Raw genomic sequence first — 144179 nt, forward strand, 5'->3', positions numbered from 1 at the left:
GTCCCGCTCCCACTTACTATGAACATTCTCTCCATTCACTTTAGTATTGACCTACCCAAACACCATCCTTTAGGGGGACACTCCCAGGGTGCCACGATGGCAAAGATAGATCTCATGATGTGAATATAAAGAGAGAAATGCGAAAAGGTTTAAGTGAAGTATCATATACCCCAAGTACATCCTGCTGAATGTTCTACCTAAGGTTTCATTAACTTAGATGATCCGACTACTGATTTTATCTAAGTAAGTTTAATTTTCTCAAAAACAACTTTTGTCTTTGAATAGAGAGAGTGTCGATTCAAAGACAAGAGTGTTTATCTGGCTACTAATGATTCGGCTCTGCCTTAAGACACATTTTCTTGTGTCACCCTACGGATGGTGTTTGTGTAGGTAAATATAAAGGTGAATGGAGAGAGTGTTTATAGTAAGTGAGAGTGGGATGTGTGTCAACATATCCCATGGTCTCTCTCATTAATTGGTAGTAAAATTTCATGCTCGGCCTCGAGACACCTTGGCTTGTGTCCTCCTACGGATGCCATTTGCATGATTCTTTTCCTCAAACTTCAGAAATGGATAGGATTATTTTAATTTTTACCCCTATCGGATTTTCCCTACAGTTGGCTCATTAGGCGGAACTCTAGAATCTAAAATGAGGGGTTACAAGAAATGTTAAGCGAGTTTAACAATTTCTGGATCAAACAATATGACTGATAGTTACAGTAACTAGAAGTTGTTCTGTCTATTAGTTGAATAGTCTCATTTCAGTGAAGGGGCACTTGATCACCCTATGGTAGCTTTTGTCCCGTCTCACTGAAACATCATTGCATAATAGATATTACTTAGGGTGCGTTAGATTATTTTGTTAAATTTGATTGGTTTTTCCAAACGGGTTAATGCATAGATTACTAATATAAATAATTTGTATGGCTTCAGCAATTTATTAATTATAACATCAACGACACTTAATTTGCTTGCCACCGATAAACTTATAGGTGAAAACTGTACAACCTAGAAAAACATAATCTGTTAGAGTAAACATGCAAAACACAGAAGCTAACAGAATCATTAAACACTTTAATTACATTAACTTGAGTAACAAGCATGCAAACTCATAGTTTCAAAGACAGGGTTTCAGTTTTCCTATCGTTGTAGATTTTCAGTAAATCCTTGCAAGCTCCACGAAATTGGATTTCAATCTCTTTAGTAGACTATCAATAGTATCTTCTCTACTAATGAGTGATGGAACTCCAATTGAGAGGGAATTTTAAGTGGTTTTGGAGGGTTTGATAGGAAAACAATTTTTAGTAGAATTTTCTCTAAAATTCAATTGCATGTCCTATTATTATACTGAAATCTGAAGTATATATTCAAACTAATCATGAAAAATTGATTAATTAACCACTTGACACTTCAAAAAGCATTAGCCAAGTGAGTTAGGTGTTAATTTATGGAAAAAAAACACTAAAACTAAGAGTTTGGGATAAATCCACTAACAAATCAATTTTTCAAATTTAATTTAATTTAATATTTAACATAATTACATTAAACACAAATTCAATTTATGAAAATTGAACTTTTCGATTTGAAATTGATTTAAATTAGATAATTAATTAAACAAATTTTAATTAATTAAATAATAATAATTTAATATAAAAAATTAAATTGATAAAACACCTAATTCAAACATGTATCCCTATTCATGTAATCAATATTTAAATAAATAATTAAATATAATGAACTCTCCAAAATTCATTTAATTTCAATAAATTTAAACATTAATTATATCAAATATAATTATCCAAACCCTAAATTGAATTTGAAAATTTCAAATTCACTCAATATTCTATTCCAAGGTTTAATCTTTTTCAACCTAGTAGAGGGACCTTATGGACCTACTGCTCATGAGCTCCAACGATTAAATATTAATTGGCTAAACTCTTTAAATCGAATGAATCAATATTCGTTAACTATCGAGACATACCACTATAGCTCAGTAGTTGCACTCTTCTCACTGTAGTTATATTTCTGTTCACTTGATTTAACTATAATTAGTAAGTCGATCCTTCACAAGTTGTTCGTATTTACAACTAGGTCAAAATTATCGTTTTACCCGTAAATATATCTTGCTACTTAAGTCTTCACTGATCCTTTATTGAACAATTAGTTTATAGTCCAACTAATAAACTATATCCCTCTCTGTCATGAGAGGGCGGGGCCTCTTTGTTCAAGTCCAAGAATCAGTACTTAAGGGAATAACCTATCTGTTAACCTTAAGACGAATAGGAGTGAAATTCTTCCTGCAGGACTATGCCCCAACTATCTATTTGATTTTATCCCCAAATTGGGAGGCTTATTAAGTGGTGATGTTGAACCACTCTCAACTATACAGATCAAAGGATAATCCCGAATAAACAGAAGTTCATAGTTAGCTCAGGATTAAGATTGAGTTACCTTAGTTCATCATTTGAAATATTCAGTTTTAACAGTAAACGGTTATTATAAAGAAAAATGACTATTTTGTGGTCCGGTCTTATGCAAATATCTTTTGCATAGGATGCCCTTACTCGCATGTTTTCACATGAATGATTTAAAGATCACATCCTTTGTATCAATATACAAAGTGGACCACATTTATAGTATCTCAGGGATGAGGTGGTGCCCAACCTCATCCATATACTTATAGACCTTTTTGGCTATATACTAAAACTTGATTCTCTTTTATGTCTCTACATAAAGTTTAAATTTTCATACTATAGTCGTGGGTTTGTTTATTGGATTTTATAACATAATTCAATTTCAATAACACCTTTATTGAATGAAGTCTCAATAATACTTTTATTATAAAATAGAATATGTTTTACAAAAAATATGAACTGCGAGTTTTAAGACATTCCCAACACAATCAACACGATTATAATCATCGATGACCTTCGTTTTGTCCTTATGATGCATTATCCTCATATTCTTGCTCTAAATGCTGCTCGAAACGTTCCAGAAACATACGGGTGATGGACACAGGTAAACGAGAAAGCCTGAGCGTATATCTTGGTAAGCCTTTTAGAATTCCTAGCATGAGCCCATTATCACTGCCTGTCAGATTATGGAGTCCATACAGTGGATGTTTGGACAACCGGTCGCACAACTCAGGCATGACGCTCTAAAACACATCTTCAATGCCCATATGCAAGAAGGGACATATGTTAGAAAACACGTTCTCAACATGATGGTCCACTTTAACATCGCGAAGATGAATGGGTCTGTCATTGATGAAGCCAGTTAGATAGCTTCATCTTGAAATCGTTACCTAAAAGTTTCCTATAATTCCGTGGCAATGCTGACATGAACAAGATTGACAACAACCTGACCACCTTGCTCAATGAGCTTCAGACTTTTTAGTCCTTGATTAAAAGCAAGGAACAAAAGGGAGAGGAAAATGTTGCCTATCCTAAAAAAGTTCTATAGAGGATCATTCTCTAGAATTAAGTTTGCACCTTCTTCTTCCGACACCAAAAAGTGGACGAAGAAGAAAGGTGAAAAGGGGAAAGCTAACCCACCAGCTGCTGCCCAGAAGGGAAAGAAGGCCAAGATTGTAAAGGAAATTTGTTTCCATTGTAACCACGAGGGACATTGGAAGAGGAACTGTCCTAAATACTTGGTAAAAAAGAAAAAGGCCAAGCAAGGTAAATATGATTTACTTGTATTGGAGTCCTATTTAATGGAGAATGATAATTTAGCCTGGATAATTGATTGAGGCGCCACTAACCATGTTTGTTCTTCATTTTGGAGAATTAGTTCCTGGCAACAATTGGAAGCTTGGGAGATGACGATGCGTGTTGGAACTGGGCATGTCGTCTTAACTTTGAGAGTGGGAGGGCTTAGACACTACTTATAGAAATCTTATCTTTTTTATTAGATAATATATATGTGGTTCCAGGTTTGAAAAGGAACCCGATTTCTATAAAATGTCTTCTTGAACAACATTATTCTCTTAATTTTCAAGTAAATGAAGTGTTTATTTACAAGAATGGAGTATTAATTTGTTGTGCTAATCTTGAAGATAATTTGTATGTGCTAAGAACGTTAGCAACTAAAGCCCTTTTTAACACTGAAATGTTTAAAACTGTGGCAACACAAAATAAAAGACTTAAAATTTCTCCTAAAGAAAATGTCCGTCTTTGGCACCTAAAATTAAGACACATCAATCGAAATAGGATTGAGAGATTGGTTAAGAATGGACTTCTAAGCGAGTTAGAAGAAAATTCTTTACCTGTGTGTAAGTCATGTCTTGAAGGCAAAAATACTAAATGATCTTTCACTGGAAAAGATAATAGAGCCAAAGAACCCTTAGAGCTTGTATATTCAAACCTTTGTGGATCAATGAATGTTAAAGCAAAAGGAGGATTGGAAAATTTCATCACTTTTACTGATGATTATTCTAGATATGGGTATATTTATTTAATGCAATAGAAGTCTGAAGCCTTTGAAAAGTTCAAAGAGTTTAACATTGAAGTTGAAAATTTATTAAATAAAATGATTAAAAAATTTTGATCTCATTGAGGTAGAGAGTTTTTGGATCTTACACTCTATAACTATTTGATAGAGCATGGAATAATATCCCAACTTTCAGCACCTAGTACACCTTAGTAGAATGGTGCATTAGAAAGGAGAAATCGAACCCTGGTTGACATGGTTCGATCTATGATGAGTAATGCTTTCTTACCTGACTCTTTTTGGGGTTATGCAATATAGATTGCAACATATATTTCAAACTATGTTCCATCCAAGAGTGTTACTAGAATACCTTTGGAATTATGGAATGGTCGAAAATATAGTTTACGCTATTTCAAGATCTTGGGTTGCCCAACATATATGTTTGAGGCAAATCCTAAGAAACTGAAACTTCGTTCAAAATTGTGCCTAATTGTAGGTTACACTACAAGAACGAGAGGTGGTTACTTTTACGATCCTAAAGAAAATAAAGTATTTGTATTGACAAACACACATTTCTAGAGGAGGACCACATTAGGGAGCATAAATGCTACAGTAAGATTCTGTTGAATGAAATTTCCAAGAAAACTAATAAACCTTCAACAAGAGTTGTTGAAGAACCAAACATCTCAACAAGAGTTGTTAAAGTTGGTTCATCTAATAGGTCACGTCCATCTCAAATATTGAGGGAACTTCGACGTAGTGGGAGGGTTGCAAAAATGAGTGGATCGAAGCTATGAATGTTGAAATTGAGTCTCTGTACTTCAATTCCATTTGAGATCTTGTAGATCAACCTGATGAGGTAAAACCTATAGGTTGTTATGGATTTACAAGAGAAAACGAGGTGCTGATGGGAAGGTGCAAACCTCCAAGGCTAGACTTGTGGCAAAGGGTTATACCCAAGTTGAGGGAGTCGACTATGAGGAGACTTTCTCACCTATTTTCATGTTGAAGTCTATTCAGATCCTTTTGTCCATTGCCTCATGTTATGACTATGAGATCTGGCAGATGGATGTCAAGACTATCTTTCTGAATGGCAACCTTGAGGAGGCCATTTATATTGAGCAACCAGAGGGATTTATAACCAAAGATCAAGAGCAAAAGGTTGAAGGAATTCTACTGGGAGAGAATTTGAGCAGAAATGGATTGACCAAATTCCATTTTCATTGAATACAAAGTTTACAGTAAAGAAATAAACAAGACATGCATTTAATTCTAAATTACAGAAGGCTTTAGAAAGAGTTTCAAGAAACCTCACCTTTGAAGACCTTTTCTTCACGTTTCCCTCGAGAAAATCACGAACACTACCATGAATGTTATCTTGGTATTCTCAGGGTGAGAACTCAGGAATGGTAGGCTCTAGCTATTTTGGTTATGAGGGAAAACTTAATGTAAAGAAGGAAGATTGAGAACTCTCTCAAAGACTCAAAACCAGTTCGATTGTTTTCTCACACTGTCAAAAGTCGATTAACCACCCTTAGCAAGAAGAAGAAGAAACTTTTTCTTTTCTACTTGCAAAAAATAACCACCACCCACTTACGTGGGTGGAGTGAAAAGAAGGGGAAGGGAGTTGTAACTCCCTTCCTTATTATTAAAATAATAATAATATAAATATAAATATAATAACTAACTTATCATATTATATATATATTAAATTATATGTTATATCAAATATAACATATAACATATAGTTTTAATATTCTATCACATACAACATAAACTATGTTTCTTTTTTCTATAATATGACATTAAATATAAATCATATTTATATTAAATTTAACAACTATGAATCCAATTCATAGAAACTATATTTGAATTTCATTCAAATATTTATTTCCTCCCATTAAGCTATAATGTATCAAATACATTATAACAATTATATCACACATAAGTATAACAACTTAAATATATCATATATAATTAAATCCCTCCATTAATTTGAACAACGAAAATTAATCTAAAAACTGATTCTCAATTAATCCTATTGAGCTATTAAGGGGACCTCATGGACCTGTAGCTTGAAGCTCCAACAATATATGAATAATTAATGAAACTCTTTAATTACATTATTCATCACCCGTTAATTGACGACACTCTACTAAAGACCGATAGCTACACTCTTCGCACTAAGATATATTTTTGTGTCCATTAGATATAACCAATCAACAGTACAATGACCCTTAACAAATTGCTCGTATGTACAACTAGGCCAAATTACCATTTTGCCCCTATAGTTACATCTAACTCTTTAAGTATTGATCCCTTGAATAAACAATAGATCATAATCCTACGAGATTTAGGACATCAACCCCAACAAAGGTTTGCAAGCTTAATCGATCAATTTATGGATTGAAGCAAGCTTCCCAATCTTGGAATATAATATGATTCTATGATCAAATTTTATGGCTTTGATCAAAATGTTGATGAGCCTTGTGTTTACAATAGAATCATCAACTGTTTAGTAGCTTTTCTAGTGTTGTATGTAGACAATATCCAACTCATTGAGAATGATGTAGGTCTACTAAATGAAATTAAGAATTTGCTAGTGACCCAATTCCAAATGAAAGATTTAGGAGAGGCACAGTTTATTTTGGGCTTTTAGATCTTTAGAGTTTGTAAGAACAAAACGCTAGCCCTTTCTCAGGCATCGTACATTGACAAAATGCTTGTCAAGTTTTCGATGCAGAATTCCAAAAGAAGTTTACTGCCTTTCAGGCATGGAATTATATTGTCTAAGGAATAGTGTCCTAAAACACCTCAAGAAGTTGAGAAAATGAGATGGATCCCCATTAAGAACATGTGATGTTATGTATTAGACCTGACATCTACTATATAGTGGGGATAATCAATAGATATTAGTCTAATCTAGGATATGATCACTGAACAGTCGTTAAGAACATCTTCAAGTATCTATGGAGAACGAGGGACTACATTCTCGTGTATGGTTCTAAGGATTTGATCCTTACAGGATACACGAGCTTTGATTTCCAGACTGATAAAGATTCTAGGAAATCTACATTAAGATCATTGTTTACTCTTAACGAAGGAGCAGTAGTCTGGAGGAGCACCAAACAGTGATGCATTGCTAACTCCACCATAGAGGTTGAGTACGTAGCGGCTTGTGAAGCTGCTTAGGAAGTTGTGTGGCTAAGAAAATTTATGACTGATCTGGAAGTGGTTTCAGATATGTCAAAGCCCATCACCCTTTATTGTGATAATAGTGGTGATGTGGCCAATTCCCGAGAGCCTCGAAGGCACAAGTGCGGGAAGCACATAGAGCGGAAGTATCATTTCATCCGAGATATTGTGCATCGAGGGGACGTGATCGACATGTAGATAGCTTTAGAGCACAATGTTGCTGGTCAATTTACAAAGGCCCTCACGGCTAAGGTGTTTGAGGGTCACCTATAGAGTGTGGGTCTATGGGACAGGCCACATATAGTCTAGGGCAAGTGGGAGAATTTGTGTTGGGCGGGTTTTATGCTCTAGTTTATTAATTTGTGTACTTGTATATTAGTATGACTTGTATATTGTACACCAATTTAGCTTTAGGAAAAGTGGGAGGTTGTTGGGGTTGGTGCCCAAAATCTCATAGGGTCCTATAGTTTGTAATTGTATTGTACAAACATCTTATTTATTAATAAAATATGAGACATTTTATTTGACACTTAGCAACATTAAACCCACAAACTAACAAATTAACATCCAAGGTTATCTTCTATAGCTTAAACATATATGTAGAGACATACAAGTGGATCAAGTTTAAATAATAACCTAAATGGTTTGTAGTAGATGGATAAGGCTGGATACCCTATCCTAGTGATAGTACGACTACGACCTGCTTTGTAGATGTTACAATTGTTGTAAAGTGTTACAAATGATCTGATCTGATCCTGATCATTCATGTGAAGACATGCGAACGGGGGTATTCTATATAAAGGAGTTTGTGTAAGACCAGACCACGAAATGACTAGTCTCGTTATATAACACTGTTCATAATAGAGACTTACATTTCACTAGGATGACCATATGTGACATGGCCTAAATCCTGATTGAGTTGTGAACTCCTACAAATGAGGGCGGTCCTTTGATTTGTATGGGTGAGAATGACAAGATGGCTGACTCAACAAGCCTACCATTTTAGGGATTTGTCTGATTGGGGAGCTAGGAATACAACTACACAAGACAGAATTCACTCATTCCTCAAGGGCTTGAATAATGTGGTGCCACACCCTCTCTTGGCCCGAGAGGGGTTTAGTCATAGTTGGATTATGATTTCTTGTTCATTAGAGAGCTTAATGGTACTTAAAAAGTTAGATGTAACTACATGGGCGAAATGGTAATTTTGGCCTAGTTGTACTTACGAGCAATTTATAAAGGGTCATCTCACTGTTGACTACTTTTATCCAATGGATATAGAAAATTTGTAGTGTGAAGAGTGCAACTGTCAGTCTTTAGTGGAATGTCTGACAGTTAATGGATGTTGAATAATATAATCAAAAGAAATTTAATTAATTATTCAAGTATCATTGGAGCTTCAAGCTACAAGTTTATGAGGTCTTCTCTATAGCTCAACAGGGATTAAATGAGATTCATTTTAGAGTTAATTTGAATTGTTCAATGAAGGAATTAACTATATGTGATATAATTAATTTAATTTAATTATATATGATGTAATTACTATAATATTTTTGATACATTATAAAGTTTATTTGAGAGAAAATAAATATTTGAATATGATTCAAATATTAATTATATGAATTGGATTCATATAATTAAATTTAATATAAATGAGATTTATCTTAAATGTCATTGGTGAGAGAATTGAAACTATAGGTTATATATTATATTGAATATAACATATAGTTATGTATATATGTATAATGTTGTTATATATATATATATATTATTCATTTATTTAGTTTTCTTTAATTTAAATTAATGGGAAGGAAATAACTTCCCTGCCCTATTTTCTCTCAACTCATGACATGTGAGTGAGGAGTGATTAGGATTGGCTTCATCTTCTTCATTCATTTTGACAGAGAGGAAGTATAAAAAAAAGTTCTGAGAAAAAATATTTTCCCAATTCTCTTCTCCTCTCTCAATTTTATTTCCCTCTTCAAAAGATCATAGAGCCCACAAACTCCTGTAATTCTCATCCTAGAGAATACAGAGGTAATTTTCGTGGTGGTGGCCATTTGAAGATCGTTTTGTTCATGACAATTCTTGGAGAGGAAAAATGTGAAAAGGTTCTTCAAAGGTAAAGGTTTCTTGAAACCTTAATTCACTTCTTTTTTTCTCTTTTAGCATGCTATTTAAATGCATAATGTTCTGTTCATTTCTGTAAAATTCTTGATTCTGTAAAATTGGGATTTAGGTTCGATCCCTATTTCCGCTCATAAACCTTAACCAGTTCCTTCACCAGGTGCATTGCATAGCTCAAAGTGCATGCGTCGGAACGCGAACGTTCCAAAAGGACAAGTAAAAGTAGTTTTCTCTTGGTCCTCAGGGGCGATAAAGATTTGATTATAAATGGAGTACCCATCTAAGAAGCAACAAAACTCTTTTATGGCTAATCTATCAAGCATTCAGTCAGTGAAGGGAAGTGGGAAGTGGTCTTTCTTTGTTGACACGTTCAACTTTCTGTAGTCCATGCAAATACACCTCCCAATAACAGTTCTGGATGAGATTAACTCATTGTTGTATTTGACTACTACAGTTGTTCCACCTTTCTTTGGCACGTATTGAACGGGGCTTACCCATGTGCTACCAGAAATAGGGTAGATTACCCATGCATAGAGCCATTTAATAATTTCTTATTCACCACTTCTTTAATTATAGGATTGAGCCTGCATTGAGGCTCTATTGATCCAGTCTTCCCTTCCTTCAATCTAGTTTTATGCATATGGTAAAATGTGTTGATTCCTCTAATATCAGCCAGCATCCATTCGATTGCACGTGTATGCTTTTTCAGAATCTGCATTAATAGCTGTTGGATAGATTGAGAAAGTGTAGTTGAAATTATGACTGGTAAAGTATTATTGTTTCCAAGAAAAGCACATTTCTAGTGATCTGGGAGAGGTCTGAGTTCAAGCGTTGGTGGCTCCTCCAGAGATGGGAGCGTTGGTTTTGATTGTTGCTCATTCAAACTTAGTGGCTTGAACCTCCTTGCGTTTTCACTCAATGCATGGACCTCACAGACTTGGTCCACTTCTTGACCTTTTTCCTCAAGTGGTTGAATTGTATAAGGTTCTGGGTCGTCTGGGAACTTTAATGTGTTTAATACATTGACTTTTACTACTTGGTTATCCACACGCATCATGAATTTCCCTTTGTGCACATCAATCAAAACTTTTCCAATGGCTAGAAACGGGCGTCCAAGAATGATTAGAACATCCCTATCAGCTTCATAATCTAAAATAATAAAATCTGCTAGAAATATGAACTTGTCAACCTTCACTAGAACATCTTAAATCTTTCCTTCTAGATAAGTGATTGATCTGTTAGTGAGTTGAAGCTTTATCGTGGTAGGCCTAGCTTCACCAATTCCAAGTTTCTTAAAATTTGAGAGGGGTATGAGATTGATACTGGCTCCTAAATCACACAACGCATACCCTATGTCTATTCCTTCTATTGAATAAGGGATAGTGAAACTGCCCTAATCTCTCTGTTTTTCAAGAATTTTACTGTTGATCAATGCATTGCATTGCTATGTTAACGCCAAGGCTTCAAGCTCGCTAATCTTTCTTTTACTCGACAGAATATCCTTCAAGAACTTTACATAACTAGGCATTTGGTCCAAAGCTTCAATGAGAGGGATGTTGATATGTAATTGTTTAAAAACCTCAAGGAAGCGTCTAAACTACTTCTTGTCATTCTTTTCCTGCAAGTGTCGGGCAAATGGTGCATTCAAATGCACCTTAGGTTCCTTTATGTTTGATGACTAACAGAGCCAGGTGCTCTTTCTAGTTGCTCTTTCTCAAATACCATAGTTGCTTGCGTTGTATCCTTAGGTGTTGAAAAATGAAGATTTTTTCTTGGGTTTCTCTTCTCTTCTACCAACGGTCTACCATTGCACAATGTCACCACGTGACATTGCTTTTTGCCATTATTATTCCCTGGTGTTTCAGTATTACTATGCAATACTCCCTTCAGCTCGCTAGTAATTTTCCAAACTTGCATCTCTAAATTCCTAAACAATGACGCTTGGCTTTTCAATAACGCATCATTCTGGGCTATATATTCTTTTAACAGGTTTTCAAGCGGAGATGATGAGCTTGACACGTTGCCCCCTCTGTTAAAAGTTTGATGCTCAGGTTAATGTTGCGTAGACTGGAATCCAGGCAGCGGCCTTTTCCTATGTCGCTGATGCGTTCTAGGATGATATTGATCTTGCTGGTGAATTCCCCAAGAAAAGTTATGATGGGCTTTCCATCCAGGGTTATAAGTGTTTGAGAATGGGTTGTTCTTTATGAAACAGATTGACGTCTGTGGGTAGTCATTATAGGTGTATGGATTTACATAGCTTACCATGGGTTACATGAATGCGTCTACCTACTGCACACTCTGTGTTTGTGCTGCATTACTCATCGTCATATTCTTCAACATATTTTTCATCGCAGCTACTTGTGCAGAAAGAGTGGTCACTGCGTTGGTGTAAATCACATTTTTTCATCGCCTTCTAATGTTTGTTCTAGAGTTGTAAGCGTCATTAACCCATTCCATGTTATGCTTGACAATCCGATCTAAAATTTCTTTGACCTCATTATACAATTTATCCATAATGCCACATGCATTGGCTGTATTTGGTGCCATTTGGGAAGGTCTATTTGATCCTCCATAGAAAGTTTCCATTTATAAAGTCAAAGGTAGTCTATGATTGGGACAATTTTTGGCCAACCCTTTAAAACTCTCCCATGCAGTGCTAAGTGTTTCAAACTCTCCTTGTTCGAAATTCATAATCTCACGATGCCTCCTTGCGTTGAATGTGGGAGGCAAGTATTTCTCCACTAACTTATCCCATGTTGTTATCTCACCCAACTCTAAAGAGCTCGCCCATTGCTTGGCATTATCACGAAGTGAATAAGGAAACCAAGATAGTTTGGTTGCTTCTGGCGTGATTCCAGGAATCACAAATGAATAATAAGTTTCCAAGAAGCGTTTCATGTGAGCATGGGGATCCTTACCGCGGGCACCTCCAAACTACCCTGTTGTCTGTAGCATTTGAAGCATGATTGATTTCATTTCGAACCATGTCCCGTCAAGCACTGGGTAGATGATCTTAGGCGAGAAGTCATATAACACTGGTGACACATACTCATGCATTGGATGCATGCTGTTGTTTGCAATTAGAATCGGGTTTAGTGCAGCATTAGCTAGCTATTTAGCCAAGTTCTGATTAATTTGGTCATCTACCATTTGTTGTTGTTGGTTTTGTTGCCTTAACGTTCGACATCAATTTGATCTTTTTCTTTGTTTAAAGGTTATTTCAATTTCAGGGTCGTCTGAGAGTTTAAGAGTGTTCTCTCTGCTCATAAAACGTTCACAAGTTCAAGCTCAACTTGTAATACTCCTTTGATTGAAAGTTTCTGCAATATGATAAAAAAGTTTCTGCAATATGATACAAAAGTCGAACTCCGGTTAGCTACATTGCTAGAATCCTTGACAATGGCGCCAAAAACTTGTTCGCCTCATATTTTGATACTAAATGTTCTTATGATGATGAAGGAAAATGGTAATGAACGAGTATGATGAGTGAAGATGGATGAAGGATTGATCCATCTCTTGATATAAAAATATGGCAATGCGTTGAGGATAGATGCATGTACACCTTGTTAATGCGTATAAGTTCTCTTAAGTTAAGCCTAAGTATAAATCTAACCTAAGTTTTCTGGCAAGTCCAGGGTCGAACGTAAGGATTCTAGAATGTACTAATGTAGGGTTTGTTTTCAAATCTAATGCAGAGATTTCTTAATTAATTGAGAGACGTTGGTTATTTACATTAAACTAATGGCACACATGTAAGAAAAAATAGAAGTTCAGAGGGAGAAAGAGATTTATGGATGAATGATTTTAAGTGTAAGTGGTATGCGTTGATTTCTTAGCAGGAATAACAAGCCTATATGAGCACAGTGTAGATGGAATGAAGATGGTGCAAATGTTTATTTACAATCTAAGTGTTCGTGCTATGCGTTGGAAATTTTGTTCTTTAGTTCGTGCTAAGTTCAACATCTCTCGATGCGAATTCCACACGTAATCCTATCTCTAAGGTGCATGCATTAGTTACAAAGAACAGACAAAAGACATGAGCAATTCTATCTCTAAAAGTACTTCATGCCCTGACTTGATGTGTTCAGAAGTTAAACTACTCTTTCGAATGACTTAACTACTTTATCACTTTAATCAACTGATCAGGAAGACTTACGCAACAAATTTTATGCTCTAATCAAGTCAGAAAGTTCACAAACACAAATAACTTTAAAAGTAAACAGATGAAGAAGTGATGAATGGTAGAAGATAAGATTGAATTAAAGATAATAAGTGCCTATACATACAATCTTAACTCGATGAAATAAAATGGTGAATGAAAATGTAAGATGAAAAGGAAGAAGTCAAGTCATAGAGTTCAATCTCTTGTCCTCTTTAGGTTGTTTTTAATGCTTATTATGACCAATTTGGTGGAGGAGTTAAGAAGGTATCTCTCTCGAGCTTCTTTTTGGCAGTTCCTCTTGATCAACGGTGGAATGGTGGTCTTCCCTCCTACTTCTTGCTAGCAGATGGTAGAGAACTCTAACTATTAGCTTCTTATGAAAATTCTAGCTGTCTAAGCTCAAAATGTCTAACTTCTGATTCTGCAGGTGTCTTCCCCTTTTATAGGCAAAATCTCAACAACTTGGTGATTTGACTACATTAATTTCCATACCCTAGGATAGTCGCCTGCCATTTCTGAATTACTCAGACGTTGTCAGTCAGATGCCTATACTTGGAAGTGGTGATTTGATATGAAATGCACGAGCCAAATGTATCTTTCATGCATTGAACAATCTTGGATGCATACCCCTTGCCTTGGCTTTGACTGCAACACTTTTGTATATTTCTCTGATTCCTGCCTAAAAGTGCATTAGTGAAGCATCTTTTTACTTGAAAGGATACTTTTGTATGAGTCAACTATGTGTATGGAATTTCAGTGTCTTCCTTCATAATGAGTGCATTTACATCACTAAAGATCCTAATTCTTCTAACTTTGAGATAAGGATAACTTGTATTTCTACAAATTATGAGTTAACAATATTTAAAAAAAAAAAAAAAAAAAAAAAACACCATATAAATAACCTGCTTGGTGGTTTCCTGGTTTCCTCGTTTCAATGTGGTTGTCCAATCCCCAATAAAAACAACAACAATCATTTTAGAACTCAACTCAATACATCAATAATGTCAACAATTATAAAAATATTCATAAATTATACCTTTTTAATGTTCAATCTTCCCAACTTATTAAACATCAATCTTGCTCAAAATATTGATATCAAAACCTACTTCCACAAAGTAGGAATACCACACCACTCTATTGGAAAGAATATAGTAAAATGAGGTAAATGTTCAAAAATATTGATGTCATTACATTTTTCATCTACTAACAACCCAACCAAAGTCCCACTCATGTCGCATAGTCAAAATATAACATTCATAATACATAGTACAAAACATTCGTCATACTTAAAGAAGATGTTCTTGCCTTCACAAGAACCTTAAAACTTAGATCGAACATGCTGAAATAATCTGAAACTACAAAAAGTTTAAGACTTAATTAAAAATTGTGATCTACAATCAAACTTAATTAGAAGTAAAAAAAAAAACAAGTTTCATGTGGTTGTAATAGTAAATACACAATATGATGAGCGTTATAACTGCTGCATAGAGCAGGATTTAAATTAATTAATTCAACAAGCAAAACATAGGGAAGTCAACACATGATCATCTAATGATCCAAATTTGTTGTTAACAGGAAAAATGAAATAATGCAGAAAAGCACTAGTTATTACCCAGGCTGTGATCCGACTAAGGCATATAAACAGGAAGATTTAGAGTACGCCACCAAGAATAGCAGCGACACGAACAACTCGAAGCTAAAATATAGCATTGGGCATAACAAATGTATTGTGAGTTTATAAATATCTATGAATGACTTCAATAGAAATAAGGTTGATCTTAGCTGTTGAAAAATCGAAACCCAATGCAAAAAGAAGAAAAATTACACCAAATTGAGCTACCGTTTCAACCTAATCACATGAATCAATAAGAAGGAACATGAGAATAAAAGAAAGGATATGGTTGTTGGTAAATTTACACAGTAATAAAAGGCTACCCATTCATATTTCAAAAACCAGACAAGAAAGCACCTTGGTTATTTCAAAAGCAATTCTTGAAAATTCACAATCTCTCTCTTTCTCTGTTGTTAACCTTGTTACTCTCAACATTAAGCTTAGAAACATATTTTATGCTCCTCATCTTTCAATAATTTTAATTTTGGCATTTTTTAGAAGAACAAATTGACTCAGAGGAAAAAAAGATTTTACATAAAGTAGAATCATAACCAAATAGAAAAAGAAAATTAAAACCCTAGAAAAGGAAAATAACTATTAAATGCTGGAAGAAATAAATCAATAGAGTCAACCCAGTTCATAAATCCAAAAACCTACATAACAAATGAATTGAAAAGCGTAAAATCAATTGTTGAATATCAATCAATAAGACGACAACTATAACAAATCATACCCCATCAAGAAGCACCATAAACAAATAATCAAACAAAAAATCTAATAGATCAAACTCATGGAAAATGAGTAAAGATAAAAACACAAAAAACTAAACAATGTGAACCCATCAACATGCAAAACAAAGAACAATAACAAATGAATCAGATTCACAAAACGAAAATCACTCATAAAATTTTCAAAAGCCTGCAAATCATGTCTTGAGAGATAGAACTCACAAATTAAAAAGAAAAAGAAGTCAGAGGAAAATCACGATCCTAATAGAGAGAAGAAAGTAAAGAACAAACCCAAGAGCAGTTTTTAATTTTTAGTCCCCAACATTTCGTGGGCTTCGGTTCCCCCATTGAGGCTTTCTTACTCGGTGTTAATTCATCTTCAAGTCAGCCAACCTCAAAGAAGAGTAACTGTAACCTAATGCATGGTGGAAAATTTTCGGAATGTACTGTAGGGGAGACATGGTGTTGGCTCTCCACCACCTCTGGGCCTCAGTGCCTAAGTGAACTATCACAAGTGTGTCATGTCTGGGCGAGTGTCACAGGATGAGTGTCACGGAAAACTTCCTAAGAGAAGTAGTACCTCAAGGACAATGTCGGGTGACAGGGGTGTGTCGACATTGCGCCTTCTCGGAAAGGTTGGAGGTTGGTATATTTGCCCAGGATCCCGCACGGTATCCTCAAACGACATGGTAAGGTCGCAAGTGTCGTCATACCGTGATGATGTTCGGATTGATGATTGTCTGGTTGGTCCCAATAAAAGCAAACGACTCGAGAGTCGGTTCTCGATAAACATGTCTATAACCGAAATGAAGCTTTACACCATTCTATGGTTTGAGATGGCATTGTTGAATACCGGTGTGCACCCGGTGGGTGTTGGAAAGTCAATCTTGGCCCGTTTAGAAGCAAGACTTATCCCGGTTGTCAAGTTAAGTGAGTTCCCGACTCGATATGGAGCAGGAAGTTTAAAGAAAGTTTGACAAAGTAGTACTAACCCCACGATGTGTTAGGACTTGTCCTGGTAAAGTCCTGACTTTATGTGAGAAGTGGGATGATTGAATGGTTGAGAATTAAGATGAAAGAAAGGTGTTGAAATGTACGAAGGGGCGACGTACATTGCCAAGATAAGCTAAGTTGCTAGTGTCAAGTTGAGAACACTTACTTATGGTGACATCATCGATGAGCGAAAGGATGCTCACGGGTACAACTACTCGAACGGATATTGGATGCAAGTCGTGAAGCAAAAGATTAAGGAAGCTCGATTGAGGATGAAAGAACCTCGCCTATAGATCCGACAAAGTAAATATGACTCGAGAAAAAGAAGGTATTGACTAGAGTTAGCCTTTAGGCTGGCCATGTTCGAGAAAAAAAATCATGGCATCGTACGGTTGGAGAAATACAACCATGACACACGGTTGGTGGGACAGCGAATGATGGAATGGATTTTGGGTAGTGGTTGGAAAAGCTGAAACTGAAAGAGAAAGAGAGTGATATAAGGAGAGAGAGACTAAGCACGACGCTTACCGATGGTACTCGATGCTGCGGATGGAAGCAAGCAATGGACAGTGGCAAAAGGCAATCATGCAGTTGAGGGATGACAATAGTGGTTGGGCAATGGAGGCTGGTGGGCAAGTGTAAGAGATGAGTTGAAGAGAGAATTTTTTTCCTTAACTAATGGGGTTGACGACTGCAACTTAAAAGGGAAAGGGGAAAAAACCTTAATTGAAAATATATAATATTTATATATTTCTCTTCTTAAAATTAAATCCTCAATTTTTCATAGATTTAGCTCCAAAATTCCAAATCTTTTATTAATTAAAGTCAAATTAACCCATAAATATTTTCAATTATCTCAATTTGACTCAAAATTCCAAAATCAACGGAGAAACTAAAACTCATTCATTTGAGATAATTAACTTAAGTTTACTTGAAACTTGTTTTGTTACATACGTACAAAGAGGAGGAGAAACCAATGGAGAAAGAGACCAAATGGAGATGGAGGTTGTAGTTGCTTTTTCACCGAAAGAGGAAGACAAAAAGGATCGGGTCGAGTAGCTGCACATTCACAAAGGTTAGAGAGAGATGGAATGAACCTAAACTAAGACTTACTGTATCAATTATTTTCATAGTCATAATTAATTTATAATTTATTAGAATATACTTATTTTAAATTTATATGATTAATTGGAATTTCAACTAATTTCCTTTAATTTTAATTATTTGATAAAAGTATAAGGAAAATAATTGTTGTAAAAAAATTGAATCATCAATTGGTGACACGAAAAAACTGTCATAGTCGAAAAATATGAGTTTTCGTCTTTTCCTGCCAAAATCGCACATTTTTTATTTTTCTATATTTAATGACTGTTTTTTAAGTCATTAATTAATGATGTTGGAATGCCTTGAATTTTTTTATTGGCGCTTTGAACAACAAAGTACGGGAGTCTCACTATATTCAGAAATTGATTTTTCATTTTCCTATATTTAATGACCGTTAGGAATCTCTTGACAAAAATCGGACTTAGAAATTAGTTAAACGGCCTAAGGAGAGAAAAATTGTCACTTGTAAATGGGTCTTCAAGAAAAAGGAGTGAATATCACCTTCAGAGGGCATTAAATATAAAACTCGAGTCATTGTTAGAGGATTCATACAGAGGAAAGAAGTTGGTTATAATGAAATCTTCTCACCAATAGTCAGACATACTTCTATAAGGATGTTACTAGTTATAATAGCACATCAAAATTTGGAACTTGAGCAACTAGATGTGAAGACAACTTTCTTATATGGAGAGTTGAAGGAAGAGATTTATATGACCCAACTAGATGGATTCCAATGTCCAGTAAAGAAGATTATGTTTGCAAGTTGAAGAATTTTTTGTATGAGTTAAAGCAGTCTCCAAGGCAATGGTACAAATGATTTGACAGCTATATGGTTGGACTTGACTATAACAGGAGTTCGTATGATTGTTGTGTATATCACAACAAAGCTGATGATAGTTCGAATATCTACTTTTATATGTAGATATGCTCATAGCTACAAAATCCAAGTCTGACATTTTGAAATTGAAGAATCTTCTCAGTGCTGAGTTTGATATGAAGGATTTGGGTGTTGCTCAGAAAATTTTGGGTATAGAGATTTATATGGACAAAGATAAGAATAAGCTCTTCTTATCACAAAAAGGCTATATTCTGAAAATATTGTCCAGGTTTGGTATGTCATCAACTAAGCCTATAGATATTCCTAGTGCTGCAAATACTCGTTTGTCATCTGTGCTTTCACCACAGTCTGAAGCTGAGAAAGAGTACATGTCTCGAGTTCCTTATGCTAGTGTAGTGGGAAGTTTGATATATACTATGGTCTGTATTAGGCCTGATTTTGTCCATGTTGTTAGTGTTGTCAGTAAGTTAATTGGTTAACCTGGGAAGGAGCATTGACAAGCTGTTAAGAGGATTTTTTGTTACCTTAGAGGTACGTCTGATGTCGGTCTCATTTATAGGAATAACATAAAGTGTTTGGTGACCAATTATTCTGATTTTTACTATGCTGGAGATGTTGACAGTGTTGGAAATGTCCTAAACTCGCAGTTCGTAAATGTTGTTAGAATATTTTATTTATCAATAAAAATATTGTTGAGTATTTTATTCAATAAATTATTATTGATATTGCATTCTTTTATGAAAATCCAATAAACAAATCCCATGGCTATAATATGAATACTTTAACTTTATGTGGCGACATAAAAGATGATCAAGCTTTATTATGTAGCCAAAAATGATCTATAAGTATATGGATGAGATTAGATACCTCATCCTGATGACATTATTGGATACGACCCATTTTGGATACTCATACAAATGATGTGATCCAAAAATCATTCATGTGGAAACATGTGAATGGAGGATCCTGTGCGATGAGTTTGCATAAGACCGGACCTCGAAATAGTCAATTTTCTTTATAACAATCGTTTACTGATAAAACTGACTATTTCAAACTCAATGACATAGGGTAACTCGATCTTAATCCTAAGCTAACTATGAACTCTTATTTATTCGAAATTATTCTTTGATCTGCATAGGTGAGAGTAGTCCAACAACACTGCTCAATAAGCCTCTATTTTGGGGATAATACTAGATAGATAGCTGGAGACATAGCCTTGCAATATAAAATTCACTCCTACCCAACTTAGGGTTAGCAGATAGGTTGTTCTCTTAAGCGCGGATGCCTAGTCTTGAACAACGGCCCCTGCCCTCTCTTGAAAGATAGGGTTATGGTTTATAAGTTGAGCTATAAATCATTGTTCAATGGAGGATCAGTGGGAGCTTAAGGAACAAGATGTATTTACAGGGGTAAAATGGTAACTTTTGACCCAGCTGTAAATACGAACGACCCGTGAAGGATTGACTTACCGATTATGGTTAAAATGGACATAAATATATCTACAGTGAGAAGAGTGCAACTATCGAGCTATAGTGGAATGTCTTGGTAGTTAACAAATAGTGATTAATTCAGTTTAAAGAGTTTAACCTAATTAATTGCAAAGCGTTGGAGCTCATGATTTGTAGGTCCATAAGGTTCCTCTACTGGCTCGTAATTTGAATTAGTAAATTGAGTAAATTTGATCAGACTCGAAATTAGGGTATGGAATTTGAAATGTCCAAATTCGATTAGGTCTATTAATTGTATTCGATACAATTGAAATGTTTGATTTTATCAAAATTAAACAAAATGGAAGAATGGATTAATGTTTAAATCATGATTTAAATATTAATTATTTGAAATTAAATTCATTATAGTGAAATTGGTGTTTTATTAATTTAATATTAGATATTAAATTAACAAAATTAATTTAAAGTTTTAATTAATTAGTTTTATCTAAAAATTAATTAATTGACTTAATTTTATAAGACTAATAAACAAATAAATTAGTTTATTTATTAAATTTATTTTAGTAACCAATTTTGAAAATATTTTTTGAAAAAAAAAAATTCAAAAGTTGGAAATCTCCACTATGGGTGCAAGCATCTTATTCATCCAATTCCACTCAATTCATGAAGAAGAAGCTGGCCTTCATGCAAGCTTTGAGATTGCATGATGAAAGCTTTATAAATTAAAGTATTAGGCTCATCATTAGCCATGCATTCGGAATTTCTACAAGAATTCTGCAGAATTTGAAACCCTTAACAAACTATCTTCAGTCCTATCAAAACTAGCTCAATTTAATGTTACCACCACACAATCCTTGTAAGAGAATAGTAGAGAAGATCTTTGTGGTGATCTACTTGTAGATTGAAGCATTTTTTCATGGAGCTCTGCTAGTTTTGAAGAAGATTCATCAAAGGTATTATGTTCAGCAAACCCTCTTATGAAATAGTTTCTCTAAAGTATGTTTCAAACTCAAATTAAGTGTAATTAGAGTGCTTATTGATTCTGATTCTCCACTGCATGTTAGTTTACTCCATCAGACAGTATGAAGTCTATGACTGGCTATGTGTTCACTCTGGGTGGTTCTGTTGTTAGCTGGAAGGCAACCTTACAGCCTACAGTTACTTTGTCTATTAATGAAGCAGAGTACGTGACTTTGATAGAAGCTGCTAAAGAGGGAATATGGCTGAGGGGGTTAGCTGGTGATCTTGGTTTACATCATGGCCAAGCTATAGTATATTGTGATAGTTTGAGTGCAATATGCCTAGCCAAGGATCATGTTCATCATGAGAGAACTAAGCAAATCGATATAAGATATCACTTATTAAGAGGTGAATAGAGAGTTAAAATGATGAAAATTGGTACTGCTGATAACCCTGCTGATATGTTCACCAAACCGATTCCATAAGGTAAGTTCCAACATTGTTTGGACTTGCTAAATGTTTTGAATTGTTAGTGGTCCCCTTTGTGGGACACTTTGAGACATGAGGGAGAAGTCTAGGTACGTCTGGCAATGTTGATTTATGTTACATCTGGTATATCTTTTATCTGGAAGAGAATTCAAGTCAAAGTGGAGATTTGTTCAAATTCCTTGAATTTGTTTGTTGGTGCTTCGAACAATCAAATACAGGGGTCTCGTTAGACGTAGCTAACACACTGTTAGTGAACCACGTATATCTGTGTGTTGATTTTTTTTACGTTTTTTGTATTCTTTAATTGCCAATTACGTAACAAATGACACGAAAAAAACTTTTATAAATTTTGGAAAATCCAAAAAAACTCCATTTTCCCCTGCCAAAAATGCATATTTTTTGCTTTAATGGCTTGTTTTTCAGTCATAAATTTGTGACACAAAAAATTGTAAGAAATTTCGAAAAAACCAAAAACTCTGTTTTTTCCACCAAATGTTGGGTTGTATGTCCTAAAACTCGTAGTTTTGTAAATAGTAAACATATAGAAAGTTTATTCAGACAAGTGTTGTTGGTTTTTTAATAACTCTAAATCCAATAAACTACGAATCCTTGACTATTGTCATGAATACTTGGACTTTATGTGGAGACATAAACTTGATCAAGTTTGAGTAAAATAGCCTAAATCGTCTATAGTACTTGGATTAGGTTGGGTACCTATTTCTGGAGATATTATTGAATACGACCCGTTTTATAATTGTTACAAATGTTGTAAAGTGTCATAAATGATGTGATCGGTCCGTTCATGTAGAGACATGTGAGCGGGAGTGGTCTACATGATGAGATTGTGTAAGACAGACCACAAAATAATCACTGTTACGTATTAACACCGTTTACTGTTAACACTGATTAATTTCACTTTTTGATGACCTAGATAACTTGATCTGAATCCTGAACTGTCTATGAACTCCTATTTATTTGCGATTGTCCCTTGATCTGCATAGGTGAGGGTAAGCCCAATGTCACTGCTCAATATGCCTCCCATTTCAAGGATAAGACCGAGTAGATGGTTGGAGACATAGAATTTGCAAGATGGAATTCACTCCTACCCATTTTAGGGATAGTAGAAAGGTTGTTCCCTTAAGAGCTGATCCCGGGTCTTGAACAAGGGGCCCTATCCTCTCGTTGGCCTGAGATGGAATGGATTTAGTGATTATGATCCTAAATCAATTGTTCATTTGAGGGATAGTGGTACTTAACGAGAAAAGATGTAACTCAGAGGTATTTCGGTATTTGATCTAGCTGAGGTTATGAACAACCTGTGAAGGATCAACTTATTGATGACGGTTATATCAAATGGACACATAATATCTACAGTGAGCGGAGTGCAATTATAGGCTATAGTAGACAGTCCTGTTAGTTAATCAATGTTGATTAATTAGGTTAAAGAGTTTGACCGGTTAGTTTCGAATCGTTAGAGCCCATGATTTGTAGGTCCATCGGGTCTCCTTGCTAGCTCAATACGGACAAAATTGAAGAATTAGGTGAAGTAAGAATTTGAAATGTTCAAATTCGGGTTTTAGGGAAAATTGTATTTTATATGAGATATAATTTAGGGTTATTTTTAAATATAGAAAAATAAACCAAAATATTTACAAAATATGACAAAATTTTAGAACTATCAATGATAGACACTGATAGACTTTTATCAGTGTCTATCAGCGTCTATCATTGATAATTTGAAATGTTTACTATATCTTGTAAATATTTTCAACAGTTTTACCATTTGAAATAATTTTTCTATAGTTTACAATTAAATAATTAATTTATTAGATATTTATTTTTTAGAGTATACTTGATCATTAGCATGAAAGTGTTTTCTAAAACTTGATTAATGTGATTAATCAAAGCTAGGTGTCAAAAATAATTTAATATGTGATATTAAATTTGTTTATTTTATTTAATTGAAAATTTTTAATTAAATAATTTCCAAAATTTGAAAATTGTATTTCATTTTTTAATAAAAAATTAGTTAGTGGAAAAATCCAATTGTTGGATTTTTTTGGATTTTTCCACTAACTAAGTGGACTTTGAAGTGACATTTCCCAAGCTTGACACCTAGAGATCACATGCTAGTGGAGTTTGAGGAGGAAGACATGCAAAATGAGATTTTGCATGTGTTTTCTCTACAAAAGGCTTTGTTTTTTAAATTTGCAAGACTAATGCTTCCTTTAGTTCTAATTTTTTTCTTCCACCATAAATTTTCTTTACTCTCATTCTTTCTATAGTGAAATTCCCTTATTTTCACTAACATAACGGTCCCACAGCCATATTCTTCAATCGGAGAATACTGGGATTTACCGTTGGTGGTGTCAATCGAGCTCGGGAGAGGAAGATTGTGTTGGGTTGGAGTCTTCAAAGGTTATATTTTCTATCCCTTTTGCATGTTTATTCTTGTTTTTATTGCAATTAGAATGTTGTCGATTTCATCGCTTTTGTTGTGCATGCGTTCTTTATGTTCCATCATAAAAAAACATGTGAAATGTGCTTTTATGATTGTTTTTTCACTCTCCCCTCTATATGTGCTACTATTCATGTGTCATGGATTGTATATCTTGTTGTAGTGCTTAGAGATAGACGATTTTTCCTCTTTTAACTTATTTTGTTTCTACTAAAGAGAAACCATTGTGTTTTTTGGATTATATGTAAGTACTCAATTCATATAATATTGTGGGAGGTTTATAAAATGATTTTGATGGCCTTTTCTTATGCGACTAAAAGTACTGTTAAAGAGAAACCATAGTGTTTTCCATTATTGCTATGAAATGTTTCCCTGGTATAATAATCACACAATAAAAAATAACTTTCTATAGCATTTTTATAGTGTTGGAAAAATACTATGAAAAATTTGGGATTTCCAATAACATCACCTATAACAATATTTAAAACGCAATATAGAAAGTCAATGATAGTGTCCTTTTAACGCTATCATAAAGGATATTTGTTGTAGCCGTTCCCTCACCTTCAAAATACATATCTATTATATGAACCATTTCCCTTTATCATTTCTCTTTCAATTTTTTTTAGTAGTTCACCACAGTGATGAAGGCCAACTTTGTGAAACCAAATTTCAAGACAAGACCCCTATGAGGAAGTTAACTAGGTGGTTTACATTACTTCTATATTAGGGTCATGTTTATTCTACCGAAAAACGTAATAAATCAATGACAATGTGAAAAGTGGGCTCCATTTAATTACTTTTAATGTTGTTTACTTATGTTCTACATCCGTACTGACACATGAGACCAACTTCCAAATTTGTAACTAAAAAATACAAATTGATTGATAAGCGGAGCGTGCTAAATCTAATTACGTCTGGAAATTATACGTCGTATCGTTATCATTATGGTTACCATTATTGTTACTATTCCAAAGGAAAAGTTATGAATTTTAACACCTTTATTATTACCATTATCATTACTGTTAATATTTGACCCTTAGAGGTAGCGCTAACGGTCACGATAACACTAAATGTGACATAATTCATAATTTTAAATAAACATGATCAAAAGCAATCAATTATATTTGCAATTTGGACTCATTATAATTGATCCACCAATGGAATTCCATTATGATTACACCAATTCTCATTCCAATTTAGTAAACGTGGCCTAGATGTAATAACAACTGTGAATATTGATCGATAATAACGAAGTTATGGAAGTATCTAGAACATGTTTCTCTAGATTTTTGTTGTAACTGTTCACTTAGGGCTTTCCTTGATTCTATTTATTACAATAGACTTAGTTTGCATGTTGATTTTTACTAACTTCCAAATTGAATCTTTAAAAATTGTTGTTCCTCTTTACATCCCAAAATTCTACATGAACATAACCCTCAAAATTTAAGTCGAAAAAACCCTAAATTCATTTAATATGAGTAAATGTATATATTGACAACATGTAGTTGGCAGTGACGGATAGTATATTTTATTAATGGATAATGAATGGTAATCAAATTTGGAAAATCATCGAAAAAAGTTTGATTTTTCTTAAGTTAAAGAGGTGCTTTTAGACTACCAACACAAGAGGACATAAACAATAATAACCCAAAGAGAACGATGTTAAAAATAAAACAAAGACAAAGTGTTAGAAGAAGGGGAAGAGCACACACACTCTTTAGAAGCTTTCGTAATATAATGCACGAATACTACCTAACAAAATGGCTCATTGAAATGGTATGAACCATAACAACACCAACTGTTTGAGACCTAAACAAAACTTCATCTTCTTTGGTAACTTCATCCCTTACCATTTTGCACCCATTTCCCTCCTTTGAAATATTCCCTTGTATATATATATATAGACTGATGAAACAGCCTACCAAGTTCAAGATTTTTTTTTTAAATTTATTTTTAAACAAATACTTGAATCGTCAAACACATGGAGAGGTTCAAAATTGCATTCTCATTAGCCACTTTGTGTGTTCTAGCTCTAATCCCAAAGATGGAGGGGCAAGGAGGATGGGCGCACCCACCGCCGCTGTTGCCTCCACGCCCACTTTGTTCTTCACAATTTGCACTAGCAAGCTACGCATGTGCGAGGCTGCCAGTGAACCCAGAGCCCATCCCAATTCCTCCGCCTCCGTCACCGGATGCAGAAGAAGCCCACGGGCACAGGCACGGGCACGGGCACGGGCATCAGCATCACCGTGGGCACCACCACCACAGCCAGTCACCGGCGGCAGAGGAATGTTGCCGATGGGCCAGGCAAGTGGATAGCGAGTGCGTGTGTGAAGCATTAGTTCATTTGGCTAACTTCTTGGTGCGACCTTCGCATGCGTTTACCGTGGCTATAACTGACGACTGCGTTGTCACCTACTCTTGCAATGGACGACTCAGGATTTGATCGTTGCCTCTTCGTAATTTCCGACAACTACCCCACTCACATTTAATAAATTTTTATTTTTATTTTTATTTCTATTTCTAATTTCTTCAGTGAAATCAAGAACCCCATCTACTCTAATATTATGCAAATTAGTTTATACCAAAACTGTGGCACTTCGACTTAAATTTAGGTCATGTTTTCTATATTATCTTAATATAATTTTATTTATTATATTTAGCTTTCTTTCATTAGATATGTAATCGTATTAGTAGATGGTGCTATGATATTTTGATATATTGTGTTTTGTGTATTGGTAAAGTTGAATCGATCGATCATTTATTTTTTGAATGTCATTTAATAATGCTATTTCTCATAGAATATTGCATCGGGATACGAAACTTGACTGGATTTATCATTTTAGCACTAGTAATAGACTAAAGTGTCAAGTTTGTAGACTTGCTCGTTGTACTATTATTTATCATGTTTAGTGTGAGCGTATTATGCATTTCTATTGGTACTACTTTGTGTTCTCCCCAATTGATTAATCAGGTTCAAACTGTTCTTTCTAAGATTTTTATTTACTGTTCTATGTGACTTGGAGCTTCTCTTGCGGATACCTAAATCACTTTTTCTCCTTGAGATCTTTTCCTTGAGTTATTTGTGCATTATTTTTATGTTTAGTTGATTTTAGTTTCTATTAATTTCCTTGTTATTATTGTCTTTTGAATGTGTCTTGATCGCCAGTCCAGCTGTGAGGTTTCTTTTTTTTTTTTTTAATTTGTTGTCTTTGAAAAAAAATTATTAAACTTCTTTTTTTGTTATGAAAATATCATTCATGTAACAAATGAGATAGTTATTTTTTTTATTATTATTATTAAGCATGAAAGGGGCTTAAAATTGATATAATATTGTCTTTTTATAACTAATTTTCAAGTATGGAATGTTAGACTCCTAATTTGGTATGGGTATTAAATATTCTTTCATAATTTTATTATTTTTTTCTAATCGGTTTCAATACCCATTTTTTTCCTTTCATTTCATTTAGGTTTTACCCATTTTGTCCTTGAATTTCAATTTCTGCGTATTTTTACTCTTACAGTTGGTGTACTTTTGCTTTCATTTATGCAAACTAGTAAGACACGGTGGATGCACATGGTTTAAAATATTTATAATATTTATAATGTTTTTGATTTAATAATGATTATATATTTTTAAACAAAGATTAAAATTATGAAAATCAAATATATCTATTTCTTCTTCATTTAAATAAAAATATAAATAACAAAATTGTCGTAGAAAATTTTGAGATATAATTTTTAATGTAAAAATAAGATTTTTGAATGAATACACTTGTAAATGAGTTTAAATTTTAAATATTTGACATGAATAAAAATAAAGAAAGAGAAAGTGATTATAAATAGATGGGACTAATAGAATTAAAATACATGTGGTATAATTGAAATGAAATTGATAAGAAAAATAGATAAAACAAGATAACTTATTATTTAATCTTATTTGTTTATATTAGTCACATATCTTTCTATGTTCTCTATATTTCTTTTATATATATATATATATATAAAATGTGACTTATATATATAAATTGAATTGGGTATATGATCACATTGAGAAGAAAATTAGGATTAGTAATAAAGTAGAACTTCCTATTGTGTGCATTTCTATTTCACTTCAAAGCCATCTAAATGCATTGCTAAGTTTTGGACAAATTCTATTTTAAGAAAAATTTCACCAAAAATATGACAAAATTTATAATCTTGTAAATGTGAGAACTGTCAGTAGACTTGATGCCTTGAACTGTCAGCTGTTCTATAGTAAACTAAGACAATTGAAGTCACATAATTTCTCATTATGACAAAGTTTGTTCTCATAACTATTTATTTTGGCATTGAACACCACTTGATCTCATGTGTGTTTTAAAGAAATCACCTTAAAATTCTCATTGCAACGACCCCTTCACACTCGTATAGGTAATTCCTATAAAAAACATCATATATGTTCTTTTCATAAATAATTATTCAACAACTTATAGAAATCATTAAAAGCACAATGCTTAGCCTAAAACCACATTTGCACTATCTCATCATCTTTAGAATGGGTAAGAAAAAACAATCAATGCAGCGCTCACTAAGTTATCTAGAGGTCGATTTTCTAGTTGAGCCTAGATCTTGGAATCTCCAGTCAACTAAATTGGGTTACCTCTCTAGTTAACTTTTTAAAACTAAAGGCTTTAGTCTCATTCTTCTTGATGAACTTTGAACCAAATCTCCAATTAGGCCTTTTACAAGTGCATCTGCAATATTATTTTCTGAACTTACAAAGTCAATTGTGATAATTCCACTAGAAAGTAGTTGTCTGATTATATTAAGTCTTCGTCATATATGTTGAGACTTAAAGAGCTATACCAAAATTTTATATACAACTTAAACATATCCCATAATTGTTATCCAATATTCTAAAACTTGGATTATTATATTAGAATAACCATTTTTCTCAAATACCCCACAATAATATAATGTTTTAAGAAGGTTTCAACCTTTCCATTATTCAGAAGGAATTTTCTATGTTCTCATATATAAAATTTCATATAGAATATAATTAACCTTCAACCACGGGGAGATATATTCATGAAATGTGTCTTATCCCAATTTCGGAATCAATCATTTTATAGATCATAAATTTTTTTACTTTAAATTTCATTGCTATGACAACTTCTGTCTTATATATATTATTTTTCTCTAATGATTTTCATAGCTTTTTGTCAAATCTATCACTATACACATTATATAGTGTGGTATCTAGTCCACTCAAAATGTGGATCTTGCATAAATATTTTGCATATATTTCTATTCCTCAAGTGCAAACAACTTTTCTTCGTTGGTTTCTCCTTCAACATTACAATGATATTTTTTTTCTCCAAAAAGCTTGTCATATTTCAAGTTGTGGTGGAGAATTGAATTTATCATCATTTGAGATCACTACAATTAAATTTCTCACACCACCACAATATGGTACAACAATTTCGTATCATTGATGCCATCACTAGAAGAAATAATGTATACGATAGCTAACGAAAAAAAGGCTATGATAGACATTTTCACTACAAGAAAATATATTTTTAGCGATAAATTTTTAGTACCACAAGCCATTTTTGTTGGAAAAAGGCGACTTATAGCAACATGTTAAAGATATGTCACAAAATATCATTATTAGCAACGTATTTTTAATCCACGTCACTAAAAGAATTTGTAACATGTCAATTAATGCTATTCACACGAGGCTTCCTGAGAAACATATTTCGTGGAGTTGAACATGAGTTGATGTTGGTGTTGATTTGATTTGATGTCATGTGGTTTGATCTCTAGTACTTGATCCATTGATTATCTCTCAGCTGAATGGATGTGCTTGATTTGAAGAAGAAAAGCACCAAAGATTCTTGAAGTAGCAATCTTTGAAGAAGAAAAGCACCAAAGATTCTTGAAGTAGCAATCTTTGAAAAGTTTTTGTCTTCAAGGGTTTCTGTCTTCTAAGAGTGCATGATGAATTCTCTCTGGGTTCTTTGAATGTAGAATTGCTAATCCCTTATGAATGAAGAGGACTTCTCTATTTATAGAGTTCTCAGGTGAGCCTCATGAACTTGGGCTTGGTTGGTCCATGGGCCTGACCTTTGAGTCCAATTAGTTAGACTTGGGCTTGGTTGATCCATGGGTCGAGCTTTTAAACCCAATTAGTTAGTTTTGGGCTTGATTTGACATTTGGATCCAATTCAGCCTATTTGTGGACTTAGAGACTTTAACTCGATAATATTAAAGATAATATTAAATTGAACAAGTAAATTTTATCCAATTCAACGGTCATGATGAAATCACGTGGCGTCATCAAAATTTGTCTTCAACTTCAATTTGTAACACATGTCACTTCCTAGTTGGTCCCAAATTTGATGATTTTGAAATTTCGTCATTAATTTAGTGAATGATGTAGCAGTGTGGCAATTTGTGATTGGTCCAAAATTTCTCGTTCAACAAACGGCACTAAATATTAAATACTTTTAGCAACATATTAAAATGTTATTAAATATATGGCCAAATTATTTCTCCCCATTTCCCCCCTTAATATTACATTTTCCTTTTATTTTAGTTTTTTACTTTCACTTCCCCCATTTCCTCCTTAATTTTCCTTTACCTTTATGTTTTGCCTCTCAAGAAGCCCTCCACACGAACGGCGCTCAAGAAGGATGCTCCCTCCTCATGAACCGTGCTGAAGCTCTCGAGCGCTCCCTCCCGCCAACGTCGACCACTCCAAGCGAACGCCAACACTTCTCCACTCGAACGCTGACCTCTTCTCCCAAATTTCAGCCACTCCACCGCTTGCCTATGATTTCACTACTCCCAAATGCCGACCTTCGTGGATTGGACGTGAGTGCTATTTTCACTGCTCCCGAACGCCAATTTCACTGTTAGGTGGCCAAGTCTTTAAAGGTATGAATCTTATTCAATCTCTCTATCTTTACTTTACCCTTATTACTTCTCAATAGACATTTATTCAAAGAAGAAGATTATGAGATGATGTTGCTCTTAGTTTATTGTTTGTTTCTTCAAGTCAAGTGTTTTCAATTTGACTTAATTTGACATAAAAGAATTAAGTTAAAATTTTGGGGGAAAATGAGAGAGGGAGTTTGCGGAAGAGAGAGGGAGAAAAAGAGAGATTAAGAGATAAATTGGGTAGTTGCATCCAATCTTTGAGATCTTCATGGTGGAAAAATTAGTCATGACCTTCATTTATACCACTAGAAACTGTTATGCAAAAGGAAAAAAAAAAATCACATTAGCATCTCATAATTGGGATTAAATTTCTTCCTTTAATGTGCTAAACTAGTAAACTGTGACAAAGAGTATTATAGTTTATAACTACAAAGGCTAAAACATACCAAATTCAATCTAAAAATAGAAAAAACTAATCCAAGTATGATCTTCGTGGTTGTTTATGTGCGTTTTATTTTTCTTTCTTAAGTTGATATTGGGGTGATAGGGAAGAAAGAGAGTAGAAGATATGTTGATATTTGTTTTCAAGGGTTTAAAGGTTAGGGAAAAAATTAATAATAATAAAATGAAATTCTTGAAACCCACAACCATAGAGGTTATGGCATGGAAGAGAGTGGGAGATAGTTGGAAGGTTTTAAAAATTAAATAAACAAATAAATTGAGAAGTTAAGAAAAATTTAGGAAGCCATCAAGTTGGAAGATTAAGGGTATGTTTTCAATCATAAGTATTATTTTTCCACTTAATATGACATTGACACTAATAAGATCTACCTAACTTTGATTAGTAATTTGATTGCCTATTTGCAATTTACCTAAGACTTAGATTCTAACACTTTCGATTTCTAATTTAGGTACTTCTTTTTGTACTTTTTATGGACCGTAGTTGGATAAATTTAAGAGATCAAAGGTCTAGTCAATATTCTAACAGTGTTGATAATTTTATCGAAGTTGCAAAGAATTATTTAGATGAAGAAGGAAGAATAAAATATCTTTGTTCATACTGCGTGAATACCAATTGGAATAACTTAGATGACATAGAACGTCATTTATATACATATGGCATGTCTCCAACTTGTAGCCGATGGATATTCCATGGAGATACAGTTGATCTTTCTCCATTTTTAAGAACTAAGTCAAGGTTTATAGGTGCAACATTTTCAGATTCAGTTGAAAGTAAAGAAGACAATGAAAATCTCAAAGCAAACAATAGAGATAGAGATAATATGAAAGATGAGATGCTAGAAACGATTCATGATTTACATGGTTCAAAATTTGATGAAACTAGAATAGAAACGAACGAGGAAGATGGAACAAGTGGAGTTTTTCATGAAGTAGAAGAGGAGTTATATCCAAGGTGTCTAAAGTTTACTTCGTTTAATTTCTTAGTGAAACTTATGCACGTTAAGGTACTTAATCATTGGAGTAATAAAAGTTTGCATGAGTTAACAATTAAATATATTAATTTTGAAGAAAAAACTACAAAAGTTTATTATGTTTACCGAAAAGGTCTAAAATTTAAAAAAAAAAAAAACAAAACAAAGAAATAAACAACCACAACAAATAATAAAACGAAAAGGAGTGCACTCTTCTACAAAAATAAATAAGTACACATGTAGTTGTTTTTAATTATATGTGAGTGTGATTATACCTTTTTTTTCTTTTTCCTCTCCTCTCTTTGCTGCCCAAGTTTGCCCATTTTATTCTCTTTTCTCTTTAAGAAAACAATTTAAAAATATATATAAAATAAAATAACACACAACTATAAGAATAAAAGATATAAACAATTAAAATTGAGGATATAATATTTATTTATTTTAAAATGAATAACAAAGTAGGAAGATAAAGATTCTCTTCGATTTCTCATAACCCTTTTATATTAGTATATAATTATATTAAAATAATAAAAAAAAACAGTAGAAATTTATTTTAATACCCCAACCCTACGTATGTTATCAATTCAAACTATAAACCATAGTATTAAAATTTCTTTTGTACTCTATTTCGTAGTTAACTATGTACTATTTGTTTTCTTTTGTTTTTTTGTTAATCATTATCTAGTGTAATCTTGATACGTCTATCTTCCGTATTTTAGATCTTTGTATCTATGCTTCCTTATATTAGTCGTCTTCAATTTTGATTGAATAATATACAGAAAATGTCTCATCAAGTCTTTTCATTTTTTTAATTTTTTTAATTAACATCCTTTATTCTCTTCCTTAAAAGAAAAAGTTTAGAGAGAATAGATTCACCAATTTTCATTATGAATGGAAGATCCCTAAAGAATTCTCGTAGAAACTTCACGTCTAGTTAGAGTCTTCAATGGCGGTGGCAACAAAAATCTACTAAAAAAACGAAGTACCATCTTGAAATGGAGAATGAAAACTTCAATACTATCATTCTAAATTCTTTCTATCATAGAACACATTTTGAAAATGGATAAAGGGCCAAATAATAACAAAAAAGTTTGTATTTAATTATATTATGAAAAATTGGTAATTACAATGTATATCTATAAAATTTATAGTTATAATGTGAAGGGATGTGCCTATATCAAATTTAGTAACAATGTGAAGTGATGCATCCAGTCGAAAAGATGTGATATCTTTTTCTAAGAAATGTATTCGTCTAAGAAATTATTATAAACATTATGAAGGATTGTGAGGGTAAAATAAGAATTCTCAACGCTTTAGAGGTAAAAAGAAAGAGAAAGATTCTCCTCTTATTGCCCCAGTTTAATATAGTTATTTGATATTTCAATTTCTATATAATTTTTTCACTTCTGAATTTTTTTTTTTTCACATTTAAGTTTTTACTGAACATGTATTTTTCGTTTTTTGGTTTGTTAATTTTGGGAAGTAAAAAATGAATGTCCTTCATTTTTCTTTTTTTGTCTTTTTCTTTGTCCTTTTGTTACTATTTTACCAATGCTGTGTCGTTTAGTCTCTTTTTTATATTTAATTAGGCTTCTATTTAAGATGGTTGTAGTTTTTAAAATAATCGTTGGCAGTTGTACTTTTAAAAAGATCAGCAGTAAATGAAGTAAAATATTGTTTGGTAAATTTTAGCTTAAACTTCAAAAAGTAGATTATAATATTTGGTAAATAAATACTAAAACATTTTATTTTAGATATAGTAACTAAAATAGACTTATAATCCACTTTTTTTTAAAAGAAAATTGTAATTTGAAACTTTAAATAATTGTTTAGTATGGTAAATTTTGTTAGTTATAGATTAGTTTTAAAATATTTTGGAAAATAAATTTATTTAAAAAAATCAATATGGTATTTAAAAACAAAAAGATGCATTTAACTCAAAGTATAAAACTGAAAACCAATTATTAATTAAAACTTTTGATTTTAGGACAATCTAAAAGTTAGAGATACTATGTGAAATTAACTTATTTTTAAAAGTGATTTTAACGAATTTAATTTAAATCTATGTTACCAAATTCAGAAACCATTAAGATTTTTATAAATAGCTTTTTGACACAACTAACACAATCACAAACGTAACCTGTAACGACCTGAGTTCAGGAGGGGTACATGAATAAACCGATATCACATCCGAACGAGAGGGATCCTGAAGATATGAAAATATGATTAAGAAAGGCTTAAAAGAATTGAAAGTTACTACCTATACCAACAAGGTGCACCTTCCTTTTCGGTGGCTCAATCATAAGAACTCCAAAGTTATCCTATGTTGGGTGACCTCCTGGGAATTTTCCTAGGATGCATGTGAGTGAGGATAAAGCGTGCTGAAAGGACTCGTGTTGGTTCTCAAGGGAGGGAGGATACATAACCAGGACTCGTGTTGGTTCTCAAGGGAGGGAGGATACATAACCAGGTCGCAGGGGACGTAGAGGAATGCCGGAGCCATTAGGGACCGAATCCGAATTTCGAATAGCCTATATTATATTTCCTATATATTGTATGATGAAATATTTAATCTATTAGGATAGTTGTTCCAACGTTCAATTGCATTCATGTTTAGCTCATTGGAATTGGATCAAATGTTGGGCTAAGGACCATATTAATTTTTTTTGTACATAGTACGAATATTTGTTTTCAACTACATCTATTTAGGAAAAATATCATTTAATAATCCTAAACTTTAGGTAATATATCAATTTAGACCCTAAATTTTTGTAAGTGTATCTATTACACCCTTCATTTATTTTTTGTTTGGAAAAACCTCGTGAACTTTTATAAATGAATCAATTTATAATCTTAATCATAATTTATGATGAGATAAATTTATTGTTGGTTAGGTTGTTATATATTAACATACAAAATGAGGAAGAGGGGTGTTCAAAAAATGACCCGAAAAAACCGATCAACCCAACCCAACCCGTGTGGTTTGGGTTGAGTTCAAATAAATAAAAATTTTATGGGTTGGATTGGTTAATGGATTCACCTAATATAACCCGAACCAAACCGAATTTATTATTAACTTTAAAATATATTTTTTAATATATTTTTTTCTTACTTATAACATAATTATTTATACATATATTGATTTTAATTTTATTTAATTTCAATATTTTTTGAATAATTTATTTTTCAACAATTCTTAGAAGTAGTTTCTTTACAGTTTAAAAAGAAAATTTTCACTATATAAATTGAAATTGAGTTGTTAATCTTAATTCAATATATAAAAATAATTAAATTAGACTTTTACATATTTACATTTTGTTCCTTTTTAGAATAAAATTTTAAATAAATGACCCGATTAACCCGAACCAACCCAACCCAACCCAAATATTCCATGGTTGGGTTGGGTTGGGTTCATTTTTTAATAAAGATTATTTTGGTTGAAAAAATTTACAACCCGAACAATTGGGTTGGGTCTAAAAAGTCATTCAACCCAACCCAACCCAATCCAACCCATGAACACCCTTATGGATTTTGTAGACATTTGAAAACATTATTGCCTATATTTTGAATTTTTGTAGACATTATGGTCTTTCTTGTGAATTTTGGAGACTTGTTTTGTTATAATAGATTTTGAATATGTTGTTGTAGATTGTGGAATCTTATGTGTTTTCTATTGGTGATTCCAAGCTTTTTTTTCTTAAGGGAACCGATGGAACCAAACCAACCCAACTTATTTTTTATGGGTTAGTTTGGTTCGGATTCATAATTTAACAAAGGTTAGTTTGGGTTAGAAAAATACACAAGAACCATAGGATTAGACCGAAAATATCCTTAAATTCAATCCAATCCAACCCAACCCACGAACATCCCTGTCGGGAAGGAGTGAGAATATAAATTTGAGTGACAATTGACAAATGGCGAGAATGGACATTTGTGTTATTAAATCTCAGGTTGTAATTGGAATATAGATGAATAAAGTATTTTGAATGCATGGCAATTTGCAATTGGGATAAGTGCTGCTGTGCGTAAATTTAAAGTCCCCTCATGCATTCTCAATCTTCCACCTAAAAGACATCTCTTTCTTCAAAGTCAATATATGCCTACAATAGTAATATTTCAATTCTCTTCTCATCATATTGACCTAAATCAATACACCATCCTTTTAAAAAAATATATATGAAAATGAGCATCATCTTTTCCAATGTCTCCATCTACATGGTATGTGTGTATAAGAAAAGTATTTAAATACATACATACATATATATTGCAATCTAATTTAGGTCGAGTCACGATTTGCATCCTTATCGTCCTCGTCATATCTCATAACCAAAAGAAAAAAAAATTTATTGATCATGGAGTAACCTAACAAACATAATTGCAACTCAATTAGCATATAAATATTGGTGTTTGTATAAAATATGAAATTGATAGTTTTGTATAAAACATCAAATCGATAGCTCTTTCTAAATGAACATGGATATATATTATCCCTTGATTACATGTTGCATTACATAATTTAATATTTATTTTAAAAAAATTTCTTGTAACTAATAGATTCTTTTGCAAATTTGTTGAAACTAATCTAAATTTTTTTTCAAAAAAATATATTATTTAGAAATTACTTATTTTTAAAAAGTGATTTTTTTGGACAATTGTAAGTATAGCAATCAAACCCAAAGTATTTACAGATATAACAAAATCTAGATTATACTTTCAAAGTCTATCAATGATAGACCATATCAGTATAGGTCTATCGGTGATAGATTTGCTGGTAGCACTTTGCTATAATTACAATTATTTTAAAATGCTATTATATACTTAATTATTATTTTTAAAAGTGCTACCTAATATATCCACTTTTCAACTTTCTAGGATTGAATTACAAAAATCATTAAATGTCCATTCTCTCTTCTCTCTATATTCATTTATGTCTTTGTTTTTCTCTTTTCTCTCATTCTAACTTTTTTCTCGTCAACTTCAATCCACAAGTATTTTTTTTTTTTTCCTTCTGGTGATCCAACTACCACATAAAACATAACAGATTACATTAAAGAAAGAAATAAATGCAGAAATAAATTAAATTATATATTTTCTCCTTCTTGCGAATCGACTACAATAATCATCCCCTCTCTCATTTCCCGATTCCACCACAGCTTGTGTTGAAGACAATAACAACCAAGCAAAGTCAGCAGATCAATTAGCAACTCAGCTTAGAAGAGCAAGAAAGAAAATTCAAATGAAAAGATGAGGTGGAGAAATTCCAGAAGGCTCTACAAGCATAAATATGTTAGAAAGAATATTTCTCTCAATCATTTGTAATGGGACAACTGTATTAATATTATTCTTTTATTAATTTATTATTTAATATTATTTACCCTATTGCTAGGATTTCCAATGTATAAAAAGGTCAATAAGGCCTCTCGATTAATGTATGGAAGAAAGGTTGGAATTCTCTCAAATTCAAATTACTCAAAAGTTTAACTTGGTATTAGAGCTTAAAATGGCCAACGTTAGATCCTCCACAACCTCGAAAATAGCCACCAGAACCACGTTGTTTAGCAGTCCTCCACTAAACCAGTTACTCGATCAAATCACGACGATCAAACTAAACAGAGGAAATTATCTTATATGGAAGACCTTAGCAATGCCAATCCTCCATAGCTATCATTTGGAAGAGCATCTATTCGGCACAAGCCCCTGTTCACTGGCATATGTTGAATCGATAGTGGGAAACACCATCATCGATGACAGCAGAGATGTCGCAAATGTCAAAAATACTAAATCTGCTGCCAGTAGTGGTGCATCAAGCTCAAGGACAACTATGATCGTCAATCCCCAGTATGAAGCATGGATTACCACTGATTAACTTCTGCTCGAATGGCTCTAAAACTCCATGACATCGAAAGTTGCAATCCAACTCATAGGTCATGAGAATTCCAAGGGACTATAGGAAGCAATTCAAGCTCTGTATGGCATTCAATCTAGAGTTGAGGAAGACTATCTTCGTCGAGTGTTCCAACAGACAGGAAAAGGTAATATGAAAATGAGTGAATATCTTAATCTAATGAAATCTCATGCTGACAATTTAGGCCAAGCAAGAAGCCCTATTAGCAATCGGTCATTAGTATCATAAGTTATGTTGGGATTGAATGAAGAATACAACCATGTAGTTGTTGGAATCCAAGGTAAGGGTGACATGTCTTGGCTGAATATACAGGCTAATCTACTTTCATTTGAAAAGAGGTTAGAACATCAAAACACCCAAAAAAATATCAAGTGAATTCAGTCATAATACCACTGTGAACGTTGTCTACAACAAGAACTCGAGTGAGAATAAATATATATTCACTCAGAACAACAATTAACAATGTTTTAATTGGAACAGAGGAGGCGAAAATAGAAACAGAGGTCGAGGGAGAGGTCGATACAAACCCACTTGCCAGGTATGTGGAAAAATTGGACACACTGCTGAAATTTGTTATAACAGGTACAAGAAGGACTTATGTCCTAATCAGAACCAAGCCAAACACAATGGAAATTCAAACACCTCTGGACAAAACTCATATGGAAATCAAAATTGTGTTGCATTTATGTCGACACAAGCCAATTATCCCTTACTTGTAAATGTTGAAATAGTAGGTGACCCCAACTGGTATGTTGACAGTGGGGCCACAAACCATGTCATTGGTGTTGGGTTTTATGTCCTAAAACTCGTGGTTTGTAAAACAATGGAACTTATTCTGAAAAATTCAATAATTGTGTTATTAAATAGATGTATTGCTTATGAGAAATCTAATAAACCTAAAAGTCCTTTGACTATTGGATGAGTACTTGAACTTTATGTGGAGATATACAAATGGATCGGGTTCAAGTAAGTAATCAAAATGATCTATAGTATATGAATAAGATTGGGTACCTTATTATGGTAACACTATTGGATGCGGCCTGCTCTGTAGTTATTACAAAGAGTTGTAAAGTGCTACAAACGAAGTGATCCTAATTCGTTCATGTTGAAACATGAGGAGTGGAGGTTTCCTTGTGCAAAAAGGTTTGTACAAAATTGGACCATGAAATTAGTCACTCTTACTTTATAACGTTGTTTACTGTTTAAGACTGACTATTTCAAAGCATGACCTAGGTAACTTGACCTTAATCCTGAGCTAACTATGAACTCCTATTTATTTGGAATTATACTTAGATTTGCATAGGTGAGGGTTGGCTCAATAGCGCTGACTCAATAACCTCCCATTTCAGGGGTAAGATTGGATAGATAGCTGGGGACATATGGTGCAAGACGGAATTCATTTCTACCCGCTTGTAGGGATAGTAGAGAGGTTGTTCCCTTACAGCTGATTCTGGGTCTTGAACAAGAGGCCCCGCCTCCCATTGGCTCAAGAGGGACTCGGTTTTATTGATTGGATCACAAAACAATTGTTCATTAGGGGATCGGTGGGGACATAAGGAACAAGAGGTAATTTCGGGGGGTAAAATAGAGATTCGATCCAACCGTTATTACGAACAACCTGTGAATAGTTGACTTACTAATCATGGTTATATCGAGTGGACATAATATATCTATAGTGAGGAGGAGTTCAATTATGAGCTTTAGTACAGTGACCCTTTAATTAATGAATGGGAGTTAGATTGGTCTAGTGAGTTTAGTCGATTAATCTCGGATCATTGGAGCCCATGATTTGTAGGTCCACCCCCTACTAGCTCGAAAATGGATTAGCTCTAGAGTATCGTGATAAGTTAATTTGAAACATTCAAGTTAGAATCAAACGGAATTGGAGAATACATATATATTTAAATGTGATTTAAATATATGAAGATGGAATTGTGTAAAATTAATTTATTATTGGATATTAAATTAATTAGAATTATTTAAATTATTTAAATAATTATTTATTAATTTTATTAGAAAATTAATTTATGAAATTAATTTGTAAAATTAATAATTTTTTATTTTAGAAATCAAAATTGGATTTTGGAATTAGAAATTACACAAAAAGAAAAAATGTGATTTTTCAACTTCATCTTCAAATTGCTCATAAACAACCCACCATCTTCAAACTTCATTTACTCCAAGCGTGAGCTGCATCACATGTAGCAAATCTCTTTGCATGATACTCTGCAATATATTGAAGAGATTGGAGTAATTTTGGAGCAAGGCAACTGATAGAATTTTAGTTGAAAATTCGGGTTGAAGAAGGTGTTCTTCATTGGGTTGCTGTTGTGAGCATTCTCTAAGTTTCCTTTGATTTCAGCTTATTTTGAGTCCCATAATTTAATCTAGAATACCAAGGGAATAGTAGGGAAGATCTTGTGGTGGTCTGCACAAAGATTTGGAAGAATTAGCAGCTGGAAATCAAGATTTCAACGATTCTTCAAAGGTATGTTTTGAAACCCATTATCTGTTTGAGCATGCTTTCATTTTTGTCAAAATTAATCAATTAGAGTGCTTATCGATCCTCGTCACTTCCGCTACGTGTTGCTACCATCCAGCAGTTAGAGATTATACCAAGATTGCAAATCGACTCAATACAAAGGTAATGAAATTGTAACTATAGAAAATTGAGAACGATTAAATATAGCATGTATAGGTAACTCTTGCTTGACCGATGGAAATAGTGCATTAAATCTTAATAATGTCTTATGTGTGCCGAAAATAACTAATAATTTGATCAGTGTGTCAAGATTTGCATCTGATAATAATGTTTTTATTGAATTTCATGGTGATTTTTGCCTTGTAAAGGACAAGGATTCAGGCAAAACAATCCTGAAGTGGGTGTTTAGAGATGGGTTGTACAATTTTGAAGATACAAAAGTTGGAGTAGGTGAATTGTAGAAAAGAGGGATATTAAAAAGGAAGTAGTTGCTGAAATAAATAGCAACACTGCTGCCTAAATTACATCCAACTGAAGTGCCAATGTAGTAGTGTCCAAAGCTGTTTGGCATAGGCATTTCGGACACCCATCCATTAAAGTTTTAAATTCCATAGTTAGGTTGTAATCTTCCTATTAAAGGTAATGAAGAACTGAATTTTTGTGATTCTTGTTAATTTGGTAAATCCCACTTCTACCTTATCCAAACTCCAAGTCTCATGCAAATGACAAATTTGATCTTGTTTGCACTGACCTTTGGGCCCTGCACATGTTTTATTAACAACCGAATTTCATTACTATATACTATTTCTGGATGATTATAGTAGACACATGAGGATGTACCCGTTAAAATAAAAAGTGATACACTAACAACCTTTCTACACTTTGTCAAGTTAATAGAAACACAATTCCATAAAATTGTAAAGGTCTTATAATCAGATAATGGAGGAGAATATGTCAAGGTGCATCAAATGTGCAAGACTTTGGGAATTTAGTCCTGATTTTCATGCCCATACACCTCAACCCAAAATGATAAGGTTGAACACAAATACCGATAAGTGATTGAAATGGGCCTAACCCTATTGGCTCAAACATCTATGCCTTTCTATTACTGGTGGGATGCATTCATAACCTCCACATTTCTCATAAATGTGCTTCTCTCCACTTATCTTAAAGGTAAATCCCCTATTGAAATTTGGATTCATTAAAAACTTGACTTTTTAGGCCTAAAGATGTTTGGATGTGCCTGCTTCCCATGCCTATAACCATACCAGGATCACAAATTTCAGGCGCACTCTGCTAAATGTGTATATCTCGAACCAAGATCCCAACACAAAGGATACAAGCATGTTGATGCCAAAGGAAGAATCTACATAACAAGGCACGTTGTATTAATGAAGAAGAGTTTTCCTTCAAATCCGGATTTGGTGATCATAAAAACGCTCAAGCCCAAAAAACTCAAGCCCAATCAAATCCTCTACTCGAGAGCCTACACTGGCCCACTCTAGTTAACCCTACCTAACCACATTTTGTTGACCAAACTACCCCTACTCCAGTCTATAACGACCAGACTGATAGGACCATTGTTGTTCATTCCTCTCCTTCACCGATAAGCCCATCATCTCCATTCCCCAATCCTTCCAGCTCAACTTCAAATCCAATTGAATCAACCAACCCAACTTCAGGTCCTGATCCAGCTAACTATTATCCACCAACAACCCCATATGCCTCACATCCCCATATCCAGTCTCATCAAACCGATGTGTCGTTTGCGTCTCCTAACACCACTGTGCCCCATCAACCACCGATCACACAGTCAACACATTTGATGATCACCCATGTCAAAGCGGGTATTTTCAAACCTAAAGCATAGATGTCAAAGGTACATTTGACTGGTAAAAAACAGAAACAACAAGAGTGAAGGATGCTCTTAAAACTCCTCAGTAGATAAAAGCAATGGATTGTAAGTACTCTGCCCTAATTAAAAAACCATACTTGACATCGTGTTCCTCCTTTTCCCTCTTACAATGTTATTGGCAACAAGTGGATCTACATAATCAAATGTCGAGCTAATGGCTCAATCTAGCGATATAAAGCTCAATTAGTTGCAAAAGGGTTTCATCAAAACCCAGGGATTGATTTCTTTGAAACCTTCAGTTTAGTAGTCAAAGCCACGGCGATTCGTGTTGTAATAAGCATTGTCGTAACCAATGGATGGTCTTTGAGACAATTATACTTCAACAATGCTTTCCTAAACGGGAAACTTGACGAAGATGTTTGCATGGCATAACCACCAGGATATGTCCATGCTGACTTTCCAAATTATGCCTATAAACTTGACAAAGCAATCTACGGTCTCAAACAAGCTCCACATGTGTGGACAAACACCTTGAAAGATACACTGGTATAATGGGATTTCTAGAATTCTAGGTCAGATACCTCCCTATATATATTCCATTCAATGGGCAATATCCTACTTCTGCTGGTGTAGGTAGATGATGTGATACTAACAGGCAATAATACCTCATTAATGACTCGATTAATTGGTGAGCTGGACAAAACCTTTGCTCTGAAAGACTTAGGTAAGTTAAACTATTTTCTAGGTATACAAGTTCATTATTTGGGATCAAGGCTAGTACTAAATCAAGCAAAATATGTTGATGACGTGCTTGTTAAAACTAAAATAACATCGCTTAAATCTGCATCGTCACCAAGTGCAATGGGGAAATATCTATATCTCGGTGATTGCACACTATTGGATGATCTATTTTTTTATAGAAGCGCTATTGGAGCACTACAGTTCCTTACAAACACCAAACCAGATATTCTACATGATTAACCATCTAAGTCAGTTTATATAACAACCAATGGGCGTTCGTTGGCAAGCTGTGAAACGTGTATTGCGCTATGTTAATGGGACCATAAACTTTGGCCTATTCTTTCAACCAATCTCTAGTTTGGAAGTCACAGCTTATTTAGGTGCTGATTGGGCCTCCAACATTGATGACACAAAATTTGTAGTAGCTTATTGTGTGTTGTTTGGCAACAACCTTGTATCGTAGTCATCCAAAAAGCAAACAGTTGTTGCTCGATCCAACACCAAATCCGAATACTGAGCACTAGCCCATGTCGCAACTGAGGTGACTTGGCTGTTACAATTGCTAAAGGAATTAGGGGTGAATTCAGGGATCAAACCTATAATATGGTGTGATAACTTAAGTGTTTAAGCCTTGACAATCAATCCTGTTTTCCACGCCCGCACGAAACATATCAAAATAGTTGTCTATTTTGTTCGTGATCAAGTACTTTAAAGGCCTTCTTGAAGTTCGTTATGTCCCCAATGGCAAACTAGTTCGCAGATTGCCTCATTAAGGCACTCAACCACACACAGTTCTCATGCCTACGATCCAAACTCGAAATACTTGAAGTATCCACTTGTTTAAAGGGGGATGTTGAAGACAATAATTAACCAAGCAGAGGCAGCAGACCAATCAGTTGCTCAGCTGGCAGGAGCAATGAAGAAAATTCAAATTAGAAGATGAAGGGGAGAAATTTCATAAGGCTTTACAAGCATCGATGACCCATCTTAATGTATAAAAGAAATGTTGGAATTTTCTCAAATTTGAATTCCTCATAAGTTTAACTGCTTGAGCATCGATGACCCATCTTAATTAAATGCTATCGCTTTCACCTTCATTCATCAATAATCAATTACAACCATATTTGGTGGAAAGGTTGAGCAAGATTCCTTCTAGCATGTAGGTCTTGGAAAGTTGAAATAGAGAAGAAAGCAATGTCATCTAATTTGGACTAATAAGTCCAAAGTTTAAACTTTTAATCGTTTCGACTAAAAGTCGAGATCACTCAGTTACATAGTTTTATTAGTATGATTATTGTAAAGAACACAAAAGAATGTATGAAAACAGTTCGTCATATTATCTAAAACATAGAAAAGAATTTGAAGAGAAAGGGCGATTGCAGAAGTTAAACATTATACTTTACATATGTATAATGGAAATCGAAGTGAAAAGAAACTTTAAACAGCAAATATAATCATCATTTCATCTAATTCCACCATTGACCGCTGAGTAATGCAATCCTACACCATATTGTCTTTGAAGAAGTTTCATGATACATATCACCAAAGCATAACCGTGGTCAATCTTATTTCTGCCTACCCATCCAACCATAGATTGGCAATAAGAATGATGTTTATTTAACTTGTAAAGACTTGTCGCATACCCGAAGAACGGGGAGGGAGAGGAGAGAAATTTCTCCTTATTGGCTTAACAAGCACGGAGACAACGGAAATATCGTCGGTCCCACCCCTATTAAAACCTAGAAGTTATATGTTGTAATATTTAAATTGTAACTTATAGAAAGTATTGGATTGAATATTTTTACTATATTTTTCAAATGAATAATGACTATTTTCATTATAAATTTTTTTTTTTATAATGTTTTCTTTAAAATTAAAATTGTATTGGAAATCATTCATCTATTTAATATCTTGAAAATTCTATTTTTGGTCAACAATAAATTAAAATTTTATTTAAAAATAGATAAATGGAAAAATTTTCCCTTGTGAACGCCATTTTCACATAATTAAACCAAGCATTTTGGATTTTGTAGGGATGAAGACTGAAATACAGTTTACCCTTCTCATCCCTTATTCACCTTTGAACAATTTGCCATCAGTCAAACTCTCACTTTTTTTTAATAGTTGCATTCCTACTACTATTATTGTTGTTATTGTTATTATTACCTAATTAGTAGGCTACCTAAATATTGCTCATAATAATAATTAGCTTGTACGATAAAAAGAAAAGGAAAAAAAAAAAAAAAAAAAAAAAAGGGTAAGGCAAAGCTCTCTCAATCTTAGTAGATTAAATATAAAAATCAAAAGTTTTGGTTCTTGTAACAACGTATTAGAAAGACTGAAAATAATGTTACAAATTAAACAACTAATTAACTTTATCGTCGAGGATTTTTCATGTTGTGATATATATATATATATATAATCTAAGGGGCAACAGTTGCTGCCAACGACATTCTGAACAAAGATGTAGGTTTGAGAATAATGGGTCGATCTTGAATGTGTGTTTTGGTACTCAGAAAGTGGGCCACTATCATGACACTTGGTCCAATCACGTGCTTAGCCCATGCCTCCTCTGCTTCTAATTTTGATTTCTTCTTCCTAAACACCTCTGTCGCATCCACTCTATGTATGTTCCACCCTTTCACATTTTGTAAGCGTAGGATTTTCTTCAATTGCCTACATGCCAACTTGCAGCTATTTTCTTTAATCTCCGCTATCCCTTCTTGTAGCAGCTTATTTCGTAAAACTGAATCGTAATGATTATTAGCTTGGTTTCAAATATAAATAAAATAAGTCAACTTGTAGCAAAATGTAAGTACCATTTTGCTATATTTAAAAAAATTTCCATGTATTTTTGTCATTTAAATAAAAATAATTACCTTTGGAATTAGTACATGCCCGAAAGTAACGGTCTAACTCATGCACGCCAATTGCCTTTCTAATCCCACGCGAATAATCCCCATTATTGGGATCGAACAATTCCTGGACCTCCTCCACCAGCCCACTTGCAACCATCTTGTCCACTCGGTCCGACACAAAGGAATGGAGGAGCGGCATTGCAACGTCCACCCACAGCAAGCAACATTCGTATTTGGAATGAAACGTGGAGTAGTCGTCTAGTAGAGCCTCGATGTAGGAGTTGGAGCCGCCGACTATGATGGGGATGCGGCGGCGGCGGACGATGGAGTCGGCGGCAAGGGTGGCCATGTGGCAGAATTTGGAGACGGTGACGTCGAGGTGAGGGGTGGTGGCTATGCCAAGCAAGTGATGGGGGATTCCCCGTTGGTCTTGGGGGCTGATTTTGTTGGTGACGACGTCTAGGCCTTGGTAGAGTTGCATTTTGTCGGAGTTGATTATTTCGGAGTTGGGGAAATGGGTGGCCAGATCAATGGAGAGTTTGGACTTTCCACTCCCTGTGGCTCCCATTACAACTACTACTTTTTCCTTCCCTTTCACTGGATTATCATCTCCCACTCTTCGAGGGTTTAACACTTGAACGTAATCCTGATTTATCATTCCTAAATTACTACGAATCCCTTGCTTGCTCATCAACGCTGGGATTCTCATGCCCATTATCATTGATATATCCCACTGCAACTGCAAATTATTCATTATAATATGAGCATTATTTCCCATATTTGCACAAACACAATGTTGTTTACAGGGATTCTTCAAAAAATAAAAAAAAAAATTGATTTACCAACCAATTCGTTTGCCTTGGACTGGATTATCCACTCATTAAGGTGGATGAATGGGATTGATTCATTGGTTCATCAAATCCTTAATAATTTCATCTTTAAATAATTATAAAAAAAATTAAGTTAAAAAACCATTTAGACAATAACTAGACTGTACCCAATCCCTCTCTTTTTTAATGCACAAAGAAAAAAATTTTAAAAATCATTTTTTGTGAAAAAAACAAAAATTACCATGTGTCATTCTTTTACTTGACAGCTCCTGGACTGCATAGAGATAGGTACAATCTATGTAGTACCTAAGTATGTTTCTTACCATTTTGATACCTATACTTTCAAATGTCTAATTTTAATTTAGTAGTTTCAATAAATATTAAATTTAATTCTACTACTTGTTGATGGTTTATTTTCACTCTAAATTTAGATTATATTTTTTAGAATGAAAATTATTATTATTATTATTATTATGTCAATTTCATAAAGATAATTGATTTTGTAGAACTATATTTAAGATGTATTAAAAATATAAAAATTAAAATTGAATATTTGAAAATACATCATCAAAATTGAACAAAGAAACTAATTTAACAAAAAATTAATTAGTAGTAACGAAGCGTCCTGACCTTAATTGTTTGGGAAAATCAGCTTGAGAGAGGTAAAGCCTTGCTTTGTTTAGTGTTTGGGGAAAGGGAAGCTGAATAAAGATATATACATAAAACGAAAAAATTGAAGATTAAATAATTAAGATCTCCAAGAGAGCGTTCACTCCTCATCAATAGTGCAATATTATTATTGTGGAAACAAATTCGCAGGTTAAATGATTGAATGGGGGCTGTGGTCTATTTATAGGGATTGGGAACTTTGTCAGCTGAGTCAGGCCTGATTGTGGATTGTCCTTTTAATAGTCAACTAAAAAGTTTTTTCTAATATTATTATTAGCATTATGACTGTTTTTTAATTTTTTTTTTTTAAAAAAAACCAACTTATTAATAAATATAACAAAATAACATTTTAAAATATGTTTATGATAAATAGTAATATTTTATTATACTTAAAAATATTTTTAACAGTCTTACAATTTATTCTTAATATTCTCATTATTATTTTTATTTTAAAAGTGAAAAATACATAGCATCTTTAATTGTGAGTGTATCCCATAACCTAAGGATATAGGACTTTAGTATGTTATGTAACATTAACTTTGTGGAATGCGACTTTGATTATTGTCTTTATATGCTTTTCTTTCTTTTTCTTTTTTTTTCGCGTCCGTTTCTAAAAGGTTTTTGTCTCTCCATTTCACATCTCCTGTAATGAGATTTTCCACAGTTTTCCATATTGGAAAAAAATACATATTTGCCCGTCTATTTTTCATTTCATTATTAAGTTTCAAAATATTTCATATTTACTAAATACTCACTTTATTTGTGTAATATCTATTAATTAATTTAAAATAATTATTCAGTATAACTTTATATTTAATTTTAATAATAAACTTAGTTAACTATAATTCTTTAAATTTTTTAAATTATTCATAGACATTACCACCAAAGATGGAAAGTGATTATTTAAGTGAAAAATCAAAGTTAAAAAATGTAAATCTTGAAACTTAGGGAACAAACTGAAAAAAAAAAATTAAATCTCAATGAGAAATTTGTAACACTTTGAAACTTATGGACTAAATTGAAACCAAACTACAGACTAAATATGAAATATTTTGAAACTTAGGGATGAAAATGTATTTTTCCTTTATGTTTTTAATGTGTTATTAAGAGTAATACTTTGTTACAACCGTCTTCATGCATCGATCCCCCTCAATCCAAAGTGAAAAAATTAATTTTTTCTTAAATAGTAAAATTTACAACATGACAGATTGTGATTAGATATTTGAACGAGTTGTACAAAGATAGATGCAATCTGAACGCATCATATTTATTTATTTTTGGAATGGAATTAACATATTTGTAGGTTTCCAGCTGGGCATCAAAATGAAACTGCAATTTAAAGAATAATGAATAAAAATATATGATGCCTCATAAGGCCAGTGTAAAGCTTAAGATTAAAATTGTTCCCTAGTGTGTTGGGTTTGGTCCCCTCCCCTCTTTAAAATATATATTCTCATTAATATGATGATGCCCCAATTGTTGCATTAACTTATGATTTCTTTAGGATGGCAAAAAGTTATACATTCTGATTCCTTAGGTTCCATGTTGGGTCTTAATCTCAAGGACCAATGTTTGATCATGTTTTCGAATCTTTAAGAAACATTATCCCACACATACCTTCATTGCCAACTACATGCCAAACATAAACTTCCATCCCTATTAAACCCTTCTCCTTGCCAAAATATAGGTGGACACAAAAAGAATTATGCAAGGATAGTAGTGTCTAGTTACAAACACTCCGACGTTCAAATTATTAGGGGTGTTCAAATAACCCGACAATCCGAACAACTCAGATGACTCAACCTAAAATGTAAGAGTTGGGTTGAGTTAGTTTTATTCTTGGGTTGGGTTGGGTTGGGTTGAATTTTTCTATTTTTATCGAGTTAAGTTGGATTGTGGGTTGGCTAAGAAAAATTTGGGTTGACCCAACCCAGCTCGGATTATATATATATATATATGTTTAAAGTTTGATTCCGTTGTATTGATTAATTTTTGAATTTTTAATATTTTTCTTTTAAAATTGTTATGATATTTTTTTTATTTAAAGTTTACAATAAATATCATAAATATTTCATATTTAGCATCTTAATTTTATGAGATATTAGTTATTAGTCATGTGTTATATATAAATTTACCTATTTTTCATTAAAAATATAAAAATAAGTTATAATCCGACAATTCAACCCAACTCATCCCAATTTTTAAGGGTTGGGTTGGGTTGGGTTGAAAATTTTATTTGGGTCATTTGGGTAGCCAATCAAACCAACCTGAATTTTCGGGTTGGTCCAAAAAATACCTCAACCGAACCCAACCAAATCCATGTACACCCCTACAAATTATAATCAAGTTTTGTGAGTAACTAGAGGTAATTGACAATTGTATCCGTCTCTTGAATGTCGTACTCTACCTACTTCTACATGGTGGTTCCATAATGTAATGAAAGATTAAAAGTTTACCGACGGTCTAAAATTTCGTTAGAGTTTTTGGTAGGGGTAGTCATTCAAACTGCAAAAACTGAATCGTTTATAAAAATCGAACCGAACCGAAAACTCAATGAAACCGAAAAATTCGGTTCAATCCGGTTTGAAGAAATTTTGAAACCGAATTAATTCGGTTCGGTTCGGTTTCACTTTTGAAAATCGAATTTGAAACTGAACCGAACCGTTTTTAACTAATATATATATTTACTTATTTATTTATATATTTAAAAAAAATAATAAAATCGAACTGCTTTTAATTTAAAGAACAAAATCGAATTTAAAACCGAACCGAACCGAAACACTTTTTAATTAAAAAAGAATATAACATGAATTTTTTAAAAATGCCAAAACCGAATTTGAAACCGAACCGAACCGCATTTCTGTTCGGTTCGATTTCACATTTTAAAAGATTCGGTTCAGTTTAGCTACCAAACTGAACTATTTCCACCCCAAGTTTTTGGTATGGTTTTTTATTGTACTAGTAACGATTGTAATGAATACATAGGATTTACCCACAAAGACTTTCTCTTGGGCTCTTTTTTGTTATATATGGTCGAGCCTTGAGCCATCGATATTGTCTATAGACATTGAGCCTCTATACGTATTTATTTATGTTTCAATTACAAGCAATTTTAGAATCCATCCCTTGCTCCCACTTTGAGATTGTGAAGTATGTGTAGCATTCATTCTTTATATACATATTTCAAAATTAGTCAATAGGTAATTTAGTTATTTTATAATAGGCTTCTTTTGTTTTTGTTTTTTTTTTCTATACACCATCTTGTGCTTATATATTATTTTCAATTCAGGACTTATATGTATAACATTAAAGTATAGTGTACTTTTTTTAAAAACTAAAATTTTAATATATTTATATATAAGATATTCATTTATGCTTTTTAATCTATCAATTTTCTTTTTAATACAGTAGAGTTACATGGATATGATGAGCCTCCACTCTAATAACTATCAAAATTATTTTATCTATATTCTCTTTTATTTGAGTCCATATATACAAATATGCCTTTTTTTGTCGTAATAGCACGTATATATTATATATTTCTTAAAAAGAAAAGATTTATTCACATCAAATCTTATAGGTGGAGTGGAGATCAAGCTTCATACTTTAACGCTTTATATATATATATATATATATATGTTATTGAATGAGACATATTTTGAGAGTAATTTTTAAAATAATCACTTTGGTTCATTACTTTGAAAAGTTATTTTGTTAAAGGAAAAAGAAAGTGATTTTTCAATTATTTGGAATAAGTTTCAAACATGAGAATCATTGGACATTGGGTGTGGAAAGCCTTGTAATAGCTTTTAGTAAAAAGAAATAAAGATTTCGTATTTGACTTGTAGGAAACCATCTCTTTAAGCTTGTCAATCATTCAAATGTTTTAAGTGAAAAAAGGGTTTTTTTTTTTTAAAAAAAAAAAACTATGAGAGAAAAGACCTACGTATATAGTAAGTTTATAAAATATTGTAAAAATAATGGATTTATTTGTTTGTATATTGTTAAATGGGATGATTTTATTAAAGGCAAAATTCGAATAACATGTTCTCCAACATATCTTGTATTATGTCAACAACATATTTTGAGTCATACAAATACATGTTTTGTGTCGTACAGATTCTACCTGAAGATTTTTTTTTTTTGATTTGTTGATACGTGTAGTGTAAATTTGTTGTTTTACTTACTTGTCCTCAGCAACATGTTTTGCAACAGGTCATTATGTTGTTAAACATAATATTACGCCACCTTATTAGTAAGTGTCAGTATGTATTGTAGATTTTTTGGTCAGCTTTCCTATTCTTGTTGAGTACTGTTCTTCCTTCCTTGAAAATCTTTTCAAGGCTGAATCATATATATTGTGGTCTTATTTATTTATTAGGACTAGCCCCTTTATTAGCAAAGTGTGTGCATTGAGAATTTTGAGCTTAGAGATTGTCTAAACCTCAACCTTTATGTACTGTGATTAAAAAAATTCGTACCTCCCTATTGAGGGTTTGAAATGGGTTTTTGATGTTGTATCAAGGGCAGCTCAATTAAAGTTTAGAAAAAGTTTGCTTACGAAGGTGGAGGGAGTTCACACTTAGAGAGAGCCTAAGTATATTGTATCGTGGGATTTCATACAAAGCTCCGAAGAAGTTTTATTGTAGAAGTGAGGGGAGTTCAAACTTAGAAGAGCCTAAGTTGAAATTGAAGAATAAGTTGTACATGAATCGCTGAAGAGAAACTCTATAAGATAAAGTACTTCGCTGTAATGGCTAAACTCTTTAAATAGTGAAGTTTCTTTCCACTTGGCACACTGTCTCCGAATGTAGATGATATTGTACTAAATTGGGTTACTAATCTTTTTATGTTCATCTTCTCCTACTTTTTATAAAGTTTGCATTTATTAGCGTTGGCGTTTGTGAAATCGGTTAAATAGATTTACTTGTTTTTCATACATATTGTAATAAAATAAAATTGGTGTTATTTTGCTGTTCAAAGTAAGAAAAGTAAAAGAAAGAAGGAGGAAAAGGAGTCCTATGACATTAAGAAAATAGATATGCATCATTTCCTCACAATAGTATAGAATGAAGGGACATCACATGAATCCACTTTTATGAGAGAATATTGGTCTTAATCATACAATGGCACAAAAATAGACCAATATAGATACATATGGCCTTTTTTTGTTGGCACAGTCAAGATTATTTACTTTTGCAAATAGGGTCTTCACATCTTTAATTTCATGGGTAATCTTCTTTATTAGCTAAATTTTAAAGATTGAAACAAGTGCATTTTTATTTTTATTTTTTTAACCCCCTTGGAACATTTAGAAAAACTTGGGCTATGATCTAAGAAAATACCAAACTTTTTAATTAGGGCACAAATTTTGGTAAAATTATATGTAGTATGTAAAAATAAAAGAGGTAGTTGCCAGAATAACCATGACTTTTAAAATTTGCAACTATAAAAAAAAATAAAAATAATAAAAAATAAATAAATAAATAAATCTGATTTTTGTTTTTCATGATTATTCTAATTTCTCATTGATGTAACAACATGTATATTAATAGTATATTTGATATATTTTATATTTAGTATATTAGTTGATGATATACCACATATAAAATATATCAATTACACAAAATTATATATCAAATTATATAATTCATATATAAAATTTATTAGTCAAAACAAGTGCTCACGCATTTATTTTATTTTTGGACTTAATTTAAATCGTCATTAGTTTCTTTCTAAGTTATTGTTTTTGTAGTATATTATCAATAACTTATAATGTTACTGAAAGAAAGGTTATCTGACACCCAATGTAATACGTTACATGAAATATTACAACAATTTGAAAGACAATAAGTGAAATGTAGAGAAACACAATAAGTGTTGAAGACAGAAGTCAAATTAAAATGTGAAAGCAATCTGTAAGAATTAGTCAATAACAAACTTTGTAACTGATGGAACGAACACATGCGTAACGGAAGAGAAAACGGATCTAAAGTACTCTAAATAGGTTAATTTCAAAGAATAAGTATGCAATTAAATTAAGAATAAAGGGGAAGTAGATATACAACCTTTATAGTCTTATATCTTCTCCAAGTCAGTTTCAATCTCCTCACAAACGGTTCGTAGACCACCATGAGAGTCTTCCCGACTATTCTCCGACCTTAGAACGGAATGGTGAGATCCGGTGAATGACTAATTTAGAGAGGAAAAGGTTAAGGATTTTTGTGAGAAAATAGGTTAAGATTATCAAATAATCTCATATATTTTCACTTGGCCAAGAGAGCTAAAAATCATAAAACTTTCTCTTTTATAGGTCATAGCATGCAAAACATACAAATTTGAGTTTGATGAGAATTTGACACTAAAAAATCCACTAACTCAAGGTGGGGTTAGTGGGACAAGTGTCTTCAATTGAAGAAAACATTTAGCAATGCAAATGTTGAAATTTCTCACTCAAAATATTGTTGGCTAACTTAGTCAAAGGTCAAAGTTTGACTCTCAAATTCCAAAGTCAACAATTTTGACTTTCATTGCATTTTTTACCTAGTCAACAATTTTGACTTTTACAATTTTAAACAGTTCTATAAAATTAATTTTAATAATTAATTTTAAAATATTAATTAAAAATTAAATTAATTTTAAAATATTAATTAAAAAATTTAATTTGATATTAAATCCAACACTGATCCCAATTAGTATGAATCTCTATTCATAATCTTGATATTTAAATCTTATTTAAATATCTCTTATTTTCTCTCTCTTTATGTTTAATTCACAATTAAACAGTAGGTTAAATATATCGTATATATTTAATGTTTTGCTCTAAAAATTGAATTCGAACACTTCAAATTTGTTCGTCACACTGTTCTAAGGTTTAGTCTGATATAAGCTAGTAGTGGGACGTCATGGACCTACAGATCATGGGCTCCAACGATTCGAGATTAATCAACTAAATTCTTTAACCTAATTAACCATCATTCATTAACTATCAAGTCATTCCACTAAAGCCTAGTAATTGCACTCTCCTCACCATAGATATATTGTGTCCACTCGATATAACCATGATTAGTAAGTCAATCCTTCACAGGTGTTCATAATAATGGTTGGGCCAAAAGTTGTTTTACCCCTAAGATTACATCTTGTACTTTAAGTCCCACTGATCCTCTAATGAATAATTGGTTTGTGATCTAATCACTAAACTGAGTCCCTCTCGGGCCAATGACAGTGTGGGACCCTTTGTTCAAGACCCGAAGTCAGAACTTAAGGGAACAACCTCTCTATTATCCCTAAAAGTGGGTAGGAGTGAATTCCGTCTTGCACCCTATATCCCCAACTATCTACCTGTCTTATCTCTGAAATAGGAGGCTTATTAAGTCGGCACTGTTGAGCCAACCCTTACCCATGTAAATCTAAGGATAATTCCGAATAAACAAGAGTTCATAGTTAGCTCAAAATTAAGGTCAAGTTGCCTAGGTCATTGCTTTGAAATAGTCAGTCTTAAACAGTAAACAACATTATAAAGTAAGAGTGACTTATTTCTTGGTTCGATCTTATGTAAACTCATTGCATAGGACGCTCCCGCTCCTCATGTCACTACATTAATAAATTAGGATCACTTTATTTGTAGCACTTTACATCAAATTGTGACAACTACAGAGTGGGTCGCATCCAATAGTATTACTAGAATAAGACACCTAACCTTATTCATATACTATATACCGTTTTGGTTATTTGCTCAAACTTGATCCATCTTTATGTCGCCATATAAAGTATAAGTATTCATATAATAGCCATGGATCTTTAGTTTATTGGATTTAGTCTTTATAAGTGCAATTTACATATTCAACAATAGTTTTATCGAATAAACTTCAATAATATCTTTATCGATAACAGAATATGTTTAACATTACAAACTATGAGTTGTAGGACATACGACCCAAAACAATAACTAACTCTTCATTCTCACATATATAAAGCTCCATATCCTAAATAATGAGCTTAAGAAAATGATTTAGAGAAAAGAACACTTAACTTTAGCTTTTTCTTTCATACTTCATCTCCTGAATAAGATTTACCTCCTTCTTCACAGTGGACGTAGGTCTTGTTGCCGAACCATTATAAATCATCTATTTCTACTATTCCTTCTTCATCTTCATTTACATGCAAAAATATCTCCAATTAAAGGCTATAGACTTTGGCATCCTATTGAAAAGAGATCTGTTCACATTAGAGATGTAATCTTCAAGGAAGATGAAATGTTCATGCTTAAATATATCAGTGCAGACCAGATCTCTCAAGGTCATAATACTACTAATTTTGAGGTGGAGTTACCCTTAGAAAATGAAGGTTTATGACTCAGGAAGATATTGAAGATGAGTCACCTCCTCAGGCAAATGAGAAGAATGTATCAAGGGATATTTCATATACAAATAACCTACAAAATTACCAGTTGGCCAGAGACAGACAAAGAAGAACAATAATACCTCCTACGAGGTATAACCAAACTGTCTTTTCTTATGAGGAGGTGGATTTTGCTTGCGTAGCTGATGATGATGACATGGAACCTAGCACTTCTGAGGAAGCTATTAATAGACCTAATGCTCACAGTTGGATTGAAGCACTAAATGATGAAATGCATTCACTAAATGTGAATGATACTTGGACTCTTACATCTATTCCTAAAGGCTTCAAACCAATTCCCTCTAAGTAGATATAGATACAAAGAAGAGATACCAAGGGTTGAACAACCTAGGTTCAAAACAAGGCTAGTTGCATAGAGGTTCTCTCAAAATGAGGGGATAGATTACAATGAGATTTTCTCTCCTATTGTCAAACAAACCTCTATAAGAATGCTCCTATCCTTGGTGGTCCAGAACAACCTAGAACTTGACCAGTTGGATGTAAAAACAACTTTTCTAAATGGCCAATTAACTGAGAAGATTCATATGAAATAACCCTTTGGCTACATCAACCAAGGTGAAGAAGACCTAGTCTGTCAACTAAACAAATCCATATATGGATTAACGCAAGCTCCCAAGTGCTGGTATTAGAGGTTTGATGAGTTTATCCTAAGGATTGGATTCTTGAGAAGCAACTATAATAGTTGTGTTTATATCAACTCAAATTTCTTCAAAGACAAAGTCTACATACTCTTGTATATAGATGACGTGCTTCTTGCAGGGAGCTCCAAAAGTGACTTGAGTAAAGTCAAAACTATGTTGAAAATAGAATTTGAAATGAAAGATTTGGGAGAATTAAAGAAGATTCTTGGAGTAGAAATTGTTAGAAACAAAAATAAGAATGATTTATCTATTAGCCAGCATAGCTACTGTGAGAAAGTCCTAAAGAAGTTCTGTAAGAAAGGGGCAAAACCTATTACTACTCCAATAGCTCATCACTTTGAACTATCAACAACTAATTCCCCTAAAGAAGATGATACTAAACACATAGACTATATGTCCAGAGTTCCTTATTCCCAAGTAGTGGGAAGCTTAATGTATCTAATGATTTCAACTAGACCCGACAAAGCCTATGGAGCCAGCTTAGTCGGCCGTTATATGTCAAATCCGGGGAGAAGACATTGAGAAGCCACTAATTAGATCCTCAAATACCTTTATGGTACTAAAAAGGCTATACTTACTTATAAAAAGCATGACTCCACTAATCCTACACTTATTGGCTATGTGGATGCAGACTATGCAAGTGATCTAGACGGGAGAAAATCTTTATCTGGATACCTTTTCTCGTTGGGGCACAACCTATTAAGTTGGAAGGCCTCTCTATAATTTGTTGTTGCTCTTTCAACAACAGAAGAAAAGTTCATAATCTTATCTGAAGCAGTTAAAGAAGCCCTATGGTTAAAAGGACTTCTAAAAACATTTGGCATACAATAAGACAATATCACTACTCTATGCGATAATCAAAGCACCATGTATCTATCAAAAAATTTACAATTCTACAACAGAACCAAACATATAGATGTAAAGTATCACTTTGTAAGAAATAAAATTGAAGAATGAAATATAAGAGTTGAAAAAGTTCATACCGATGACAATGCAATAGACATTTTGATGAAGCCTACATCCCACTCAAACTCTTGAAGTGTCTGAAGCTAATAGGCTTCACCATATCTGAAAAAGGTTGAACAACATAAGTAAGGGAGAAAATCAACTCTTATAGATACTTTCAAGGTGGAGATTGTTGAAGACAGAAGTCAAATTAAAATGTGAAAGCAATCTGTAAAAATTAGTCAATAACAGACTTTGTAATTAACTCGTCATTCTTACATATATAAAGCTCCATATCCTAAATAATGAGCTTACGAGAATGATTTAGAGAAAAGAAAACTTAGCTTCAGTTTTGTCTTTCATACTTCATCTTTGGTGACGAAAATTAGCCGTCAAAGACTTGATGACTAAAATTAGTGGGACACAATATGCGATGCATGTCTTAAGCTATGCGTTGATTCTCATGCATCAGTGGTCATGCGTTGGAATGAAACAATACGTTAACGAATGTATGCGATGACTATGCGTTCCCATCACAAGTTTTCTTGCGCTCACACCAAGTATAACGCGAACGCAAGTTTCTCAAGTGATCCAAGGTCGAACTCAGGGACTTGTAGCTAGACGTATGTAGTAATGTGTATGCGGCGGATGAATAAAAGAATGATGGGGGGTTTTAAGCTACAACTACTCCTACTCCTAACTAACAGAAAAAGCAATGAGAATATGAATGAGAGGTAGAGACACGACAACTGTTGATGCATAGTAAATGGATGGGAAATAGATAAAATGTGAGGATGTCTTCATCGCAACCCTTAAGATTGACCGCAAGGGCAACCTCAACTAACGCAAGCTATACGATCATGCTACACACACTTGAGCATAACTCTAGGACGCATGCGATGTATATGCGATAGTGCCGAGAAGCCTATGCCTAAACCTTCGTAACCCGCTCACATGCTCTCGCCGCATGAGCTTGATAGCCGCATACCACCACATTCTACTTCTGGACGCATGCAATATTCTATCCGTAGGGTGCATAAGCTATGTAATAGCAAATGAAGCTTATCTCTAAGTTCCCCATTCTTGCTTATGCGTTCTAATCCACTCTCTCGAGTCTTAGATTTGGTTTTTAGACTACTCTCTCAAGTATGCCTAAATGATGAATGATGTGTTCATAAGACAAGGTAACTGCATAAACTTGGCTGACGTAAGATTATTCCTATCTCTAGGGAATACTGCTTACATTGCTTAATGCGACCAACCACTTACCCTCCCGGGCTATTAGTTGTTGCTGACTTTACTCATAGACAAGCGTTGCGTCTGCCTATAGACAGGTGTTACTATAGCTTCACACTAAGAAAATAAGGTTTTCTCACACACTCGCACAATGCACAACTTCCGGTGGTTTGCTACATGTTTCATATCTCTAATCCACATGATTAAGTATGCGATACTCTAACAGTCTCATTAAGTGATGCAATGAATGTTAAAGATGCTAAGCAAAGAAAGATGGAGATGGAATTGAAGGAAACGTAAAAATGCATTGAACACCCAATGTATTAATTTTTTAATCCAAAATGTAATACAATACAATATAAGAAAAGAAGAGAAAATGAAAGGACCAGCTGGAAGCAATGTCTTGCTTCCAGCAGATGTGTGTCAAGGCTGCTAGTGGTGCCATGAAAGGGCGGTGGAGCTGACTCTCTCGAGATCTAACTCCGGCGAAGGCTCTGGTTGTCACTCGGAATGGATGAAGGAGATGAAGAACTCTCAAGATTTCTTCTAACGCGTTCGTCTGGATCACAAGGATTCACCCGAAAGTAGGGAACCTTGGATGAAAACCTTGGATGATCTGAAGTTATGCTCAACGGCTTCTATTTATAGAGCTTGATCGCCGACAACATTAATGGACCTGCTCTGATTTTTTTCTGAGTCTCTACTGCTAATGATGTGGTAGGTGAAATGTCAACATCATATTTTGGTTTTCCCGAGATTTGCATTGATGTCTTCATTCCACCAACCTTGCGTTCATCCCACTATTATGTTTATCGTGTAGTGACCGCATTCGCTTAATTACTGCAACTTCTACACAACGACCGCAATCGCTTGACGACTACAACTCTTATGCGATGGACGAATGCGGTTGATTACCGCAATACCCATGCGTTGATCGTATGCGTTCGCCTTTGCGATGGAGAGTTTCTCTGCATGCAGTCGTCTATGCGATAGCCCGGCTTCCGCGTCTGCGTCCGATTCCTGTGTTAGCTACAAAGATAGACAATTGAACGCATAATAATGCATAATAGTGGTTTAGCCGAGATTCCTAATGCTGAACAACGCAAACTTATTTTCTCATGAATTCCTAACATAATTTCCGCATATTATGCTTAACAGCCCTCATAATTCTAAATAAAAGGCCTAAGATGACGTGCATTTCTACATGTCATCACACTCCCAGACTTAGAATCATGCTTGTCCTCAAGCATGCGTTATACTCAAGAAATTCTTAACTCACCTTCTTGCTTTCCTTTGCGATGACCAGCCTCTCAGAATATAATTTATTCATACCTCTAACCTTCGTCGCAATGCTCTCCTCCACTTTGGCTGCTTCTTCAAAAAGATCTTTCTAAGTTAAAATCCGGCAAGCCTTTGCTCAAAAACTTTTTATTCATTCACCGCAACTTTGCATTTAGCTTTTGAGAATGCGTTCGTTCAAAACACTTCAAAAATTTGCGATGAATTATTCAAATGCACCGTTGAACCTTGTTACGCTCTTCGTTTTGGCTTACCCCCACGTGTGTCATGCGGGCATCCGACTTCGATTGCATTCCATATTCAACTCAACTCTTGTCTTGCTTATTTTGGCTTGCGCCTGACAAAGAAGTTACGCTTATGCATTGATCCTAACAACTTACCTTCGTTTTGGCTTGCCCCCACGTGTGCATGCGGACATCCAACTACGGGTAAGTGCCTTTCACAACTTAACTCTTATCAACATGGGTTTCCCCATTGCGTTGACAGTGGAGTTGTTATTCTCAAAATTCTCTCTCTCTCTCTCTCTCTCTCTCTCTCTCTCTCTCTCTCTCTCTCTCTCTCTCTCTCTCTTTTTAGAAATGACTGCAATATAATGAACGCAATTCTCCGAGACCGCTGCCACCCCCAAATTTAGAGGTTAGCAGCGTTCTCACCGCAAAGCTAAAAACAAACGTAACAGGAATATGGTAACCAATGTTTGAGCGAAGGTTTGCACAAAATAAAACTTAAGACTTTCAAAAATTGAAGAAGCTATTAAAAGTAGGGAGCACCTTGCGATGCTTAGTTAGCGGATGCGGTGAATTATACGTACCATCATAGATGCATCGCAAAGGAACGCAATCAGACAAGAAAAGACCTAAGGCAGAATAACGCATGCGATCATGCGTTGGGATCCACGCGATCGAAGCCATGCGTTGAAGGATGAAGGGAATGCTTCCATTGTATTGCGCACCGAGGAGAATTATTTTTTGCACCTACAAGGAGCAAACGCACCACAACCAAGGAAGCAACCGTAGATCCAAAATAACAAGAAAAAAATAAAAATAAACTAAACTAAAAAAGCAAGGTAAAGATAGAGTAGAAGACATCCATGGAAAAATTGGAGTGTTGCCATCGTAAGGAATCTCCCATGCAGGAGATTGCTCTCAACTGCTTGGGTCAAGGAGCTTACCCTAACCATTGGAACTTCCAACAATTGTTGAGCGCATGTTGGCCACCATGTGCTTAGAAATACCTTCAGCTCATGCGACTGATTGCTCTTCTACCTTAGGTCAATATTGGCTTTCGGCGCATCGCCTGCACTTCAATATTGGTTGCAACTTGGTCGCACAAGCTGTAATACTCCCAAGATAAAAAGATTGCCTGCAGAGACACAAAACTCAACAAATAATTAGCTGCTAAGTCCCTGGCAACGGCGCCAAAAACTTGGTGACGAAAATTAGCTGTCAAAGACTTGATGACTAAAATTAGTAGGACGCAATATGTGATGCATGTCTTAAGCTATGTGTTGATTCTCATGCGTCGGTGGTCATGCGTTGGAATGAAATTATGTGTTAACGAATGTGCGATGACCATGCATTCCCATCACAAGTTTTCTTGTGCTCACGCCAAGTATAACACGAACACAAGTTTCTCGGGTGATCCGAGGTCGAACTCAGGGACTTGTAGCTAGACGTATGCGGTAATGTGTATGCGGCGGATGAATAAAAGAATGATTGGGGGGTGGGGGTTTTAAGGTAGAACTACTCCTACTCCTAACTAACAGACAAAGCAATGAGAATATGAATGAGAGGTAGAGACACGACAACTGTTGACACGTAGTAAATGGATGGAAAATAGATAAAATGTGAGGATGTCTTCATCGCAACCCTTAAGATTGACCGCAAGGGTAACCTCAGCCAACGCAAGCTATGCGATTATGCTACACACACTTGAGCCTAACTCTAGGACGCTTGCAATGTATATGCGATAGTGCCGAGAAGCCTATGCCTAAACCTCCATAACCTGCTCACATGCTCTCGCCGCATGAGCGTGATAGCCGCAACTACCGTATCCTACTTTTGGATGCATGTAATATCCTATCCGTAGGGTGCATACGTTGTGTAATAGCAAATAGAGCTTATCTCTAAGTTCCCCATTCTTGCTTATGCGTTCCAATCCGTTCTCTCGAGTCTTAGATTTGTTTTTAGACTACTTCTCAAGTATGCCTAAATGATGAATGATGCACTCATAAGACAAGGTAACCGCATAAACTTAGCTGACGTAAGATTATTCCTATCTCTAGTGAATACTGCTTACATTGCTTAATGCGACCAACCACTTATCCTCCCGGGTATTTAGTTATTGCTGACTTACTCATAGACAAGTGATGCGTCTGCCTATAGACAGGCATTGCTACAATTTCACACTAAGCAAATAAGGTTTTCTCACACACTCGCACAACGCATAGCTTCCGGTGGTTTACTACATGCTTCATATCTCTAATCCGCATGATTAAGTATGTGATACTCTAACAGTCTCACTAAGTGATGCAATGAATGTTAAAGGTGCTAAGCAAAGAAAAATGGAGATGGAATCGAAGGAAACGTAGAAATGCATTGAATACACAATGTATTAATTTCTTAATCCAAAATGTAATACAATACAATATAAGAAAAGAAGAGAAAATGAAAGGACCAACTGGAAGCAATATCTTGATTCCAGCATATATGTGTCATGGTTGTCGGTGGTGCCATGGAAGGGCGGTGGAGCTGGCTCTCTCAAGATCTAACTCTGGCGAAGGCTCCGGTTGTCACTCGGAATGGATGAAGGAGATGAAGAACTCTCAAGCTTTTTTTTAACGCATCGTCTGGATCACAATGATCCACCTGAAGGTAGGGAACCTTGGATGAAAACCTTGGATGATCTGAAGTTATGCTCAGCGACTTTTATTTATATAGCTTGATCGCCGACAGCATTAATGGACCTGCTCTGATTTTGACATTCGCGACGCGTTGGTTCTTTTCTGAGTCTCTACTACTAACAGCGTGGTAGGTGAAATGTCAACATTATCTTTTGGTTTTCCTGAGATATGGGTTGATGCCTTCATTCCACAAACCTTGCGTTCATCCCACTATTATGGTTATCGTGTAGCCACAATCGTGCAGTGACCGCATTCACTTAATTACCGCAACTTCTACACGACGACCGCAATCGCTTGACGATCGTAACTTCTATGCGATGGATGTATGCGGTTGATTACCGCAACACCCATGCGTTGATCGTATGCGTTCGCCTTTGCGATGGAGAGTTTCTCCACATGCGATCGTCTATGCGATAGCCCGGCTTCCGCATCTGCGTCCGATTCCTGCGTTAGCTACAAAGATAGACAATTGAATGCATAATAACGCATAATAGTGGGTTAGCCGAGATTTTTAATGCTGAATAACGCAAACTCATTTTCTCATGAATTCCTAACATAATTGCCGCATATTATGCTTAACAACCCTCATAATTCTAAATAAAAGGCCTAAGATGATGTGCATTTCTACATATCATCAATCTTCTGAATAAGATTTGCTCCCTTTTTCATAGTAGATGTAGGCCCTTGTTGTCGAACCACTATAAATCATAGCTTTCTACTATTCCTTCTTCATTTTCATCTATATGCAAAAGTAATCTCCAATGAAGACCTAACTATTTCTAATTTTCGAAGAAACAAAGAAGAACATTGAGAGAGAAGAGGGTTTGAACTTACCTGAAATGAGACTAATCTGAATTGATTGAAGTATGATACTTCTCACAACTAAAAAACATGCAAATGTGATCAGTGCTACGTGGTTTTATTAACAACACAAACTAAAACAAAACTTTCAGTCTTGGGCCATCATTCGGCCTACAAAACCAAAATAAGCCCATTAATAAGCTACAGATAGAAACAATGTTTGGTGATCTAGTTTAGTGACATACCACTACGTTTGGGGGCAGTGTGCCTGGGAAAGATAATTTCACTAATATGAAGTCAAGCTATTATAATGTTGTACTCATTTGTAAATAAATTATTACAGTGACATACGTATAGCCTAACTTTATGCAAGATCACTTAAGCTTCCCCGAGATTTCCTCTCAATGAAACTTAGGCTTTCCTTAAGTATGTGGATATTAGTGAATGCTCACTTAGGCTCTCACAAAATGCGAGAGACTCCCTCTCAATGAGACTTAGGCTCCTCCTAAGTATGAGACTTCTTCTCAACTTCTATCTTTCCAAAAACTTCAAATGAAGGTCACTTTACTTAGAAGACTTGGGCTCTCCCTAAGATTGAGAATTCATTCTCAAGCAATAGTATAATGAATTGACAAGATTCAAAGAAACATTCAAGATTTCCAGCAGCAAGTCTTTACAATCACACGATCGACATACTTGTATTTTCACCACAAATATAAGATAAAGGCTCAAACAAAAAGCTTTAAAGTGGCAACCCTAAACATTCAACCAAAACCCTTATATATACGTAATATAAAAAGATAACCAAGACATATTCAACCAGCCTTACACAGAAAAGAAAAGAAACCTTGCAGAAAAAAGCACTTAGGATTTTCTAGATAAGGAAAAAATATTCTACGGTGATTAGTAATTCAAGAGATATCTAGAAGAATATTTCAAGAGACAAGATGAAAAAATATCTCAAAAGACAATTGCCACAACAACCTTAAAAATATAACCAAGATCAAATCTCTAATAGTTATAATTCGTAACGTAGGTAACCATTTTGAATGAATGTTTATATATTATATCAATACACACCAATGATACAATTGAAAATTGAATTTTAAACCGGCGTTGATAATATACTATTATTATACTTGAACAAATACATTTTTAAAGAAGTATTGATATATTAATGATACATCAATAATGTTTTACTTGAAATAACATTTGAAATGAACTACATATATACTACTATTACACTTATAATGATAATTGAAATTCTGTTTAATATGAATGTTAGTTAATAAACTACTGAGATATTGCCACTAATGATATACTTAAAATTAGTCTTTCATAAGCATTGTTACACTGATATTTATACTTTAAGTGAATTTTGAATGAGTGTCGAAATAATACACTAATAATAAGGAAGTTTATGGATTTAAGATTTACAATTATTTTTTTGAGATTTTTTAAATATATTATATTGTATTGTAATATACAGTAGCTTAAATATCATATTTTATAATTAGAAAAAAAAATATTCTAGCAATTTTAATAAATGTATTAAATTTTAAGTTATGTTATTCTTCGTTTATTTGGTCATTTTAAGGATGAACAAATAAATATGTGAGATTAGACCAAAAAAATAATATCATTAATTAAGTAATAAAACTTTGTGTTTGGAAGGGTATAAAAGCAAACAAAATCTCTAACTTTATTGCGCAAAAAAAGTATATTTAAGAGTGATATATACCAAGTATAGGTCACCACCATGATAACACACAAAAAAATTGTCAACTTATATACATAATTTAAAAAAAAAAAAATGATGATTGATTACCATTCAAAAACAGTTCAAGAAAAATGATAAATCAAACGTATATTTTTCAAAGAAGAGCTCACCATACTTACTATAATAAGTTATTATAATATATCGATTGAACTAAAATGTATAAATCTTTGTAAAATATTCATTAGAGGATTTTTTATCTTATTCTATAGTTTAATTTTATGAATGACTTTTTTTTCCATATAGAAATAGTTTTCTTGCTTAAAAGATTGTTAGGGGGATTTCCTATCTTGGTCGCATAGGTATATAGTTGCTAGATATGATAGTTGGATTTGACTGTCGAAGATGGTTGATGCGCGAAATTGGACGTCAAAGGTAGTCTTCACAAGAGTGTTGGTCGTGCATAGTGATCATCAGAGGTGGTCCCTACAGTTGATCATCAAAGGTGGTTATCAAAGTTGGTCATCAATAGGTAGAGTCATTGAAAATATTGGAAGGAGAATTGGTTATTTTAGCCTATGAATTGTAAATAATTTGGTAGCAAAATGGAGGTTAAAATAAATCTCTCTCCATTTTTTAACACACACCCAAATACTATAGCCAACTCAATGCATTTTAAGTTGGAACCCAAACACCCCTAAAGTTCATGGGATATAACCAAAGTTTAAAATATCGAGGTCTTAATTTTATTGAAATTTTAATGGAAATATCGATAAATCGTCGATTTCAATGGTTATTTCTAGGTAAATTATAAAAACAAAAAGTTCAAAGAAAATAAACTTAAATTAATAAATAAAAATTTTATGATTTTAAAATAAGTTAACATATGTATCATTTATATTATATTTACATTAATGACATTTGTTACTTTTTTTATTTTATTTTATTTTTTTGTTTCATGGATGTTTCTACTATAAAATAGAAATATCGATGCACCCTTCATGTTGATGTTGAATATAAGGAAACGTGAAAATATCAATAGAAATATCGACATGTGGATGAAAATTCAATACTATAGATATAACCCATTATTATTATTATTATTATTATTATTATTATATGGGATATAACCCAGTATTGAATCATGATTGATTTAAGTTTACATTTTATGTGGAGATCAATATGGTTATGATATCCCATCATTGAGATACACTTTCTCTTTTCTCATCCCATTTTAAACCCATAATATATACAATTGAACGTTGAACAATCAATCAAATTGATGGTATGTTTGTGAGCTAGTGATCGATGGTTGAAGTAGTAAGTTTTTTTTAAAATGATTTAGTTACAGTTAATTATGTGAAATTGATTTTTATACCATCGTATATTATATTTTGGTTACAAACTCATAAAAGTGATTTTTGATATATTTAGAAGTGATTTTAAATTTTTTTTTTTTTTTTCAAAAGTGATTTTAGGGTTGTCAAGATCTCGTTTGGTAATCATTTTGTTTTTTTGTTTTTTGTTTTTGAAAATTAAGTATATAAACACTACTTTCATATCTAAATTTCTTGCTTTATAATCTACTTTTCACAATAGTTTAAAAAATCAAGTCAAATTTTGATAACTAAAAAAAGTAACTTTCAAAAAGTTGTTTTTTGTTTTCAAAATTTGGTTAAGAATTCAATAATTTTACTTAAAGATGCAAATCATTGTAAGAAATGTGGATGAAATAGGTTTATATTTTCAAAAACAAATACTAAATGGTTACCAAAAGAGACCTAAATTACTGCAATTGTATTTTCTATTTGAGAAATTATTTAACTAAATAATTATGATAAATATCTATTTTTATTAATTTATTTTATTGTTTGATTTTTATATGCAATTCAAAAAAAAAAACATGATTGATATGTTGTGTAAGAAAAATGCGTATAATAAATGTAGAACGAAAAATTTAAAACATATACATCATTCAATCTAGTGGCTTATATCATCACAAATACTTATAACTATAAATTATTAATAATTTAATGACAAGTAAGTCTGTCATTTTTTCTGGCAAATATTTAAAATAAAAAAGATTTCATGAATAGCCAACCAACAATATTTTAATAAAATCAAATTAGATAGTCATCCTTGAGACTCATTTCTAGTCAATCACCTCAACAAAAATCACCTACTAAATGGTTCTTTCGAAGTCAATTTAAAATGATTTTCAATTTTCCTAAAATCAATTTTAGTTCATGTCAGACATCATTATTTTAAAGGAAAATGATTTTGGAAACGAAAAAAGTGATTTTGACAACGAAAAAATAATTTTAAGATCACTCCCAAATATATCTTTAATAATCTTTTCCTACTCCCAAATTAAATTATATTTAAAAAAATTAAATTTCAAAAGATCAAACTAATCATTGAAATGAGAAGCTATCACGCAGAATTATAAAATCTTTGAACGTTTTTTAAGTGAGAAACAAACATTTAACCTTAAAATTTGTAGTATAAATTAAATCTTATATCAATTGAGCATAACCGAATTTTTGAGTTATTATTGAAATATTTAAAAGGTTAAAATTTTTAATCATTAGGCGCATCAAAAGATTTCACAATGTATCTATTTAATAGAAAAAGAAAAATGAAAAATGAATTGCATTGCCAATTGCCATCCCATCAATTTTACACAGCAAGAATGGTGCTGGATGGCTTCTATAATTGCATTGCATCTCTAATTTCAAATTTATTTGAGTGAATTTGGTTAGGGAAATAAAAGATTGTGATAACTCATGCCTATCTATTTCACATTTTTTTTAAAAATGTAAAAATGCATATGGTTTCTAGTGTCACCTATTACATTATAGTTGACTTTCTACCACTTCATTATCTAATCATCACTACTTTTTCACTAATAAGAGTTTAGCTCAATTTATATTAATATGTATCAAGAATCAAAAAGTCCATGGTTCAAATTATCTATCCCCATTTGTACTAAAAAGACTCATCAATACTGTCTCGTTTATTAACCATTTTTGTTTTTTTGTTTTTATTTTCGAAATTTTCAACAAAACTCATAAATTATGAAGAATGCATTGCTTAATCGTTCCAAATGAAATGACCATCTAATGAATATTCTGAATGGTTTCTTGTAGATTAATTTAGGGTTTCTAATTAACTTATTATTTTCTCAATTAAAGTTAAAGTTCCGATATTAGTAAGCATCCAGCCAAACACACAATTCTAAAATGAAAGGGTCAATCTAGTACAACAACGTGGGAATGATGGATTAAACCCTCAACCTCTAGTGACAGAGCACATGTTAATACCATTAAGCCTAACTCACTTTGACAATAAAATGGTCAATCAAATATATTTTAAACTAGGATGCGCATGTATCTTGAACCAAAAAGCAGCCTCGAATACTCTAACCTTACCTATTATTAAACCAAAACACGAGTAATTAATTAAAGCAAAAAAAATATTTTTTGGTTTCTAAATTTGATTCTAATTCTTATTTAGTCTATAGGTTTAGATATGCTACATTTTTACCCTCAAATTTGAATTTAATTTTTTATTAGTCTCTAGATTTCAAAATGTTACACTTTATCTCTGAATTTTGAATTTTGAGTTTAGTTTTCATTTGGTATCTATGTTTCAATATTTTACACCTTTACTCTTGAATTTTCAATAATGCTCACTATGGTCTTTGGTGTTAATTATTGTGATTTTTTAAATTAAATTGGGAAAGAAAATTAGTGAAAACTAAGAGTAATTACTTTAAATGACAAAACTGCTAGAAATATTTTCAAATATAGCAAAAATGTCATTGTCTATCGATGATAGATTTTTATCAGTGTCTATCACTAATAGATAGTGAAATTTTGATAAACTTGTAAATAAGTTAGCTCATTTTCTTATATTTGAAAATAACCTGAAAAATATATAATTAATTTAAGGAAAACTTTCACAAATAGAAAAATGTTTAATTATTTACGGAAATAGTAAAAAAAAACATTGAAAGATACCTTCTATCAGTTTCTATAACTGATTCAAAGAATATTAAAACTTTTCAGTGTGGGGTGGGGGAATCAAACCTCAAACCACAAGGTTTAGTATGAACATTATGCCAATTGAGCTACGCTCTTATTGGCACCCTTAATTTAATTCTTTTAAATTAATTAATAAACATTAATTTCAGGGACTAAAAGTGAATATTTAGTACAAAAATCAATGTTAAAAATACATGAGATGGAATCAAATTTCAAGGTTCAAAGGTACAAATGTAACATTTAAGCCTCGTTTAGTAACCATTTTGTTTTTTGTTTTTGTTTCTGAAAATTACGCTTATGGACACTATTCTCGTCTCCAAATTTCTTCCTTTATTATCTACTTTTCATTAATAGTTTAAAAGATTATGTCAAATTTTGATAACTAAAAAAAATAGCTTTCAAAAAGTTGTTCTGATTTTTAAAATTTGACAAAGAATTCAACCACTATACTTAAGAAGAATGCAAATTATTATAAGAAATGTGAACGAAATAGATTTAATTTTCAAAACCAAATGATAACCAAACGGGACCTTAGAAATCTAATTACTAAATAGAAACTAAATTTAAAATTGGTAAGTAAAAGTGTAACATTTTACTAGAGATGAAATGAAAATTAGACGTGCATTATTAGGGGTTGCTTCCTTAGGCAGTTTCTAAAGGGTCATTTGGTTGATTGAAAAGGAGAGGGAAAACACACATAATTAAGGCATATGCATCTCTGTATTTGGGGCACTCTGATATGAACACTAAGGCAATCCATGGACTAGAAGTCCATTGTTCATAAATTTCTTGACCTTAATTTAATAATATTATAATCGATAAGTGCACTACCACAAGCGTGCATCTTTGCAATATAATTTTGAAAGTTTATTCTAACACGCTCATGTAGGGGCATCAAACTTCATAAATTCGATTATGGACTCTCATTCTCATGATTATGGAAATTTAAATTCTGATTTCTCTGTATTTTCATAATACTTATTTCAGTACATCAACGTAAGTTTGTGGCAAGCAAGTTGTATTTTTGGTATACGAGTGTACACTTGTTCGATTGGTTTCATTGTCATTGATTTACTTCTTAAGTGGTGTTCACTATTGCCTTATCTCTTCTCTTTTTAATATATTTACTAAAGTTTAGGGGTGATCATCAATTGATTGGGGTTGGTTACTCCAAAAAACCAAGTCCGCCCGACCACGGTTGGTGTTGGATGAAGCCTACATTGACCATCTCACCAGCGTGCAAAAACCGGTCCGTCTATTTCATTGGTTTCGTAACTTCTTTTTCGTTAGTCTCATTATGTGGTTTTTTTTAGTTCAAATCTCCTAATTTTAGGTAATATTTCATTCTATCAAGAAAACATCCAAAACCCAATTCAAGAAACTAGAAGACCAACATCTTTTGAATTGGAAGAATCAAGAAAATAAAAAAAAAACAAACCTAGTAGTATATCGGGCTACAAAGTGAGCAGCCCCGTTACATACACAAGGACAATATGAGAATGAGACAAAGTCTAACTAACTCGTCAAAGCTCGAGTTTCCTCAACTGCATCCTTTACCTCAGTAAAATCGACCCGACGGTTGTTAATCAAATTCACCCTCTCCTAACATCATATTCAACCATGATAGAGAGAATGGGAAGGTAATGTACTAATGTCCAAAAGTGTGGATAAACAAATTCACTGCATCTCTAGCATGGACATTAGTATATTACCCTATAAAAGCAATTTCCACAAATTCAGATAAACAAATCCCCAAATTTATTCCAAAGCAATGCCCACACTCTTAGCTTCCCCAAATATGATGAGTTTTTTTCGAAATATTCATTCTCAATTAAACACGTTTTAAAATATATTATCATTATTATTAAATATAAATATGAGAATATTAACTTTTCACATCAAAGAAAAAAGTACATATCAATTATTATTACATATTGTTACTTGTTACTTGTTAGGTAATAATTTGTATCACTATTTTATATATATCATTAAAATGTGTGTGTTATTCCATTCACATCATTTTAATCTTTTATTTGGGAAACTAAAGTTTTAACTTTTAACTTTGACATTAAAAAATAAACTAAACAAATAAAAAATTTAAAAAAATAATGTAAAATATTTTCAAACCTTTATTTGGGAAACTAAAGTTTTAACTTTTAACTTTGACATTAAAAAATAAACTAAACAAATAAAAAATTTAAAAAAATAATGTAAAATATTTTCAAACCGACACCAACCGATCTTCCCCTCTTTCCAAACGAGCCATGTCAATTCGATTTGCGATTTTTTGACCTATCATACTCATCCTTACTAAACTCAATCAGTTTGTTTAATTTAATGAATATATATTGATTATCTTGCATTAAGTTTGAAATGAAAAGAGGAATCTTTTAAATTTTGAGGGAAACTTGGGAGGCCTAGTTCATGAATTTAGAAATTTTGGATGACAAAACTTTACTATCTATTTTATCACAATTTGATTGCGGAAGTTAATTACATTCGCTAAATGAGAATGAAGATGATTTCTTCAATCCACGGACACAATACATGTAAAAAAGTGAATATTTTGGACCTAAAACAATATTTGAAAAATGAAGAGACCATATTCTTTTGTGATTATAACAGTGGAACTGTCATGTAATGTTCATGGCAATCCTAGCACTTTTGTGTTTTCATGAGGCTTTGGATTCATACTCACGCATACCTGATACGAGCTAAGTTTCAGGCATATGACAAGTAATGTAAGTTTGATCAGTTTACAGACATGATATTCTTTTATCTGAGTATAGGCTTTTCAACTTCAAACTAGATGCCGCGGACAAACAAAACTTATCCTTTTTCAGCGTTACTCAGCTTGCCTTTTCTTTCAGGTGATTAACAAGCCAAAGAGACTTAACGAAGCAGAAGTATTAACCGAGAATGAATTGTTGCAAATAGTAATGTCCATGGGTGATCATATGCTTCAGCATAATCCTTCAACAAAATCCATGGGCATCACGAATAGACCCTTGTTCTCCAGCAGTTGAGCTGCAGCTAACGGATCAACTTCCAGCAATTTTCCCATCATCTCCTCAAGAGGCTCAATCTGCATCTCTTGATGGCTCATGTAATGACCATATCCCTATCAAAACCAATAATAAAGGAGCTTCTATTTTCCATCCCAAAATTTCGAAAACTAGAAAACTATATATGAGTATTGCATTGAACTTTCCAAAAGAAAAAAGTGAAATGTTAAAACCAAGCATGAGATGATACCTCAACGAATATGAAAGGCTCAGAAGATGATTCTCCTCCTAATTTGCTCTGACTTAAGTCCTGCGCAACCACATGGATGCCTTAGTTTCTTCTACACCCATAACATCAGTTTTTTAGCGACTTCACTCGCAACATCATTACAGTTGGGACATTTCAAAGTATTCATCTGTTTGTAGAAACACATTCATTATAAGTGCGAAACTACCACAAAAATACAGTAAACAACCATCTTAAATCTTCTCAAACTTGTTTTGTCATCCATCCAATGTTGTCTGCCTCGTTGCAATAGATGATGATGTTTTTTAGGTGACTCTACAAAGCAAAAGACAATACCGCTGGCCCTTTATAGTTATTGCTCAAGAACATGCCTCAATTTTAGGTACTAGCTTACTATATCTCTTTACAAGTCTCCAATATATTTTTTTTTATCAGTGCTCATATGATTTGAGATATTAAATGCAGATATGACAAACATCATCACCATTATTACGGGCTTGTTAATCCAAATCCTTATCTACGTTACCAACATATGACCTCTTTCTCCCCCTCACCAACATCATTTTATACTGCAACGTGTGGGTTAGGAAGACCCATGAAGCCAACAAGCTACAAAGAAACTCTTACCAACATTTGGATCAAAATTACATGAATACGATTTTCTCGAATCTGTAAAGTGCAATGTAAAGAAACATGCAAAGCAGCAAGGGCTAGGCTGCCTACCTTTATTTGAAGCTGTAAGTACTTGATATGGTCAATGACATCGTCTAGAGCAGATGCTTGATTTTCCTTCAGAAAACAAAATTCCAGTGAATTTAAAGAAGATATTTAGCCTATGCTTTAGGTCAAGAAATGGAAAGTTCAAAAGATAATGCTTTCATTTACTTTTATCCTCAATAAAATTCAGGAAAATTTATGACAGCAGAATGGCTCAATCATGTTTACTCATTGCATTTGTATAATGATAAATACTGGAATGGTTTCAAGTCAAGTTAGTGCTTTGAAGGTATATTGGAATTCTGCTTCTACACTTATCCCTTCATACAAATTCATGCCTGTCTATGGCATAATGACACAGAAATTTACCTTTGATGACTCAGGAAGAAGTTCCTGCAATGCTTCAAGTCTTTCAGCTATCCTTATCCTGCGTTGCTGGAATAAGAAAGCATATTAAACAAGTTAAATTGGCCCCAAGGGATCACATCCAGTCCTGCTACTTTCGATGATTGAATAATATAGGTTTGTGTATGTTTCACAATTCACACTCATGCCATCACATTTCTGCTCTTTTTCTATATAGATAAGATTTTGGTTGCAACTAGTAAGGTGTTTGGCTTACACGATCAGCTGAATAGCCTCGTCGACTTGATGAACTGGGACGTGATTTGGATACAATACCAGGTGCATTGTTCTGATCCAAAAACCGCAAATTAGGATAACTTGAAAAATCCAGATAGTGTAGTCTTTGAGAAATGAATATTGATTAACAAACAAGTATGTTTAACATACATTGTGCTCAAAACTGAAAGCAATGAATTTGAGGGGATATATGCCTATATCCCTGTATTTAAAAGATCTATTACTGACTTCAGCGCAGTGACACCGATAACATTTGCATATATGTTAGGCTTGGCACAGATTGGCTTACCCGTGAATCAGTGGATTTTGAACTGTATGAACCTGCGAGATGATTGTATGAAATCTCACCACGAAGCTCTGAGACTCCATTAATAGTTTGAACAGTATTAGGAACAACTGCTATCAGATCTTTTGTTGATGCCTTTCGAGGAAAGTTTGAAGTTTCAGCAATAAACTCAACAAAGGCTGGAGACGTTTTTGCAGTCTGAGTCCACTCAGTTAAGTGGGGGAAGTTGGTTTGGTTTACATTTCTATCAGCAGACAAAACATGGTGATGGTTTGTAAAATCACCAGGTGCTTGGGAAACAATGTTGACATTCGCACCAAAGTTCAGAGAGAGCATTCGTACAGAGTTATTGCAGCCATTTTGTCCTTCCATTCTACCTGCATTGTGACATTTTAAACTGAAATACTTGACGACAAGAATGGACGCTAAAACTTGCTTAGAATAAGTTAGAGATGCTCCAAAATGCCACGTCAACTCAAAAAAAAAAAAAACAAGCCTAGAAGAAAGGATCGTCTGAAGTCACCGTTGTTGGAGCAATTGAGGGAAACTAATACTCGATTACAGAAATCTTGAAGGGAAGTAAGTCAAAAGTATGTTTGCAAGTGATTTGAAAATGTCAAAATATGTTTAAAATCACTATGAACTTTTTCCTGCTCAAAATCAATTCTAAAACACGTATCTAATCATTCAAGGTCATTTTTATGTTTGGTTTTAGACTTTTAAATGCAATTTACTTACCATCAAAATATTTTGAATGATTAAACTCATATTTAGGAGTAATTTCAAACATGAAAAAGATGATTTAACCACTTCAAAATCACTCTCAAACATGCATTAACCCACTAAACAAGTAGCTGCTTTACAAAGAATATCCAGAAACATAAATTGAAATTCCTGGACGCTTAAAGTATTCCACCTAATTCAATCAACTGTTGTTGAAAAGTTGAGCCTACAACATCTCTCCTAAGACATCAAATATATTGATTTACCTGAACACACCCAATAGATATTTGAAACCCCATCGACATACTAGCATATGAAATGAGCATTTCCCCATATTTTCGATTTGTTTGAAAATACGATTCTAAAAAGTATTAGCTAGATTAACTACAAAAGTAATCCAGGGTTTACATGACAATAGAAGAAGCAGACTGATAAATAAGTAAAAGAAGCTACTGGAAACAAAGGCACCAATAAACAGCAATGTGGGGGCACAGAAGCCTTTAAGAAAATAGAAACTCAACCAGAACTGAAGCGTCAATCAGGAAGACGAAGAACATAACAACTACAATCTACACAGAAAAAATAAAACAAAATGTTAATCTGATTGAACCACAAGAAAGTTGGAGGAAATATGGAGTTGGAGCAGTAAGCAATTGAAAATGCAAAGTGAAGCTCCACATAGGTAACTACGTTTGAATCCAACTTCATCATCGAAAAAGGAATCACTACTGACGATTTATTTTTACTACAAAAATAAAGCACATGTAGGTAGTAGTTATTAGAATGCTAAGGTCACGAACAGAGAAAATGTTAATACTAGTGAAGCTATGGAGGATAACAGAGGGAAAGGGATCTCACGGATAACAATGGTGAAACCAGGAGGATGAAGAAGACAGAGAGAGTGAGAGTGGAGGGAGCGACGGTGATGTTGTACCGTACGTGCCCAGCCCACTATTTTTCACACATCAAACGCACCCTCAAAATAAAAATATTTTGGTGTATCTTGAACATCATTTATCTTTATGTATTTCATCCAAATTTTTCGATTATAATTTATAAGGATAAATTTTACCTCTTTTTTTTTATAAATATTTTAATATTTTTTTTATGTGAATAATGAGAGAGATGCAAAAAGATGGATGTCTAGATGCATCCAAGTATTACCTTTCAAAACAATTCACTTTTTAATCCCAAACTTCACCATTCTTATCCAATTTTCACCCCTAATAATTTTATACTTTATCAAATGGTCAAACTCCAAATTTAACTTGCATTTTTAAAATGTTGTCGTTTTATTTCAGAATAATTTTATATAAGATAATAGTAAATTTAGCACAATTTAAAGTTATTTGAAAATATGACACAGTTTGAAGCTATGTTAGTCAAGTGATAGATTTACTCAAATAGTTTCAATTTTTTATACTTGTACTATAAATATTTAAATTGTAGATAAGAATTATGAATTTAGTGATATGAAGACGTGGCATTACAATTCACGGTCCAATCTTGTTTGTTTCTTATAGTGATATCGAGTTTCTTTTTTTTTTTTCTTTTTTTTTATGTGAAACATGTTGTTGATTATAACCATAAAAAGATATAGAGATTTCACAAACTTTAAAAGATACGTGAATTAATCTAAAGATTGATGAACTAAATAAGAGTTAAACAATAATTCTTAACTTTAGTCAATTTTACTTTTATGTCAAAACTTAGTTCAAAATATTTTTAAATACTTTTTCTTCATAAAAAAAGGTATGATCATATATAATATATATAATTTTTTGTATGTTGTTAATTGGGATCTTAAACTTCCAATTTCATCAACTTGAACCTTGAACTTAAATATATGCTACAACTTTTTACCCTAGTTCATATTCTTACTAACTCTCTGTATCATTGGGCACCATAAGAGACAATTTTTTCTTAGATATATTTGGAATGATAATTTATTAAAGGGCTAAAATTGCAACACTTTTTTTTAGGTATAAGATTGTAATAATCTAAATTTGAGGTATAATTTGATATAATTGATATTACAAAATTATGGGTTAAAACTTGGAATCATATAGGTGACCCAAATTTTGGGTCCAAAATGAAATATATTCTAACTTTTATAACTAATTTTTTTAAAAAAAAAAATGATTACATCATATCAAGATAAAATTACCAAAATGGACCATTTTGCAATCGAATTAGGATCTCGCTTTCTCTCAGTCCTCTCCCATTTTCGCTCTCCTCTCTTACTCTCACTCTCGTCTCTCCCTCTCACACTTTTTGTGGGAAAACCCACTAATCTAATGCTTCAAACTCACCTCAACTCCACTTTTTGATGAAAAATCACAGATCCAACCGATGGAAACATCGATCGATCCAATAAACTCAAATTATAGTGAAAACCCACGCATCCAATGCTCCGACGGTCTCTCAAATCTCTTTTTGATGAGCCCACAACCTCTCTAGTAAATACACGGTCGCCGACCACAATGCAACGACTAGAAAAAATGTGGAGAAAGAATAAAACTGGGAAGAGGAAAATGGCAAAAAGATTGAAAAAATAGAAAGGTAACACTATACTAAATGAAGGATGTTAAATGCAATATTGTAACACTTAGTAGACACAACTTAGTAAAAAGGAGAATAAAGCAGACATAACTAACAATTGTTAATTCAGTTCGGTGAATACCACCTATGTCTAGGGGACAGTGTGTCCAAAAAAGATAAATTTACTAATGTAAAGTAAAGAAATTAGAACGTTGTACTTATCTATTGAGATAAGTAATAACAGAGACACACATCTAGCTTTACACTTTAAACTAATACTTAGGCTCCCCCTAAATACGAGACTCCCTTTCTATATTTCTTAGGCTCCTCCAAAGAATGATACAATAGTGGATAACTCCCCCTAAATGAGAGACGCCTTACCAATGTGTTGTTTATCATTCCTGCTTTAGGTGAAGATCACTTCACTCTATGAACTTAGGCTCCTCCTAAGTTAGAGAATCACTTTTAGCTTTAAAATGAACTTGAGTAATATTCACTATGTGAGAACATTCAGGTAACAAACATAACCACCTCCTCGAATGATACATAAATTTTATTTCTAAAGAGGTCACACACAACAACTAACAATCATCAATCAATCTCACAAAAGTCGCCAACCCTAGCAAACAATATTACCACTCTTAAATATGCAACGAAATGAAAATTGAAACCCTAAAAACAATTCTGACTCCTGTAGAAAAGGAAATACAATTTCCAAAAAATGATGCCGAAATCTTCCAAATAAGGAAACAAAGAGATATACAGACACCACATCTTGAGAGAACAATATCTTGCTAGAAACCACAAGTGTTAAGACATTTCGTTTAACACCTACTGCAAAAACACCACAACACAACTTAAACAAATATGCCAACTGTACAACCCTAACAAAGATTAAATGTATATAGATAATGTTGGTTGATGATGATGTAAGCAAAAGAACAAGAGGTTTAACTTCAAAAAGTGGGGCAAAAACCTTTTAGGCTTTGTTGGCACGAGAAACTTGGATGCATTTGTCGTTGCCGTGAGCCCTTCCTAGGCTTGTCCGTCGGTCAACTTTTTTTTGTTTGGTCTCGTTCTTCGAACTAAATTGTAAAAAAATTACTCAGGTATAGTGCCGAGCCTACTATAATATTATGCCAAAATTAGTGTAGGAAGAAGTACAGCGAGTAAGGTTAAAACTCTCATTTGGTGATTATTTCTTCTTCTTGGAGTTTTCGAATATAATTATTTATAATGTCATCCCTCTAACATTTGTCTATGGTTATGTCTAACATCGCAGACATCAAGGTAGTTACGACACTTGAAGTTGTAGAGTGCTAGGTCGAGCTCGACTAGTCGACCTGAAACTCAAAGCTAACATTTTTTTTTTCTTGACTCATGTTTGCCAATACTATTAGGGGTGTTCATGGGTTGGATTGAAAGACTTCTTAGACCCCCCAATTGTTCGGGTTGTAAATTTTTTCAACCCAAATAACTCTTATAAAAAAATGGAACCCAACTCAACCCAATCATGAAATATTTGGGTTGGGTTGATTTGGGTTAATCGAGTCATTTATTTAAAAAAAATTTCTAAAAAGAAGCAAAACATAAATATGTAAAAATCTAATATAATTATTTTCATATATTGAATTAAGATTAACAACTCAATTTCAATTTATATAGTGAAAATTTTCTTTCTAAAGTGCAAAGAAACTACTTTTAAGAGTTGTTGAAAAATAAATTATTCAAAAAATATTAGAATTAAATAAAATTAAAATCAATATATAAAAATAATTGTGTTATAAATAATAAAAAAATATATTTTAAAGTTAATAATAAATTCGGATTTGTTTGAGTTATATTAGGTGAACCCATGAATCAACCTAACTCATAAAATTTTCATTTATTTGAGTCCAACCCAATCTAAATGAGTTGATAACCCAACCCAAATCACATGAGATGGATTGGGTTGATCGGTCTTTTCGGATCATCGGATTTTTTGAACACCCTTAAATACTATTTTCCAAATTTCTTGGCCTTGGACCCATCCATAGGCTTCGGGCTTGCCAGTGTTAGCCTCAATACGGCCTTGGACCCGCCCATGGGCTTGGGCTTGCGAGTGTTGGCTAGCCTCAATACAATTATCTCGTTAAAACTACATACATTGTTCTAAGCATAGCATATTTTGATTGTGGTCTCCATAACAATACAGTTGATCGATTTTAAGGAAAGGGTGATCTTTGGACTAATTGGCCTTTGTTTCCTGAATTGGCGCTTTGTATATTTACAATCTCAAATTTTCTTCGTCGCTAAGGTAAGGAGGAAAGATCAATAGGAGCTCTCAGTCTCAGCTTCTAGGAGACCTAGCCGGAGCCGCCACAGCAAGAAGTAAGGAACAATGGGGAAGAAACCGTCTGGGACCAAGCAAGCATTTTTCGTCTTCGGAGCCTTGGCACTGGGTTGGCTCGCTATTGAGATGGCTTTCAAGCCCTTCCTCGATAAGGCCCGCTCCGCCATGGACAACTCTGATCCCGCTCAGGATCCCGACGACCTTGTCGATAACCAATCTGATCAGAGCCCATCTGATGACGATCAAAGTACCACTGCCACTGCTTAAACAGGTGATTTCAAGGTACGTACGACAGAGTGGGATGATGGTGAATAGTTTGCCCCCATCATGATCTGGTTGTACTGTATGAAAATTAGAATTTTAGATCTCACCCCTTCGTATCGTATAAGTTCAGGATTAGACCATTTTAATTGAATTAATAATGATTCTGCTTTAACTTCAATAATTTGTGCCTCAAATATCGGTATGTGCTTGTTCTGACTCCCGTAAATTTAATTACGAGCTTGGAAGTAGGAGGTATGCAGGCTACCGGTTCGAAGAATGGTTTAAAAGGAATAAGGTGTTTAACTTGTTTAATGTGGTTGGTTTGTGACAATGCGGCTACGTGTTGCACACTTCTGTATAGAAATTAACTGAATTAAAGCCCCTGCTTATGAGCTTTCTCAGAGATAAATTACTCTCCGAACAAAGGCTTGTCTGTTGGAAATCACTTTCTCTTGTGCCCACGATAGAGCTGATAATTAAATTAGATGTTATCAAATGTCATTTGGGTGATTTAGCCTTGTTATGACAATCTTGGAACTGACAACTGATATTAGGCACAAAGTTGAGTAAAACTGGTAATTTTTTTAAGGATGACCTAAATTTGGTTGCGCTAACGTGGAATTACTTGGATTCTAAAAACAATAAAAGCTAACTGTTTGCTTATGTCACAAAGTACTTAGATCGCATTGGCTACTTTCTCCATGCCTCTCATTCACGCTCCTTTGTACTGGAAAAAAAGACTCAATTATGTTAAAATAAGAAATTGAAAGATTTCGGGGAAATCCTCGGGGCTTTTGTTTCTCTTTCTCCTATCAAACATTGGAAGAAGAGAAAATCTCCACGTTCCTCTCTCATATCCTCATGCTTACTATAGATGATTGGAAGGTGGCTAAAAGCATGAGCGTGAGGGTTCGTTGGATAGTGATGAAAAGTCGATCGATGGCTTGAAGTCCGAGTATGAGCGATGGTTGAAGCAGGTGATGAACAGTCAAAAAGTGGCCACAAGTGCAAGCGAGAGAGGAAAGGTAGAAGGAAGAAGTGGGTGGGAGAGGTGGAGGGAAGAAGGTTGTAAGAGTCTATAGGAGAAAGGCGTGCAAGAGAGAAAGGGACGAAAAAAGTAGGGAGTGCGATCTAAGTGGTATGCATAAGCAAAAGGTTAGAATTCATTATTTTTAAAATTTAGATCATTCGACATTAATGCAACACAGATTGGGTCATCCGTATAAAAAATGAGTGTTTTGCTTTTACATCAATGTCATACCTGTGTCAAACATTATTTGATGGCCTAGGTGCACCCCCACATCTATGGCTCGATTGATACCACTTGCATTCTCCTTCCACTTTGGTTTTTAATATCAAGATCCATTTTTAAGCTATGAACGTTTAACTACCTTTTAATGACATTAGATAGCTGTTTTATTTTTTATTTTTATTTTTTTTTAATCATGACATGCCAACTTTTGGTGCTGACCTTCATAGGATAAATGGTGAGAAGGAATAACGAAACTACAATCCGTTAGCCTATTTAAGTTTTGAATAGCACCTCCATCTTTTGATATGTCTTCTGGTTTCCTTTTATGTTTTTGTGAAGGAGGGTGGTTTATCTGTAGGGACAAAAAGGATGGAATGGAGAGACAGCGATGCAAATGGTTGTACCAAAATTGTTGAATAAACATGATCGCTAAGCGAGAGCTTCCGAAGCTTTCTTTTTGTCTTCGCGTACCCATCTGGGTATTGCGTTCGGAAAAATGAAAAAAATATCGTACAAATAAACATTTTGCCAGACAAGCTTTTAGCTTGTTGTTCTAATTTCTGAAATGTTAAGATATGATTGCAAGATTTTGGTTTTGTGAATCACTATGGGAACTCCAACATTAATATCGACTCATCTGCTTTGATTTAGTTTAAGAACCATGCATCTAACACTACTTGCTTTTTTGAGCATCATGTCATAGGAAAACAACCAATCAGCTTCCTGACTTCAAAAAGAAAAAACACAATCCCGAGCCTGGATCAATCCATATAAGACAATAGAGATAAGGAAGTGAAACCAAGTGGAATTGAAAGAAGGGATAACATTTAGACAGACCACTAGTCTAATCATCAAATGGGTATTGCTCGTACCTAATCATACAGTCATGGAGCACCGCACGGCCACCAATACTCATTTGACAAGTTCCCAACATGTTGGTCTTAGCAGCCCCAAGACAAGCGGTGCAGTCTGAGGTTGTGAGATTCTGGTTGCAGGAAGCATGACCATAAGCGAAGGAATTAGGATAAGGAGATATGTTGTAGAAATCATATTTCTTTATAGTGGGAGTTGAACTCTCCAATTCTTTGAGAACGTAATCCAGACTCACTGCGAAAGGATCGCCCCCTGTGAAAGTTCCGGAGTTGCACAAAACTGACCTCACTCCGGTGTTCGGAACGCTCACCACCATAGTAGACAACGCAAAGAAAGCGAAAAAAGCCGCTGAAATCTTCACACTAGAACCGATCATCTCTTCTTCTTCTTCCTCTTCTTCTTGATTTTTGATCTGGATTAGGTATAACAAGGCATTTGACGTTGAAGCAGAAGTGGGTCCCTACCTATTTTCTTGCTTCTGCCCAATTCTATGAATTTTTCTTTAGAAAAATCACAAATTCTTTTATGCCTTTGTTTTCTTCTCTGGTTTTGACACATTCCTTTGCCATTGGTCTCTTCCATAAAGTCAAAATTTTGTCTTAGTTTTCGAAGGAGAAATCAAAGAGTTCTAGTCACAATTTTAACTTCTTTTGCAGTAAGAAAAATAGTCAAGTGAAAGCTAATCGAAGTAGTTCTCATGTATAGTTCTATTCATAAGAAGACACGTCTTTATTGCATAGCCGTATAATTCCCTACTTGCTGAAACAGGATTTTAAAGTAATTAGAGTTTTATCTTCTAGAGATTTAGTAATGGTATAACACTCCTCTTGCTAACCTGGCTATAAGTAAGTTCTTATAAGCAAGAACCCCCAACCAATAGGATTTCCAAATTCATTCTCATCTATAATTGAAAATTAAGATGACTAAATTTCATCAACAGAAACCATAAATTTGGGAGATGTCAGAAACCATTCAAAAAAATTTCATCTTTCACATTTAACACCTTTTTGGTAATTCGTTGTAATAGTTTTTCTTGATAGGGACTTCGAGATTTGGATAAAAATTTAACTTCTTTTCATCGCACCTATAAACCATCGATTCTTTGAGTTTTTTTTTTTTTTTTTTTTAGAATCTTAAGATCGAGGTAGTATGTAATCTTTCCAAATCTTACGTAATCTTTTCCAAATTTTAAGTTTTTTTTCGAAGTAGGAACCACGCAACAATCACCCCAGATCCGATTTTCTTGTGTAGAGCGTCGCACAATCGCTCGAAGGGAGGACAATGAGAGATTCGTAAATCTATTTGGAAATTTTCGTCTTTCACAATTACCAAAAAGGTACTATACCCACCAAATTACTCTTTGTTATGTATAAAGTATGTTGTATTCAAGTAGAATGAGTGTTGGCTGGTCCCGTAGCTTAGTAAATTACTTATTCCAAGTTGAGTCAGTGACTTGTTTGTGATGGAGACGGAGGTTGACAGATCTCACTCACCTGTAGTAGACTTGGGGTTGTTGCCATTGGAAAAGCACCCAATCTGCGTCATTTAAGGAAAGAATACTTCCACTTCCGCCTTCACTTTTATCTCAAATCTTAAGTGAATATGCTTTGTGCCTCATTCACAACTTTCTTAAGGCAGTTTTTTCAAAGCATTATAAGATTAGTGAGGGATTTCTTGAATAAAAACATTGCTGTAATATCTAGAAGTTAAATTATGAGCAACAATCTATGGTAGATAGTACCATCCTATACTAGAAATGTAGAAAACTCCTCACAAGTAAGAGAAGTATCTTAAATATAGCCCATATGGATAAAATCTATGGAAGACAAACAAAAGTAGTGATCCTCCAAGACTTTGTGTGAATCATAAGTTGTAAGATTATCACACATAATAGGATTTGTAAAGGTTGTTAGAGGTGATGCCAAATTAGTTAAAAAGGAGAGAGATCCTAGAGTGTATATGTAAGAACAATATCTCCATTGGCATGAGGAGTTAAGAAACAAAACTATGTGGACTTAGGTTACATTTGAAAGCAAATCCATATTAACTTTAGTTCCTAGCGAGCAATATTTTAATATTGCGAAGATACACTAAGATTTGTTGTCCTAACACCCTCATCCCTTAGAGTTGCCTTATTAGGATGAAACCCATGTTGATTACTTTATAATTTTCGATATCTTAGAAAGATGCCTACTCTTTTTATCCTTCCAGCTTGCATTTTCTTTTGGTTCAGTCTTCACTTATTTAAATGGATCCAACTTTGGCTATTGAGGCTGTGATGGGAGTGCAGAGCCAAAATGAAAATGGTCTGCATCTGCTACAACTCCATTGTCAATTAACGCGTTACTTCCACTTTGAGAAGGGCTCTTTTTATTATTCTATCTCCTTTAAACCCACTTCTCCTTTTCAGTCTTGATATTAAATAATGCAGATGATCTTAGAATCAAAATCATAATATGAAGATCTTAATGCTATGAACCAATAAGGCAGAAGATTTTTGGGTCCATATGGAGTCTAAGTATGTAATTATATGGTTTTGCTTTTTGTGATGTGATTGCCATGGGAGCATTGGAACTCGTATATTGCAGTGTGATTACTTGGGACAGATTTCTTGTTTATTCAAAGTTGAAATTGAGGGCCCTTTAGCCTAATTTCAGAAGGAACTAGAAATTATATAAAAGTTAAGTTACTCTAATCCATTTGCAAATGATAAAACCAAGTCCTCTGTTATTCTCTAATTTAACTATGTTGAAATGGGTCTTGATCTAATCTCCTGCATCAATTAGAAAGTGGGAAGTTGGTAAGTAAAAATGTTCAACTCCGTTGTTACAACACCTTTTGCACACAGTCTAGGAGCAAATTCTGTGTTTGTTTGATCTGAAAGTGGACCAATATTATTCAAATTGCTTCATATCTGAATTTACTCATCTTCACTTCCTTCCAATATACATGTATTTTTAAACCATCTCCAAAAATTTGTGATTAATTATATACACAAGACTAATAAAAGCATACATAATAAATGATGGAAATTCAAGTGGTACGGAATCGAGCAGCCTCCTCAAGTTCTTCAACTTCTTTTGCAAGTTCTTCTACTTTCTCCAAAATCTCCATGATTAAGAATAGAAAGCTAGCCATTGCCAGTCCATCAGAATTCTCAATGGGGCCTAGCCTGGATGGATTAATGACAAGGCTCATTTCTTGTCTAACCAACTTTAATTTGGGCACTATCGCACCCTCTATTTGACACTTTTTCATTTTCTTCATGCCTTCTCCAAGCTCTTTGAGAGTCAATACAATGGAAGACCCTGCTGTCTCACATGGCTCCTTGATTGCCTCCTTCATGCCTGATGATGGCTGATGCCAAAATTTCAGACAGCAAAGTTAATGGGACTTTCAAGGAAAACTTAATCAAAACACTGCATGCTCTAATATATACGTATATACACTCTAAGCTTGAATGACTCCTCAAAAACAAACTGGAGAGTTTATAGCTTTTTGTGTAGGTAATTATGAGACTATGATTAAAGCGAGTTTATCAGTGTAATTGGCATGACCTTCCTCTCTAAAGGTCGGAGGTTTGATCCCACTCCCACACTTGTACTAAAAAAAATACTGAGACTGATTGAGAAATTAATGGAAGGGAAAACAAACCAATAAAATTGATTGAGATGATTGATTGGAAGAGAAAAAAGGGCACTGAAAAGAATTTTCCTAAATGCTAAAGGAAAGTGGAGCAGAGGAAGAAACATGGTATATATATACCTGTCTGGGGGATTGAAGACAAGCTTTGATTGAAAGGACAATGGCAGCAAGCTCTCTTAGAAGCTCTCCAAGTTGTAGATATTTGTTCCATGGGTAGTTGAATCCAAATTTTCCATGCCATGGTTCCCACTTTGCAAAATTTGCCTGTGAATTATAACCACAATTAGTTTGAGTTCAAGATCTATGATTATTCTATACTTTATTAAATGTTATAGCAGGAAAGAGAAAAAAAAAAGAAAAGAAAAGGAAAATGGTTAGTACCAGTGAGTCATCTTTTGATTTTGAGTTCAAGATCGATTTGCAAGTGCTGCAACTGGCATCGGACTTGTTCTTTTTCTTCTCATCAGTAGAATTGAAGTAGTCCTCCATACATCCTGAGAAAGAGAATTAATTGCTTAAAATTTTCTTAGTTTTATTGTTAAATTGGGACAAGAAAGTTCATGTAATTAAGAAAAGAAACCTTGAATGGAGTTGGCTAAGTTATGGAAGTTGAGGACGGTGGAATGATGAAGTTCATCACTAGCCCAACTTGGGAAAATGAGGAAGCTTATGAAAATGCAGACTGCAAAACCCATGGCAATGGTAGATAGCCGCTCTCTTGCCAATCTCATAATCTTATCTGCTCTCATACCAGACACCACTATCAAATTAAACGTCAATATGAATATCATCACTCCATAATCGTATTTCTTCTTTATACTCGGTACCATCCGCGAGTACGTTGCTATAGCCCCTACATAACAAACCAACAAATAAACTCAATACAATATTATATGGATTTTAAAACTTTCCATTTCAAAAGAAAGAGTACATGTCAATCCCTGATTATGGTTATGCTCACCTTGACATAAACTTATTTACATATAAAATGTGTCTTGGCCATTCATTAGAGTGTTATAAAATGATTTATAACTTACCAAAGACAAAGACAGAAATTCCAATAATGAGAGCACTGGCAAGTCCCCCAACATCTTGAGCAAAAGCACTCGCCAAGCACCCTAACCCACCACCCAAAATTGTCCCCAACCCTCGGTTAAGCCCCTTGCTCAGTGTGGCTCCTGAGGCAAACAAAATAAATCAATCAGCATACTCCAACCATATATACAATAGAAATACTACGAAGGTAGATGGTTAGCTAAGTGAAATACAAAAAGATAAGTGTAGTTTAAAGAACCGAATTACCTGCAAAGAACTCAAAGACGACGACAACGGTCATTATAGCCCACATGGCATTATCTCCAACTTGGTTGTAGAGAGGATCAAGGAGATAGAGAAGTGAGACGACAACTAATGCAACCCCAACCTTAACACTATGGGTAATTTTCTTCATGTCTTGCCTCTTTATTGTGTGTCTGATGGAGCATAGCCAACGATTAAACAACTTGTTCTCATTTGGCTTCTTCTTGTGCTGTTCCTGATCAATGGGAACACCAACAATAACTCTCTGATCCTGATCATGTTCTTCTTCAGGAATGGAGATTACTGCAGCAGACCCCATTAATCACAACAACAACAATAACTAACGCTTGTTGGCCTCGCTGATCTTCTCTGATCTTTATCAGTATAATCAATTTGGTGTGTATTAGTTTTCAAGTGGATGGTCTGTTTATATAGACATGCAACAAAAACAGTAACAACCATAGTACAAATAATATAATAATTATAATTTGGAGTACGGCATTATAATTTTGCTGGAAATGGGAAAAAGGTTCCATAATTATCTTCAAGGTTTAATATAATGCTCCACACAGCAAAAATAGTTACCACACCACTCACGTTTCTCTATCTTTCTTCTCTCTCTTTTTCCACTGGTCAACACAAAATGACAACAAAATCAACCCTTTTTCTTTCTCTTTATTTTATGTCCTACCTTTTCCCCAATTAATTAATAAAACCCATATTGCATTTAAGGAATTTATTCTTCCATTTTGGTTTCTTAAACCACCACTACTCAAAGCCAATTTTTTTTTTCTTTTCTTTTTTCTTTGCCAACATATTTTGTTAAAAGATAAGGAATTGTTTTCAGCTGAAAATTTATAATTATATATTTTTTATATATTCAGGTCTTAATTTTGTTTAGTTCTCTCTCTCTCTTGTTTTTTTCTTTACTACAAAAATATTGTCTACTTCAATACCAAATATGCAACATGACTATGATGTAAGAGGAACTATAGAGAGATCATATATATATATGCCATATGGATTGAACCCACCAAGGAAAATGAAAGAAAGGTCTAGACAAGTTATCAAGAATGGTTTCTAAGGCAAAGAATGTGCCATGTGGTGAAAAATATCCAGAATAATAATCACCTTGTTTCATAATTATATTTTTTTCTCTTACTTTTTTTCATTTGTTTCATAGTTTAAATATAATTTAGTTATATAATATAAAAAAAATATTATATCATCAATTGAAATGAATACGAATAAATTCTTACAAAAAAATTAATAACAATGCAATTATTTATATCCTTCAAATATTATCTAAATTTGATTTGCAATATTATTGGTCACTCGAATCATTTGTTTTAAAATGATTTTGGCTTAGATCAAATTCTATTATATTGTTTTGTAGACATTACCGTTGTAAAATATTGAAGTGAGGCTAAGTACATGTTCAAATGAACCGAATTTATTTCTTTAGTTAAAAAAGAACAAAATTTTATATATTGCAAAATTTTAACATGTTCTAAATGTACTGAAATCTAATATTTAAATTCAAAATTAATATAATATATAGACATACATATTGAAAATTTTTAATTTTTAAATTAAAATAATAGAAAAATATGTATTCAAAATTTTCAGTTCTAATTTAAAATAATATGTAAATACATATTGAAAAGTTTGAAATTAAAAACTAATAATAATAATAATAATAATAATAATAATAATAGATTTAAATGTTGTCGTCAGTAGGAATCTAATAAAACAAAAAGCTATAAAGGGCTGACCGATCATAGTTCAATCTACGGTGGCCATTGACCACCTACATAGGATTTAACATCTTACGCCTTTTTTTGACATCTAAATGTTGTAGAGTCAACTGGATTATCCTGTGAGATTAATCGAGGTATGTATAAGTTGACTTGGATATGCAGGATGTAAAAAAAAAAAGAATCTAATTAAAGAATTCTGGGATAAGGTTAGACACACTCTCCACAACCAATTAGCACTACAAGAATTTTGGTTATTCCCAACGAAACTTTTTTCGAAACAAGAAAAAACGTTAGATTAGCTCATTTTCCCTAACAATAATTTGTGGTATCGGGAGAAAACAAAATCCCAATGGAAAGCTCACTAGCCTGGGGATAACCAATCTATCCCGATGGTATATAAACCTACCGTCAGGCTAACCGACCTATTCCGACGGTCCCACAATTATAGGGAGATGTTTAATTTTTTTTTAAAAAAATGAGAAAACTGCATTCTAATATTCTCTCGACAGTCGGAGAAAAACTGTCACGATAAAGTTATTTAGCTTGACGGTTCTGAACTGTCAAGAGGTAGCGAAATAAAAAATGAAAAAAGTTATGGAAAATTGTAAACTTATCTTGACATTGTGTAAGGCCATCGTTGGGAGAATGTGGATGTATCTCGACAGTCATTGATTGACCATCGGGAGTTGTGGATGTATCCCTACTTATGCTGACAGTGATGCAATCGTCGGAAGATGTTTAATTTAAAAAAAGAGATTTTTTGGATTTTTTGTTGACCTATCTCAATGGTGTGGAGAACGTCGTCGAGAGAGACTTAATTTTAAAACAATAAGAAAAGTGCTTTTTAACATTCTCTCGATGGTTGGAGGAAACCTGTCGGGGTAACCTTATTGCGCCCGACGGTATTCGAGCGATTATCGGGAGTTTGTAATTAAGTCGATGATTACTCGAGCGACTGTCGAGATATGGATATTTAGTCTGACGGTTTACCAAACTACCATCTGGAAAAGTTCGTTGAAAACTCTCCCAGCTGCCCACAATTTCTTCTTCCTTTTTTCTTCTGTTTTTTCTTCTCCTTCGTTCTTTCTTCTTCGCTCGCCGTCTGGTCTTTAAAACCCCACCGCTCATAGTCGAGATTCTCGTCGTTCATTCGTCGTCTGCTCTCTGTCTGCTTGCTATTCGCTCACAGTCCACTCATTGTTCGCTTGCAGTCCACTCGCTGTTCGCTCGCCATCTGATTTTGGTACCATGCTTTTTTTTTTTTTCATTTTGTCCATTTTTTGTTCTTTTTCATTTTTTGTTTTCCTTTTTTTACAAAGGGATGTGATGAATGTGATGAATGTGACTTTAACATCACACTTTTCGTCGTCCGTTTTAATGATGTATTTTCTTCTTTAGAGAGGGATGTGGATGAATGTGACTGATTTATATCAATTGTTTCACAAGATTTGAAAGATTTAGTATGTTGGTTTGATTTATGAATTTGAAATGTTTTGTAGGAAGAAGGATGTAGGTTTATGTTTCTTTTCTTCTTTAAAGAGGGATGTGGTTAAGGGATGGTTTATGTGAATGAATTTGAATGTGAATGGTTATGTCAATTATTTTACAGGATTTGAAGTGTAATTGAGGGGTGGAAATGTGTGATAGAGTCTAATCTCTAGCTTGTGTCACCACTAAATTCCAAGTCCTCCAAGAATAGGAGTAATGTGCAAACCTTGTATTTGGTATAAATTTTATTTTTTTCCCATCGTGTTTCTATTTTTTCTTTCAATTAAGACACAAAAATTAAAAAGATCAAAAGTATATGTTCAATTAAGTTTTCTCTGTTTTCAAAGTTAGAGGTTTATTTGATGTTAATACTATTGTCAATTTGATAATCTAAAATTAAGGCGTTGAGAGATAGTGCCTTTCGATAGAGTGTGCGATTGGATTACAAGGGATTGTCAATTCCTTAGGAAAACTTTATTTTCAAGGATGATTGGGAAAAATCACAAAAAAATAAAAAAAAAAACACGAACACGAACAAGAAAGAAATGAAATGAAATTAAAAGTTAGAAATTGAAACTATGTGTTCTATATAACTAAATGTCTAAATCATACAGGTTCAATTTATCACATATATTATTAAGAATGGATAAAGAGTAGATTAGGATTAGGAACAAGTTATCAACTGAGTGTGCAGAAGGAGTATATCGATTCCCTGAAGTTGCAAAACTTCATGGTAATAACTCGGGAAAAACAAGATATCCATGCAGAAAATGTATGAATGCAATGTGGGAGCCAATAGATGGAGTTGAACGACATTTATTAATTAATGGAATTTCTCCATCGTATCATCAATCGGTATATCATGGAGATGCAGTCGACTTGTCTAGGGGATTCGAGAGTCACACATCTCAATCGACACATAATGATGGATTAAGTATGATAGAGATGAATGTTATATATGAAGAAAATGACATCTTGAATATTATAAATGATCTACAGTGTCCAATTGCCAATGTAAATGAAAAAAAAAGGAGATGAGATGCACACTAATGTCCAATAAAGAGATAACAATTCAAGCTTATTTGAAGACTTAATAAATGAAGCACAAAACCAGTTGTAACGACCCTAGTTTCCTACTTCATGCATGCATAGGCTTAACCGTACATTTTCTTTTAAACCATAAAATAAAAGCCGAATTTTATTTAATAATGCTCAAATAAGCAAAGACAAGAAAACATAATTAAATAATAATAAATAAACTAAAACAAAAATAAAATAAAATAAAAATTTACCGTTCGGGGTACCCCTAAACCCAACTTTAAAATAAAGACAATTAAATAGTTAATAAAATTAATAAATTTTTCATGAGAGTGTAAAACGCCTAACTCCTAAGCCAGACTTCAAAACATGATACTAAGTGTGGATGCAGTAAATCATCCTAATGGCCAGGTCAGGCAGGGGTGGTCATTCAAACCACAAAAATCGAACTGTTTCTAAAAATCGAACCGAACCGAACCGAAAACTCAGTGAAACCAAACAATGCAGTTCGATCCGGTTTGAAGAAATTTTGAAACTGAATTAATTCGGTTTGGTTCGGTTTCACTTTCAAAAATTGAATTTGAAACCGAACCGAACCGTTTTTAACTAATATATATATATATATATATATATATATATATATTTATATATTTAAAAAAAGAGTAAAATCGAATTTAAAACCAAACCGCTTTTAATTTAAAGAACAAAACCGAATTTAAAACCGAACCGAACCGAACAACTTTTTAATTAAAAAATAATAAACATAGATTTTTTAAAAATGCCAAAATCGAATTTGAAAACGAACCAAACCGTATATGTGTTTTGGTTTCACATTTTAAAAAATTCGGCTCTGGTCGGTTTGACCACCAAACCGAACCGAATCGAACCGTTTCCACCCGTAGGTCACGGATCTCTATTGTTATGCGCCAGTCTGTCATTACCCTTACTTGAAAAATAGGAAAAGAAAAGGGTGAGTATAAAAATATACTCAGTAAGCAGCTCACTACTGGGCCCACTCAGTGATTTGTTAGTCTTTCCATTGGACCAAAATGCACAAGGACATCATAGGCATAGGCATAAGGGGTGAACCCAAGGCACACTTTCATAAGTAGTGACACAAAGGTCACAGGCATAAACACAAGCGGTGATCCCAAAAAGGACACCATACATAAGCATAGGGTGTGGGGCCGAAGGCTCACACATGCGTTGTGCATAGCTCAATGGTAACACTAACAACCACTAAAATCTCATATGGACATAAGCATACAAACATGAATCTTGGAACTAACAGTCATTAAAATCTCAGACATAAGTATGCAATTAAGGCCATGAATCAACATTAAACTTTAACACTGTTACTCATACATCAACTTTATCACAGTCTACTCATACATCAAGCCTTATCATAGTCTATTCATACATCAACATTAGCACACTATCCCCAGCCTACTCATGCACCAAATGTTATCACAATATCCCAGTCTACTCTTATGTCCAACTTTATCACAGTATTCTCATACGTCAACTTCAACACAATTACCCATAACAGATTTCATCACAGTGTACTCATATATGACATAAAAATGTTTCTGCAGGCTTATCAAAATCTTAGGGCAAAACCGGCAGTAAACCACTTACCTCAGGATAAGGAACTGTCCCAAAACTAAACTTTACTCTACTCAAAAACTTCCTTCACCGCCACACGTTCCTGAAACCAATCACAAATTCCATGGGTGAAGGTTAGCTTAGGCCCAAGAATCTCAAAAGATAGTGGGCTGCCAAAAGGGAACTGAAACTTGTCCCGACCAGAAGAATCAGGCGGAACCAACCACGATTCAGCAACAGCCGGCGACTGCACAGTGGAGGGGGGAGGGGGGGGGGCATGCAGTTGGAGGAGGAAGAAAAAAAGAAATTTTCTCTCTTTTTTTTCCCTTTTGCATGCAACCCAAGGCCCCCAAAATTCCTTTTAACCCTAATTCCCTTCTCCTTTTTTTCCTAAATTAACCATCAATTTTTTCCCTTCCTTCCTTTCTTTAAACACCCCCCCTCCTTTAACAAGAACAAATCTTTGGGGCGTCACACCAGTTGTACTTTGGTTGTACAAAATTCTCTTCATTGTTGTTTTTGGTGAAGTTCATGCATATTAAGGTTCTTAGCAGTTGGACTAACAAGTCGTTTGATTTTTTACTTGAATTTTTAAAAGAAGCATTTCCCGTTGGAGCATCTATACCTAGTTCATTTTATAAAGCTAAAAGAAAACTATGTGACTTAGGACTAGGTTATGAGTCTATAAAAATACGATTGCATCCTATATTGGAAAGAATTTGTCGATTTGCAACAATGTTCAGTATGTGGTGAATCTTGGTACAAAGTTGAATATAGAAAAAGTAAAAAGATTCCACATAAAATTTTACGACATTTTCCTTTAATACCAAGATTGAAGTAATTATTTGCATCTAAACATATTGCACCTGAAATAAGGTGGTATAAAGATGAATGTGTTGAAACTAATGGAGTGTTGTGACATCCAGCTGATGCTAAAGGGTAGAAGCATTTTGATCGTGAGTTTCTTCAGTTTGCTTCAGACCCACGAAATGTTCGTTGAGAACTAGCTTCAGATGTCTTCAATCCATTTGGGAATATGAGTACTTTGTATAGTATGTGGCCAATGGTGATAATTCCTTACAATTTTCCATCTTGGAAATGCATGAAAGAGACAAATTTCATTGTCTCCCTTCTTATACTCGAGCCAAATCACTTGAAAAGATATTGATATTTACTTACAACCATTGATTGAAGAGTTAAAGGAGTTATGGAATGATGGTGTGCACACTTATGATTGTGTTAGTAGTGAACACTTTCAACTATGTGTGAGCTTGTGATTCATTTTGATTAAGCTTCCTTCCTATTAATCTGGAAGTTCTTCTCAGATACAAGGAAATGATTCAGTTCCAAAGCCAAAGATTGTAATTGAGTGGACTATTAATGACTTTCCTGAGTATGGTGACCAATCTGGATGGAGTACCAAAGGTAACTAAACATGCCTTATTTGTAAAGATGATACATCATCATTGAGCCTAAGAGGAAAGCAATGTTTTATGGGGCATCGACGTTATCTTCCAGATAATCACAGTTGGTGTAAGAGCAAACAATATGATGAAAAAGTGGAATGTAAACCTCCTCCAAATTTCATGGATGGAGAAAATATCTTACGAGAGGTGAACTTGTTAAACTTTTTCGTGCTTAGAAAACATCCGGAGAAACATGATAACAATGGAAACAAAGTTTAAATTGGAATAAAAAAGTATATTTTTCCAACTTCCATATTAGTCGAAATTTTTATTGAGACATAAGTTGGATGTTATGCATATCGAAAAGAATATTTGTATAATTTGGTAGATACATTGTTAAATATTGAGGGAAAAAGAATAAGGATACAAATAATGCTCGTTTGGATTTAGAAGATCTAAATATACGAAAAGATCTACACCTGCAAAAGGTAGGAGATAAAGTTGTAAAATCATACAAGATGTGATGGTGCATTCTGTAAGTAATGATGCACCTAGCACTTACCTTATTTCTTTTCACCAACATTTTTTTTTATGTAATGGTGAACCTAGCAGTCCATTTGCCCTATGAAACAAAATTTGTAGGTCCAATTAGTTATAATTGGATATACCTTATCGAAAGAAGCTTATGGACATTGAAAAAATATGTAAGAAACAAAGCACGTCCTGAGGGTTCTATAGTAGAACTGTAGAAGCATATATAATGAATGAATCGTTGGTATTTTGTTCTTTGTACATAACTAGAATTATGACGAGGTTTAATATAGATGAAAGAAATGATGAAAGACTTCTAGAGAATGAGATATGTGGTGAATTTTCAATGTTCAGACAAAATGCACGACCATTAAGAGCAAAAAGAGTAAGGACATTATTGAGAAAATAGAAATGCAGTGCACATTGGTACGTCTTGAACAATTGCATGGAAATAAAAGCTTATCGAAAATATTTTTTGAACATTCTATTGTAATTGATGATTTTGATACAAAGTGTGAAATAAAAAATTGAGATACGTCTTTTTCTTATAGGCAATATTTGAGACTAATTCGATATGAAGTTCAAAGTCAGGATGATTTATACAGAAGGCACCAACGATGCTTTCCTGATTGGTTCAAATCTCATGTAAGTATGGGTTTAAAAGACAAGTAAAAATTCAATTGAATTAATGTGAGTGACATTAGTTTTTAAGATTTATTGTGTATTAAATAAAAAAGTTCTTTCATTTCATGAAAATGGAGATATGTTTGATGATATATATTCACTAGCGATGGGGCCAGATTCAGAAGTGCACTTATACAGTGGATGTATTGTTAATGAAATACGTTATCATAGTATTGAGCATGATAATTATCGGAGTACACAAAATAGCAGAATCATGGTACCTTCAGAAAGTGAAGGTGGGGGAGATCTCCATAATTTATATGGTGTTGTCAATGAAGTATTGAGCTTCCATTATGCCAAGAGAAGACGTGTTATTATGTTTAAGTGTACTTGGTTCGATACAGACCCTAAAAAGACCAATAGAGTACACATAGATTTGGGGTATATATCAATTAATACAGCTCCTCGTTATTTGTTAATGAGCCTTTTGTATTTTCCAGTCAACCTAAACAAGTCTTTTACATCAACGATCCCAAATATGGTAATAACTGGAAAGTGGTGCAAGTAGTCCACAACAAGCATGTGTAGGACATGCCAGAAATGGAAGAATATGAGAATGACCAACCTGAATTATTAGAAGTTGTGAATAGTATTACTTGTACCATCGATGAATCAATGAATGATATCAGCTTATGTAGAGTTGATGTTGATCCTATAATCCTAGAAGAACAGATAATTCAGTAAGTTGATGACGACTTCATAAATGATGAGGAAGAGGATGTACAATCATCTTCTAATATGAGTTTGAGTTTTGATGAACATCTTAATGATACGGAATAAACATGTAAATATGTATCTTCTTTTTCATTTCATAACTTACTGTTGGATACGACAACACTCTGACGATGAAACGAGACAACAACGAACGGTCAGGAACTGGCTGTCGGGCAAAGAACGGAACCTACGAAATAGAAGTTCGTTATAGGCTGAGTAATGGATCTCGCTCTCTTTAAGACGTTTCGCGGCTCTATCCAAGTGTGCAAGCAGACCAATGATACTGTCACGTTGTCCTCAGAATAAAATAGCCCAAAAAAAGAAAACTCAATCGGAAATGTACCGTTACCAATCGGAACTCATACCTTCAGATTGGATTGTTCAAAAAATGAAAAGAATAGATGAGATGGAGTGATTGAGAGCGTTGGGAGAATGAAAAATGATCTGATATGAAATGCTTGAAGGGTTGCGCCTTTTATAAGGTTTGAAACCCAACTATCGAAGAGGGAAGTGTGACCAGCCACCGAATGTGTGCGTGGAACGACATAGGCGACACAGAACGATACGTGCGACACGGAACTACGCGGGCAATGTGGCAATGACTGAAGACCACCTCCATTTAAGAAGGAAAATTCTTGATAAATAATTAAAAAAATATATATATTATAAAATAATAATAATAAAAAAGATATTTTTTTTTATTAAAAACATACACATATGCATGCCACGCCACGTCCATTCATCCGACCAGATAGACAGCGGCACGCATGTGGGATTTTCATTGTACCCACATTGGTCTGTCTCCCCACTCCTTTTAAAACATGGGTACCCATTGGGGCCCCAACTTGGGAGTACAAAAAGGAGAGTGCATTCCTCAACTTAACCAATGTGAGATTCTCAAAAGCCAACTTTCTTTTTAAAAACTAAATTTTCACCAATAATCCCCCACTTGAAAATTTAAAACAATAAGAAAAACATTTTCCATTGAGCAGTTTCAATCTATACAACATTGTGCGTAGGAAAAGGTGTCTTACGACTTGAACCTTTACGCAGTGTAAATGATTCAGAACATACTAGAGTAACCCTTGGTTTTGAATTCTATCTCTAACAACAACTCACACACAGTATCATTAGTAGGGTTGGCAAAAATCCTCACAGGGTCGGGTCCCCGCAGGTCTTTAACCCATTCGAGACGGGAATCCCTGGTTTGACCAGGGATGGGGGTCTAATTGGGGATACTAACTGGGTCCCCGGTCGGGGACGAGGCGGGGATGGGGTGGAGCGTCCCCGTCCCCGATTATATATATATGAATTTGGGGATGGGTCCCCGCGGGGACCCGTTTCCCGGTGGGGATGGGGAAAAATACCCCTCGCAAGGACGGGGACTGGGGGTCCCCCCCACCCTACCCCGGCCTCGTTGCCAACCCTAGTCATTAGGGTGTAGTTTGAAATCCCGTGCTTTAAGCCCTAGCACGTGTATCCCGGTCTAGTGAACGCTATAGAGAGTTTGCCTAAAAAACTCCATAGAAAACGACTCTCACTTCCACATTCACATAGGTGAGTCTATCTAGAGTACTCCTGTAGCTAGGTACCCCACTTAACATCAAGTATAGACCTAATTAAGAATTGAGTTCAACCTCTCTTACGCTTTAGGATATCATGCTTAGACTCTAAGTCATAGGAATGGAACTCTGTGATTGTTTTAGCATGATTCACTATATTATCACTTGTGCTAAGTTATTACCTGTTGAATTTGTTTCTTGGGACCTCCAGTCTATAGGTTGGGTTTTCCTTATAGTGATTCATCTTTCTATAGGCATGAGCCTCATCCTTTTTGAGGTTTTGAAAACCTTCTCTCTGGCCAGTCCTTTCGCCAAAAGATCTACCAAATTTTCATCAGTTCGTATATGATCAACTCTAACTATACTAGTAGTGAGAAACTCTCTAATGGTACTGTGCTTACAACGTATTTTTCATCTCTTTCCATTGTAATAATGGTTCTGAACTTTTGCAATTATCGCAGTACTATCACAATGGATCAATATGGTTGGTACCGACTTTTCCTATAGGGGAATCTTTGATAGTAAACTTCTAAGCCAGTCTACTTCTTCACTAGCTGTCGCTAGTGCTATCATTTTTTACTCCATCGTAGATTGGGCTAAAATAGTCTATTGCTTGGATTTCCAAGAGACAGCTTTACCTGCTATATTAAAGATATAATCACTTGTAGTCTTTGAATCATCCAAGAGGGAGTTCAGTTAGCATCGCTAAATCCTTCCAAGATTTCGAGAAACTTCTGATAATGTAATCCTAGATTTTGGGTTTTCTTCAAGTACCTCATAACCCTTTCTATAGCGTTCCAATGCTCTTTACTAGGCCTGCTTGTAAACTTACAAATTAATCCTACAACATAAGCTATACCATGCCTAGTGTAGTCGATATCATATCTAAGACTGCTTATGATGCTTACATACTCAGATTGATTAACACTGTCACAAGTATTCTTGAACAACTTAACATTATGGCCATAAGGAGTACATGCTAATTTACATCCAAAGTAATTATATTTCTTTAGAACTTTTTCTACAAAATGAGATTGATCCAAAGAAATTCCCTTTTCAGACCTAGTCACTTTTATGCCTAAGATTACATTTGCTTTCTTCTAAGTCTTTCATGTCGAAGTTTACACTCAATGTAGATTTCATATAATTTATGACATGAAAATTCGACCCAAAAATTAACAAATCATCTACATACAGACACAGGATAGTGCAAAGATTATTTTCAACCTTATGGTAGATGCATTTCTCACTTTCATTAACCTTGAAACCTTTAGATAGGACTAGGTTATCAAACTTTTCATGTCATTGCTTAAGAGATTGTTTCAGACAATATAAAGATTTTTCTAGTTTACAGACCTTGTTTTCTTGACCATGGACTACAAAACCCTTAGGTTGCTCTATGTAAATCTCTTCTTCAAGTTCACAATTTAGGAAGGTGATCTTTACATCCATTTGATGTACTACGATGTTATGAATGACAGCGAGAGAGAATGGGACATGGATTGAGGTAACTCTAGTGAGGGGAGAAGGTGTTAAAGAAGTCTATGTTTTCTCTTTGTCTAAATCCCTTTGCCACTAACTTGGCTTTAAGCTTGTCAACTGTTCTATCAGGTCTAAGTTTCTTCTTTAAGATCCATTTGTACCCTATTGCCTTGCAACTTGGGGGTAGATATACCAAGTGTCAAGTCCTATTTGACTCAAGAGAGTCCACCTCATCATTTATGGCTTCTTGCCATAAGTTGGCATCTATAAAAAACAATGCAACTTTTAGATCTTTGGAATCTTCTTCTACATTGTAGGTCTAGAAGTCAACCCCGAAATCTTTGGCGGTTCTAGCTCTTTTGCTTCTTCTAGGTTCTAGGTTGGTTTCCTCTATAGAGGTAGGATTTTTAACTAGGGTTAGACTACTGGATCCCGAGCTCCCACTGTTTCTTGATTTAAAAGGAATTTATCCTCAATGAAGTCAGCATCATTTGACTCAATGATAACTTGGTTTACTAAATCATAGAACCTATAGGCTTTACTGTTTATGGCATAACCTATAATGACGCACTCATAGGCTCTATTGGCTAGCTTTCTTCTTTTAGAGTATGGAATTCTTACATAGCCTAGACAAACCCATGTTTTCTAAAATATGACAGGTTTGATTTTTTATTCTTCATGATTTCATAATGTGAAGTTGTGCTTTTAGAATTTGAGATTCTATTTAGGACATAACACATGTTAAGGATGATTTCACCCCTCCAATAAGATGCAACTCCTAAACTAAGTAAAATAGATTTTACTAGCTCAACTAAAGTTCTATTTTTCCTTTCGGCTTTTTAGTTCATTTCAAGAGAGTCGGGTGCAATCTTTTCATGTATTATTCCATGTGAATTAAAGAACTCATTAAAGCTGTCTGAGTAGTACTCAGTTCCCTTATCACTTCGAAGTCTTTTAACCTTTCTATTAAATTGATTCTCTAGTTCAGATACAAACAATTTGAAGGCATCAAACACATCACTTTTTCTTTTGGTAAATATACAAAAGTAAAGTCAGAGCAGTAATCAATAAAAGTAATAAAATATCTTTTACTGTTCCTAGTCAAGATGCCATCAAATTCACATAAATCTAGAGGTTAAAAAATCCTAAGTACAGATTTATGCAGAGTTTAAGTAATTTTAGCCTAACTACAATACTCACATTTATCAAAATCATTCATGGATAACTTAGGTATCATTTTCAGTCTAATCATGTTACTAATTAATTTATTATTAACATGACACAATCTAGCATGCCAAACATTCATAGAATACAATATATACACATAAGATTTCATTTTATTAAGGCCTAAATTTAATTTAAACATTCCCTCGATTGTATAACCCTTCCCTGCGAATACATTATTCTTAGTGAGGTTATATAAGTCTACCCCTATGGTTTAAGTAAATTCGGCCTTGTTGAGGAGATAGCCCGAGACTAAGTTCTTTCTTATCTTCGAAATGTGTAAGATGTCGTTCAACGTGAGGGTCTTCCTGGAAGTAAACTTTAGCTCCAACTCACTGGTTCCAACAACTTTCGTAGAGTGGTGATCCCCCAACAAAATATTCTTATCCTTAGTTTCAGTATATGTTTTAAAGAGACTAAGGTCGTGACAGACATGACGCGTAGCGCTAGTGTCTATCCACCACACCTCAGAACCACCGATCACATTTACTTCTGTGATAATGGCAACTAACAGTTCTCCTGTCAGATTTGCCTGACCAGTAGGACGAGGCCTGTTCCTACAATTCCTAGCCATGTGTTCAGGTTTTTTACAATGAAAGCAAAGGAACTGTACTGTTTCTTCTGAAGGGGGTTTCTGCTTTTTCTGTTAGTTCTGGTTGCTCGAACCACAGTTTTGACCTTTCCTTTTTGTCCCCTTTGATTTTCGATCAGGTTTTACCACGGCAGGGGCGGATCTCCCAGGTATAATGTACATCTCTTCCCTCTGGTCCTGCTTTTCCTCCTCAATCCTTTGTCGGGTGATAAGACTCTCCAAGGAAAACTCCTTGGTCTTATGCCTCAACATGTTTTTAAAATCCTTTCACAAAGGGAGCAGTTTATCAATAATAACAATTTGGAATTGTTTGTCTAGAGCGTACCTTCAGTTATTATCTCATGGGTTATCTTCTGCAGTTCATGGGACTAGGCCTCCACAGATATGTCATCCGTCATCTAGAACTTGAGATAACGGCTGATAGCAAATTTCTTTAACCCAGTCTTGGTGTCGTACTTCTTTTACAGGGCATCCTAGACCTCATTTGCTGTCTTCATTGTGCTATAATAGTCATACAGTTCATCAGTCAAATCATTTAAAATAAAGCTCTTACATAGAAAATCTTTCTTCTCCTAGTTAGCAACTTCTTTTATTTATTGTTCAGTTGGATCATCTAACGGGACGATTGGCTTATCCGTGGTATAAGCGTCGACAACTTTCTTGACGGTAAGAAAAAATAGCATCTTTTGCTTCCATCGTTTGAAGTTCACTCCTTCGAACCAGAATGAACGATTGAGGTCAGATGTCATAATGTCGTTGTTGCTAGTGAGGGCCATTACAAAATTTGCTGATGAACATGTCTTAAAACTTGTTGGATACGACAATACTTTGACGGTGAAACGGGATAGCAGCGAATGGTCAGGAACCGATGGTCGAGCAAAGAACAGAACCTGTAAAGCAGAAGCTCATTACAGGCTGAGTCGTGGATCTTGCTCTCTTTAAGACATTATGCGACTTTGGCCATGTGTGCAAGCAGATCAATGATACTGCCATGTCGTCCCCAATATAAAACAACCCAAAAGATAAAACTTGATTGGAAACACACTGTTACCTACCGAAACTCACACCTTTAAACTGGATTGCTTGAAAAATGAAAAGAACAGAAGAAAGGGAGTGATTGAGAGCGTTGGGAGAATGAAAATGGATCTGATATGAAACGCTTGAAGGGTTGCACCTTTTATAAGGCTTGAAACCCAACTGCAGAGAGGGAAGTATAGTCAGCCACTAAACGTGTGCATGGAACGATGCGGGCGACGTAGAATGATATGTGCGATGCGGCAACGTTTGAAGACCAACTCCATTTAAGGAGGAAAATTCTTGATAAATAATTAAAAAATATTATAAAATAATAATAAAAAAATACACACATACATGCCACGGACGGTGGTAACACGCATGTGGGATTTCCACCGTACCAACATTAGTCTATCTCTTCACTCCCTCTAAAACATAGGTACCCTTTAGGGCCTAAACCCAAAGTCCAACTTGGGAGTATAAAAAGGTGAATGCATTCCCTAACTTAACCAATGTGGGATTCTCAAAAGCCAACTTTCTTTTTATAAACTCAGTTTTCACCAACACTTACATATTGTTGTATAACATATATATTGTTGTTTGCACAGAAACAATGATATGCCACACCGATGAGGAAGGCAGAAATAGAGTTCGAGCATATCAACACATCATCCTTTGTGAGAGATAATTCAGGTTATTTTAGATCCATAATTGATAATTTGAATATAAACTAATGTTTAATTAAACTAACGATGTATAATTTCTTCAGAGCTTGGTTGTAGGACTAATAGGATGGAACGTGGATACTTTCGAAATGTTGATTTTGATAAATATGTCCAAGCATTTGGAAGAATTCCTATCGAAATCAACCATGTACGGGAGAAACCAATTTACAACAATGCAACAAGATTTAGCAACGTCATTAGTACCAACGTTTGAGAATCTTTTTCTATTCATTATGGAACATGGAGAGAGGTACCAATAGAAACTAGAGAGCTAGTTAAAAATCGATTAATAGTAAGATGGTTATATGATATTTTACAAATTATATATATGTGTTTGCAGAGATACTATTTTTTTTTAATTCAGAACCATTTTGTGTTTGACTTGTTCAACCAACTGGTCAATGATTTTATGATGAACAGATGAAAAATTCATTTAAAAATTATAGGGGTGAACTACATAAACACTATAAAAAATATGCAAGTCCTGAAGAGGCACAACCACACCCATATGATCGGCTTAAAGATGCCATCGAAGGTTGACACTTTTTATGCACCAAGTTTGAATCCACCAAATGGAAATTAAGAACTTGTGTATGTATGTGTGTGTTTTGTTTACTTACATTTCAATTACTCATTTCCTCTCAATTTCTCATTTTCTTAGAAAGTGGTAGACTAATCAAAGGAATCAGTCAGCTCTAAAGTTCCATCATACAACTGATTCCAAGACTTTCATATGCATACGAGAATCCATGGTAAAAAATAAAAGTATTTCTATATTTGATTTCTAAGAAAGTATTATTAATATCCTCTATGTGAACTGTTTTATAGAAAGGACCTGACGGTCAAACAATGGACCAAGTAGACTTATTTAAGCATACACACTCAAAGAGTGACAACTCTTTTGTTAATCAGGTCATTAATGATGCATATGTAAGTTTTTATTCCGAAATGTAACTTTATTTATATACAATTGTCATACAATATTAGTCCTAATTATTGATGTAGAGTCAAATGGTCGAGCTGAGAGGAGTCTCCACCCAGGAAGTGTCTGAACTAATATCGAAAGAAGAAATATGCGAGCAGGTGTTAGGCACATGAGTGGGCCTTGGTAGGACACCAAAGGTTAAAAAGACAAATAATAATAATGACAATAATAATAAAAAATCATTGTCTAGTTCATCCTCATTAAAAGTTATAAAGGAGCAACAATAAGAGATAGAATCCTTAAAGGCTAGATTGGCTAGATTAGACGAATTGGAAGGAAGAAGACAATCTGAGATGGATAATTGAAAGCTATGATCTTACAACTCAAGAGAGATAAATCGAACTAGGTATGAGCTCTTCACTTTCGTAGTAAATTAATTAGAAGTGGTTGTTATCCTGCAGTTATGGTAACAATATGAACGTACAGTTATGTAAAGTATAATTAGTGTTCTAAAGTTAAGTTTGAATTTGAGTTTCTGGTTAAAATAAGTGGGGTTTTCAGTTGAGTTATAAGTGCTATATTGAGATTGAGAATAATTTTGAGATGGGGTATATGCTAGGTTGGGTTTGTGCGGATTCAATAAATTTTATTTGAATTTGTTCATATTCTTATGTTGGGTTTAAAATTGGTAAATAGTGTGATTGTCTAATTATGTTGACATTATATCTCACCTTTGGTTTTAAAGTTGAATTTGAGTTTGTGGTTAAAATAAGTGGGGGGAGGGGGAGGGGGAGGGGGGGGGAGGGAATGAGGGATTCAATAAACTTCATTTGAATTTGTTCATATTCTTATGTTGGATTTAAAATTGGTAAAGGGGGTGATTGTTTAATTATGTTGACAATGTTATTTGTATATTGACTTTGAGTTTTAAATGTGTAAATACGGGTTGGTTTGAACATTGAGTTACTTGTATATTGAGATTGAGAATACTTTTGAGATGGGAATATGCTACATTGAGTTTGTGGTTAAAATATAAGTGGTGGGGTGGTTGAATTTGTTTATATTCTTATGTAGGGTTTAAAATTGGTAAAAGGGGTGATTGTCTAATTATGTTGACATTATATCTCACCTTTGGTTTTAAAGTTGAATTTGAATTTGTGGTTAAAATAAATGGGGGAGGGGGGAATTCAATTGAATTTATTCACATTCTTATGGTAAAGGGGGTGATTGTCTAATTATGTTGACATTGTTATTTGTATATTGACTTTGAGTTTAAAATGTGTAAATACGGGTTGATTTGAACATTGAGTTACTTGTATATTGAGATTGAGAATACTTTTAAGATGGGGATATGCTACATTGAGTTTGTTGTTAAAATATAAGTTTGGGGGGGGGGGGGGGGGGGGGGGGGGGGGGGGGTGGGAGTGAATAAACTTCATTTGAATAGGGAAGGGGGGATTCAATAAATTTTCATTTGAATTTTTTCATATTCTTATGTTGGGTTTAAAATTGGTAAAGGGGGTGATTGTCTAATTATGTTGACATTATATTTCACCTTTGATTTTAAAGTTGAATTTGAGTTTGTGGTTAAAATAAGTGGAGGAGGGGGAGGGGAAGAAAGAGAGATTCAATAAACTTCATTTGAATTTGTTCATATTCTTATGTTGGGTTTAAAATTGGTAAAGGTGGTGATTGTCTAATTATGTTGACATTGTTGTTTGTTAATATTGACTTTGAGTTTAAAATGTGTAAATACGGATTGGTTTGAAGTTAAAATGGGTTTTATTTGTTAATGTTCTTATATTGGTTTTAAAGTTGGTATAGGGGTAAATGTATAATTATGATTAATTTTAAGTTGGGTTTTAAGATCTATATTGAGTTTGGTTTGAAGTTAAAAGAGGAGTTGGTTTGTTTCAATTCATTAATATTCTTAGTTGAGTTTTAAATTCTATATTCATTTTGAGATTGGTATATGATATATTGAGCATTAAACTTATTTAAATTTGTATTTTTTAGGTACCTCGAGATTTATGTTGAAGATTCATCTCCTGACAAGCGTAGTTAGGTTGTATAATTATATTTTATAGGTAGTTTTGTTGGGACTGGTGTCCTAATTCTGCTAGATTCTCGTTGTTTTGTAAAGATACACATTGTTTAATGAATAAAATAAGTGTTTTTAATTCTGGCATTTACTCATATCCTAAACAAAGCTCCTTGGTTATCTTATGTGAACTTAAACATGTATATGTGATATACAAATGGATCATGCCTTAAGTGATAACCTAAATAGGTCTGTAGTATAAAGATTAAGGTGGGATACCTGATCCTGGTGACACCACAGATATGGCCCGCTTTGTAGAGATTTGCAAGTTTTATAAACTACTATAGATGGTACATCTTGACCATTCATGTGGAGATGTGCGAGTAGGGGTGTCCTATCCAAAGAGATTGTATAAGTCCTGGACCGTGAGATGATTAGACTCTGTATATAACGTCGCTTATACTAGAGACTTACATCTCACCTAAACGACCATAGGTGACATGACCTCAATCTTGAGTGTTTTGGGAACTCCTTGAGGGCGGTCCTTTGATTAGTATGGGTGAGAGTGGCTAGATTGCCAACTCAACATGTCTACCTTTTTGGGGACTTGTCTGATCTAGGAGCTGGGAACTCAATCCACAATATAGAGTTCACTTCTTTCCCGAAGCAGAATAAGTAGAGAGATTGCTCCCTTAAGGGTTGATTCCAGGGCTTAAACATAGTGGCCATAACTTTTCTTTGGAAGAAAGACTCAGTCATAGTAGAACTATGACTTATGTTCATTAAATGGTGCAATGGTACTTAAGGAGACAGATGTAACTATATGGGCATAATGATTATTGGCCCAGTTGTACTTACGAGCGATTTGTGAAGGGTTGTCACACTTCTGATTGGGATGGACACATAATATATCTGTGGTAAGGAGAGTTCAGTTGTCAGTCTTTAGTGGAGTGCCTGACAGTTAACGAATGGTGGATCCTATGACTAAAGAGTTTAGTCAGTTATTCACATACCGTTGGATCTTCGAGCTACAGGTCCATAAGGTCCCTTGGTAGCTCAATGGATTCAGTTGAGGATCAGTTCTTGGTGTTGATTTGAAATGTTCAAATTGACAAGAGGTATTTTGATTATATATGATATAATCGGTATGATGTATGAGATATAACTAGTGGAGGATTGATGTAAATGAGATTTACATTAAGTACCATGGAATAGAAAAAGAACTATGGTTTATATGTTTCATGAGATGAAATATTAAAACTATAGGTTATAAATATAATATGATAAGTTGGTTACCATTTATATTTATAATAATATTAATTATTGGATAATTAATTCTTTTTCTTTAATAACCAATTGAGTGGGTGGTTATTGGTAATTCATGGTAACCGTGAGATAAAAAGAAAATGGTTTTCCTAATTTTAGCAAGCTTTTCATAATTTTTTTTTTGAGATTTCTCTCGGCAAAAAAGGATCTCACAGAGTTGTCAAGTAAGTACAGATTTACTAAACGACAGCTTGGGCGAGCTAAACAATCGTGCAGTGGCGAGCTAAACGATCATATAGTATTTACCAAACGATCGCATAGCTTTTGCTAGACGATCGCTTGCCTAAAGTAAATGATCGTGTAGTGTCTGTAGGCGACAAACAGAGATAGACGATTGCATAGCTTTTGCTAGACGATCGCATAACTTTAGCTAAACAATTGGGCATCGACCTATATGATAGGTCTCTGCCATCTCCCATTTACCCAATCGTGTACACAATTAGTGTTCCTTCTTCGTCTGCCTCATTCCAAGTCCGAACAGAGCCTACCCTGTGGATTCTCACACCGAGAATACCAAGGTAGCCTTGTTGGTGGTGTCATACTAAACTCGACACTGTCGAGGTGCTTTGGAGGCCGTTTATGCTGTTGCTGAGGAGTTCGTGGCCGAGGCGATCGTTGAGGACGAGCGCAAAGTTTTCATGCTGTGTTGCGGTCATATAGATCGAGCGTTCGAGGTGGTTGTTGTTCGAGTGATCGTGCGCAAAGGAGCATGAAAATGCATCTTCAAATGTTCATAGAGCTTTCCCTTTGTGCATTTGTAGTTATTCATGCTGTAATTTTTATATTAATTGTATAACCGCTTGTTTTTGTTCGACTGTAAATGTAATGTTCATTCATGATTGTGATTTGGAATAAACTTTTTTTTACTACTCATGGAAATCTCGGATTCGATTTCCTTCAAGTTTGTTATCGCATAATGTTATTTTGGAGTTAAGGACTTGTGGATGTTATTTATTTCAGATGAATAGTATTAATAAGTTGTTTACTTGACAAACTCTTAAGATTCAAACATGTTTTCTATATATTACTTAGTATTGTAGACATCTACTTGGTTTTGGCAATTTTTGTTTTAGTTTATTTGATATTTGTAATATTCAAACAGGTATGACAATTGAAAAAAGAAAACAAAAATAGATATAAAATATAGAAAATGAAGAAATTTTTTTAATGCATTTTTTAGCTTTTTTCGACACTAAGTAACCAACCCCCGACGGTCCAGGGGATTGGGAAAAGTATAATTAAATGCTTAAATAGTTCCAATATAACTTTTACCCATGGAAGCATCGTCGGGATAGCCATTATATCCATATGGCAAAAACAAGTCGTCGAGATAAGCTACTGATAACGGGCAGAAATGCACATTATTACAGTGCTAAGTAATAAAACAATGCAGGTTTGCATTGATAAAAATATACACGATTGCGTCCAAAAGCATTAAGTTCACAATATTGAGGTCGCATGTGTCTATCGCATTAAAACAGTTAACTTATGTATTTTTGTGTAGAATATGCGTTGACGCAAAGCGGAAAATGCGATCCAAAGAAATCAACAGCCGAGCGCATCAAAAGATTGTGTTAATGCAAGGTTATGCGGTCATTTGCGCTCGCAAATATCTGCTTAAGAAGGTTGGCACATAGAGCCGCCACAACTTGGTAGGCGCATCTGGGTAAAAATCATAATAAATCACGATGGGACAGAAAGCTGATGACGGTTGATTCCGAATTAAGTTAACGATCTACGTAGTAAGTACACTCAACTTTTCGGTGACAAATATTCGGCGCATTAGACAGAGAATTAATACCATCCCATCACTGCAATCATAAGATAGAAGAAGCCTTTCATCCCGAAGCTCTATAAATACCAGAGGCAACCTTTAGTGAAGGAGTTTGCTTAGTTAGATGATTTTTCCCTTTAGATAGAAGTAGCCTTGTTCTTAGTTTTTCTTTTATTTAGAAGGCGGAAGCGAGGGAAGTGAGATTGTACCGAGAGATCATTCCGGAGAACTTGGAAGAGTGCCGGAAGCGCCAAGATCAGAGAGAGGGCCAACTTCTACAGAAGCAGGAACATCTTTTGAGCATAATAGAGTTAACAGTTTAAAAGCCTTGGGAAGCAAGGAATTGCTACCGGGTTCTCCATCCTTATCTTTCATTGTCATTTTGTACTCTGAACTTATCTATAGAAATGGAATTTACTTCTTTATATCTATTCACTCTTTGTTTATTACGCATGAGTAGCTAAATTTGTCGAATGGGTTGAGAAGCACTTAGCTAGCATAACTGGGGATCTTCATTTTATGCGATTATCTTGTATTATGTGTGCGTCATTTGTCCATTAGAGATACTCGAGATGGTAGTCTAAGGATAGAATCTAGGCTTGAAAAAGTCAGGTTAGAATCTAGGCTCGGGAAAGTTAGATTAGAAACGCATAATCAAGAGATAGGAGCTTGAGAATAAGCATTATTTATTATTAACGCATCGCATGCATCCTAGAGATAGGTTATGATTGTATGCGGTCACCTTGTCTTTGTGTGCATCTTGCATCATTGTATAGGCAAGAAGTAGAGACTTAAGAATAAGCTCTATGGACATTATCGCATTCATCGCATGCGTCTTAGAATTAGGAGTTACCGTATTTGCATTGGAAAATGATTTGCTGTCGCATGAGTGTAGCATGATCACATAGTTTGAACGCATTCTTGGGAAACGCTAGCTAAAGACCTTTTCAACCCGTTCCTCCGCATACTTAGTGTATTTGTCGCATAATCAGTCTTTTCTCAAATCCGCCACATACTTTTTATACTGTAAACAACAAACCAACAACTCTTTAATTTATTGGTTATCGCAAAGTCATCTTAAAAATTATTACCGCATATTGTGTTCCTTAGTCCCAGAGTTCGACTCTAGACTTATCAGGAAACTCAGTAGGATTTATACTTAGATTTTGCTGAGAAAACTTGTTGCACAACATATTTTCCATCACCACAATCTCCTTTTATTATTTCACCGCAAATTCCTTTCATTATATCACCGCATAAAATAACGCATCAGCTACCTTATCCCGACGGTCGTAATTCATAAGGATCGTCGAGAGATAAAACTTATCCCGAAGGCACGAAAACACCGTCGGCCTAAACTAATATCTCCCAACTGTGACAATAATTTGTCAACATCGGGAAAATCCCGTCGGTAATTTATCCCGACGGTTGTCTTAGGGTCGACAAAAACCTCCATCCTCTGTTCGTTGAGATAATCTTTTTTTTTCTACGACACAACTTTTATAGATTGGGAAAGGTTCCACCGACGAAGGTGTCTCGACGATTTGGTCGACAATTGAAGCACCATTGGGAAAGATTTGGCCGACGGTGTTTTGAACTTTTGCCGATGATTTCAATCGTCGGGAAGGCCCAAATTATTGTAGTGTATATAGAACAATGAATTTATCCATTTAAATACTTAAAAAAATTTGTTTGATGTATTGCACTCTAAAAGTATTATTTTTTTGTTATATATGTGTCTATTCAGTATACTTAACTATTGTTCGATAATAATTGTGTATAATCGTTGTTTTGATAATTTTAGAGATGTTCACGGGTGGGACAGAGCCGGGGATGCCTTCCATTTCATTCTCCATCCCTATGAAATTCCCCACAGGGATCGGGGCAGGGATTCCCTGTGGGGAATTTTTCCCTTTTACCTTTTTTTTTTTTTTAAAAAAAAAAACTAATTAATTTAAATCACTAATGTGAGTAAGTTTTAATTAAATAATTAACTTTATCACTAAATTTTTTACTATGGTTAGTTTTACATGACAATTTGAATTTAAAGGTAAATTACTCAAATTTTGGCCTAAAAAAACTAATTAATTTTTTTAGTAGAAAAAAATAAATATAAATCAAATTATTCACATATATAATCTAAATGTAAATATTTAATTTAAACATATTCCTTATCTTTCCTAATAATTAATCAAACTTGAAATTTAAATGTAATATTTATATAATAATAATAATAACATAACATTAGATAACTGTACTAAATAGATATATAGAAGCTAATCAAGGCGGGGGCGGGGACAGGGAGCAGAGCGTGGGAGGAGATGGGGACAGGGAATGGAGACGGTGATGGACAATGCATTCCCCGTCCTCGTCCCTGTTTAGCGCACGAGGAATTTTTTTCCCCACTCCCTTCCTCATTCCCCCCTTAATCGGGAAATCCCTATCCCAAACCCCGCAGGGGCCCTGTTAGGGAGGCAAATAATGACAGAAAAGGAAAAGGAAAAGTGGAAGAATAATTAAAACGTGAGTCATCAAAATTTGTTGTAAATTAGTTAGAATTATTCCAGCTCCACCAACCAAAGCAAGCCATATGTACGTATTTCTTTATTCCCTTTTGTATTATTGTGTATCCACATTGAAGGACAATGTGTATATAAGTGTAAAGGTTGTATATACCAAAAACATATTGGAATGCAAGAAAAAAGAGCTAAAAAGGAATTCCTCCAAAAACAAATATCTTCATTCTTCAACTTGGTATCAGAGCCACCATGGCCAACGCCATACTTGCCGGAAGCTCCTTCTCCATCGAACCTATAAAATTCAACACTCCATCGCTGAATCAACTGCTCAACCAGCTCACCACCACAAAGCTAGAACACGACAACTTCATGTTGTGGAAGACACTCGCGCTGCCCATCCTGCGAAGCTACAAACTCGAAGGACATATTTCAGGGTAGATCCCCTATTCTCCGATGTTCGTCCAGACAACTTCCAAAGCAACCTCTAGCTCCCAAGTGATCAGTGATGATAGAGTAAGCTCATCAGTAGAGCGGTGCCTGAATCCTCAATATGAAGCATGGCTGGCCGTCAATCAACTTTTGCTAGGATGGCTGTACAACTCGATGGCTCTAGACGTTGCCGTCCAACTCATGGGTACGATAATGCAAAGAAGACTACCTACGACAAGTATTCCAGTTGACAAGAAAAGGAAGTCAGAAGATGAATGAGTATCTGAAGTTAATGAAACTACACTCCGACAACCTTGCTCAAACGGGAAGCCTTGTTTCAACCAGAGCACTGATCTCGCAAGTTCTTCTTGGCCTTGATGAAGAGTAAATCCAGTAGTTGTGGGAATACAAGGCAAACCAGGTATTTTTTTGGTTAGATTTGCAATCCGAACTTCTTTCATATGAAAAACGCTTAGAACATCAAAACTTTGTCGAAATGCATAGCTCCTTTGCATAGAATCCTTCTGTCAATATAGCTTTCAACAGGCACACAAATGGAGGAAAGTCACAATTTAATCTCCCGTTCAATGGGAATCGGGAATAGGGAAACAACTCTAAAGGGAACAATCCAAACCACAATCCATTCAATGAACAAAATAGAGGTCGCAGACGTGGAAGAGGACGAAACAGTAACTCGAATCGACCAACCTGTAAAGTTTGTGGGAAATACGATCACTCAGCCTTGGTATGCTAACATCGATTTGATAAAGAATATTCTCAGAACACTAGACAAGGAAGAGGCAATTATGGGTTGATTGGCCTTAACAACAATGCCACAGTCGTATTCACGGCCTCAGACCTCCAACCCCTTCATGGCCACACTGGAAACAATAACTTATCCTAGCTGGTATATCGATAGTGGAGCTACAAATCATGTTACACCCGACTATAACAACATCAACAATTCGACCGAGTATAGAGGTAATGAATTGGTCATTGTAGATAATGGTGAAAAATTGCATATTTCTCACACTGGTAAATCTTACTTGTCTGATGGACGAAATGAGTTTATACTAGATGATGTCCTATGTATGCCTAACATTGTAAAGAATTTGATTAGTATATCCAAGCTAGCTCATGACATGCTGTGGTTGTTGAATTTCACACTGATTGTTGTGTCATCAAGAATAAGGCTACGGGCAAAACACTGCTAAAAGAGGAGCTTGACAAAGGATTGTACCGACTACAAGAAGCTGAAGTACTGGAAGACAATGAAAAGAGAGGAGGACCTGCTCAGTACAAAAATAATCACCTGACTACACTTGTTCTATAAGGAATTAGGATAAATGTGGTTGAGTCAAGAGCTACCTGGTACAGAAGATTAGGACATCCGTCGACTAAAACATTAGACTATATTATTAGAGAATGTAATTTACCTTTCAAATCTAATGAAGGAAATGAATTTTGTGACTCATGTCAATTAGGAAAAGCAAGTGCTCTACCGTTTCCAAATTCTAAATCTCGAGCATCAAACAAGTTTGAACTAATACATACTGATGTATGGGGACTAGCCCTAATCGACTTTACCGACGGGTATCAGTACTATATACTATTCTTAGATGACCACAGTAGATATGTATGGATATATCCCATGAGACAAAAGAGTGATATACTGCCTGCATTCAATCACTTTACACAACTCTTCAATACTCAATTCAAGTCAGGGATTAAAATGCTCCAGTCGGACAATGGCAAAGAGTATGATAGAATTCATCACGAATTCATCACCCTTGTGAATCAAAAGGCATCTTAATCAGAAAATCGTGCCCATACACCTATGCACAAAATGGCCGAGCTGAGCACAAACATCGACATATAGTCGAAAATGGACTCACGCTGCTTGCACAAGCGTCTATACCTCTGTCCTTTTGATGGGAGGCATTCTCCACAGTAGCTTATCTCATCAATGGAATGCCTACAACCATGCTATAAGGTAAATCACCCGTCAATGTAATGGCCATAACACAGTCAGAAATTTCAACCATACTCAGAGCAATGCATGTACATTGGTCCCAGCTCACACCACAAGGGATACAAATGCCTAAGTCGATCAGGCCGAGTATATACTAGTAGGCATGTGAAGTTCAATGAGAACGACTTCCCGTTTGCATCCCCATCGTTTACCATTATTGCCCAGGCGACAAACACAACGATCACTAAGCTCTTATCACTTAGCAAGATCGCCCAAATGACAGTCCCAATGATCGCTCAGATGACAGGCCCAATGATCGCTGAGCTCCCATCACTTAGCAAGATCGCCCAGATGACAAACTCAACGATTGTTGAGCCCTCATCGCTTAGAAAAATCGTCCAGACGACGGACACAACGATCGCTAAGCTCCCATCATTTAGAACGATCGCCCAGACGATGGACACAACAATTACTAAGTCTCCATCGCTTAGCACGATCGCCCAGGCGACAGACACAACGATCGTTGAGCTTCCATCACTTAGCAAAATCGATGAAACTCCATCGTTTAGAACGATCGCCCAAACGAAGGACCCCACAATCGCTGAGACTCAATCGTTTAGCAAGATCGCCTCGACAATAACCCCCACGATAGCTGAGTCATTAGTCCCAAGCCTCCAAACAGTACTGACTGTCGTAGAGTTTGTTCAATTTACTGACTGCCGTAGAGTTTGTTTATTTAACCGTCCCATGGAAAAATTGGATATCTCTAGATAATTCTATTAGATTTTGTTCAGTTTATTGACTGCAGTAAAGTTAGTTTATTTAACCATAGTTAATTCCTTTGTGCTTGTCGTGATTGACTAGTAATAAAATGAGTGTAAATAATCTTTTTCTTGAGATTCCTTAGGTATACATGTCTAACAAAAATTAGACTTAATTTGATTTTGCACAATTAGTAAGTAACCGATACATATAAATCCAACAAATATTGAAATGTATAAGTCTCCAACATGTATCCAACACATGTCGAACACAAATATACACAAGTTAAATTAAAGACATCGTTAGCTAAACTAAAACATTCATGTTTCTTAAATTCTAAAAATATTTAGATGTATGTAAGTTATAGAAGATGTCCCCTCTCTGAATATCATATGTCATCCTCCTATCCGTTCAACATTTTTTTACGAACAATTTCAGGCTATATGATTTTATATACGCAAACCCATAAAGAAAATGTAAGAATGTTAATATCTCTTTTTATTTGTTTACTTATTTATTATTATTATATATATATATCAAATGAAATTTTTTGTGAGTGTTTATCTCGATGTTCCCACTTTAAACTGTCTATTACGTGATCTTGTTTGATATTATTACTTTCAAATTTGGTTGGGTATTTCAATAGTAGTTTTAGGCCTACGTATTAAAAAAAGCAAAAGAAAAAGGGTTTAGGCCTACACATTATATTATATTAGAAAGGGTACATTATTAATACTGTTGTTACAATTGTACGGCACTTGAATTATTTTTATTCTAAGTATTATATTATATATTTTATCAAATAACAAGAACCAAAATTGGTTGATTTCTTGCCACAATCTCATATCTTTCCGATCTTCCTTTTCTTGAAATTTGGTGGGGATTTATGTCACAGAACATGGAATGCAATATATACATTATATTATAATGATAATTAATTTAGTTTTATATACACAGAAAAAATTAAAGTGATGTTGATCAGGTTAGTTAAAGTATAACTTTAGTGCTAATTAATATGAGTTAACAATAATATTGCATGGAACAAAATAGAGGAATGTAGTTATAAGATGCCTACACAAAAAGGAGCTACTATTCAAATTGTATAGTGTTTAATTTCCAAGACATTTTGCATACTATTTATTTTTACTTCAAACTTTCACATGTTTAAGAATTTTTTTTTTAACAACTTTGCACAACTTCTTTTAATAGGCGTACATGAGTACATAATTATTATAAAAATACAGATAGGTGTGTTTACGTGTAATGGAATACATGTATCTTTTTTTTATTTATTATTATTATGATGATCATATTATATTAAGTTCGTTAATTCAGTTTGATATTTAGTATAGTTAGATATAACATATGCACCCGACCCATAGATAGTTGTCCACTTATCACATATGGTGGTTGATTTGAGTTGGTAAAGTATTATGTTCCAATCACTTATGAATAATGCAGTCATATAAAAATAGTCTATACAACTCATGACAAAGATACTTGTAGAAATTGAAGAGATTTTAATGTACATAACACGTGGAATTGAAACAGAGATATCGTAAGAATAATGTATTGTAAACATTCATTCATGATATTGAAAAGATTAATATTATGTTAAAAGGAGGTGTTTGTATCTTTTAGTTTCTTTTACCTCAAATATATATATATATATAGGATAATATTTGAGTCCAACCTAGATTATATTCATTTTCATGCATTTTCTTTAATTATAAAGAGGAAAAAATATTTAAAAATATCTTTTATAAACAAAAAAAATTACCATATGACATTTTGTAGTTATATACTTAAGGAGACTACACGAAAATGAGTGCAACTCAAGATGCACCTAAATATTTTTCTATATATAAAGATGTGTAATTAAGTTTGTGCTATATACCTTGTTTGACAAGTGTCACGAGTTGTATTATTCTTTTAGATTTGGTGCTCCCTAGGGTTTGGATATCAAGTTTCTATTTGATCAATCAGTTTTAAAATGTTACATGTTTAATCTCTAAATTTTGAGTTTAGTTTCAATTTAGTCCCTAAGTTTTAAAATGCTACAATTTCATCCTTGACCTTTGAGTTTTGCTCTAATTTGGTTCCTATGTTTCAAGATTCACACTTTAAACCTCGATTTTTCACTAAATACCCACTTTCCTTCTTAATCATTAATTTATGTTAATAAACTAAAAATCGTTAAAAGAATTATAATTAATTAAGTTTCACTATTTTTATCACTTTTAAAATTAAATTTAAAATTTCATTCTATAATTATTTTTTATTAATTAATATAAATTGACATTAATGATTGAAAGTAAGTATTTAATAAAAAATTGAGATTAAAAATGTAAAATATTGAAATCCAAGGACCATATTGAAACAAACTCAAATCTTAAAGGTAAAATTATAAAATTATAAAATTTAGAAGCTAAACTAAAACAAAATTCAAAACTCAAAATCTAAATTTATAATATTTTAAAACATAGAACCAAATAAAAATTAAAGTCAAAATTTAAAGACAAAACATGTATTATTCCAAAAAAAAAAAAAAAATCCCTAACATAACTCAAAGCTTTCATTTTCAGGAAAATGGTAGAAAATAAAATAATAATAATAATAAATAAATAAATAAATAAATAAAAAGGTAAAAATGAAAGAAGGAAAGGGGTTTGAAAAGGGTGTGTTTTTGGAATTGTTAAAATGTTGGGGTGTAGAAAATGAAAGAAAATTTATAAGTGCGCTAACTTTTTGGAGTGCTTTCGCAAATATTTTCACTAAATACCACCACATTAATTACAACCCATGACACTGACAGAAACCTAGCTGCCAACTAAATTTTCTCTCTCTCTCTTCTAATCATCAAATACCAAATTTGTTTTTTTTTCTTTTTTCTTTTTAACCAAAAAAAAAACCCAATTTATTTGTTGTTTGTTTGTCGTTTAGAGAGTCCATGTAAATTATTATTTGTTCATTCTTATTGTTAGTGCTATATCACATCATAAAAATATTAGTTTTACTATTTCTATACACCTGACATCATTTCTTAGTATAAAACCGGTGTTACTTAATAATTTTCGAATGTCAAGTAGTGATAATCTTGATGTTTTTAAAAACACCAAGTGATGCAATATAAAAAACAAAACAACTTGATCATAGACAAACGTTAAGTTATATATTTTTTATATATGTTTTGTATCAAGAATATTAACAAATTTGACATTAAGTATCATATTGTTAATTTTTGACAATTTTTATTTGTCAAATGTATTATAATCAAGAAGTTGAATGATTAATAATTTATTATTTTTTTTTACACTATCAATATCATGTAAGTCTTCTTTTTATATTAAATATCTTAAACTATATTTTTATCACTCGGTGCATTGATAATTTATTTCAACAATTTGATGCCTGGAAAACAATTTTATCAACTAAATAAATATTACATATTTAAGATCTATTAATTCAATATATCCACCAATGAGCTGATTTGACCGGACAGACCAGATGCTAGGCCAACGTATTTCCCCGGGGAACTAGTAAAGAAGGACCACAAAGCCCTTTGATAGAGATAGGAAATGACTGAACAAATGCGGTGACGCGACTTGTGTAGTTTCCCTATCGAAAAACTAACCCGATTATATGTCGGATAGGCGCCCGCCCCATTCTGTTTTGGGATCCCTTGTTTATTCCCCTGGGAAGGGAAAAGCCGCCTACCTACTCGTGCTCGTAGCTCGATCGGTTTCACATATATGGGGAATGCCTATCGCTATGAAAGACTATCATTCACAAGCGGAAAGTCATTCAATGGATTCACTTTCACTTACCGAAGTTGACTGGGTCTGGGACCTGTGGAAAAAGGGGAAACTCTTACCGGTGATGCGAAGGAGAACCCGGTGTCGAGCAAAGCTCACGATTCGACTGGAACTAAAGACTTGCCGACCATCTATGAACTGATCAGGGCGCCGCCCTCCTTCTTAGAACCCATTGAGGGGGGCCTCGCTGTATCTTACTGATGCTGCAAGGAAGGGTCTGACTGTACCGCTTTTCAGATGCAAACAAAGTAATCATTCGAACGACCAAGTCATAATGAGATTAAAAAACGCACCACCGCGGTCATCTCCTTCTCTTGAACTGTATAGCGGCAAGAAAGCCCCTACTCCCAATAGTTGAATTAGGAGTCTACTTTCTTTTCTGGTTTACTGCATCCGTAACGATTTCACTCGTTCGCTAACGAGCAAGAAAAGGCCCCTTTATCGCATCCTTTATCGCAAAAAAAGCCCTCTGCCCATAAAGAGATGTGGTACCTTTCACCCAACTATATTATTATAGTCAAGGTTTACCCATCTTGGCTTTCCTCATATATTCAATTATTATCTTTTATATGAACAATTTATCAACCTCAGTATAACAATTTCAAAATTACCCAAAGTTACAAAAATTAATGATATAATCCACATGAATTATTCAAAAACGATAAATTATATATCAATTATGATAAAACTAAGTTCACTTTGATTATTTGCACATTTTTACTGTCCCTATTACATGCGACATCCTTATTTAATCTTTATTGTGTTTATCATAAATGGTTCACACATGCACGTACAAACAATTTTATATCTCCATATATTTATACTTTCATCTTTATTGAATTATTATTTCCTCACTAGTTTAATTAGTTGATGGGAGAGATAATGTACCTAAATGTTTAAATAGTTTTTGCATTTAATGTGACTCCATTTATGTTATGTCGAAGCAATCATAGCGGATATATAAATGTATTAACGATTTCTTTAAAAAATATTTGTTATATAGAGGTATGAAAAAATATGATGGAATGAAATATATATATATATATATATATAATCAGCAAACACGGAAAGGCCGGGGGATGGAGTAATAATAAAAAATTTGTTGGTGTTGCGTTGGATGGTGATTATGAAAAGTGGTTACTTTAAGATTAATTAAGCAATATATACTAATAATAAAGCATGATTAAATATATTAATTAAATTTTTAGGTACGGAGGGCGTAATTTAAGGAATCCCAACCGTCGCGGGTGGCCAGATGTAAAGGGCTCATGAACACGCCTGCCTTTCATTCTTACTTCCTCAACCCATAACCGGTCATGCCCTGTCCCACCTCTATTTCCGGTTTTTTACGCACGTAACTTAAATAAATAACCTTAATTATATAATTCTCTAAACCTTCCTATATTTTATATACATAACCGAAATAATTATTTTACACAAACGTATCACCCAATTTACTTTTTTAATGCTTTATATATGTGTATATATATATAGACACGTATAAAGATGTATGTAAAGAAAGTTCTTGTAATTTTATGAACTTCCTATAGTGACCTTTTTTTAAAAAACCTACATAATTTAGGATAATTTCTCCAAAAATTCGAAAATTATTCTCTTCATAAACAAAAGCAAGAATCGAGGAGAAAGCAAGGTCTATATGATACATATGATATAATATATTCTATATATATATTTAATAATTACATGAACAAGATAATTTGTATAATATGTCGTCTCATATACCAAACAATATATGTGATATATTTATATTTTCTAATATATTTGGAAACACACCAAAAAATAAACTATAGTATATATGATGTATATTTACAATTGCCAATATATTCGACTTATATTTGAGATCTTAGTGGAGAGATGATTGATTTTCAACTAAGAATATGGAAGGAAATGAATGAAATCTACTAAAATGAAAGAAAAATTAATTTTGAAATATCTTTCACTAAATGAATATCTACTCAAAATTAATAAACAATAAAAATAAAGTCAAAATTAAAAAATGATGTCAATAAAGAAGTAATTAAATATTTTGCAAATTTAGGAATAATAGTTAAATTGGTCCAAAATTAAAACTAAAAAACTCTTAATGAAATAACTCAAAATCTAAAACATTTATGAAATATATAGTGTATGAAAGATTCATTACAAGAAATTTGGTAGAAGAAGTCCAAAAACTGTCGAGAAAGATTCTCCCAATAGTTTTTCAACTATCGGCATGATCGTGACGGAAAATCTTCTCCTGACGAAAAAAACCTTGTCATCGAGAAACAGAGATTTCGTGACAAAACAAAGATGGAGGATTTTTGCTGACGCCAGACAAAACCGTCGACATAAAGTATTTCTCCCTACGCTTAGAATGGTTCTTAACTGTCGAGAAAAATCCCCCGTCGACAGAAGTTTACTTCTCCTGATGCCAAATAGATGTTTTTACCATCGAGAAAGATTTCTTTTCCCCATGGTTCACTATTTTAGAGTCAGAAAATTTGTTTTTTGCCGACTGCCTATTCTAGGGTTGGGAAAAGGTTAAGAAATTCATAGATTTGTTGATAGCTACATGTTTCTTGGTGTCGAGAATATATTTTTTTTCACCTTATTTATTAAATATTAAATATTTTTTTTAATAGATATCAAACATGTTTGAATCTTGCAAATCTCAAATAATATAAAAAATGATCAAATTAATTAGTTCTATAAAACATTAAATAATATCCACAAAACATGTTTGAGTCTTACAAATTTTGTCAAACAAACAACCACTAGTAATATTCATCTTAAACATTTCCACAAATTCTTAACCCCCGAAACAACATTACGTAATATCCTCAAAACATAAAACCACAAAGTACCTATAGAATAGAAATCTACAACCTAACTTAGCTCGTTCGGAGATGCATCTTCAACATAAATCTCGAGATACCTACAAAATATAAATTTAAATAGTTTCAATACTCAATATACCATGTATCATTCTCAGACTCAATGTGGAACTTAAACCCCAACTTAAATCAACATACAAAATGTCATTTTTAAAACTACAAAAATTAAGGAATGCATCCGAATTTACTTTGAAAGATCTATGAGAGGAGCCAAACCCTAAAATTAATGAACTAAAATGAACGAAAATAAATTATTTTTTTGTGCTAGTGAGGTTTGCCTCATTCACCACTAACATGAATTAAACATGATTTTGCTTGAATCTCCCAAACCTAAGACCATAAATAAATTCTTCATACAAAAGATATATAGAGAGAAATTTATGGAGAATATTTCTCATTCTAGATTCCCAACTTCAAGCAATAATAATAAAAAGGAAAAATAGATGAAGAAGAGATAGCAATAGGTTGGCAATGGTATATATTGTCATCCTAAACCCATTAAAACAGATACCTGAATCATAATTATCATCCCTTTTATGAATTATCATAGTTTTTAACAATTTCAAATCCATTTGGGATTGGGGTCTGGTGCTTCAATCCCTAGAATCAACATAGCAAGCATAGAGTTTAAGCAATAGAAATGAATGATCCATCCAAATTGTCTGCTAAATTGAACAATTCCAAATTCCAATCCCAACAATACAAATCAAGACAGGAAGCTTTCACAAAGTATCGATAAAGATGCAATGTTCTACTCTCAACAAAGCAATCTACCTCTCTATAATTCTGGCCTAGAAGAAAAGAAAAGGTCAATTTTTAGTATAACACAGGAAAATCAATGGAAAATCTCAGTACCCCAAATTAGAGAGGAGACTAAAATGAATGAAAAACTAAAAGAGTTTAAGTAGTAGAAATGGTTGAAAATAGGGTTATTAATCTAGGGGCATTTATGTAATTGTGTAGGCCCCTAGGGTTTTCTACCGTCTATTTATATGTTGTGTCCCTGTGTATTCTGTGTATCAGATTAACTAATAAGAAATATTTTTATATCGTGGTTTTTCTCCTTATTCTAGGGTTTCCACATAACTGTGTGTTGTTATTCTCTTTTATTCTTCTATATTTTAACATGGTATCAGAGCTAGGCAACGAAACCCTGACCGTCATGGAAGAGAACTAACCACAGTCGTCTTTAGCCGATGGAACGTCAAGTTTTGACATGAAGACAGCCATTCGAGCGGCTGTGAAGGAATATTTTCAAGCAGCCCTACCGGAGTTGATTTCTGTCATCCAGCTGTAGTCGATGGAGAGCCGGAGCCGATGGGAGCCACCGTGCCAGACAGAAGCCACGATTGGAGACCGAAACCAGAGCGACACAGCCTTCGACGGTCAGACAGAGATGAGCAGCGCTGCCTTCGATGGTCAGACAGAGATGAATCAGATCGAGCCCAGTCGTGCCTTCGACAGTCGGACAGAGACAAATCCGATCAGGCCCAGCCATGGGTGGCTGCCACTCATGTCGATCGTGCTCACACTGTTCGAATCCTCCGTGTTAAGTCAGGTCGATCGTTGTGGAGTCGTGCCTAGCACTTTGCTCAAGCATTCCAGCCAGTCAAACCAGAATCCGGTCGAACCATCCAGTCGCTCAAACTAGCTGGTGCCTACTCGTGCGCTGGGCAAATACGAGGACCACCTACAGCCGCTAGCGTCATCTTTCCAGCCGTTGGTGGCTGCTTCTTTTCTAGCCACTTGTGGCTCGACTAATGCCCAGATGACGTTAGACAACGGTTGGCGTATCTTCAAAAAATAGATTTTAGACTTGGATACGATGTTCGGCGCAAATCCCTAATCGATTCAACCCGTCTATTAAGAGAATTCGGTAAATTTGTTCTCTATTTTTCCAAATGCTTCTTATTTATCTAGCTTGATGGCCAACTTTGCAAGATTTCTTGTAGGAGAAAAATTAAATGGCCAGAATTTTTTCTCCTGGTCCTAATCGATCAGAATGGCCTTGGAAGGGCGTCACAAATTTGGATACTTGACGGGGGAGATTTCGAAGCCGATACCAGGCGATCCTCAAGAACGGATTTGGAAAGGGGAAGATTCGCTGTTCTTCGTGAATAGTATGGAACCTCAAATAGGCAGACCATTATTGTATGCTGCAACTGCCAAGGATATCTGGGAGGCTACACGGGATTTGAACTCAAAGAGACAGAATGTCTCTCGACTATATACGCTTCACAAGCAGGTCCATGAATGCAAACAAGGGTCCATGGATGTGACGTCATATTTTAACAAATTATCAATGCTTTGGCAAGAGATGGACCTGTGTCAAGAGATTGTCTGGAACTGCGCGCAAGACGGGGCTCAATACTTGAAAATTGAAGAAGTAGACCGTGTGTATGTCTTTTTGGCTGGATTAAATAGTACTAAATTCGATGGTGTCCGTAGTCGAATATTGGGCCAACATCCTACACCTTCTCTCAGAGAAGTTTGCTTCGAAATACGGCTAGAAGAGAATCGGTCATGCGCCATGAATAATCCTATTACTACAACTGATGCAGCTGCCTTCATTGCAAAGTCACTCAGTATTGATGGCGATAAAAAAAACCCCACCTGTGTGTGAGCACTATAAGAAGCCCTGCACACAAAGGACCAGTATTGGAAATTGCACGGGAGACCTCCAAATAGCAGGCGACGGTAGTCTCATGCCAAATGTAATACTGGTTGTACCCTAGTGAGTGACTCAGCAGATGAACATACTCAGAAGCAGTCTTCGGTTGACCATAAAAACAGTTTGAGTACAGTTGGGGTGAGTGTTATTGCACAATCAGGTAATTTTCCTTCATTTGGCCTTATTAGTATAAATGGTAAAAAACCTTAGATTGTGGACTCAGGAGCCACAGATCATCTTACCAGCTCTTCAAATCTGTTTATTTTTTTTAATTCAAGTGCTGAAAATGAGCGTATTCGAATTGCAAACGAGTCTTTTACCCCTGTTGTAGGGAAAGGCCATATCTCCCCGTTTGACGGTTTAGTTTTACGTGATACTTTGCATGTGCCTAAAATCTCTTATAATCTGTTGTCTGTGAGTAAAATTACAAGGGATCTGAAGTGTAAGACAATTTTCTCACCTGACTCCATTTTGTTTCAGATCTGAAATTGGGGATGATGATTGGCACTGCCTGGCACGATAGGGACTCTATTTCCTTTCTGAAGATGCTTCCTCTAGAGATGATCATCGAACTGGGTTTATGTCATTAAATTTTTCTGTTTCTGAAAATGACTTTATGTTGTGCATTTCTGTTTAGGACATCCAAATTTTCAATATATGAAGTATTTGTTTCTGCATTTATTTCGCAATGTTATACTCTCTCTTTAAATTGTGATGTGTGTATTCGTGCCAAGCAAAGTTGTGTTCCTTTTCGGTCTCAGCCTTATAAACCCTCGAGTCCTTTTACTCTTGTTCATAGTAATGTTTGGGGTCCTCACCTGTGACCACTTCCACTGGTAAACGTTGGTTCGTCACGTTTATAGACGACCACACTCACCTTACTTAGGTATTCCTCCTCACTGACAAATTTGAGGTGTCATCCATTTTCCAACAATTTTATACAACTATTGAGACTCAGTTCAATGCGAAGATTGGAATTTTATAGAGTGATAATGGGCGAGAATTCTTCAACACCCCATTCGGGTATTTTCTTGTCTCTAAGGGAATTGTCTACCAGAGCTTTTGTGCTTATACTCCGCAACAGAATGGAATAGCCGAGCGGAAAAATCGTCATCTGGTGGAAGTAGCCCGGTCTCTTATGTTATCTGCCACTCTTTCGTCATATTTGTGGGGGGATGTCGTTCTTACTGCCGCCCATCTTATTAATCAGATGCCCTCCGGTATTCTTAACCTTCATACTCCCTTGGATTTGTTTAAAGGGTCCTTCCCAACCACTCGGTTAATCTCCGATTTTCCCCTTCAGGTCTTTGGTTACGTTGCCTTTGTTCATTCCCATTGTCCAAACCGCAAAAAATTTACCCATCGTGCTCAGAAGTGTGTCTTTGTTGGACATCCACTTCATCAACATGGGTATAAGTGCTATCATCCATCCTCTCGTAAATACTGTGTCTCCATGGACGTCACCTTCCTCGAGGATCAGCCGTTCTTTCCTGTTAGTCATCTTCAGGGGGAGAACATGAGTGAAGAGACTAACTGGTCCTCTTATGCTATTCCCTTAAAGTCAGCTCCTATTCATATGAATGTCCGTTAGGAGATAACCTTTTTCCCGATGCCAAAAAAATGGTCGGAAAAAATGGTCAGAAAAAATCGATTCTTTCGACGCTTTTTTGGCGTCGGGAAAAGTTCCATCGAAAAAAACAAGAATTCTTGTACTGATTTTCCCAATAAAAACCTCATTTCATTATGGAAAATTGCAATGATTAGGAAAAAAAACTACAAATCTAATAATGATTTTTTAAATTGCTAAATATATATAAAAAATATCTAATTTTCATATTTTTATTATTCTAATTTTATCCTCATTTGTATAGTAGCAAATATATCAGATATAAATTATACATGGTATATCATTTATATAACTAATATACCATGACTTAATTGTGTTATGATGAATGTAATTTGTGTTGATTGTGGTGAATATTGTTTGTGTTGATTATGGTAAATATTGTTGATTATGAAGTTATCTATTCGATTAATTTGGTTTCGATGGTTTGATTTAGGTTTTTTTGTAGTTAATTGTGTGTAATGTTTTAATTTTATATCTTATTTTAATATTATGTCTTAATTACATTAATGATGTCAATCGATATAACAAATATAAAATATATAAGTTAATACGTTCTAGTTTTGAAATTTTGTAGTGATATACCAAATTTAGAAAGATAAAAAAATATATATTAAATATATTCTCATATCTATCTATATCACATAAGGACTATATCACTCACAATATTGACATACTTACGGTTAACATTGGTACTTCAATTATATATTGGTACTAATTCAAAATGCATTTTATGTGCATCTCATTAGTTTATTAATAATTTATAATCACCCAATCAAAATTTCTTTTAGTTATAAAATTGGAATATTAATCGTAGTATATAGCACTATATCAATCAACATTCATATAAATAATAAATTTTAAATATATAATCATGAACGTATTGGTAGTATATTAACATTATTTCAAAATCCATTTCGAGTATAAAACTGGTGCATCATTAGTATATTAACACTTGTTAAAAATGTATTTGCTAAAATATATTTGTAGTTTATTGACATCTATTCAAAATTTAGTTTCAAAGTATAACATTCGTATTATCAATATCTTATCATCATTTATTCAAAATGATCAAAATGGTTATGAACATGATGAGTTGAACCATCATAAACCGATAATAGTGTTGGGTTTTATGTTCTAAAACTCGTGGTATGTAAACAATGGAGCTTATTCTGAAAATTCAATAAAGGTGTTATTGAATAGATCTATTGCTTGAATAGAACTCCAATAAACCTAAAAGTCCCTTAACTATTGGATGAGTACTTGAACTTTATGTGGAGACATAAAGGTGGATCAGGTTCAATTAAATAGTCAAAATGATCTATAGTGCATGGATAAGGCTGGGTACCTTATTTTGGTAACACTATTGGATACAGCCTGCTCTGTAGTTGTTACAAGGAGTTGTAAAATGCTACAAATGAAGTGATCCTAATTCGTTCATGTTAGACATGAGGAGTGGTGGTGTCCTTATGCAAAAGAATTTGTATAAGATCGGACCACGAAATGAGTCACTTTTACTTTATAACACTGTTTAAGACTGACTATTTCAAAGTGATGACCTAGGTAACTTGACCTTAATCCTGAGCTAAATATGAACTCTTGTTTATTCGGGATTGCCCTTAGATTTGCATAGGTGATGGTTGGCTCAATAGCGCTGGCTCAATATGACTGCCATTTCAGGGGTAAGACTAGATAGATAGCTAGGGACATAGGGTGCAAGAGGGAATTCATTCATACCTGCTTTAGGGATAGTAGAGAGGTTGTTCCTTTAAGTGCTGATTCTAGGGCTTGAACAAGGGATCCCGCCCTCTCATTTAGCATGAGAGTACTCGGTTTTTTGATTGGATCATAAAACAATTGTTCATTAGGGGATCAGTGGGGACTTAAGAAACAAGAGGTAATTTCGGGGGTAAAACAGAGATTTGACCCAGCCGTTATTACAAACAACCTGTGAAGGGTTAACTTACTAATCATGGTTATATTGAGTGGACATAATATATCTACAGTGAGGGGAGTTCAACTATGGGCTTTAGTGGAGTGACCCATTTGTTAACGAATGGGGTTAGATCAGTCTAATGAGTTTAGCTGATTAATCTCGGATCGTTGGAGCCCATGATCTATAGGTCCATGAGGTCCCCCTACTAGCTCGAAAATGGATAGCTCTAGAGTAGCGTGATAAGTTAATTTAAAACGTTCAAATTAGAATCAAACGAATTGGAGAAAATATATTTAAATATGATTTAAATATATGAAGATGAATTTGTGTAAAAATTAATTTAATATTGGATATTAAATTAATTAGAATTATTTAAATTATTTAAATAATAATTTTATTAGAAAATTAATTTGTAAAATTAATAAATTTTGATTTTAGAAATAAAATATGATTTTAAAATAAATTTTTGGATTTTTGGAAATTGAAAAATCACACAAACTTGAAAAAATGGGTTTTTCAAGTTATCTTCAAAGTTGCTTACAAAGAACCCACCACCTCTTCTTTGGTTTACTCCAAGCATGAGCTGCATCCCATGCAGCACATCTCGTTGCATAAGAGATTGGAGTGAAGAAAGGGATGATGGACCAAATGAATTTTTGCTGAAAAATTCAAATGAAGAAGGTGTTCTTCAATGGGTTGGTTCAGTAAGCTTTCTCCGTATTCCCTTCGATTCCAGCTTATTTTGAGTCCCACAACTCAATTTAGAGCACCAAGAGGATAGAAAGGAAGATCTTGTGGTTGTCTACACAAGGATTCAGAGGATTTTGCAGCTGAAAATAGAGATTTCGTTGGTTCGGCCAAGGTATGTTCATGAAACCCATTATACTCTGTTTTTAGCATGTTTCTTTTCAACCAAAATTAATGAATTAGAATGCTTATGGATCCTGATTTCTTCCGTTGCATGATGGTGTTGATCCAACAAATAGTGCATTAGAAAAATAATAGTTTGAAACAAATGAATAAGAGTTCAAATTAAGTCCAAAAACAATAACAAATGTGCGAGTTGTTCACTGTTAAATTTGGTATCAGTTAATTATTATATCAAATATAAAATGTAAGAGTAAAATTGCAAAAATTGAAATGGAAAATCATATCTTATGTTTTTTTAAGAATATTTTTTTTCCCGCTACTCTTACCCATTCTAAGCAAGTTCTAATTTTCCTAATCATGCCACTTATATATATACTAGCTATAAAACACGGGCAATACACGTGACTAAAAATTTTTAGAATGTCAATTTTACTTATGAAATGTCAATAACAAAATGAACGTAGATTTTATTAAGTTTAAATAATAAATATCTAACATGAGAATTAAAAATAAAATAATTAATGGCCAAAACTATATATATATCTTATATTAGGTTAATTCACAATATTATATAAAATGAGCTACACTTTTTTTTTTTGGGGATATTTGAAACACTTTTTGATTATTGATGGTTTTGTTAGATGCTTGTATGATTCAAAGGAATTTGTTTTATTCCTTCAAAAATAGCACAATTCTTATTTATTAGAGTAAATTTGAGAATATATTAAGATAAAAAGTTAGAGATATGTATGATATATATTAATAGATTCTATGTATGATTATGTTGTTCTCTATTGTTGTTATGGGTAGTTCTCCTAACATAATGAATAAAAAATGTTAAATTCAAACACATGAAAATCAAATAAACATCTTGGCTCAAACATATAAATAAAATATCTAAGATTTTAATAAATTAGAAATCTAATTAAAGATATAACTAAAATTAATAAAACAACAATATATAAAATTTGATGAACTAACAAAAACTACATGTTCAATATTAACATTATAATTTAAAAAGAGACAAATTTATGAATATTTCTTATGGTTGAAAAAGAAGATATTCAGTACAATTGCGCTACCAAAAGGAAAAAGAAATTAAAATAGACTAAATAATTTGCCAATTAGGAGAAGATCCATTTGACGAACTTGAAAATTAAAAAGTTTTTTTTGTAATTTCTCACAAATAACGTCTAATAATGAATAAAATTGTGTCATCCTTTACGTTTCATGTCTGGTGGTATCCTTTACGTTTCATGTCTTTTACATATTTATGAATACAAAATAATCATCATGGTTAACAATCCTTTTTTTTTTTACTTTCACATCTCTTATTTGCCCTCTTTTCTCCATTCAAACTCATTTTCATTTCTTCTCAAAAGACTAAATTCTTGTTTAGTTTTGCTTTTCTTTTTTCATCTAAATTCTACTTCATATATTTAAAAGAATTTATCGTAATTTCTCTCACTCGTCTCCTTAAAATTCATATAAAAAGACAAAAAAGATTGTAGAAATTGGTGACTAACTTGCTAGCAGAAGAGATGTTTTTTTTAGTAGAAATGGGAGTGGGGATTTGAACCATGAGAATGAATGTTGCGATTTAATTTGCTAGAAATGTGTGCTTTTAAAAAGATATAGTTTTTCCAAATGTTTCAAAATTGAGGATGAAAAAAATAGTAATCATTAAAAATTTTCACAAAAAAAATGACTGCAAAACTAAATGAAAAAGAATAAAAAAAAATTTATACATAATATTTACTTGGTGTTGACAATCAACATGCTTAAGTAATTAGGATTTTAAGCACTCTAACTACATTAATTTTAGATTTAAAGCATATTTGTTCATTTTTCAGAATATATGAGGGTGAATCCAAAATTAGATTGAATTAAGGGAATTTTTTGGAGAGAAATTTTTGGTTTTGAGTTTTGAGAGATGAACCTTTCTTCATGAAAATCAATTTTGCAAGAATGAATTTTCTCATCAAAATTCATCTTTTATTCAAGACCAACATATAAAACAATTTTGCTACGAGATTGACAACAAAGCTCAATCAATTTTGGGTGGAAAAATGTGGTGTCTCAAGTGGGAAAAACCCACTTAAATGAATTTTTTTCATTTTTTAATTCAATTTTAATTCAAATTCAAATTTTAATTTGAAATCTAATTTCAAAATTAAAATGAACAAACTACTTTATAAAATATTAATTCAATAATTAATATTTAAATAAAATTAATTCTAACCATTAATTTTTAAATAAAATTAATTCTAAATAATTAATTAAAAATTGTAATTAATTAAATTTATTTAATATCAAATATTAAATTAATTAAACACTAATTCTTAACATGAATCCCTATTTATGTATATAATATTTAAATCATATTTAAATATTTTTCAACTCTTCCAATTTCGTTTAATTCGATAACTAAACATTTAATTTTATTGTATATAATTTATAATTCCCTTAAATCAAATTTGAATGTTTTAAATTTTCTCATCACATTATTCTAAGGTTTAGTCCGTTTATGAGCTAGTAGAGGGACCTAATGGACCTATAGATCATGAGCTCCAACGATCCGAGACTAATTGGTTAAATTCTTTTAACCGAATTAACCAACATTCATTAACTACTAGGTCATTGCATTAAAGCCTTGTAGCTGCACTCTCCTCATTATAGATATATTTTTGCCCACTTGATTTAACCATGATCAAGTCGATCCTTCTCAGGTTATTCGTATTTACAGCAGGGTCAAAATTAGCGTTTTAACCCTGTAATACATCTTACTCCATAAGTCTCCACTGATCCACTAATGAACAATTGGTTTATGGTCCTACCAATAAATCGAGTCCCTCTCAGTCATAGAGAGGGCGGGACTGCTTGTTCAAGACTTGAAGTCAGTACTTAAAAGAACAACCTATCTACTCACTCTGTCATTGGGTACGAGCGAATTCCATCTTGCAGGACAATGTTCTCAGCTATCTACCTGGTCTTACCCCTAAAATGGGAGGCTTAGAGCGGCGATGTTGAGTCACTCTCACCCATGCAGATTAAAGGATAATCTTGAATAAACAGAAGTTCATAGTTAGCTCAGGATTGAGATCGAGTTACCTTAGGTCATCGAATTGAAATAGTAAGTTTTAACAGTAAACGACGTTATAAAGAAAAGTGACTATTTCATGGTCTGGTTTTATACAAACATCTTTTGCATAAGATGCTCCCACTCGCATGTCTCTACATGAACAATTTCGGGATCACATCATTTGTATCAAATACAAAGCATGTCACATCCATAGTGTCCCCAAGGTAAGGTACCCAACCTTATCCTTATACTTATAGATCATTTTGGCTATATACTCAAACTGATTTTCTTTTATGTCTCCACATAAAGTTCAAGTATTCATGCTGTAGCCAGGGGTTCGTTTGGTTTATTGGATTTAGGCTATTACAAGTGCAATTTACGTGTTCAATAATAACTTTATTGAATAAACCTCAATGACAACTTTATTGTAAATAGAATAAGTTTAAAGACAAACTGCGAATTTTAGGACATACAACCCAACACTTACGTCTCCTTCCCCTTCACATTAATTAATTTTGTATAGACCAGACCAACGGCAACATGACAGTGGAAGAGAGGAGATCGAAGTGGCCAACTATGCCCGATGCGACTGAACCAAGAACCAAAAATCGAAGAGAATGAAAAAAATATTGGGAAAGAAATTAAAAAAAAAACCTAGGAAAGATTTGAGAGACTATCTAACCAAATATATATTTTTTTTTTATTTTTTTTTTTAAAAAAACATATATTTTCGAGATACACAACCCTTATATTTAGTAAAATATATTTATTTTAACTACTTATGTATAAACATCAATATCATATCTTAATGGCCAGGTGAATCTCAAAACAAATTCACCACAATAAATTTCTATTCATCTTCTCATTTTCTACAATTTCTTGATATTAATTGAACGATGTATTTTATTTTTCAATCTTTTTCTACTAAACATCCTCCCTTGTTCTTTTTTTTTCAAGAGCATCGGGGCTAGCTTGAAATGGAGAGCCTTGAGTGTTGGTAACAATAGAAACCCGCTAAACAAAAAACAATCAATGCAGTCGAGATACGAAGGAGGATCGGGGCTAGCTTGAAATGGAGAACAAAATCTTGATTCTAAAATTCTTTTGATAACATTTTGAAAATGAAGAGATGAGGCCAGATAAAAGTAGAAAAGTTTGTATTTAATATTTGAAAATTTTGTAGTTATAACGTGAAGGAATGTGTTTGTACGAAGTTATGCAATTTTGTAAAGGGATGTGTTTGTATGAAGTGATACCAAGCGAATTCAAAATATGTGATATTGTGCGTAAAATAGAAAATATTGAATGAGGGTAAAATAGGAATTTTTAAGAGATATAAAGGTGAAAAGGGAAGATAAAAATTCTCCCCTTTTTATCTTTTTAATATAGTATAGATATAGATAGATTGATGATTTTATATATGTATATAACTAGCATACAATAATAAATATTAAATACTACACCATAAAACTACCATAGAAACAAATTGAAACTAAATGATTTTTCTTTTTGCTTTTTGGAAGGGTAGGAATTAATTATGGATCAGAATACTTTTCAAAGTTTGTTTAATTTTAGTTCCTATATTTTTAATTTACTAAATTTAACTTTTGTATTTTAAATAAATGTTAAATCTAGTCTCGAATGTTAGTTTATTGTGAATTTAAAAAATTTTAATTTATTAATATTTTTATTATAAATTTTGAAAATATAGTCACATACCAAATTCATTTACATAAAAATTATATTTCGATTCAAATTAATTTTGAGAAACTATATTTATGAGTTATTAAAAGTAAAAAACTAAAATTGGAATTATAAAGACTTAAAAATATAGGACTAAAATGATGGTTTAATATTAATTATTAAATTAAAAAAAAGGGATATAATTGGTTGGTGAGCATCAAACCTAAAAGCATGAAAGAAAAGAGGTTGAGAAAAGTCAACAGGTAAAGTAGTAATGAAGAGGGAGAAGTTATGATGGTGATGGTGATGGTGATGGTGATGGTGATGCTAAGAATCAATATATCAATATTATTGAGAAGCAAGTTGAGATGTACCAAAATGGTAAAATTACTGTAGATCTGATCTGATGGTTCTGTTCATTTAGTTTATAGTCTAAAAATATTTTTAATTATATCTTTGCAATTTTTCTTTTAATCTAACCTAGTTTTTTTTCCCCCCAATTATAACAACACTGTTATTTGAAAATAAATGTGACACATGCCTTAAACTAAATAAATGATAATTTGACATTATACATGTGATCAATATAAGCAACTAGTCAACTAAACACAATGGCCAGGGTGAGACTGAAAATGGAAGTAAAGAGGAAGAATGTAATAAGAACTACATTTTTGATTTGCCATGAATCATTACTAAAAGTGAAAAGGTATAAAAAATTATTTATAACACATGTCAAAATGAGTTTAGCTATGAAGTAATTGACATATATTTCAACCAAATGCTTTAAAATAAGTTTAAATACTACTTTGATCTTTATACTTTTAAAATTTTTATTTTTGGTTATTATAGTTTCAACTTTTGTTTTTCTTGGTCATTAAACTTTGGGTTCTTTTGGACTTTGAACTTCTTTTATGTTTGTGAGTGTCTAAGCCAATTTACGCACACCTTGACTATTAACTTTTAGTATTTGAACTTTCAAAAAGTGACAACTTTTGAAAATATAGAGACTAAAATGACTAAAATGAACAAAAAAAAAATATAAAGACTAAAATGAATCAAAATTAAAGTATAGAAATAAAAAATAACATTATAAAAATATAGAGACCAAAATAAATAAAACTAACCAAAAGTACATAAGCGAAAAATAATGTTTAAAACTTAATTGTAATTCATTTAATACTTTCAAATTGACATTAAAACTAAAGATTATGAACGAAAAATCGAAATTAAGAGAGTAAATTTTGAAAAAAAACTCAAACTTCTATCATTAAATTAAAATTAGGCTTAAAAAGAGAGAGAGAGAGAAGATTTTAAAAGTTGGGACTAAATAGTATTATTTATAAAAAAAATAATAAAAAAAAAGGGGTAGTGGATGTGGTTTCCTACCAAGTAAGTACGGATAACAATCCGTGGCACGGAACATCCTCCGTACACGTCATACTCCAACGCATTCACACCACTCTTCTCTTATTTATTTTATTTTATTTTTCTCGAGGAATTTGTGATATTGTTTTTAATAAATAAATAAATAAATTATTAAGTGTGATGCTGCGTCATCCCACCTGATCATTTCTTTCCTCCGCCCCTCCTCTCCCTTCCATCCTCAAACTCCATCTTTTACAATTTGAGTTTGAAACATATGAGGATTGCTTCAAGTCAAAAACTCCTTTAATTTTAAAGTTTATATCGAGTCACTAAAAAGAAAGATGGATTTTACTGATATAGATATTCATTATATTAATTTTCTTATTAAACATTTATTAACCATGTATACATATAATCTTAAGTTTTATTTTTATTTTTATTTTTATTTTCAATTTACCTATGTTATCTATTCATTCATATATCTCATTTACTCAGATATTATAAGTCTCACCACCTTTTGTCTTGGTTTGTTCTGCAATTAGAAATGTTCACAGGATAAGATGAGGTCGGTGATGGTTTTTCCATCTAGTTCTTGCTTCTAATTTCATTTTCTATCCCTCTAAAACTTTTCATTTAATTGGTAGGGATTCTTCGAATGTTTTCCTCGAGGAGGGGTCAAATTTCTTCGAGAAAGAGAAAGATAGGAAAGATGCCAAGTCAAGCCATGTACTACTATCGACAAGATGGGATTAAAAAAATAGCCAAATGCTAGGAAAGCATAGTCAGACTAGTGTCGCACCCTCTATTTAGATATACTATTGAACTAAAATTGTGATTATCCCACTGTAATGAGGCACCCTCCCTTTTGATTGCGCTCGGGTTGTTGTCTCTTAGGAATCCCTACGTTCCCTACTATGTTGTTGAAAGCTAGATTCACATGAGGCATGTAATGCGTAATTAAAAGAAATGACAGTAACCCAAAGACTATAGGGAATAAGCCCAAGGTAGAAGCGCTTAACTTGCATTGACAATATGAATCTATTTTTATCCAACGTGAGAGACCTTTCAGTGCAAGTTTTATCCCCACTCACGTTTTCAAATAAAATTTCTAAAAAGTTACCTTATATGGGATTACTTAAAGACAAGAATTAATTTTTTTTAATAAATTTTTTATCAAGTGACAAGTGACCAAATAACCCATACAAAGTGAACCTAAATATTTCATGGTTACATTGAATTGGATTCATTATTTATTGAGTGTTATATGACTTGAAAAATTTACAACACAAACAACTAGAGGTTTAGTTTATAAAATATCTCAACCCAATCCATGATCACTAATAGGTGGAAAAAGACTTGTCAAAGGTATTGGCAATCATATGAAATTTATAAGTGTACGAATCTAAGAACTACTAAAACTTAATTAGCAGTAAGATCGAATCCAACCACAGAAAAGTTTAAAACCAATTTTCTAATTAAAGTGATATATGAGAGGATTTAGTGTGGAGAGAGAAAATGTAGACAAGTGAAGTGCATGAAATAAAGGATAAATGTGTAATCTTGCTAGATGTTTTAATTTAGAAGAATGAATCGCCCAATGCAATATTTTGATAAGGGGAATTATATTTCAGACAATTGCAAGCCCACAACCAACTTTGACACGAAAAAGTCAAATCAAGCACCTCAACTATTAATTAAGACTAACACTCTAATTAAGCTAAATGAACTTGAGTATGATGATGTTTCATGCAAGCCTAACATTTGCCTTACGTTTTAAGGTATTATTACAGTGATTAATTAATAAGTAGTGCCTAATTATAACCACGATTTGTTCTTTAGTCATGAATTGATCGTGCAAGTTAATGTATCCCAACATATCCGTACAAGACGTAGAGAGACTATATCGATTCTTGCTACTTAATTGAAAACATGACGAAACATGATGAGATTACACTCAAGCATCAAGGTAAAATTATTAGTCATGCATCTAACCATTGCATCATTAATCCAATCAATAAATGCGTACTCAAAAGGTTTAAACATAAATAAAGAATACTTACTATCAATGAGATATGAAATTAAGCATAAATCTCACAAAATGTTTGGGTTCCTCCAACTCCCTAAAACTAAAAATAAATTATTCTGACCTTTCTGTGGTGAGGAGGAAGCTAAAACCAGCATATAGTCCAACTTGATTACAATGAAAAAACTAAAGAAAATACCTAAAAACTAGGAAAATGGAAGAGATCAGAAATGGGGTAGTGGGTATGAGGGCCCTGAGATAATTGAAATTGAAAAATCCCAACCCTCGCAACTAACTTTACGACGCTACGCTACTGTGTTGCAGCATTGTGCCTCAACGTTGTTGCCTAACATTGCAATGCTAGTCTTCGAGTCATTTTGGTCATTTTTTGTTACAACATTCTATCAATCACCTCTACCCTCCACTTCCTTTTTAGACTTCTTATAATTATCATTGTATTTGCATACAGTTACATATCATTGAGCTAACCTAAACTCACTTTGCTTTCATCATGTTTTTACAACAATTGCAGAAATGGTGACTCGATGTTTGACGTTAAAGGAGGAAGTTGTTTGTCAATTACCATTATCCTATCTATCATTATATTTAAATTTTGTGTTAAATGAATCATTAACAATTAATACAAAAGAGAGTAAAAATGAAGAGATTCAGAAAGTAACTTCAAAACGTACTAGATGAGAATACATGCATATCTGATAACAGTCACAAAAATGAATACAAAATTATTGAAATTAATTGTGTTACATAAAACGAAATAGGGTCTCTTAATTATAATAATATGCACCAATTCAATAAGCTTTGATTTCTACATATTTTATGAGGCACACTTATCTTTCTCATAAATCTCCTTTTCGCTTTCTTTACTACTTTTAACAAAGTTCATATCCACGCGGTGAGAGCTATTAACAAGCTTCATCCACAAAATAACGTAACCTCTATTATGTTAAAAGATTCTAGTCGCTTACACATTCTTATGTTAATTTGAGTTAGACTCGTTTTGACATATTTTATCTTTCTTTTCATTATACAATAATAATTATTTAATTGTTGACTAAACTAAAATTTAATTAGGCTCTAACTTCGTATTTAGATTTATTTAGAGTCTGTTTGGATTGACTTGAGAAAAAAATATTTTTCAAAAAACTATTTTTTATTTAAACACTTTTGAAAAAAGTGATTAAAATACACTTGAAAAACTATTTTAAGTGATTGTCAAACATTCTAATTTCTTCCTAAAATGATTTATTTTTTAAATTAAACACTTGAAAATATATTCCAAACACCCCTTTGGTCTTTAAATTTCAAAATTCCCATATCAATACTTGAAATTCAATATTTTTAAAACTTATAGATCTGTACAGTATGTAGATTACAAATTTGGGGATGTAATAATGCGGTCCTGAGAATGTTTGATAGTTCAAATGGTTTCATTACTATTTTAGCCCGTGCATATAAATATGTGATATATGTTCCATTTGAGTTAAGTGATTGAATGAATTAAGTGATGTAGCCTAGCTACAAGTAGATCATGAAGTTGTTTGCACTATATAATGTAGAGAGAATTGGGTGCATAGATAAGATATTATAAAGTCAGTGGTAAAAATATTATCTTATATATGACCCAACTTCTCGTGCTCTACGCATCAATGGTGTCTGCATAATGGGGATTCCAAGATATTTCAACTTAATTACAACTTGCTTTTAATCAGTTTCATATTTCCCTTCAAATATTGTAAGTGGGTTTTCAATCTAACATGTCAAATATATCAAAACCAAACCTCTTCTCTTATACAATCATGTCAAAACCTTCTGCACTAGTTAGCTATGTCAAGAATCATTTGAAAAAATCTTGATCGTTTTTTGCATTTGGTAAATCAAATTTAAATTTAAATTTGTTAAAATTACTTTTAAAAACACGTTAATTTGATGTCTACTTTAAAAGCAATATCCTCTTAACTTTTAGATTCTCCTAAAATCAGATAGAATTTTTAACTAATATTTCGTTTTCAAATTTATACTTTAAAAAGAAGATTTATTTATATATTTATCTATTTCTCATCTAGCCAAATTTATTTTCTATTTTTCACGAGTTAAATGCATTAATTTTTTAAATAGTATATCATATTGAGTTTTATTTTTTTTAAATAAAGCTTTTTTCTATTATTTAAAAATTAATCTATAACAAACAAAATTTATCATACTAAAAAATTATTTAAAATTTTAAATTACAAACTTTTTTTTTTTTTAAAAAAAGTTGATTATGAGTCTATTTTAGTTATTATATCTAAAATAAGATGTTTTTGCATTTATCTATCAAACACTCTAACCTATGTTTTTGCATTTATCTATCAAACACTCTAACCTACTTTTTAAAGTTTAAGCTGAAATTTATCAAACACTATTTTACTTTTTTTTTTTTTTCACAGTTGATTTTTCTAAAAGCACAATTGTCAACAATTATTTTAAAAGTTATAATTCCAAATGGAACCTAAGACTAAACCTTACCCAAACTACAACGTGTTTGGGACAAGAAGTATCTAGAATAGTGAACTCCAAAGAGTTATGAAATCTAGAGAGTTATGAACTCTTAGAGCTACAGTGTAAGCAGTTCATAAGGTATAAAATTAATATTTCTTACTAGTGGGACCCACAATTTCTTTGAATCAAACAAAGAGTGGAGTTTACAACTCATACTTTCGAACTTATTGCGGCCAGACATAAATATACAAGTGTTATTCTAACTTTGGGAGAAGGAAATAGACCCTATACAAGTGTGTTCATGAATACAATTTCTTTTGTCAATTATATTAACAAAATATTTACAGTGGGTTAAAAGAATTGGTTATCATATTTTCAAATATGCCACACAAAATAAATAATTTATAAATATGATTTTTTAAAAGTTTTCTAGATCTATCAGTGATATACCATTATATATACTCTATCAATAATAGACTTCTAACATGGATAAACCATTTTAATAATCTATCATTGATAGGCTTATGTCATTGACAAACTATTTTCATGGCTATTAGCTTATATAGATCATCTCTACATTTATCACTAATCAATGCCTCTATTATTTATCAATGGTATTTAGGTCTCTTGATGATGAACAATTTATTTATTATCAATATTTTCACTAGTTGTAGCTTTTTATGACTGATATGCTATTTTTATGTCTATTAGCAACCATTTTTAAATATTTATTAGACCAATTTTAGGTTGATAGCACTGATAGAACATTTTCATGTATATAATGATTGATAGACATGATAGAATTCTGTCATTGATACATATCTATCTTTTATATGTTAGTTTACAGAAACATGCAACGGAAGAAGACAAGATCACTAAGCATTCTAATTTCTCAATTTTGACATCAGAATAAGCATGTTCATAGGGTATTAAGAGGATTTCAATACATACCTTTGAAAATCCTTTTCAAACACAAATTTGAGTTGCAATCTTCTCTAATTGAAGTCGTGGACCACCAAAAGATTTTCTCGACTATTTTAATTTGAATTTTGATAAACTCTTCAATTTCATTTAATTTCGATAAATTAGACGTTAATTAATTATATCGAATATAATTATACAAATCCTAATTTGAATTTGAACTATTCAAATTTAAACCCTAAACTCAATTTGAACATTTCAAATTGAAATTCAATTTGAACACTTCAATTTGCAATCATTCCAAATTCACTCAATTTACTAATTCAAAGTGTTTAGATTTTACGAGCTAGTAGATGGACCTTATGGACCTATAGATCATGAGCTCTAACGATTTGAGATTAAATGGCTAAAACTCTTTAGTAAATCGGGTAGACGCAAATTTCGTCTTGCACCCTATGTCCCCAGCTATCTACCCGGTCTTACTCTTGAAATGGGAGGCTTATTGAGCCGATGTTGTTGAGTCAACCTTAACCTATGCAAATCTAAGGATAATCCCATATAAACAGGAATTCATAGTTAGCTCATGATTAAGATAGAGTTACCCAAGTCATCTAAGTGAAATAGTCAGTCTTAAATAGTAAACAATGTTATAAAGTAAGAGTGACTTATTTCTTGGTCTGATCTTATGCAAATTCATTACATAGGACGCCCCATTCTTCATGTCAATACATGAACAAATCAGGATCACTTCGTTTGTAGCACCTTACAACAATTTGTATTAACTACAGAGTGGGTCGCATCTAATAGCCTTACCAAAATAAGGCACTCAATCTTATTCATATCCTATAGATCATTTTGACTATTTATTTGAACCCGATCCACTTTTATGTCGCCACATAAAGTTTAAGTACTCATATAATAATCATGGATATTTTAGTTTATTGTATTTATTTCTAAAACGGAATAAACAATTCATAAATTCAATGATAACTTTATTTAATCAAACTTCAATAATAACTTTTTTGAATTTTAATATAAGTTTATTCTTTTACAAACCACGAGTTTTAGGACATAAAACCCAACATTATACAAATAAGAAAATGGTTAGCTAGTGATACATTGTATGGATGTTTATTGTAGTTTTCCTTAATTACATAGGTAAAATAGAGAGTACTTATACTGAAGGAAAGTAAATCCTATCTAATAGAAGATACAAAATAGATTCAAAATAGCCTAAAAATCAGCTAAATTATATAAATACATTAACACTCTCCTTCAAACTCAAGATGGTAGTGGAGAGACCAATTTGAGTTTGCGTAGTAACTGGGTTGAAGTGAGCTAGGGATAGTGCTTTGGTAAAGATATTTATGGGTTGCTTGGAAGTGAATATGGACTTTCAAACGGGGGGTGGTGCACTGAAGATGATGTCGAAAATGAAGGAACTCTTACCAAATAGTACCAATGAGCGGAAGCAAGATCGTTCCAAATTCATTGTGACAGAAATATCGCATTCACAAATATACATATAAGTTATGCATTTACTATCAAATTATGACATGCTTTTAACAACAAATACAAAGGAACGAGAGACATACCTCTTGAAGAACTCTTCTTCTCTTTATCTCTCGCTCTCGCTTGGAACAACACCTCTCGCGTCGCTGTACACGCCAAGACAATCATCTACCAAAACTCGCTGTCGCTCACCACCAACCGGTCTTCTACACGAACACACAGCAAGGTGGACACCACCACTCAGTAACCTCGATATTCTCGAAGTGAAAATCCAGGAGGTGTAGGCTCTGTTAGAATTGGTAGAGGGTAGGAGGAAATACGATCGTATTCAACGACCAAGCAAGTGGGAGAGATTTTGTGTCTATCGTATACACGGGTGCTTGATCATTTAGGAAAAGGTGCACGCTCGTTTAGGTAATCAGGTTTGATCATTTAGGCGATCGTTTAGGTAATCTCGCTCTCGCGTGCGATTGTTTAGTAAAAGCTATACGATCGTTTAGCTCGACTGTGTGTGTACACGATCGTTTAGGAAAACTTGAGCTATCATGTAGGCTCTCGTTAACTATACGACGGGTAGTGTAAAAATCTGAAGCGATTATCCGATCTCTTTGAAAAATGAAAACTATTTTCATTTTATCCTTCAATTATGAAAACTGAATGCAACTTACCAATTTCACGTAGGGTTATGGAGAAAACCACCAACAATTATCTCATAATTGTTTAATATAAATAAATATAATCATATTATATTTATAACCTATGGTTTTAATATCACATCATATGCAACATATAAACCATAGTCTTTTTCTCCTCCACTGGATATAAATCATATTTATATCCTTTTTCCTCTAATTAATGTATCTCATACATCATGTCAACTATATCATATATAATTGACCAGTTTAATCATATCATATCATATCATATATAATCAAACCCCCTCTTGTCAATTTGAACACTTCAAACTGACCCAAAAACTGATTCTCAATTTGAATTCATTGAGCTACCAAGGGGACCTTATGAACCTGTGGCTTTAAGCTCCAACGGTACGTGAATAGCTGACTAACCTCTTTAGCCATGAGATCTACCATCCATTAACTGCCAGACACTCCATTAAAGACCAACAGTTGCACTTTTCTCACTACAGATATGTTTCTATGTCCATCGGATATAACCAGTCAAAAGTACGATAACCCTTCACAGATGCTCGTAAGTACAGCTAGGCCAATTTACCGTTTTGCCCCTATAGTTACATCTAACTTCTTAAGTACCACTGATCCCTCTAATGAATAATACAATATAGTCCTACTATGTGTGGACACCTCTCAGGCCATGAAAAGGTGTGTGGTGCCACATCGTTCAAGCCCCGGAATCAGCCCTTAAGGGAGCAATCTATCTACTTACCCTACTTTGGGGAAAGAGTGAATTCCATCTTGTGTAGCTGAGTTTTGAGCTCCCAAATCAGACGAATTCTCAAAGTGGTAGGTTTGAGTCGACAATCTGGCCACTTGCTCCCATGCAAATCAAAGGATCGCCCTTAAAGGCAGGAGTTCCCAACTCACTTAGATTGAAGTCATGTTACCTATGGTCATCCTAGTGAAGTGAAGTCTCTGTCATGAACGACGTTATATA

General features: G+C 33.5%; 6 protein-coding genes, 1 long non-coding RNA gene and 1 pseudogene across 15 annotated transcripts; 4 read left to right on the forward strand and 4 right to left on the reverse strand.

Annotated features, from left to right (window-relative positions):
- The first annotated feature begins 26526 nt into the window (after positions 1–26526).
- Positions 26527–26994, forward strand: LOC150035883 (Tetratricopeptide repeat (TPR)-like superfamily protein). Its single transcript, XM_090313497.1, has one exon. It carries the CDS (start codon positions 26530–26532, stop codon positions 26992–26994), a length of 465 nt encoding a protein of 154 aa, XP_090169623.1. The 5' UTR covers positions 26527–26529.
- Positions 26995–32404: 5410 nt separating this feature from the next.
- On the forward strand, positions 32405–103107 carry LOC150035884 (uncharacterized; annotated as a pseudogene).
- LOC150035885 (uncharacterized) lies at positions 38337–39676 on the forward strand. Its single transcript, XR_016529642.1, has 2 exons — positions 38337–38937; positions 39291–39676. It is a non-coding gene; the product is annotated as an uncharacterized LOC150035885 (long non-coding RNA).
- On the reverse strand, positions 46147–48398 carry LOC120077564 (adenylate isopentenyltransferase 3, chloroplastic-like). The gene is made up of 3 exons (XM_039031494.2): positions 48207–48398; positions 46768–47485; positions 46147–46634 (listed from the first exon to the last, which is right to left on the reverse strand). The coding sequence occupies exons 2-3, from the start codon at positions 47465–47467 to the stop codon at positions 46312–46314; spliced, it is 1023 nt and encodes a 340-aa protein (XP_038887422.1). The 5' UTR covers positions 47468–47485; positions 48207–48398; the 3' UTR covers positions 46147–46311.
- On the reverse strand, positions 72837–76849 carry LOC120077542 (transcription factor LRL3-like). Of its 6 annotated transcripts, none has more exons than XR_016529560.1 (7): positions 76732–76849; positions 75154–75527; positions 74845–74916; positions 74592–74657; positions 74229–74294; positions 73509–73674; positions 72837–73374 (listed from the first exon to the last, which is right to left on the reverse strand). XR_016529560.1 is itself a non-coding variant. In XM_039031456.2 (7 exons), the coding sequence occupies exons 2-7, from the start codon at positions 75520–75522 to the stop codon at positions 73216–73218; spliced, it is 792 nt and encodes a 263-aa protein (XP_038887384.1). In that variant the 5' UTR covers positions 75523–75527; positions 76732–76849; the 3' UTR covers positions 72837–73215. The 6 variants fall into 6 exon arrangements, 3 of the variants coding, with proteins under 3 accessions (XP_038887384.1, XP_038887385.1, XP_090169823.1); XR_016529559.1 differs by lacking the exon at positions 76732–76849 and adding an exon at positions 76484–76667; XR_016529561.1 differs by lacking the exon at positions 76732–76849 and adding an exon at positions 76395–76627.
- LOC120078666 (outer envelope membrane protein 7-like) lies at positions 80594–88580 on the forward strand. 4 transcript variants are annotated; one of them, XM_039032959.2, is made up of 2 exons: positions 80594–81028; positions 88371–88580. In XM_039032959.2, exon 1 carries the CDS (start codon positions 80795–80797, stop codon positions 81011–81013), a length of 219 nt encoding a protein of 72 aa, XP_038888887.1. In that variant the 5' UTR covers positions 80594–80794; the 3' UTR covers positions 81014–81028; positions 88371–88580. The 4 variants fall into 4 exon arrangements, with proteins under 4 accessions (XP_038888887.1, XP_038888889.1, XP_038888888.1 ...); XM_039032961.2 differs by lacking the exon at positions 88371–88580 and adding an exon at positions 84387–84558; XM_039032960.2 differs by lacking the exon at positions 88371–88580 and adding an exon at positions 82621–82849.
- LOC120077186 (antifungal protein ginkbilobin-like protein) lies at positions 82885–83643 on the reverse strand. The gene has a single exon (XM_039031091.2). The coding sequence runs from the start codon at positions 83509–83511 to the stop codon at positions 83107–83109; it is 405 nt and encodes a 134-aa protein (XP_038887019.2). The 5' UTR covers positions 83512–83643; the 3' UTR covers positions 82885–83106.
- Positions 86003–88479, reverse strand: LOC120077187 (aluminum-activated malate transporter 14-like). The gene is made up of 6 exons (XM_039031092.2): positions 88083–88479; positions 87818–87958; positions 87361–87633; positions 87162–87274; positions 86901–87044; positions 86003–86492 (listed from the first exon to the last, which is right to left on the reverse strand). The coding sequence occupies exons 1-6, from the start codon at positions 88396–88398 to the stop codon at positions 86169–86171; spliced, it is 1311 nt and encodes a 436-aa protein (XP_038887020.1). The 5' UTR covers positions 88399–88479; the 3' UTR covers positions 86003–86168.
- Positions 103108–144179: the final 41072 nt, after the last annotated feature.

This window comes from Benincasa hispida, chromosome 5 (genome assembly GCF_027475165.1).
Source record: "Benincasa hispida cultivar pf3 chromosome 5, pf3_genome.v1.1, whole genome shotgun sequence".
Classification (NCBI taxonomy): Eukaryota; Viridiplantae; Streptophyta; class Magnoliopsida; order Cucurbitales; family Cucurbitaceae; genus Benincasa; species Benincasa hispida.

Excerpts from the sequence above, each read along its gene's own strand:
- LOC150035883 (XM_090313497.1), top strand. The coding sequence starts at position 26,530 with ATGGAGAGGTTCAAAATTGCATTCTCATTAGCCACTTTGTGTGTTCTA.
- LOC120077564 (XM_039031494.2), bottom strand. The coding sequence starts at position 47,467 with ATGATAATGGGCATGAGAATCCCAGCGTTGATGAGCAAGCAAGGGATT. Across the intron at positions 46,635-46,767 it reads GGCATGTACTAATTCCAAAG|TTTTACGAAATAAGCTGCTA; the intron begins GTAATTATTTTT and ends ATTACGATTCAG.
- LOC120077542 (XM_039031456.2), bottom strand. The coding sequence starts at position 75,522 with ATGGAAGGACAAAATGGCTGCAATAACTCTGTACGAATGCTCTCTCTG. Across the intron at positions 74,917-75,153 it reads CAAAATCCACTGATTCACGG|AACAATGCACCTGGTATTGT; the intron begins GTAAGCCAATCT and ends TTTTTGGATCAG. Across the intron at positions 73,375-73,508 it reads AGCCTTTCATATTCGTTGAG|GGATATGGTCATTACATGAG; the intron begins GTATCATCTCAT and ends TGGTTTTGATAG.
- LOC120078666 (XM_039032959.2), top strand. The coding sequence starts at position 80,795 with ATGGGGAAGAAACCGTCTGGGACCAAGCAAGCATTTTTCGTCTTCGGA.
- LOC120077186 (XM_039031091.2), bottom strand. The coding sequence starts at position 83,511 with ATGATCGGTTCTAGTGTGAAGATTTCAGCGGCTTTTTTCGCTTTCTTT.
- LOC120077187 (XM_039031092.2), bottom strand. The coding sequence starts at position 88,398 with ATGGGGTCTGCTGCAGTAATCTCCATTCCTGAAGAAGAACATGATCAG. Across the intron at positions 87,275-87,360 it reads CTTAGCCAACTCCATTCAAG|GATGTATGGAGGACTACTTC; the intron begins GTTTCTTTTCTT and ends TCTCTTTCTCAG. Across the intron at positions 87,045-87,161 it reads AATCAAAAGATGACTCACTG|GCAAATTTTGCAAAGTGGGA; the intron begins GTACTAACCATT and ends TATAATTCACAG.